The following is a 144,179-nucleotide window of genomic DNA, read 5'->3' as shown; positions in this document are numbered from 1 at the left end:
AGTGTGTATATGATTTGCGTAGGAGGTTGTTTTGTATGAAAATGTGTATGTTTGAGGGTGGGTGTGAGATTGATGTGAGATTTCAAGAAATTTCCTGATGTACATTAAACAAATGATAATATATGAGCATCATGGTATAAAAATGAAAAACAATAGAAGCAGACATGTATTCGATATATAAAACTAGTTGGTAAAATTGTATATATATTATGTAACGTTATTATTATTGTCTGTATGATGTACATGAAGGGAAAACAATAAATAATAAAAAAAAGTTCACGAGGCAAAGAAACTCGATCGAGAGTTCGAAACTGATCTGAACATACCAACGACTCTTAGTAGAGAAGACATTCTATTACGTCTAGGGAATGATCGGTCTTCAATGACTTTGAGACTTGCTGTTCCTCATCTGCCCGCGGGAAGCGCCTCACACTAGCCATGATCAATGTAGACTTTCCTCCGGAAACATGGTCTCATGTCTATTCAGATGGATCAGCCACATGCGCCATCAAAGATGGAGGAGCAAGAGTTTTCATGGTATACCCATCTGACAAGAGAGAAACACTACATGCAGCCACAGAAAACACTGCAGCAATTACAAGGCGGAGACTGAAACACTCATGAAGGCCGTAACAATGATTGAAGACTTGGCAGAAGAAAGCTCATAAGTCACAGATGCACTGTCTGTCATGGAAGCTCCGATCAACAATAAAGCTCCGCGGCGGGCCAGGAGAATGCAGGGCCCGAATATCACCTGAAAAGTAGCACTCCAGTGGATTCCATCACATTGTGGACTTACAGGCAATGAAGAGGCAGACCAACTGGCTAAGCTAGGAGCTCAGTCAGAACAACCAACAACACATGTGAGCTACAAGGAGAAAGTCACCATCATCAAGACATTAATGAGACTAAGGGTAGAGGAAGATGTTTTTCATCTCCTTGATCGGACGAACAAGTGATGCGTGTCAGGCTTCGCTCAAGGCACAACATGCTCAATGCTCACATGTACATGAAATACAGAATGGAACCATCATCACCCCGTCCATGTGGTGAGGAAGATCAGACTACGGAGCATGTACTTCAAACATGTAAACGGCATGACCAGGAGCGAGCTGCGACTTGGCTGATAGATACCTCGGTCCACCAGAAACTGTATGGAGGTATTGAGGATCTGCGGCAAACCACAAGTTTCATCGAGGCTACTGGTCTCACAGTGTAGGGCGAAAGAAGAAGAAGATGTTCGATTTAAACTACAGCTACTTGATAATGTTTTCTTAGCTATTACACATACGTGTATATGAAAGAAAACTATGCCATTTTTGGTGTACCAATCATAACATCACGCAATTTAACACGATTCATAATATTACTTTACGATATCTAAATGATCTTTTATTCATCGTAAATATGATTTTTGCTAAGTATGAATACTAAGTACTAATAAGAGGGCATTTAGCTTTTTTTTGCCAGACATTTTAACATATTATTTAATCCTCTGACTTAAAGATTAAATATCTTTGCTACCTTCTACATATTTATTAACATTACTTTCCTTCGTTCCCCTATTTCTTTCAAACTCGAACCGAATTATATGAAAGCTGTTATCAGAGAGAAGTAACTTCAAAAGTACTTCGAAATAAATTTGCATCCAGTATCAGCTGATATGTTTTAACTAATGCATTCCTTACATGACAGCAGACACATGTGTCTTTTTGAATTGGATTTTCCTTTAATTGATCAGACAAGTTTGTGAAACTTTAGCTTTTTAACATTGTCTGATCACTGAGACTCCTTACTGATTAATTAATGATTTAGTAATTAGAGGAAAAGAGCACGAATCGTATATTCGATACCAGTGTATGTCCTAAGTTTCTTACCAAATTCGAGATGCTAGACAACGTTGCGAAAATTCTAAGGATCCTTGGTAAATAATTTGAGTTCACTTAAAACGTCTTTGGTTGTTAAAGATCCATTTCTACGGTGATACTTAATAAAGCTTGGCTCCAGCTTTCATTATATCGATTGTGCGCACCGATAGACAGTTTAAACTAACCAGTGATGTGTTTGCAACTTAAAATTTCCATGCTTTGCCACATAGTATTTCTTTATTAGTTTGTTTTTCTGTTTTCGTCTTAGTGTTTTACTTTGTCCATGTAGTTAAAGGGATTCCAATGAAACTTGCGAAAACAGGTAATCACGTAGTACATATGCATGACAAAGATTTTTGGAGAAATATCATGGGCATTGGGGCATTATTTTCCCTTCAAGTTTGCATATATTGCAAACAGTTCATGGAGCAAACTACTTCCAAACTTTTTCAACGGAATTACTACGAAACGTAATTGTTCATGGTGGAATTGTTGTAGTTGGACAAATCTTCGGGCCCTTGGGCATCCATACGCCCTTTTGCCCAAAACCGCATTTTTTCAAAGATTGTGAATGTTTTAAAGGGAATACAGTGAAGTTTCATACTAGTGATCACCATGGAGACAAATTTGTCTTGACGAATATAGAACTCTCTGGGTCACACATAACCGTCAAGTTTGTGGAGCAAACTTCTTCAACGGTTTGAAAGAAGCAGATGATCTGCAGGTAGATTATTTGTACATGGCATATTATTTGCCGTATTAAACTGGTTTTCATGACCTACAATGACCTCATTTCACTCTGTGTCTGGTGCTGAAGTGCAATTACAAAGCGTTATCCTGAATGCCACTGTTTTAAGATTTAAAGGTACCGTATGTGTTGGTCTGTAAATTTAGCAAGTATATTGGTATGTCTTAATAAATATAATAAGTGTGTCTATTAAATACAGTAAAAAATCCCATTAAAGTACTCACTTTTGTAAACTCACAGAAAGAGATGTGAACAGTCTTATTACAAAGTACTTATTGCATGTTAATAGGTTTGATATTCAGGTGCAATCGATTTAAGCCCACCATGTAGAGAAGGGTATTTTGTGACAATCGTTTTCTTTTATATGTAACATAATTTTCTCGTTTTATATTCAGCTGTAGAATGAAACCACTTCTTGCAGTAGATCGAAAAGATATGGCTGAAACGAATGTGAACATCCCTTGTTTGGTCGATTCTTGTTTACATCATCTGTTTCAGTCACGTGACCATTGCTGCATTATATTTCGAGTAATATGCATTTTCATTTTTTCATTATGCGTCGACAATTCTTAAAAGATATTTTTGTTCTTTTAATTTTGGCAAACGGCAAGTAACAGAATGTTTATTAATTCAAAACAGTGATGTAGGTTTAAAATATGATGGCATAAGGATCTTTACTTTTGTTTGAAGAAGACTTAAACTTGTTATCAGCTTTTTATATTTTACACGTTATTTGCAAGTATACATGCACTTTTGTAACGTAGAGTTTCTCGGTAAGATCATCATTCTCCAGGAAAGAATTTACTGAAGACAATACTATATGTGATATGCCCTTTAACATGTTACAAATGGAAACATAACGTAATATATTTACCAAATTGTACAGTGGCAAACTTTTTACTTTACATATGTACATGACAGAATACGGAATGCAGTTGTTACTTCGCTCGAATTACTTTTAAGGAAACAATGCGTTAAACATAAATTATTCGATAACAAAACATGGAGTGAGTGTAAAAGAAGTCAACATGTTATTCAATGTTTGTTTTCTTAGACATGTTTGATAAAAAAGGACAATAAGTATTTCAAAAGATGCATTACAAAAGTCATTTAGAAATCAATCGAACATATACCTTTATGCTGTGCGCATTTTCTTTTCAAAAGAGACGGCATAATACAGAAATGATGTCTCGCTTGAAACGGACATGAGTTTCTGCCTGTTGAGGAACATTTCGAAACAGTACTAATCACGTGTACTCGAGAAATAGCGTTCCTAGATATCATTTCTATTTTCCCGAGAATGCTGTTTGTTTTGAAAATTATACAATTTATGTTTGCATAAATACAGAATATCTGAATACATAGGAGACCATCAAACAACATCAATATATCCTGTTTGACAATAATAAATGTATGGCCATTTAAAGTGAAAACTAACTTCCGCATTTCAAAGAAATCTTTTTCAATGATAATTTTTGAAGTGTTTGAAATGAGATTTCCCAGGAGTTTTCATTGCTTTCCTAGAAAGATATATGTCGATATATATATCTTTCTGCAAACATATCTCTTTCTAAGAACGCAATTAAATTCATAGGAAAACTCATCGAAACCACTTGATTTAATTCTATAAATAGAAATCAGTAGAATATATTCAAGAGTTTCCGATGGGTGTTCCTAGGAATACAACTCTCTTACCAAGAACAACCTTTACGTCCTGCTAGACTCACAGATTGAGAAAAAATAAAAATAAAAGACGTTTGTTGAATGGTTTTAGAAACTTTTGTTTCTATTTGATATATTTCAGAATCAAAACGGCGTAAAATTAGTTCAAAATAATTTTCTGCTGTTTTATTTCTAAAGCAATTTAATGTGTATTAGCATATTTAATAAAAAACCAAGATGAATATCCAGGAGGTAAATATATTCCAAAGGCGCAGCCTCTCCGAAGCGCAAACCCACTGCATACGGACGTGCACAAGACAAGCATACACACACGCACGCATGCACGAACGCATGCACGCACATACGTACACCGACATGGACGAAGCCAATGCACGATGACTAAACAAACAAACAAACAAACAAACAAAAGAACACAGAGGTAACTGCCTTGGAGCGGTCAGTGGAAAAAACACAACTGTAGAGCTTAGGCCAGTTTATGGTATGCACCTAACCTTAAGTTTACTCCAACTATGTTCTAAGGTTACAGGACAGTGTAAATAAAAGTTATTTCCGCCCGGTGAATCCCTAACAGAAGAAGGTATGGTATAGACTTGTTAATGTAAAAAGCAAACCATAAGAACCAAAATACACATTCCTTTTCAGAGGACCGAGCATCAACTGGAGTTTCTTAAATGCCCAGTGAAACAGGCCAGACGACAGATAATACATTTGAACGAAAGCAATATGGCAAAGTAGGCCAAAAATGTGAATCGGGCATTTAATGTTATGGAAAAGAATACTATCGCCTCAACATTAAAGCCTCATTCTCTGAACATAATATTATCAACTCAACGTTAGAGCCTCGTCCTTTGAACATAATATTATCGCCTCAACATTATAACCTCATCATCTGAACATATTATAACGTCTCAACATTATAGCCTCATCTTCTGGACATAATGTTATCGTCTCAACATTATAGTCTCATCCTCTGAAAATATTATTACCGCCTCAACATTATAGCCTCCTCTGAACACAAAATAACGCCTCAACATTACAGTCATCCTCTGGACATAATATTATAGCCTCAACATTACAGTCTCATCCTCTGAACATAATATAACCGCCTCAACATTACAGCCTCCTCCTTTGAACATAATATTACGCCTCAACATTATAGTCTCATCCTCTAAACATAATATTATCGCCTCAACATTAAAGTCTCCTCCTCTGAACATAATATTATGGCCTCAACATTATATCCTCCTCCTCTGAACATAATATAACCCCTCAGCATTATAGTCTCATCCTCTGAACATAATATTACCGCCTCAACATTATAGCCTCCTCGTCTGAATATAATATAACGCCTCAACATTATAGTCTCATCCTCTGAACATAATATTATCGCCTCAACATTATAGTTTCATCCTCTGAACATATTATTATCGCCTCAACATTATAGTTTCATCCTCTGAACATAATATTATCGCCTCGACATTAAAGCCTCCTCCTCTGAACATAATATAACGCCTCAACATTATAGTCTCATCCTCTGAACATAATATTACCGTCTCAACAATATAGCCTTCTCCTCTGAACATAATATAACGTCTCAACATTATAGTCTCATCCTCTGAACATAATATTATCGCATCAACATTGTAGCCTCCTCCTCTGAACATAATATAACGCCTCAACATTATATCCTCCTCCTCTGAACATAATAAAACGCCTCAACATTAAAGCCTCCTCCTCTGAATATAATAATATCGCCTCAACATTATAGCCTCCTCCTCTGAACATAATATAACGCCTCAACATTATAGTCTCATTCTCTGAACATAATATTATCGCATCAACATTATAGTTTCATCCTCTGAACATAATATATTCACCTCAACATTATAGCCTCCTCCTCTGAACATAATATAACGCCTCAACATTATAGTCTCATCCTTTGAACATAATATTACCGCCTCAACAATATAGCCTCCACCTCTGAACATAATATAACCCCTCAACATTATAGTCTAATCCTCTGAACATAATATTATCGCATCAGCATTATAGCCTCCTCCTCTGAACATAATATAACGCCTCAACATTATAGCCTCCTCCTCTGAACATAATATAACGCCTCAACATTATAGTCTCATCCTTTGAACATAATATTACCGCCTCAACAATATACCCTCCACCTCTGAACATAATATAAGGCCTCAACATTATAGTCTAATCCTCTGAATATAATATTATCGCCTCAACATTATAGCCTCCTCCTCTGCACATAATATTATCGCCTCAACATTATAGCCTCATCCTCTGAACATAATATTATCGCCTCAACATTATAGTCTCATCCTCTGAACATAATATTACCGCCTCAACATTATAGCCTCCTCCTCTGAACATAATATAACGCCTCAACATTATAGCCTCATCCTTTGGACATAATATTATCGCATCAACATTATAGTCTCATCCTCTGAACGTAATATTATCGCCTCAACATTATATCCTCCTCCTCTGAACATAATAGTATCGCCTCAGCATTATAGCCTCCTCCTCTGAACATAATATAACGCCTCAACCTTATAGCTTCATCCTCTGGACATAATATAACGCCTCAACATTATAGCCTCATCCTCTGGACATAATATTGTTAGGCACGTCAATGAAAGTACTTTGGGTGTTTATATAACGGAATTAACGACACTTTCTAGTTGAAGATATATTTATTTTTATAAAAAAATTTGACTCAGCGGAATTGACGGACAGTTGGATGAACTACAGTACACACCCAAAGATTACTATCGGGTTATATGTATTACTGAAAATCCGTTATGGTTAAAATTTAAAATGTTGTTGAGAGTTCTTTGGGCGTTTATTAACGGAATTAACGTTACTTTTGTTGAAGTATATTTATTTCATAGCAAAACGACTCAACGGAATTGACGGACAGTACATATGAACTACGTACACATTCAAGGTTAACTATATAGGGTTTACGTATTTACTGAAAATCCGTTAGAAGTTAAAATAAATGTTTTGAGTGTAAACTACTTTGGTATTGTTTATGTGTCTTAGATTTCTTAGGGTTTTTTAGCGGATTTTGGGTCCAGTGTCTTAGTTTTTATCTTTGTTTGTTTTCCGTGTTTAACGGTTTGGGAAAGTAGTAATGAACAGTTCGGCCTGAATTTATAGTTTCCGCGTAGAAATCTTTGAAAGAAGGTGTGTTGCGCTAGCCAATGATTCTGCAGTTCCTCTCCCGTTACCCAATCGCTGGATGCCGTCAGATCAGTTACTCAGCAATTCATACGCCGTCAAGACAAAGATCCGTAAAATGCAATATAGTTCCGTAAAAACGTCTCTGCGGATCAAAATGTTTTTAAAAAGAAAATTGTATTGCAATATCCCCATTTCTTAAAAAGAAACGTAGTATTTTTCAAGGACTTTCGTTTGCATATTCTAAATAATAATCTGTTAGCGAGACAATAAATTAATTAATAATTTTATTCATGTTAAAGTTATTGATTGTAGAGGAACTGAATGATCTTTGACCGAAACGTATGAAATTGAAATTTGAGATAAAGGCATTGTGAATTACTTGCAATACGCCGTAATGTTGATAATTCTGTCAAATTAAAACTATAATGTTCAATACATGTCAAAGTCTTAGGGCTTTTGGGCGACTTCCTTCTTATTCGGTTTAAGTTCTCGTCATGGATTTTCAAGCAACATTTCATTGTCAGTATACGAGTTATATGACCCAGGGAAGTGCCTACACATTTAGTATCTTGAATAATAAAAATGGGTCCAATCGCTAAGGTGACTATGTCTTAGACTAGCTGACAAACGATGTAGAAAGTCCTTTGTTTAAACGTATAGTTGGTGAGAGTAAATATCTCGTATAAAAAAATGTTTCCTCCGGCTTCCTTGCCTAAATGATTCGTGTACCAATGCTTCGTAAATGATTTCATTTATGAGCTAGGTAATTTCAGGGATCAGGCAAAAATCACTCAATGTTTCAGCTTTCAACCTTAAACTAATGAAATCAGCTCAAACTCCTATAGGATGGAGACACTATACTTGACTGGTCTTTTTGTCGAAGTTCCCGTCAGACAATGTCTTTCAATCAATAACATACGAGTCCTATCGCATAGATGCTCAGCCTATGTCCTTTTAATTGAAGCTGCAACTCAATACGATTGCCTCGACTCCTGGTTGCTCAGCGCCTGTAAGCTATCTCATGTAGCATTCAACTACCATATAGGTATTACCCTGATGCCTTGGCTGTACTTCGCCAATAACGTTGAACCTCGTCTGTAAGCTGGAACTCTCCTACTATCTCAGTAGTTTACCAAACTTTGGGTCTCTGTCTCAGCTTTCCGATGCTCAGCCTATATTTGCTATCGTCTATAGCATTCAACTACCCTTAAGGGAAAATTCCTGTGCGCTGGCCCTATACATGTAGTTTGAAACCTTGTTGAAATTCTGCAGCTCTTCTTTAGTCTATGAACTTCTAACGTCTTCTTTTTAATAATTTATCCGCCCTGACAGTGTAGTTGCAATAACTTCCTTATCAAGGTACTGGGATAAATTATTAGTTGATCCTCGATGTGTCTACATCAATTGCTGGATACCGAATGATCTCACTGTCTGATTTGTGCTATTTATATAACTTGTTTCTGACTGGTCCAAATCTGTACATAGTATTTCACAACGGGTACTTGCTTTAACAAACAATTGGTTCCCTTTAACTTTTTATATAACATAATGTGTGATGTTTGGCTCCAGCAAACACTATAATTAAACCAACCCGTCCATAAATGACCCAGATCCTGTTATCAACAGTAATTCAACTATGATTATAACAATGATACCATGAAAAGGGAGTCAAGCACTATCTGTGCTTATGTGTTACGTTATCAATACATCAAATATACAAATTATTCTGACATTCATCGAATAAAAGCAAACATTTATGCCAGAAAAAATATGATTGTTGCATGTCAAAGGAAGGCCCGGACAAGCTCTGACATGACCTATGACATCAGAACGTGCCATTGATCTTTGAAATAGGAACTTTAGTCTTGTATGCGACGCTACGGCTACGGCTCAATAAGGTAATATATTAGTCAAATTAAAATCGAGTGTTCAATGCATGTTAAAGGTATTGCCTAGACAAACATTGACACGATATTTTAACCTACAATGTGAACTTGACCATTGAGATAGGAACATGGGCCATACTCCGTCTTATTAAAGGAAGAATTTCGGTCGACTAAAAACGTTGGCTCCATGCATGCCAAAGTTGCAGTCTAGATAAGATCTAATTAGGCATTTGACCCAAGTGTTTACTTGTCTATTAAGATAGGCAATTAGGTCTTGCGCGCCACAATATCTCATATAAGAACACATTCATGCCAAATATAAACAATGATATTCTAGTATGCATGACAAAGCTGCGCGTCGGGAATTATTACTTTGCTTAGGTTGGGTTGAGAATATCCCGTATCAGCCTCTCTGACCTGTGTTTCTTATATTACTATTTAAAAGAATGAAAGGAATAGTAACACGTTGATTTGTTTGTCATTTCTTGTATTTAAGCAAATGAGAATATCAGCTTAAGTTACTTTGTAAAGAGAACACATAGTGAAGACATGGTTTCATCTGTTGTCTTCTTGTATGTCCATTTAATCTTCGCACGTTCTTATTGATGAAATAATCTATGCCATATACTAGGACTATGGTACATGTATTCGTACTCGTTTTGGACCAATTTTTGATTCAAGTGAACAAAATGTAAAGACTTTTATTTCCATGAATTTGGATATGTAGTTTAAGACATCGAGAAGTAAAGTGCATGCTTATAGTCTTTCTGCAGAGTTAATTGGCAAATAAAATGAAATTAGGAATAAGTATTAGTTGTATTTCCTTGTAGAGGATTTCAATAATGCATTGCAACTGGCATAAGCGTATCAGTATTCAACAATTTCTTTATGCTTCTCGGATCCGTTTTGAATAAAATATACATTAAATACACATATAATACATAACTTTTAATCAGTCCTTAAGCTCACTTGTCTGAATTACTTTGGCTCGATGTTCTTCCTATCGGTTTTTTAAGGTATATTTTATTTTTAAAAAGCCACTCAATTTTATTTCACACAGTAAGAATGTTTTCTACAAGAACAGTGATTACGCATGGCATTTCTTCGGCTGAAGTGTTTAGTCAGGAATCATATTTCTTATTAATGAAATGTTGTATCATCGTGCTATTTCCATACATATAAGAATGTGGTAATTATAAAGCATTTAGTATATTTGCTGACTGTCTGAAAACCGAAATAATATAAGTTATTGTATACTAATATGGTTTCAGGTCGTCATTAAGATGATACGCATACAAGTAGAATATATGATATGAAAATAGTGGTCTTTGTTAACAAATGGGTCAGGTTTTATGAATAACTGAATCTCAAAAATCTGACTGTTTACTTTGTGATACGTTGTCACCTGTGCACGTATAGCTCATGTGTAATTGTAATGCAAGCTTCACAGCGTACAAAAATTAAATGTTATTATCTGTTTAAGTTGGTTACGACCTCATGAACAAGCACTTTTTATTTCAAAATTCCCAGTCATTTCATTTTACGCTAAATATCTATTTATAAATATCATAACATCCTGTTCCTACATGGGTTTGGCAAAATAATAACGTAGATATTGCACTGCTATATGCATGATAGGTTACTGAAAGTAAATAAGTGATCACAACGTGGGGATTAGTCTCTATCATCAACATCACTGCAAAAACAGTTCTTGTGCTTCAAGACAATTGTAACAATACCAGTACCAATAGTTCTACCAATTATGGGGTATCTGTGGGGTGACTTTGAATCACTTACCCCTCATCGATGTGGGTTCGAGACTCACTCAGGTCTTTGAATTCCTCATGTGAAAAAGTCATCCAGCAGGCTTACGGAAGGTCTGTGGTTCTATCCAGGTGTCTGCCCGTGATGAAATAATGCACGAAAGGGGAAATGAGGTCTTTCTTCACCATCAAAGCTGGAAAGTCGTCATATAACCTATAATTATATCGGTGTAACATTAACCCAACAAACCACGAATCAAAGTAATATCACTTATTATGTTGAGGATTGTAAAATCAATTATAAAGATGTCTACTTAAAAAAAAACACAAATAGAAATTACACTTTTTATCTTATATAAAAGAAAAAAAACGTGTGTATAAATGTGTATAATTTTACCTTTATAACGATATTAGCAGTTTTTTTACAGTAATAACAATTGTGAGTGTAAAAGTCATGTATTATATAAATAATTTAATTAAGACATTTTTATGAACATTTTGCTTCAATCACTTAATGACATTTTGTATATATACTTCTGTTTTCTTTCCTCCTTATCTTTACAAGTTATTTGTCTGCTATTGGTTTATACAGGCGAAGTGCTTCATCACATATCTTTCATGATGCTCGAATGCAGTAAAAGAGTATAATGTTATTGTTATGTATTATAATGGCATAGGAATAAAAATAGGTATCAAAAGAAAAGGAAACTAAACTATATTCAGATAGGATTGGGCATCTGAGAAACTTTGAATCCATTGAATCAATCCCTTCAGGACGTGTATAAGGAGTTGAATACAATAAATGAGCCGTGCCATGAGAAAACCAACATAGCGGCTTTGCGACCAGCATGGATGATTTGAAAGCGAACAGCATGGATTCTGACCAGACTTCGCGGATGCGCAGACTGGTCTGGATCCATGCTGGTCGGAAAGCCATTATGTTGGTTTTCTCATGGCGCGGCTCATATGTCTTCACTATGACCTATTTTTGTAAAATTGATAAAGAAATTCTTGATGAAATAGCTACAGAAACAAGTTCATGATTTATGGTCATCTTCACATCAAGGTCCTTTATCTGTGAAACTTTCAAGCATTCCCTTTCAATAGTGCTTGAACACACAAGATTTTCTCCATATCCTGTATTGCAAAACTATCAAAGGGCCGTAACTGTGGTAAAAAGTCACAGCAAAAGATCCTCTCCTTTTGGCCTTCCGCATATCAAGCTTGCTTATCTGCGAACGTTTGAAGCAAATCAGGCTGATAATGTGGAAGGTGTTGGACACAAAAGATTTTCTATATTCCATACAGCAAAACTATCAAAGGGCTATAATTGAGGTAAAAAAGTCACAGCAAAAGTTTCTCCCTTTAAGTCCATTTGAACATCAAGATCTGTCTTAATCTGTGTTCATCTGAACATTTGAAGCAGGCTAACAGTATAAGAGGAGTTGCACACAAACTACTTTTATAGAAACTATCAATTGGCCATAACTGCGGTAAAAATAGTCACAGCAAAAGTTTATTTCTTTATGCACATCAAGCTTGTTCATGAAAGTTTGAAGCAAATTAGGCTTAAAGTGTTGGACACACACGATTTCGGGACGTACAGACGGACGGAAGGACGGACGAATGGACGCATGGACAACAGCAACACTATATGTCCCCATATAAATGTTGGGACATAAAAAGCGTTTGAAAAGACTGCAACATGTAAATAGATAATTGATCTAGAGCCGTTCCATATTTCATCAACAGTTGACAACCTTTGTTAATATAGACGTAAAGAACATCAACAAGTAATTTCTTTTAGAAGTAAGAATATGACCCTTGTTAAGAGGTATGATCATTCTTATACATTATGCTGGATGAACAGCCCCCCCCCCCGCCCCCCCCCCCACCCCAAACAAAAAAAATCAACTGAGCAAAATGTTTTGTCATACAAGAACTATTCACTGTAGGCTCATTTGGATATCAAAACCTTTGAACAGAATGAATTTACTTTGCAAATTGTATTTCAAATATTGTGGAAAGTTATTTTTTACATATTCATTAAATGGTTTACAAGATATCCTATAGATTGCGCAATACCATTAAACTGTATGATATCATGCACGGAGTTCACTCGCTTAAAATTAATGTTACACAATATCATTAGAAGATGATAAGAATATTGTAGAATAGCTTGCAACTATTATCTCCTTTTAGAATTAAGTGCAAGTTTTTGTAAATAGGTTTTCTATCTTTCCTCTTTGAACCATTGATGTCAGTTGTAAACAGTAATGAAAAGTGACATTATCATTAACATCAATTACCAAGTTTTCACAGCAATCATGCCAACCATCTCATAACAATAATTCTACTTCAATGTGATAAATAAAACCTGTGAAAAGATCCTTTGGAAGCATAAAACGCAACCAAGCAAAATAATAACAGACTCAGTTTGATTGAGTCTGTTCATGAGAGGTAATGGAATTTGCAACACCTCTAACGCCCCGTGGCTTCGGCATAAGCGGAACTCAATTACATTAAGAATGAATGCACTTCATGATCACAAAGGAACAGAAAATATAACAACACTGAATCCAAGTACGGGGAGACTTTACAGCCACCACACGGCACTTAAAGACTGCTGTTGTGATAGTTAATAATGATCTATGAAATTATATTTTTTTAATACTTGGATCACTGATAATGATTATTAAAAATGTAAAAGCTAGATGTGCTCCTTTGCACCATGCAAGTTACGTTAAAATGCAAATGTATCCAGTTTTAGTAATATTTAGTATAAATGTGACGTGCATTTAAAAACGGCCAGTTACGTTGATATTGGAAAGTAACGGTTTGTTAACGGGGAATCGGCTAGCCAATATCACACTTGATCGCAAATTGATTTATCAGAAAAGACTTTTAAATTTCAAATGGTATGAAAAATAAATCGTTTACCTCACAACACTTTATAATACAGACCCGCACTCACAGTGTGAACAACCAACAAGTTGCAAATAGAGCTATCGTCTTGGAATGGTCAATTTCTCAATTATCAATGAATAAATTGTAGGATAAAGGTGTTTGTGGCTGGCCAGCTCACACTAACCATGCGTTGACCTCACCTGTCCAATGTAAATAAAGTAATTACCAACTGAGTTAAGCTTTAACACCATTGTCCAAACACAAGACTGTATAAAATATATATGAGCCGTGCCATGAGAAAACCAACAGAGTGGCTTTGCGACCAGCATGGATCCAGACCAGCCTGTGCATCCGCGCAGTCTGGTAAGGATCCATGCTGTTCGCTAACAGTTTCTCTAATTGCAATAGGCTATAAAAGCGAACAGCATGGATCCTGACCAGACTGCGCGGATGCGCAGGCTGGTCTGGATCCATGCTTGTCGCAAAACCACTAAGTTGGTTTTCTCATGGCACGGCTCATATGCTTTTAAGTTAAGTCTGAGTTAGGAGTTTTAATTCCTTGCGAACACAGGTATAAAATGAATATCAGGAAAAGCTTTCATAAAATTCACATTAATTTTTGTAAAATATTTTTTTGGTTATTTAAAGGGCTTAGAAATCAATACCTAGCCTTCATTTAATATGTTTCTGTCTTTGAAATTTGTAGATTCAATCACTCTCATATACTGTTGATTTAACAAAAATGAGATATTCAACAATTATTAAAAATATCACACATAAATTGCATCATCCGTCCTCGTGATGTTTAAACGTTATGTTAAAAGTATTCTCTGGATCTTAATCTTGTTTAATTAAAAGCCAATGTGGACAAGATTTTTGCTTTCATTTTCGAACATATCATGCATTTCAATATTGTAAGACTCTGGCATCTTCATTAACCCTTACCCTGCTATATTTCTATAATGGACTGGTCCATCTTTCAATTTGGACAGTACCACTTATTACTCAACGGGATTTTCACTGAAAATTTACTGACTGAATAGCGAACAGTGCAGACCATGATCAGACTGCACGGATGTGCAGGCTGATCTTGGTCTGCCGCCAGCAGGCTAAGGGTTAAGGCTAACCATATTTAGATACGATGTGAATCTGATTCCTGTCAAAAACCTATTCAGTCGGTATTATAGCCAGACAAGACAACTTTATTGGAACTTGCGTGAGAAAATACAGTCTGTTGCATCACACATGATCTCTTAAGACAATGATGATTTTAAATGTGAATGCGTATGCGATTTGTATCAGGTTAGACTTTAGATAAAACGAGACTTGATTGATCAATATGCATCACCTGACATGTAAGTCACATTGCACTTTCAATATTACAGCACATACAAATCTGGATACATGTGTATGATGAATTTTAGTAGGTTCTATATGACGTTGTACTTGTTATAAAGGACCATCATGGCTCACTTTGAGGTACGCAAAAGATCGCTATTAGCAGTTGACATTTAACAACGAGATTTCCTAAGCTCAGATTCGTTCTGATTATTTAAAGTAACCGTGTCTTGATGTTTTGTGTTTCTTGATCTTGTGTAATCGGCTTGAGTGGATATTGACCAGCATGGCAAGATACACAATAGCCGAATGCATCCTTGCAGGTCAAGCTTCCTTTTGATGAAATTTCAGTTACTGATTTGTATTTAAATTATCTTTAAATGCGGAAAAGTAAAATAGGTTTCAGCTAAAATTTAACGTTCTTTTTGAAATTTGATTCCCAGTATCGAAAGACGCCATTTTGTAAACGTTTTTTTTTTTTTTTTATGAATGATGTCAGATCGCGCGTGCAATCTTGTGGATACGGGCACCCTTGATATTATAACACCAATGTTGTTTATAGGAAAATAAACGCTTTTTTTCTTTGTATACAAAGCAATAGGGGAATGTATATATCATGATTTAAAAACAGGCATATTTATAAAAATGTTACTCGAGAAACTTCACAGGGATGTACATATATATTTCCTAATAGTATATGAGGTTTATGTATTGGCAACATTATTTCTCGATTATACTTGATTTGTACTGCTTCGAGGAAAATCAGTTTCAAGCGAGACAAAATTTCTGCCTTCCCGATGATGATTTCTCTTGATAAACCATACACTTATGTTTACACTAATTCAAAAAGAAGACAATATCACTGTTCGACTAATAGAAGTATGCATACATGCAAATAAGAACACGCTCTGCATGTTGCAGAAATCTGTTTAAATGACTCTTTGTAACTGAGTAATAAGTGTTTTAATGAGTTTTTCTACTAATCATCACTGCTTTCTTGAACGTCGTTTTATGTTAGCAAACAGGATGCAGTAGGAAAACTATTAATAGAATCCACGAAAGACTCGTGGTGACATTTCAACTTCATTATTTCACGATTTCTGCTTCCTGATTTCACGATTTCCACTTCATGAATTCACGAATTCACGATTTCTGCTTCCTGATTTCACGATTTCCACTTCATGAATTCACGATTTCACGATTTCCACTTCATGAATTCACGATTTCACGAATTCACGATTTCACGAAAAAACTTCACGATTTCTTGATTTCACGATTTCATGATTTCTTGATTTCACGATTTCCACTTCATGAATTCACGATTTCACGATTTCTGCTTCCTGAATTCACGATATCCACTTCTTGAATTCACGATTTCACGATTTCCACTTCATGAATTCACGATTTCACGAAAAAACTTCACGATTTCTTGATTTCACGATTTCCACTTCATGAATTCACGATTTCACGATTTCTGCTTCCTGAATTCATGATTTCCACTTCACGAATTCACGATTTCAAGATTTCCACTTCACGAATTCACGATTTCCACTTCACGAATTCACGATTTCACAATTTCAACTTCATGAATTCACGATTTCACCATTGTGAAATCGTGAATTCGTGGAGTGGAAATCGTGAAATCGTGAATTCATGAAGTGGAAATTGTGAAATCGAGAATTCGTGAAGTGGAAATCGTAAATTCATGAAGTGGAAATCGTGAAATCGTGAATTCATGAAGTGGAAATCGTGAATCCAGGAAGCAGAAATCATGAAATCGTGAATTCATGAAGTGGAAATCGTGAAATCAAGAAATCGTGGAATCAAGAAATCGTGAAGTTTTTTCGTGAATTCGTGAATTCGTGAAATCGTGAATTCATGAAGTGGAAATCGTGAAATCGTGAATTCATGAAGTGGAAATCGTGAATTCAGGAAGCAGAAATCGTGAAATCGTGAATTCATGAAGTGGAAATCGTGAAATCAGGAAGCAGAAATCGTGAAATAATGAAGTTGAAATGTCACCATGGGTCTTTCGTAAGAATCAAATCAAGTTCATCTGATGACTTTTCCTAGAATTCCTAGATTGGAATATATTAGTATCGTTCTAGGTAAGTAAGCAGGATTCGTAGGAAAAGTAATCGGAAACGCTAAATTTGGTTCTATAAATAGAATTAACTAATTAATTCTACGAACAATAATGTTATCATTGATCTCAATGAGTATATATAAGGGTCGGCCACCCGGACAAACGTTTATTTGTACGGAACAGATTTGGTGGAAACTTCAAGGTAAGAAATATTTCCTTACAATTTCACCTTATTAGTCTTATACATTCCGACTGAATATTTTTTCTCGGCACAAGATTAGTTTCTAAGGGCAAGGATATCAGGTCTTTCATTGAATAGCTTCTGTAGTTAACAATATTTAATGTTACGAAAAAATTGATAAACCTAATTAGATCTTTGTTTCCTCTTTTATTTTTCTTAGATTTTATGATGTAAGTGAGTATTTGTAGTGACATATTCACGCAATTAAAGAACCATGAAATTCGTGATTTGAAAGAGAGAGATACGTTTAACGGACAGATTTTGCAGAAAATAGGCCTACAATTATTCAGTTATGATAATCAATGGCAAAGGGAGCAGACGTGACCATTTTTCATGCAACGGCAATACAGAACAGAAGTAGTTGACATGAATGTAATGATAGAACAAAAAATAAATCTTATAAGTTATATTTCATTTAGACATTTTAAATATGACAGAGGGACCTGCCGATTTTGTAAAGAAATAACGTTGAATTTGAAATTATACGGTTCTACATCTAGGACACACGCTTATTACTTTTTGAATTACGATTATATTTTATCGAATGCTGTCATAATTAGTTCTTAACATTTTAATATGTTCGGGTAGGCGTTGTGTACACATGCTTAGATATATTCTTTTAGGTATAACACATGTTAAGATTGGAAAATAGGATCAACATTGTTTCATGATTTATGAATATTAAACCTTAGCTTCTAAATAAATAAATAAATAAATAATAAAGCCTGGCACATAACTGTTAGATACTTCATCCCTGATTTGCATTTGCCCTACACTATATATGTTCTAGTATATACCAATCTGTTATCTCTGAAAAGTAGCTGATATAAAACCTTTTTTGTTGTAGTGCTTGACAAAATGGATCACAAGGAAGCGGCTTCTAAACTGATGTTCAGCATAGATTTGCTACCACAAGTTTCAAGGCACATCGATTTTCTGGAAAAGGTTGCTGAAAGTCCAGACCTTAAAGACAAACATGTGCTGAGACGTGCTACATACAGATACGAAAAGTACTGGCTGCCGCTTGCCGCTGAACACAGGGACGAATGTCTAGCTGCTCCACTTGATATTGAGTGGATATGGCATTGTCATATGCTTTCGCCAAGGAACTATAAAAGGGACTGCATTGCTCTTGTCGGAACAGTCATCAACCATACATTTTACAATAAGCAAGAGAGAGATTCGAGTTTGCAAGCTGCCAAGAACCACTGGTTACAGAAGTACGGAGAGAAGGATGAACCTTTCACGATGGAATTCAGCACACTTGATAAAGAGGCTCTTGAGAATTTTACATCTGCTCTGTCTTACGATCTTGTTGAAGCCGCAGCAAGACAATCATCATTCTATGATAAGATAACATCACTGGAATGCACGAATGAAGACGATCTACTAAGAATCAACGAAAAATATAAACAGTATCTTTACTTGTGCAAACTTCTACCTAAACTCCCGCTTACTCCAAGTATCGGCATGGATCTGCTGTGGCACATCCACCAAGCAAATCCACTGGCGTACAAGTACGATATGGAAACAATCCTTCGAAGATTGTTACAGCATGACGACACAAGCACAGATCATAGTGAAGGCTCGAAGTTACATAAAGCGACCCAGCTCACGAAGACAAGCTGGGAGAATGTCTACAACGAACCGTTCGGGGATTGCATTAACATTAACTGCGGGGGCACCTGTGTGCGCTGTACTTGATCTTGTTATAATAGCTGTACCTTCACTTGCGTACCTAATATTGAAAACAACTGCTCCGCAACTTCCACTTTAATTTCTATGTGAGGACTCACTTGCTCCACTGACAATCAAAATACTTCTGTATGTATTTTTTGTTGGTCCGTGTATAATCGTAGAATGATAGTCTGCTCTTATAATTGCAACATGACTTGATTTAACCCTTATACCCTGCTAAATATCTATAATGAACTTGTCTATTTTTCAATTTGGACAGTACCATTAGTTGTTAAAAGGGGCGCATACCAAAAGGGTACTGACTGAATAGGAACAGTGCAGATCATGACCAGATGTGCAGGCTGATCATGATCTGCCCTGGTCGCAAAGAAAGAATTAATCGTGTCCAGAATGAAAGGTTAATTTCTGTTTGATTAATAGTTTTAAAATATAAATAATGTATAATGCATATTAGGAAAATGTCTCTGAAATTAAATACTCTACGCACAGATAAAAAAAAATATGATGTATGCAATAACATATGTTGTAACAGATTTATCACATGATATTTATCTTATTTTATGCTCAGTATCACACTTATTTTAGAATATATACACATATCACTGTCATTGTTGATAAATTGTAAAAGTAGTCCTGTCTCATGTGTAGCAGGATTCAAAGTGACCTCACCGACAAATGTTATAGGCATATTAAAAAAACCCGCAGTATCATTGGAAAATGAGTGTTGTCGGAATTGTAATAGAATGATTTAGCGGTACATTGTCGGAACATCCCTGAATTGTCTGGATTTAAACACCATATTATCAGGTGTGTAGCCGTTATTGGACAGATCACTTCAAATCCAAGCATAGTTCAGCCGATCAGCTTATTTTTCTTCCGTCTGGCTGTAGTGAAATCACAACTGTAATAATTCAGTGTTATTAAAGGTTCATAACACCTTTATTTGAAATGTGGCTGCCACATTTTTCTGCCATGAATACCAAAACTATTAATTTGTTGTTAAATCTTATTTTCAATAATTGAGCCACGCCATGTGAAAGCAAACATAGTGACTTTGCGACCAGCATGGATCCAGACCAACCTCCGCATCCGCGCAGTCTGGTCAGGATCCATGCTGTTCGCTAATGGTTTCTCTCATTACAATAGGCTTTGAAAGCGAACAGCATGGATCCTGACCAGACTGCGCGGATACGCAGGCTGGTCTGGATCCATGCTGGTCGCAAACCCACTATGCTGGTTTTCTCATGGCACGGCTCAATTGTTTTCTCTAATATTTGTCGAAAGTTTGAAAATAGATGAATATACTAGAAAGTTTATTTGAATTTTATTGTGTTTTTTGGTTACCTCCCTTTATGAATCTAACGGGGAAACGTTTATATACAGTATCAAAAGTAGCATTTTTTTGACGATGTAACTGTGCATTGCATCTATTTGGACAGCTATTTCATTTGTTTTTAACATAAAACGTAAAGCCTTATGGGACTTTAAATACTTTATAGAAAGTATTATATTCACCTTTCATCATTTCAATAGTCCGTTGTTTTAGTCGGTCCCCATACTTATCCATATACAAACAAGTATGTCCGATAACTTATCAATATTTATCAGATTGCAGAATTGAATCCTAACAAATCGGTGGATATTGAACAGTTTAATGAACTTTCAGTTGAACCTAAAGCTGTACATGCACTTGTTTATGTGTCTTAAAAAGATCATTTCTTTGACTATCACAAAAAAACTTATAGCGCCTTTGATCTAAAAAACGACACCGAATCTCTATTTTACAAACGTAATAATGTTGCTAGTGCGTTTACAAACAATTTCGGAATATTACAAGGTTTATACATAACTTGACGCAGAATGTATAAATTCTTTCTTACTGTTCAGCATATTTCGGTTTTCAGTTTACTGAACCACGTAAAAAATAACTTGTTCTGATTTAGAACTGTATGTGACCCTACATATATATTGTAACGAGTCCTTTTAAAGCTGCAATGTTATTCCTTCTATATCCTCAGATTTTAGGCTGTTGAATCAAGAAAAAAATCTACACATGCTCACTTGTTTATCCTCAGATTTTAAAAAACTACACATATTTACTCGTCACAGAAACTGGGGAAAAGACATAAAGAATGAACAACCTGTTCCCAGGCATAAATACATATACAAGACTATCCTGTGGGAGAAGCAGACTTGCATTATACTGAGAAGAATTAATGAACGTGCAATACATTTCTCGCCGCTCCAGCTCCGGTTTAAGCGGAATTCCGTTATTATAAATAAACACAAAAGCATTCACCATTCATGATCTGTTGTAAATCTGTATCCGTAAATATCTACTTCTCTAAGAATATACTAGTATATAAAACTTTTGTTAAAACCGGTCAGCCCGCCCGCTTAGCTCAATAAGGAGATCGTTCGTCAACGGATCGCGGCGTCATGAATTCGATCCCCAGGCGGGGCACATGTTCACCGTGACGATTTGATAAAAGACATTGTGTCTGAAATCATTTGTCCTCCACCTTTGATTCATGTGGTGGAGTTGGCAGTTACTTGCGGAGAACAGGTTTGTACCGCCCTGTAAACATGAAGTAATTGGGCCACCGACGGAAAACCGTCAAAGGATAATCGTTGTTGGGCCACTGTTGGCCCAACAATGATTAATAAGTATTGTAAATACAGCTGTTAGGCCAACGTTGAACAAACTTTAAATTTCAGTCACAAATATCTCTGCATTGGCCCACTATTGATTTTCAGGGAAAGACTTATACAGAGAAAACATCGTTGGCCCAACGTTGGCCCATCAGAAGTAATAATATATATAATAATTATATATTTTACAGGTCACAGTTTTATCACAAGCCCATACGGGTATACACGTTGTGTAGGTGTAACATGCAATATTTAATTAATAATTAAACACTTTTCTGCACCAATTCGTGATCAGTTAAATTTGAGCTAATTAAACTTAAAACTTATCTGCAGCCGTAATGATATTTTGAACTATTTCAAATATACTACCTTGAAAAAAATATTGAAAAAAAATCCTACTAACTCTATAACAAATATCTAATTTATACAATCATAAAATGTTTACAATAAATCTGTTGAATATTCCAGAACATGAACTCTCGTTAACCCGAGTTATGTAAGAAATCCCAGAAAATGTGGTTAATTTTACTCTCTAGGCCAGATTTCTAGCTTCATAGACAGGTGAAGTAAAGGAAACTATTATACATGTGATAGATCTAGATTTAACATTAACCCGGTCTACCAGCTATAAAGTGTAAGTAAAAGTTTTTTAATATTTTTTGATAAAGTTGTGGAATCTTATAGAGAATTTCTTTTTATATCCTGTATTTATGTAATATCCATGTGACTTGAACATACGTTAAATACTTTTATTTAAAGCTGGCGGATGGCACTTGTGTTGAGTATTAAATTCTGTAAATAAAATAACTCATATTCTCGTTAATTCTAACATATTTTTCTCGGTTAAATACAGACAAAAATAAATTTCAAACATTGTTTCTGCGCATTTCTTTAGTTATTGTTATCAATTTGACGTGGATGGTTCAATTAACATTGTGATTTTTGTTTTTTACAGGGTGCTGTTCAAGAGAGTAATAATGGAGTGCCTAACACTGTGATGCACAAGAAAATAAAATATAAAAAATAGAAAGCTGCAACTTCAGTGAGAAAAGAAAACAATCAAACAGAACTTGGATATATAATGAGTTAATAGGATTTAATCAGTGACTGAAAAAAGAAAAATATTTAGACTTATAAAAGGCTGGAATCAATATTTGACATGTTGTAGTGATGAAATATTCTGTTATACTTATACAGGAAAATTGCAAACAAACTTCAAATAAATGTTAGACTTCTTTTTATTAAATGTTAACAAAATCACAACTATTTGAAAATAAAATATGTACTAAAAATGCTAGCTTTAGTATTTTTTAAATTTCGTTATCGTTGGGATAGCGTTGGCATCCATCTTTGGTCAACAAAGAAATAGAGTTGGCCCAACCATGATAGACGAAAAAATGCTGTTGGCCCAATGGAGGGCCAACGATAAGTGTAGGATACCAGTTGTTGGCCCAATGGAGGGCCAACGATAGGTGTAGGATACCAGTCGTTGGGCCAACGATGTACCAACCGTTGGGCCAACGTTGCGCCAATTAGCAAAATGGCGTTGGGCCAACGATGAAAATCTTCGTTGGGCCAACGAAGAGTCTGCCGTTGGGCCAACGTTGGCCAACGCATGTCTGCTATCTGGGCGGTACCGAACCCAGGAACACTGGTTAGGTTAACTGCTCGCCGTTACATGACTGAAATACTGTTGAAAACCGGCATCAAATCCAAAGCAAACAAACAAACAAGAACCAGTCAATCATGTCTACAACGTCTAAACCTGTAACATCTATTCTCTTTATTTCCTATTCCTTTGAAAAATTTATTCCAAGTCCGCTAAAAATTTCTAAGATAACGTTTCACTAGCAAAATTTGTTTTCTATATCAATTATATGTTACTGATTTTTTCAACTGAATTTTTTTAATTGGATGGAAACTGTAGGAGGAGTTGATTATACCAATATTTGACTTGGTTGTAATATTTCAAAGTCAAAAAGAGCCATAACCCTAGAAAAAGGCGGAATTGAATGTTCCGAATATTTATGCATGTTAGCTTTACGTTGATGATGTATACACATACCAAGTTCCATTTCAGTTTGACAGAAACTGCTATAGCAGTTGGGAATGTAATATTTCAAAGTAAAGAAACGGCCATTACTCGGACAAGAAATATCCGAAAATATGCACATGTGTACTTCATGTTGATGACGTGTACACAGTTTCATTTTAATTGAATGGAAACTGTAGGAGAAGTTGAGTACAGAAGGAAGTTGGACGGACGGTCCAAACTCAATATGCCTCTTGGGTTTCTGACACCAAAGTAAGATGCAAGCAGTCTTCAATCCAAAGAGAGGATGGGGGTGGGGGTAGGGGTGGAGGCACAAAATAGTTTAGCAGATTCACAAGTTTTAAAAGTTCACCCGCTTGAAACTTCCAATCATCAGGCGGCGGATCTGTTGGCCGGTGTCTCCTGGGCTTTGAACAGGGGTTATAATAATAATAATAATAATAAAAATAATAATAATAACATCTTTATTTATAGAAGGTAGCACATGAAGGTATAGAGCAGTACACAGTACTAATGATACATCTTAATTTTAAATGTGGCCTTCTAAAAACAACAACATCCAAATACAACTTACACTATCACATAACCTAATTAATACCACATTCATCCTTATTGATATCACATTCATTCTTAGACAAATACCCCTAAAAATAGATATTGCCTTTAAGTATCCATTTATAGAATTTTCATTTAGGCAATCAATTAGTTATAATAATTTTTGAAAATACACACCAAAGCCTGAATTCTACAGGATTTTAACGCTGAAAATATAACAGGTGTATATACATGAACCACCCTCTACAAAAAAATAGTGCGCCACCCCTCACTGCTTCTATGACTAGGTATACCTTACAGCTCATAGATCATAATATTGAAATCATTAACCTTTAGCATGCTAGGTAAATTGTCGTCTGCTGGAAATGTCGTCTGCTAAAATTGTTAAGTTCATTCAATATGCTCCAAAATTGGAAGAAATATTGTCAGAGTAGCAAACAGCTTGGAACCTGATCAGACGCCGATTTAATCGGAGTCTGGTCTGGTTCCAAGCTGTTTGCAAAGGCTGTTAAATTCGCCTGCAGCAGGCTAAGGGTTAATATCGCATAATGCAGCTAAAATTACACCCTAAAGCTTTAATACATTCAAATTCAATAATGCACTCTTCATTGGTAGTGTTCACTATCAAAACTTTAAAGGAAACATTGTTCTTCCTTAATGATAACAATTATATGATGTTACAATATGATTATACAACGTTAAAAAACCTTTTATACAATGTATGTTATATGTAACGTTAAAATATTTGATTAAAACTGTTTAAAAGCAAAGAAACATGGCTTATAGAGTAATGGAAATAGTTTGTTTTTTTTCTCAAAAAATCTTACCTGGAACTAGATTTACGTTTTCAACCATTTGAGAGCCACAATGTTCAGAATGTTTTGTCAGAATTTGAATTTCTATCCATGCATACAAATGTTATAAAACTGGACAAGAAAAAACGACCTTGAAAAATATTTTTCTTCTACGAGTGTCTTGACCTACAAAACTTTGGGCCTTGACCTTGCACATGACATATTGTGACGAAGAATATTGGTGCTAAGTTCTTTGAATACTATTTCTGCATGCAGAAGTTATAAACCGTACAAGAACTTGTTGTTTTTTTAAATTAAATCTTTGACCTCTAATTATGACCTTGTCCTTTGAATTCCGGTTCAAAATTTTAAACACATAGTCACTTACACAAACGGGTGATACTTTATTCTCCTGCATTTTAATGGGAAGACATCAAAAGCAAATAATTCCTTTTAAATAAGATAATATATTTTGTACACTGTAATTGCATGTTTCAAGTTGTTTGTCTCAAATTATCTACATAAAGTTTGAAACCTCTACCAGCCAATCATGATCAATAGCAACACTGCCTCTTAATTAACCCTTAGCCTGCTGGCGGCAAGTGGTTCTGCTTTTGCGACCAGTGCATACCAAGATCAGACTGCACGGATTATCTGCACTGTTCGCCATTCAGTCAGTATGTTTTTTGGTAAGCATCCCTTTAAACAGTTAATGGTATTGTCCAAATTGAAAGATGGACAAGTTCATTACAGAAATTTAGCAGGGTAAGGGTTAACCTATTTTCCTAGAATAATGTCTAAAACTCTAGATAGAACCGTAAATACTCGAGCATGTATGCAATTTTTGTAAAGGTTTTTGAAACTTATCACTAAATGGCAATTATATCCGTGTAAAGGAGCTTTGTGAGAGAAAGAAAGGTACTATAGTCGAAAGGCACATATCTCAACAATTGACCCTGAAAATATGTCGTGAATATCTACTCTTCATGGTAATCAACTGCATAATCTGTCATTGAAATCCATGTTAAAACTGTCACATAAGATTGCACCTCTAACTTTTATGTACCAAAAATATAATATACAGTTTTGTCTAAGTTCAAGAGTGCATAAAGCAGGTATCGACTTTTCCTGCTTTGATGGTAGAGGAAGACCCCCAGGTGCTCCTCTGGGCATTATTTCAGGAATGGACAGGCACCCGGGGTAGAACAATTGACCTTTCGTAACCCAACTGGTGGGTTCCTCACATGATTAGAATTCTACATTACAAGCGAAGTTTCGAGCCTACATCGATCATAGAGGTGCAAGTAATTGGAGTCGGCGACCAAACCAATCGCCCACAGTGGCCCCCTGATCCGACCCCTAACAAATTATGTTACATATATCTTCATAATTACGTATGAAGTTCCATTTCAATCCCTTTAAAACTGGAATAAGTTCCAGCCACAAGTCCCATGTATCAATAATATGATGTAATTATACATGTATATTTGTCCAAGTCCAAGGGCGCATAACTATGCAGTGCTTTAACTGATCTCTGAACGTTACACTTCGTAACGATTGTCTTGACATTAAAATGTTTACTTCCTTACCTTAAAACAAAATACTGATAAACCACGGTAACCTACTTCTTACTTTTTCTACCATTTACTTACCTATAGTATTTTTTCTATAACAAACTACGTTTAAGAAAGGCTAAAATTATATACACACATTGTCCAAGGACGTGTAACTCTGTAGTGGTTGGACTGATCTTTGCATATTATTCACTAAAGTGATAATGTTTATGAAGTTTATTGGAATCCTTTTCAAACTGAGGAAGTAGTTTAAGCCGCAAACGTACTGCAACAGACAAACAGGCCATATTATGAACACTGCTATATCAACATTATTATTTTATGTTACTGATATCTCAATATATGAAATAGGTCAGATACATGCATCAATTTTCCAATGCACTTGCACTGTAAGAAATGACTGTGTAAGAATCCATTAAAACATATGCAGACTGCCAAGGTGTCGTCTAGAAACCAAAACACAAGTGGGGATACATCATATAATTGCCATACATCCTATTTTATTTGAAGACTATTACCCTCATAGCTCTGCCATACATCCTATTTTATTTGAAGACTATTACCCTCATAGCTCTGCCATACATCCTATTTTATTTGAAGACTATTACCCTCATAGCTCTGCCATACATCCTATTTTATTTAAAGACCACTACCCTCGAAGCTTTGCTATACATCCCATTTTATTTTAAGACTATTACCCTCAAAGATACATCCTGTCTTATTTAAAGACTATTGCCCTCAAAGATCTGCCATACATCCTATTTTATTGAAAGACTCAAGAACCTCAAAGCAGATTGTCAGCTAGTGGTGTAATTCTAATTAATTCCTTATAGTTAAAAGAAGCTTTAATAAAGATCAGAATTTCGCTTATTTAGCAGCACTACAAAGGAGCTGCTATCATTTCAAACAGCTGGATATGTAACAAGAGGACCATGATGGTCCTGAATCGCTCACCTCTTCCCACATGACCCAGTTTTGAGTATTACGTCGTTTTTTCTATTATTTGACCTACTGACCTAGTTTTTGACCATTCGTGACCCAGTTTCAAACTTGACCTAGATATCATCAAGATGAACATTCAGACCAACTTTCATACAGATCCCATGAAAAATATGGCCTTTAGAGAGGTCACAAGGTTTTTCTATTATTTGACCTACTGACCTAGTTTTTGACGGCAAGTGACCCAGTTTCGAACTTGACCTACATACCATCAAGATGAACATTCAGACCAACTTTCATAAGAACCCATGAAAAATATGGCCTTTAGAGAGGTCACAAGGTTTTTCTATTATTTGACCTACTGACCTAGTTTTTGACGGCACGTGACCCAGTTTCGAACCTGACCTAGATATCATCAAGGTGAACGTTCTAACCAATTTTCATGAAGATCTTTTGAAATATATGGCCTCTAGAGAGGTCACAAGGTTTTTCTATTTTTAGACCTACTGACCTAGTTTTTGATGGCACGTGACCCAGTCTCGAACTTGACCTAGATATCATCAAGGTGAACATTCTGACCAATTTTCATGAAGATCTTGTGAAATATATGGCCTCTAGAGAGGTCACAAGGTTTTTCTATTTTTAGACCTACTGACCTAGTTTTTGAAGCCATGTGACCCAGTTTCGAACTTGACCTAGATATTATCAAGATGAACATTCTGACCAACTTTCATAAAGATCCCATGAAAAATGTGACCTCTAGAGTGGTCACAAGCAAAAGTTTACGGACTGACGCACGCACGCATGCACGGACGGACGGACGACGGACGCTGCGTGATCACAAAAGCTCACCTTGTCACTTTGTGACAGGTGAGCTAATAAAAACAAACAACACGAGGAATTCAAAATTGTATATTTCATGTCTTAAAATGGATACAGTGCATATATAGAATTATTGTTGTATTTGAATATTTATAAACAAGAACTGACTGTGAAATACATATGCCCACATGATGGCCTGTGGGAGGAAACTGGGTAAGAAATTTTGTAGCCCGTGACAGGAGTATAAATAATCTCAAAACCTACTGAGATCATCTACTGTCCACAAGCAATAATCTAATGAAAATGGATGGTCATAAGCCGAAAAGAAGCTCCAGATATTGACTAGACAATGTTTCCAGTTTTCAGCTCATCCTGACTTTGACCTTTGACCTACTGAGCCGTAAAACAATAAGGGTCAACTATTGACCACAGGCAATCAACTGGTGAAGCTTGAAAACAGTAAGACAATGGGAGTTTTAGTTATTGAACAGAAACTGTTTTCAGCATCGATATCAGTGTGACCTTGACCTTTGACCTACTGACCCTTAAAGCAGTCATTTACTTGTCTCTTGCAATCATTCTATGAAATCTGACACCTGTAATCTAGAGCGCTCTCTAGTTATTGATTGGACACCAAATGGTCTACAGACTTAACAACTAACAAAAGTCAGACCAACCAACAGTTAGATTAAAACAACACACATCCTCTTTGTGCACAGAGCAAAACATTAAATTATGAAAGATATTATAAATGCAAACAAATTCGGTAAATATTTCATCAAAGGGCATGCTATAAAAGTATAACAACTACCAGACAATGTTTCTAACAATATGAACAACCTATAAAGAGAAAGAATAAACAAGTGCTACTTATAAGGACAGCAAGACATGATAAACAACAAAAACTGTGCTATAAATGCAAGCAAAAAGTCTTATGATTTTAAAATAAGAAACCAGCTGAGACAAAAATACAAGTACCGGCAAGTCATAAATACCCTGGCTTTGTTAAAAAGGAAAAACAGAGTTATGCAACTCTAGATTCAGATAAACACAGTGAACATGTGCCTGAAGTTTCTATCCATTCCTAAAAATGGGTACTAGGATACAAGTTTACATTCAGGAAAAGTTACCGTGAAAACCGCATACAACAAAGTTTAGAATTGGTCTTGACTCAAGACAAATATTTAGATCAATTTTAACTAAAACAGGTACAAAATGTAGCCTCTTGTATGTTAGGACATAATTCTATGATATACTGTAAAAGCACATATTTTCGCAGGGTCAAAATTTTGGGAATTTGAAATTTTGAGTATATTCAATATAGGTTTAATATTCGAAAAATTGCTAAAATGGTAACCTACTTTAATTTGAATTATACCAATGGTAAATATTTATGTGGGGATTATTTTCCCTGAGATGTAGGACCTTGTGAATGTAGGAAAAAAATTAAACCCTTGCGAAAATTTCTGCTTTTACAGTAACCTGGTCACCTAGTTTTTGACTCCAGATGATCCAGTTTCAGACTTGACCATACTATCTGTCCAAGTTTCATTTAGATCAGGTAGAAATTCTGGCTTCCTCAAGTGTTTACAAATGTGTTCAATGACCTGATCAAGTGGCTAGCTTTTAACAAAAAAAATAAAACAGTTTCAAACTTCACCTAAGTTTCATCAAGACAAACATTCTGACCATGTTTCAGGACAAGAGCTGTTTGTAAAACACTTATGTCCTCCCATGATGGCTTGGTCAAAGATTCAATTTCTAATTGTGTATACATGAATATAAATGTCATGAATTTTAATCATTCTGTACAATGTCATGTGTACCTTCAATGCCATGAGCTACTGAATTTTAATTGTGTACACATGCATATAAAATGTCAGGAATTTCAATTTCTAACTGTGTACAATGTTACACGCACATTCAATGTAATGCCCAATTAATTTCTAATTGTGTGCACATGTACATCCAATGTCATGAACTATAAATTTTTAATTGTTCACACATGTGTACATTCCATGTCATGTGCTATAAATTTCTCATTGTTCACACATGTACATCAAATGTCATGAACTGTAGATTTCTAACTGTTCACACATGTATGTACATTTGATATAATGCACATTTAATATCTAATTGCATGCCAAAGGGAAAAAAAAACCTTAATTTCAGCATGCACCAGTAACTCAAAATAAAAGTACACCAGGTATTATTATCAAAGAACCTTTACGTTATAATTTAACAGCAAATTACAGAATCACATGGTCAGAATTAAATGTGCATCTGCTGACAACAAATCCTCTAATGGCAGTTTGTATAAAGACTCTCTTCAATAATAAAAATAAACAATTCAGGACAGTTAAAAATCAATAAAACTGTCCTTGGTTTTCATAAGGAGTATCAAAAATACAATAATACTTTTAAACAAAATAGATTGGATAAATATAAAATTCAGTCATGTATAAAGAAAACAATACAAATTACATGCAATCCCTTTTTTACTACAGTATATCAGTAAATCAATAGTCCAACTGTTTTTGTTTGGTTTGACATTGCACCAACACAATTATAGGTCTCTGGCGACTTTTCAGACTTGGTGGTGCAGAAAGACCCCAGATATCCCTCTGTACATGAACCATTGACCTTCTGCAAGCCAGCTGGATGGCTTCCTAACATAAAGAATTTAACACCCTGGGTGAGGCTCGAACCCACATCAGTGAGGGGCAAGTGACATTATCCACTCAGACACGGAGGCTTTCTCTAGTGCAACTGTACTTCTTTAAAAATATCACACACACAAAAAAAATATTGAAATATCAAAAATCTTAGATTAACCTGAACAACACATGCAGTAGCACACTCCCCTCAAAATATAAATATAAGACTTTTAGTGTGTGAGGCAATCCCTAGTTGAAGACTCCCTAAACTTCTCCCTACCAAAACTGTTCCTCTGAAAGTGACATTTTTATTATACATGATCCCTATCAGTTATAATAACTTTATCACACGTACTGCAGCTATGGGCGTAATTCTGAAATATGTCATTAGAAATGAAAGAAATAATTCTTAATTTCCCCAAATAAAGTTCATTTTCCCTGTCTGCATATAATTTAACATCTGCATCTCTGAAATATTGGGTTTGAGCGCAACAAAGTTGAAGAATCACCTAATGCTAAGTAACTGTAGCTTGATAAAAACATGAACCAAATCAAATGTCAACAACACCAGCTATACCCCTCCTTTCAAAACTTACATTGCCTCCTCAATAAATTTGTGTCATGGTCTATAAAAATATAAAACACATATCAATTTTAGCAAAAACGACTTGCGATTAAAGTTCTCATGTAAAAAGGGATTGTCTCGTCAATTCAATTTTCTTCTGCATGTGTATACATATGTACATATATCAGCTTTTCAGCATAAGAAAATATAAATTATAACTGTATGAACTACCGTATATCATGATGTCAAAAGTGTAAACAAAAATATCATGAAAACTTTACTAAGATTTTCTTACCAAAATAAATTTACTGTCCTAAACATAAGTAATAACATGACAAATATTTTGTGTCTTAAGAGACAAACTTGCTACAAAGACACCCTTGAAATATTTGCAAAGGTACAATTTTCAGATTTAAACATTAGAACAGCAGTTCAAATAAGGAAATTGCAATTGAATACTCCCATTAAAGACCAAGGTATGATGAAACATATTTCTTAAAAAATGTTCACCAAAAACAAAAAAAAGAACACAATACACGTCTATCAATATTTACATTACATCAATTTAAAGTTTCAAATTTCCCTACTGCAGATCAAAGAGCAATAAAAATAAATAGATCCGCAACTTAACAGGCATATAGAGCAATTCTTGCCAACATCACGTGGGAACTGAATGAGATCTCGTTTTACCGGTGTAACAGACAGCAGAAGGAAACAAGAGCTGTCACTAAAGGTGACAAATGCCCCCGCAGCGCCTTGATCTTTGACCTGGTGACCCAAATGTCAGTAGGGGTCATGTACTCAATAAGTACTATCAGTATGTGAAGTTTGAAGGTCCTGGGTGCAGTGGTTCGCGAGTAAAGTGCCTTCATGCAAAAAGTTAACGTTGTGACGAATGAACTAACAAATGGATGGACAGTCGAAAACAAATATGCCTCCCTTCTGGGGCATAATTTTTTTTATATCATATTTAAATAGTCTGCATCATTTATTGGCATCTTTAATAATTCCAGACAGTCAAGAAGCAGGTCTTTACAGGATACTACTAGGTAATATAAATCATTATTTTAAACTTTGCAGCTGCACAATTAATGAATATTAGAGGAAATAAACTATGCACTATGCAAATATTATTCTATTTATTATATGCATAATTTATTCATCTCTTTCCTTTAATTTACATTAGTGTTTCTAAATCTGCAGTTAACGTCCTGTATAAAATGCTATTGTAACTTCTTGAATTGTGGGTATAATCTTGTTAGAGCAAGGCAATCACTGACGATGATGACTGATGACCTTTGCTTTCGAAATAAATATTTACATTAGGTGGAGGCCCATACATCATGTACAGTTTTGCAGTACTTCTCTATTTCATTTTGCACCTCTGCCAGGAGTACTTAAATATTCAAATCAATTTTCAATCCAGCATTGCCAAAACTGACTTGTTTTTTCTTGGTTTGACAGCTTTTTATTTGACAGTATTTAGTTTTACGGTGGTCAATTAAAGCTAAGGAGTGTTTTTGAATTCTGTACCAGTAATAACTTAGTATTCTCTTCAAGTAGCAGACAACTTCCCCTCATGAGATAGAGGTAGAGCCAGAATGACCTTAGACATACTATATCTGGTTATCAGATAAAATATATCCCTTGTCCAGGATTAAACCTATAACCTCTCGGTTGACAGTCTTCTAGCTATGAGCTGAACAGGCCGGTCAACAGTGCTAGTTCCAAGTAGTTGGTCCTCATCAATTCTGGTTCCTATATCCCTCCACTTTACAAAATCTGGTTCCCAGCTTATTTACAGTTCAGCATTTTCATTATTGACGGTGTTGGTCCCAAGCAGTTGGTCTTCAGCTTTGCCCATTTCCTCATCTGAACAAATAGAAGTAAAAAGAATTATAGAGAGTTTTAATTTAAATTACTATTCTGACACGACAAGAAAATAACCTACATACATGTAGAGCAAAATCTATCTCGGGTTATTCTGCAATAAACCACTCGCGTGCAATGACGTCATCCGATCCAGGCGCATAGCACGGTCGTAAAAAGTAGTTACCATTTTTTCTAAAACTTTTGATACTAGTTTGTCGGGTTAGAATCGAAATAATAAGTTCCCAAGTGTGATTTCTTGTAGAATAACCAGAGTTTTTCGTTCTTATGCGAAACAATATACCACTCAGGCCTATGGCCTTGGTGATAATATTCTTACGCATAAGAACTCAAAACTCAGGTTATTCTACGATAAACCACGTTTGGGAACTTATTATTTCTTAATTAATAAGAAGTTTGTAACAAGAGCTGTCTAAAGGATAGTGTGCTTGGTTATTCGAAAATGTATACCAATTGTGAAAAAAAAAGACAAAGAGTGAATGCTACAGAAAAACAGAGCAATTCTTGTTTAAATTTTGTGTGCACTTTAGAAAGTGTAATCCAGGTATGTGGGTGTACTAAGAAACAGAGCAACAGGAAAGAGAAGAACAAGAGCTGTCCGTAAGAAAGCCAATGCTAGACTATTCGAACATTTGTCCCAGAAGCAGGAATATTACCCTAAATGTTAAAATATTAGTTGCAATCCGGTATCTGCATGTAGTTTTGGAGACAGTAACTTGTATTTATTCTGTAAAATAAATAACACTATTTCAGTTTGAAGTTTGTTGGGTTTACCATTGCACCAACACAATTATAGGTCATATGGCGACTTTCCAATTTTGATGGTGGAGGAGGACCCCAGGTGCCCCTTCGTGCATTACTTCATCATGAGCAGGCACTTGGGTAGAACCACCGACCTTCCGTAAGCCAGCTGGATGGCTTCCTCACATGAAGAATTCAACATCCCAAGTGAAGCTAAAACCCACATCGGTGAGGGGCAAGTAAATCAAAGTCATCAACCTTAACTCCCTGAGGCCGATAGTGTAACATACCTGCTGCGGCGAGATAAAAATTACCACCTGGCGTCGAAGACATTATCTGATCTTATCATAATCACACTCGCATGCGGTCAATTGAAATAATGCAGGGAAACATTATTAACTTTTGTGTAAGTTAAAATAAACTAACAAAATCTTCGAAGTTTAAACAAATATTTGTATATCATATTTCGCCCGTGGCTTATATCCAAATTGAACAATAATTTCACTTCGAAATATTCACAATTTAAGCACACCTAATGCGTTTGATAAATATTTGAACATTTCTGCTTTTCTTACCTTTTTCACACGTAAACACATTATATTCCAATTGATAGATATGTTATTTAAACAGAATATTTAAATCAGTATTACTTAAAATTTACACCTGTTTTTGTGTGAATATCGATGGTTTATTTTGATGTATAATCTATTTCTAAATATGTACATAAATATTGTGTGAAACGCGCTTAGACAGTTAAATTGCAACATTTACATCCATGGTTGAATAATCATTAAATTTACAAACATGCATTTATTTACATACATTTTTGTTGTGTTTTATGAAACATGTTTTGGTGTGTTATTTGTATCCAATTGTATCGTATGCGATATAAATGTAAGAATATTTCAGCCTTCTAAATCTTAGTATTTCCCGACCATTCATTTCTCTGATACTGGAATTTCATCATCGGTCTCATCACCCGACGGAGCTGATATGTCAGAATCAGCATGATAATGAATATTTACTTCATTTTAAGAAAGATCTCTGGCCAACGACATTATTTTACTCTTTTGAAAAAATGTATGAACAGTATGAAAGAAAAAAATCACAGCGGAGTTCGTCTTTTTATTTCCTTTACATGACCTCATAATTATAAACATTTATTTTAACAAGGGAACTGATTAGTAGCACACTTAGTAATTATAACATCTGAGAAATAATAACCAGAATGCAATATAATTTTGCTTTTTTCAGATTTATCAAAAATTAACATTAGTATGTGACGCAGTTAGCATGATGTCGGTACCGTGACTATAGTCGTCAATCGCCGTCCTAGGGAGTCCTGATAACGCGCTTATAGTCGCATATCGACGCTACAGGGGTAGAAAATATAGCGCCTATAGTCGCATTTCGGCCTCAGGGAGTTAACCACTCGGCCACTTTAGCTCCAATCAATATTTCAGTCCAGTCAAATTTAGTCAACATCAAACATCAGTGCTGTCCTACTTCCTGGTCTTTTGGGATCATGGAGTACACTCAGTTTCACTAAAATACAATTCCACTCAAGCCAGAGCTAGGAGGTAATAAAACTCACAGAGTCTGCTTTTATTTTGCTTGGTTGCACTCTATGCTTCTAAAGTATCTTTAACCCTTACCCTGCTAAATTTCTATAATGAACTTGTCCATCTGTCAATTTGGACAGTACCATTAATTGTTAAAAGGGGTACTGACCTAAAAGATACTGACTGAATAGCGAACCGTGCAGATCTTGATCTGCACTGGATCTACACTGGTTGCAAAGGCAGAATCACTCATGTCCAGCATGATAAGGGTTAACCTTTAGCCTGCTGACATTGAGTGATTCTGTCTTTATGACCAGTGCAGACCAAGATCAGCCAGCACATCCTTGCTGGTCTGCACTATTTGCTATTCAGTCAGTAACTTTTCACTGAACACCACTTCGAATAATAAATGGTATTGCTCAAATTGAAAAACGTCCCAGTCCATTCTAAAAATTTAGCAAGGCAAAGGTTAAAGGCCATAATTTCAATAAGTCCAATTCTGTACCGTTGACTTTAAAGTAAAGGTTGTAATTTCATTTAAGTAATGTTAACAATATCCACACTGTGACTTTCAGGTAAAGTCTGTACGTCTGGTCATTTTATATCTATTTTGAATTCTTGTCATTTGAGCCGTGCCATGAGAAAACCAACATAGTGGGTATGCGACCAGCATGGATCCAGACCAGCCTGCGCATCTGCGCAGTCTGGTCAGGCTCCATGCTGTTCGCTTTTACTACCCGTTAAGAACATCTTTCCCGTTTGACTCTTTGCCTGCATTTCTCTTTGAACAAGTTCAAACATAAAACGGATAGTTTGATATCGCCGCATATTACGACATACACCTGTCCTTAACCAGTTATCCAAAGCTGTCATTTTAATTCACTTACAATGACAAGCGTGTAAGCCAATCAAAACTAAGTAGGGCGTTTCCTTACGTCTAGTACATAACCCAGCGTATTTTATTTTTTTTTGTATAAAATATGGCTACGTCAATTAAGACTAAAGGTGGGAGGCCTCTGAGCTCCGATTTTAGAAACCTGATTATCAAAAAGATGATTAACTTTGGTGCTGATGAAAACTTAAACATAAAACCTCGCGGTGCATATACATCCGTAGCCAGACAGCTAGAAATAGACAGGGGCACTGTGAGAAATATATGGAATAAGTACTGTGCAACAAAAAATTGTTCTCCATCTCCGTATATTCGACATGCAAGTGGGAAATTGACGGATGAACACAAACAGTATATCATTCTTCTTGTGCAGCAGACACCATCATTGTCCCTTGGGAATATCAAAGATAAATTGAGCGCTATGTGTAATGTTGACATTTCAAAACCGGCTATTTGCGGCTTTTTGAAGAAGGAAATGACCCGGAAAATACTTACAAAGCCTGCAGCTGAAAGGTTCAACGATGAAAATATGATGTACACTAGAGCTTTTCTTGCCGTAATGTACAGAACAGATCCAAAGAAAATGAAATTTTTTGACGAAAGCGGTTTTCACAAACCTGATGTGTGTAACCGTCGCTATGGTAGATCAACGAAAGGGGAAAGGGCAATAGAAATTCAAACCAGGACTCGAACAAAAAATGTGACGCTAAATCTACTAATAGGAATTGATGGAGTGTGTCATGCAAATATTCTTGATGGTGCTAGCAATGCAGATACATTTATGGAATTTGTTTTCAATGCATTAAATTCTACAACAAATTACGGAGATCTAGCTTTACGACCAGGAGATTTCTTGATTTTAGATAACTGTCCAATTCATCGCTTCCGAGCCGAAGATGTATTATCACGAATGTTGGACAGATTTGGGATAGAGTACATTTTGTTACCAACTTACTCTCCACATCTGAATCCAGTGGAACTGTGTTTTAATCACATTAAAACTTTAATGAAAACTGAGGATATTCGCTCTGTTTGGAATATGCGATCATGTGTTGTTTTAACAGTATCACTGCTGATGACTGCATGGGATATTACAGTCATGTAGGTTATTCACGCATGTAATGAATTGAATCATGAAATATAGTGTTAAATATTTTAGAAGTACTGTTGCTATATCTTCGTTTCTTTTGACAACAGAGCCGTTGAGAAACTGAACTGAAGAATTTCACGTATGAACTATTCGAAAATATTTGGAAACTGAGATATAAATAATTTTACAGTAATTGTTATTTTGTTGTGAACAATTATAGACATAAAATTTACCATTTATACAAGTTCATAAATAAATCATCCGGATGTTCATTAATATGATTATTTTAAAACCAATACTTTCAATCTGTTTTAGCTTGTAAAGAACTTGATTTTAAAGTTGAATTAAAATATATTTGCTTTGTATTTCCCAAACCTAGTGCTTATTATGCATCTTTGAGGAATGCAGTTGATTGCTGATAGTAAATATGAAAAAAATATTAACAAGCTAGTTCTTTTCTTGCTCCCAGAGCTATGGAAATTGTTAAATTAGAATGTTTGGCATCCAGTTGATTGTTTCTTGTCAAAGTCCCCCACCCTACTCGAACGAAGTCGCTAGACATTATTCTTTTTCCGTTTGTCCGTCTACCTGTCTGGAAAATATTTCGTCCCTTTTGTTTGGTTTTGCCTTTGCCCTAAATTTAAAGTTAGCATTTCTGAAAGTAAAGTTTTCGCCCGAAACGTCATTTTTAAGCAAGTTATTATTTTCATTTACGAATATTGATGTTAGAATTAATTAAAAAGTACGGCATTTCATCAGCAGACTGTTGTTGTTTGTAATCACGGTACAGATTATTTGTTGCTGTAATCCGTTGTGGGAATTATTTTTTTTTATTTAAAAAATATGGGCGCTTTACACTTCCATTGTCTCGTATTGAAGATAATAAAATTTCCGAATGACCCCTCTTAGTCTGTAAAGATATATCTGCGCCCCTTTGATGTAATTATGCAAATAAATACTTGCATACATGGCTTCATCAATTATGCACTGATAATTTCCTAAAGACTCTATAAAATGTCCAGTTTTAAGTAGAAAACAGACGGGCTACTAATGATAAATGAGTACTTGAAACAGGTTATGTAAATTTAGACATAGTTTATGTATCCCTAAATACTGGATGTTAAAGATAATGTGTTGCTTAAGGCCATAAGCACATTTATGTTAAGGCTCATTCAGCTGACATGCTCCATGCGTTCTTGCTTTATTAACTTGACTGTACTGTGTAACTAAGTTCAATCTTTTAGATATAAAAAACACCCAACAAGACTGCCGCTGAATGACATAACCCGTTCATTTGCAAGATAATTTAAGAATCTTTTACTGGTTGAATGTGTGAATTTAAATAGCTGATTTTGGTTTACATACTACCTTCAAATGTTATAATACATAAAACAAGAGGGCGGGAGATGGTCCAATATCACTTGCTAGTTTCACAGCTCAGGAAGGTTTTACTGGGAACTTTTCTGCCAAATTACTTGGAAAACTGGCAGGCTAATTTATCATAGATTTCAAAGTTTTCAGTGGAGCCACGCTTCTTTTGACAAATCAAGATGTATTTTAACAATTTTAGTTGACGGTCATCTACGGAATGCTGGTAGGGACATGCCAGTTGCCACTTGTCCGTTGCTAGTTACTAACTGCGAATTGGGTCAAATTTATGTGTTCACCCTCTGTTTGCGTTTGTCTCGTCACTGTCGGGATGAGGCAAGCGTATAAAGAATGCAGGACTCTTATTCGATCCTCGGACACATTTTTCTTCAATACAAAGGTCTTGTGAATGCTACTTGCCAGTCGCTAGTCGTTACTTGCAAGTTGTTACTTGCTACTTGCCAACTTAATTGGTGGGAATCTGAATTTTGCAGCTTTCGACAGGCATCTGTCAGATATGAGCCGCGCCATGAGAAAACCAACATAGTGGGTTTGGGACCAGCATGGATCCAGACCAGTCTGCGCATCTGTGCAGTCTGGTCAGGATCCATGCTGTTCACTTTCAAAGCCTATTGGAAATGGAGAAACTCAGTCAACGAACAGCATGGATCGTGACCATGGATCATGGATCCGCGCAGTCTAGTCCAGATCCATGCTGGTCCCAAATGCACTATGTTGGTTTTCTCATGGCATGGCTCATTTATGCTTTGTATCCTTTTGATTATATACAATGCGGAATATAGTTTGGGGGTGGTGGAATTAACATGACAAGACAGTAAATATTTTACGTCTATTTCACGGCAATTAGCAGCTGACAACTAGCTTTAAGCAGGTGACATGTTAGACTTACAAAGTCTGTTGAGATCAAGTTATCAGTAATAAAGTTTATTCTTTCTTCGTACTGACACTAATATTTTTCAAGAAAAACATTTTCTCTCTAGGCTCATCTAAACAGTCAGAGGTTAGAGATATTGTAAATTTCTTTTAGAAAGTGCTATGAAAGAGGATTGATTTTATGGCCAAGTGCTTTACATTTAATGACTCTAACGACTGATGCCAGTCTAGTGGCATGTGACCCTACCCACACTCCAGTCACCAAAGGAAGTTCATGTTTAGGAAATGACTTTTAAAGATTTTTATTCTATTGTTCTCTGGTGGCTATGAATTGTGACAAATAAAAATGTTTGTGAGGAGTACTGAAGGCACATTCTGTGATCATGAGAAGGGCTTACAGAGATGATCTACATTTGGCATAAATTAATGTACTTGTAAGATTTTGAACAACCCGTCTGTAATGTTTTTCCATTACAGCATCTTTTTGTTGTCTCTTTGCAAATGCGTGGCTTCCAAGAAATCTACCCTTACCTATTATCTTTTGGAATTTTTTTTTATTTTAAGCTCTGGTGGCCATGGTATTTTGTATATATTTTTTGGTAAATCGAAGTATTTTGAGTAATATGTTGCACAAGGAACAAACTATTTTAAAATCACACATATGATTTTTAAGTTTTCCTTATAAATTATATACATAAAGAGAAATTATTCACCATCAGCTTGTGGCCAAATTTATTTTGTGAATCAGTATTATTTGAACAAATTAGTAAATGGTAGCCAAAGGATGATTCATGTGAAATGACTATAAAAATCGGGCCGGCAGATTCTGGCGGGAAGATCTTTAAAGGTTTCCCTTCCCCGCCAGTTGTCAAAAGGACCAACAGCACAAAGTTTTAACCTTTGGTCTCTAAGTATGGCCTTGACCTTTGAGTTAGGGGATGGGGGTTGCACCAACAGTCATATTGAGGCAAACATTTATGCCAAATAAAAAGATTGCTTTATGCATGGCGAAGTTACAGCCCAAACAAGCTCTAAAATGACCTATGACCCCGAAGTCTGACCATGACCTTTGGGATAGGGATGCTGCGAACAATAGTTCGTCTCATATAGGTGAACATTAACACCAAAGAAAAAAGATTGCTTCATACTTATCAAAGTTATGGGCTGGAAAGCTCTATGACATTTGACCCCTAACTGTGAGCTTTGAGATAGGAACCTGGGGTTTGCATAAGACACTTTGTCTTATCGAGTTAAACATTTCTGCAAAATTTGAACAGGAATCCTCAATGCATGTCAAAGTTATGGGCCGGACAAGATCTGACATGACCTTTGACCTCCAACTGTGACTCTGACCTTTAAGATGGGAACCTGGTGTTTGCGCATGGCACTGCCTCACTGAAATTAACATTTATGCCAAATATAAAGAAGATTGCTCAATGTATGTCAACGTCATGGTCAGGACAAACAAATCCAGATAGACGTATGCACATACACCGAACAACCATTTGGACAACTACGTCTTCGCATCCACAAGTGGGCTAGACAAAAATGACCGCGCACCTTGTTCTTTATAATGATGGTATTTTTTTATTGGAATAGTTTGAAACATGTCAGTAGACTAGCTGTTATCCAAGGAATATTTCATATTAAATCATTTTAAAGCAAACCAATAGTTTAAGAAATATTGTCTGACGATTTTTTCAATATTTAGCTCCATGTTTTTTGTAAATGGCAAACTTGAATAATCCTCGTAAAGGGTCACCAAAGAAACACAATTGTGAAATGGTCTGTGCCATGAGAAAACCAACATAGTGGGTTTGCGACCAGCATGGATCTAGACCAGCCTGCACATCCGCGCAATCTGGTCAGGATCCATGATGTTCGCTTTCAAAGACTATAGCAATTAGAGAAATCGTTGGCAAACATCATGGATCCTGACCAGACTGCGCGGATGCGCAGGCTGGTCTAGAACCACTTTGTTGGTTTTCTCATGGAGCGGCTCAATGGTCTATGATTTTAAGACTATAAAGACACTATCTTCATATGTCTTTAATAAAGATTAAACAGAAAATGTGGTGTCTAAAGTGTTAGCAAGGTTTCTCTAGGATCTGACCAAATGACATAGATTTAACCTTAAATACCAATAACCCAGTTTCAAACTTGACCTAGTTTTGATAAAAAACAAAACCTTTGACGGTTCAGGGGCCCTGTAAACCTGACCTGAACACCGACATTAATAAGAGCTGTCCATAAGACAGCCAATACTCAACTATTTGAAATATTGTCCCAGAAGCAGGAAAATGTTACCCTAAATGTTAAAATATCCATACAGTTTCAATCCAGTATCTGCACATGTCAAGTTTCTATTTAATCATCTGCATTTGTTCTGCAGATGTGACTTGCACACAAAACTTTAACCAGAATTCAGAAGTCATAAAGGGGACATAACTTGCCAAATATAAATCTCAGAGTTGTTGGATTTAACCCAGTGAGGTTGGTTATTCATCTAGAAAAATAAAAAATAGATTTCAATTAATGGCCAAGTAATAGCTGTATGCTCTTGCACACAAAACTTTAGTTCAAAAGACGGCGTAATTTGGCCAAAATGCAGGTCAGAGTTATGGGACTGGATGCTATCAACTAGTTTTATAACTCCGAAGATACAAGTGAAGTTTCAATTCAACATCTACATTAGTTTTGGAGATAGTAACTTGCATGTAAAACTTTAATCTGCATTTTCTAAGTTAAAAAGGGGGCATAATTTTCCAAAAATACATGTCAGGAGTTATGGGACTTGATCTAGTGAGGTTGGTAATCGATCTAGAAAAAGAAAAAAATAAGCTTCAAGTCCTATGTCCAAAAGGGGGGGGGCATAATTTGGCCAAAATGCAGGTAGGAGTTATGGGACTTGATACTATAAACTAGTTTTATAACCCTAAAGACACATGTGAAGTTTTAATTCAATATCAGCATTAGTTTTGTAGATAGTAACTTGCATGAAAAACTTTAACCAGGATTTTCCAAGTCCAAAAGGGGGTATAATTTGCTCAAAATACATGTAAGAGTTATGAAACTTGACCCAGTGAGGTTTGTAATTGACCTAGAAAAAGAAAGAAAAGTTTCACAGCTATGATGCCTTAGGTTGAAAACTGTATGTACTTGTAAGCAAAGGTGTGACGCCGACGCCAACGCCAGGGTGAGTAGAATAGCTAGACGATTCTTCGAATAGTCGAGCTAGAAAATAAGGATCATTTCTTTGTCAACATGTGTCCCCTCAAACTTTGTAGAAAATTCAATACATAACTACAGATTGATCAATGTTGTTTATTTACAATATCAAAACAAACTGAACAAATAAGAAAGAACTTGTGCTTCTTATATTTTCAAAATCTAATGCCGGGTAATGTCTATATTTTATATATATTTCAAATATATTTAAGACACATATCTGCATGAACTCCTTGTTCTTAAAGCTAGTTAGATCTAGTAAAACAATGGTAAACTGACATGATACATGATAAAAGACAAAACTTTAGTGACCCTGAAAAGCACAGTGTAGTTTTATGCAACAATTAATAGTCTATATACTTTTAAGAAAGAACACAAAACAAACAAGAAACAGATTTGTTTTCAGTCACATGTACATTATCACAAATAAAATCAGCCCTCTTGTGGTGGTGGCGGCGTCTCCACTAGCGCTTGTGGTGATGCTTGGACTGTATCAAACGGTCTGAAGTTTGACCCAAATATTTGCGATGTACTCTGTCCAGGTGAACCATAATTCGGCACAAAACTTTGACCGTAATTCCAGACATATGGATAGGGATAAGGGTAAAGCATAGAAGAACCCTGTAAATTTTCTCCAACAGCAGAACATGTATTTGTATTCAACTGAATATTTAACTGTTTAGCTACACTATTTTTTGGTTTGTTACTCCGTTTGTTCACTTTCTCTTCGTATGACCGAACAACAGTTTGAAATATATCACCGTCTCGTTCAAGGTCGTCCTTTGAAGGGTTCTTGCTACCATAGTATTGTTTTAAAATATATGAATCTGCTAGTATAACTCCTTCTTTTGGCCTTCTATTGTTTGTTAGATACTTGGCAGGATTTGTACGGATTAATATGTCATGAATTTTAGCTTCAAAGGAACTAGTTGCTTCAGCAGATATTTTTTCCTTCATTTTTAGCTCACATTTTAGTGCTTTCAGTTCACCCTCAATCTTCTGTTTCTTTTTTGACAGTTCTTGCACTTCCTTTTTTTCAGCTGGGTGGGATCTATCAATCCACATACTGATGATGAAATGCATTCATCCATGTGACAACTGCAAATAATAAAATTGTATGCTGTGTAAATATTAAATTGGTGGAAGAAACATTCTAATTTATTACATTTGCAAATATTTGACATGTTTAACAATTGTACAAAATACAATGATTTCTAGGAAAAACTCATATTCAAGTAAGTAGTGAGCATTGTTCCGAGTGTATCATTCACATAGCTTATTTTAAGGTTGAATACTTATTACCAGCTTAGAAAGATTCAAGTATTTAATGGTTCGAGAGGTATATCCGTAAGTATGAAACTATGGGTTTTGTTTTTTGAACTGGGCACTATAGCATTATCATCTATTACTATTTAAAGGTACACTCCCATTATCATAAAACTTTTTGTTGCGTAATTTTTACAAAAGGAACAGACTGACGAATGGACTGACAGACAGACAGATGAGCCTTGCATCTGCTAAAAAAAAAAAAAAAAAACCCATCAAAAACGGCTGCATGATTTGCCCAATATTATCCACTTATTCACCAATTTTAAGGTTTTTATTAGGAGTCGAAATTAAGGTACTTCTGCAGGTTTGATAATTAAACTGGGAGTGTCAGATGGCGTAACATCATTTATCCGGAAAACGTAGAATAAAGCTTAGATTCCGCGTACGGAAATGAAAATCATTTTATGAATTAATCGCAACCTCTGGGTAAATTTATTGCAATGGCTCTGTTTCTGTATTTCTAAATACAAAATGTGGTATTAAAACATATGACACCTTAAATAATTCGAAATAATATCTTAAAATCAGCGTGAAATGTGCGGTTCACTTTAATCATGGTCAAATATCTTGAAAATAAGCACACGGACCTATACATTTTATTTCATCAACTCATAGGCCATGTCTTTATTTACAAGTGTGAGAAGTTTCATCAAAATCTACAATGTAGAAAAATTTCTCTTTGTGAAAATATTATGAAAATTATGATTTTCCCATAGACTCCCATTATGAAATATTGCATGAGGCCCATATTTTTCAAACCAGTCCAGCAAAAAATCTAGCACAGGACCCTATCTTTTTTATTTGCTGAATTTTCTAGGTATAAAATTCTACACTGTAGAAAAAATTTCGATCTAAAAGTGCAGAACTACCTTAAAAATCTCAAATTTCCGCTTGAAAACATTTCCACCAAACCAGTGAGTATGTAGAATCTATATAAACATTAACATTTCAAACACAATGTGCCTTTAAAATGATTTTCTTTTCTAATAAAAAACATGTTTTTTTTTTTCTAGTTTTATAAAAATTATATTTAAAATAGTACTTCGCTATTCTTTTCGAGTTTTCAAAGATTTTCATTAATACTTTAATATATTGGTACTGATGATAAACCGGGAAAGATGATAAAGTCGACCACCTTGGAAATATTCGATTGCAATCGGTCAATACTCGAACACACCATCTAATAGTTTCCACTTAAACACCAACTGGGGTAAACAAAAACAAAATTGGTAAATATTCTGTATAAATAAATGACTTAATTTATTTGTATAAAAAAGTATTTATCCAGAATTACTGGGGAAGAGGGTGTTTTTTTTTTTGTGCATGCTCACTGCTGAAACAGGAAGGCCTGACATTGGGTCACTTTTCATTACTTGATCAGGAATGACCGTTGCAGCATTTTGAGAAAGTTTCAATATAATAATACAAGAAAATTTTCTAAATGACAAAGTGGTCGAATTTATCATCAGTCAACATTCATTTAGTCCCAATTTTAAAATCCCCTTTCAGGGCCTCACTTCGTGTGAGTTTGCTTACTAAATATAAATTTGAATTATGTGAAGATTTTAGCAAATGTTAAGCTTTATTTTGATACCGACCATTGATTACAATTTGCAAAAATAAAAAAGTTACATGTAAAAAATCTCATTTTCTGTTCGGTTTTATCGTCAGTACCAGTATGCTTGACCAAACTAGCCAAACACCAGTAACTGTTGAGATTTGCTTCTCTTTATACTTTTGAAGGATTATTTTATTACATGGTATGTCTGATTTCAGTACGCATAATCTACAAGTATTAGAGAATCTAGTAACAACAACATAAAACATGACATGGCCCATACCATCTTCCAATCTAAAATAACCAGAAATTAACAGTCATCTTTTTGTGATAAATTGTATTTTTGTTATTTTTTTTTATGAAAGATACAAATGTATAAATTAACATGCTTTCTTTCTGTTGTACAGAGTACAATAATATATCTGTTTTGTGATAAAATGTAACTTAGAACTGCATGTTTTAGGTTTTTTTAAATAAAATAAAATAAACAAATTTTATTTAAATATCAACACTGACTATGCATGGTTATATTTCAATAAAACTATACTGACTTTAAAAGCATACATTTCGCGTCGGTATTTAAAAAAAAATGTTTGAACTTATTACGTCGGTATTTCATTACAGACTTCAAACCATGAAGTCGGTTTTTAAAATATGAAAAATAACTTGTTTTCCGAGGAATCTACGACCATTTATTGAAAAATGCAAACTACAACATTTATTGCAAACGAGATGTCAATTAATTTGCAAATAATTTTACCGGTTGTTAACATGGTTATTCATAGATACAGTTTATCGTTTACCTAAAAAAATCATTTGACGGGTATCAAAAATCTTTCAAAATAAATCCGAACAAACCAGATGTCTGATGATGATCATAAATAAATGAAACATAAGATCCATAAGATAGTTAAGTTACAATCTCTTTACAGAAATAACTTCATAAAATTCTGTCAAATATTCATTTATGTTAAATCTTATTGCGCATAAAAATGTTTATATAAGAGTCAAAAGAGAAGTTTAGGTGGGTCAATGAAATTCATTCACGAATGTGCAAATTTCCCGTGCGCTCACCCAAAAACGTCTTGCGCGCACGTATTTTATTTACCTTTTGTTAATTAATTATTATATATTATATACGAGTTAATTCCACCATAAATCCTACAAAAATACCATTTATTGAAAATATATGGTCGCAGTTTGTTTATGGAAATTTCCCGTGCCCTTGCCAAATTTCAATCTCGTATAAAATCGTTTTGCGCGAACGTATTTCATTTTCCTTTCTTAAATTTATTATTTATGTTATATACGGAATGAATTCTGCTAAAAACACTACAAAAGTACAACTTACTAAAGAAATACGGGTGCATTTCTGCTATGGATATTTCCCGTGCGCTCGCCGTATTTCAATCTCGTATAAAATCGTTTTTCGGAATTTATTTCATTTTCCTTTCGTATGTTAGTTATTTATGTTATATATTATGATTGAATATTGTTACAACACCCAACAAAAATACCTTTAATTTAAAAAATACAGGTGTTTTCCTTTTTAGTTGTATTCCGGATTAATGTGTGGCCGTCTCACATTATCAAGTACCAAATACCATTTTTTTATGGTGTGCGAGATGGACAAAGTTTTGTCCAACAAATTTACCATTTAATTAAGTGGTTTTAGCAACACTTTCTTCAAACGCTGCGATGACAAGAAAATTCTGACTTCGAAAGTAATTAAACATTTCACAAAATCAGACCTGGACATTAGCATAATGTATTTTCAAATACATTCCCTCAATATTTTGTATGAATATATAACATAGCTGTGTAATTATTGTGTGCTTGTTATGAAGCTTTCATCTAAATCGAATCGGACAACAAATTTTCAATAAAAATGTCTCATTAATGTCATATAATGCGTTCAGTACAAATAGATATTAATCTTCCAATACTTAAGCGGCTTCGGATTCGTAAGACAAAAAAATGAATGAAATAAATTAAAATTAAAATAAATAATTTTACGCTTGTAGCAGTCCAAATATTTTCAATACAGCATGGAAAATATAATTTGAAATGAAACACCTGTAAATAATTAAGATTTAAGACTTAACATGTCGGAAAATGGCATGAAATCGAACCCGCTTTACTTTTGACTTTTTCATTGTACATGTATTATTTATTTGGAGATGTTACAAATGTATTAACGGGACATGCTTCCAAATGGACATCAAAATGTTGTTGGTTTTTTTTTTGTGTTTTTTTTTTTTAAAAATGCAAATCGTTTATTTGTGTATGTGAAATAACGTACAAATAAATCATTTTATATCAAATTTCAATAGCGTGATTAACGCTTTTGCTAGCGACTAAGTGTTTTTCTATCAAATTTCGTGAAACTTACGGTGAAATCGGTATTGAAAAATCAACTAAAATTTCAGATTTTTTATAATAATCTGGCGGTGCAGCTTTTTCAACAACAGTCATATAAATATTAAAAACATACCGATTTTTCGTGTGTCCGAGTCGCAGATGGCATCTGGTACATAAACCTTTCGAATTATCCGTAAAAACAGCAGGAACGGGATTGTATTCCTGCCAAACTTTATCGTATTGTTTCGTAATTTCACTTAATTCGTTGTTCTTTGACATGACTTCGCGTTGTTTTAAGTCTATTTCCAATTCAATGGGACTTCTGTATTTACTAGTACAATCTAGTCTATATTCGTTGTCATCTGGAAAGTTCAGAGATCGCTTGGATGTAGAAGTACCATCCGTGTTAAAAGATCCTAGACTCGACAGTCCTTTGACCGCTGGAGAACTACCCTCCTGTACTTTCACACTGATTTTCGGAGTTCCACTTTTGAACGCGTGCGTTGCTAATTTCAAAAATCTGTGGTAATTTCGCTCCGTTAGGTCCACGTAGGTATTCTCATCATCAAGAAAACTTATTTTCAGTACGAAAAGTCTCTGTAAAAATGGTATCTCCGATTTCAGGAAATGTTCGAATTCAGTATATCCCATTCCAAACAAATCAGCATAGTTGCAATCTATCAGAGCACATCTTTGCATCCCGTGATATTCGTAATGCACTTTAATATCAACAGGATCACTTCCTACAAATTTTGAAGAAGCCATACTGCTGATTTTCTCGCATAAATGGTGCAACTGCGACGTTACAACTGACGCATTTTTTTATCAAGTGACCCCGCCCTTTACTGAAATATCAAAATTTTACTCCTTATCTGATTGGACCGGCAATGTTCACAGGTACAGCTCTCAGTGACATGTTGGCAGATATCGAGATCATAAAGGGAAAACGGTTGTTTGAAGTGTACCGAAAGTGAACGAGTGCAAATTTACAAACGGGAAACATCTTCTTAACGGGTAGTAAAGCCTATTGGAATTGGAGAAACTATTAGCGAACAGCATGGATCCTGACCAGACTGCGCGGATGCGCAGGCTGGTCTGGATCCATGCTGGTCGCATACCCACTATGTTGGTTTTCCCATGGCATGGCTCATTTATTTTTAAGCAGACTTGTTATAACTATTATTTTGCTTGGTTGCATTCTTTGCTTCCAAAGGATCTTTTAGTAGAATTTATTAACTTATCTATCACAACAGCAATCATGTCGTGTGTCGTGAGGCCACTGTAAAAAAGTCTCACCTTACTTGGATTCAGTGTTGTTATATTTTCTGGTCCTTTAAGGTTTATACAGTCCATTCAATATCTAGGTAACAGAATTCCGCTTAAGCCAGTGCTAGGGGGCATGATGAGTATTGCATATTTCATTACCTCTCATGAACTGACTCAATCAAACCGAGTCAGCGATTATTTTGCAAAGGATGTTCTAATAGAATTTATTAGCCACAGCTGATTTGCATGAAATTTTAAGGACTTTTTTCAAAAAGTTAACTTACCTTCATCAGTTACATGGTTCCCGGCTGTAGATTTAGGGACTGCCTCCGTAGGTTCCCTGAAGCAAAGGCACTGTACCGAGGCGTAGACAACCAGCACAAACAGGGCAAAGAAACCGTAAAACCTAAACGTCCACACCTCACCAAGACCTGACACAGGGTCAAAAAGTTTACCAGTTATCAGACTGCCAATACCTTTACCTGGAATATACAAAATATGAGGATGTTAACATCTGATGCTGGTTTTATGAAAATCCGACATGGAGTGGACAAAAATTTGAGCAATGTTATCTTTGACCTCTAAAAGTAACCTTGACTCTGGACCTTAGAGTGACCCGAGTTGTGCATTCTTCATGTCATCTGGATTAAGTCAAAAACTGATGCTAATTTATGAAATTCATCCTAGTGGTTTAGAAGATATTGAGTACACAGAAAATTAAGCTATATGACCTTTGACCTCAAAGTGAGATTTGACCTTAAATCTAGTGACCTGCTGTCTGCATGAGTTGAGTCTTGGTGAGATTAATTTAACAACAGTTACTGATGTTAGTTTTATGAAATTCTTCCAAGCAGTTTACGACGAATTGATGGAGCAAACACAAAGTTAAGATATTTGACCTTTGACCATCAAGGGTGATCTTGACCTAATGGACCTAAATGACCTGGTTTGTGTGCTCTGCACATTGTATTGATAAGGTTAATAATGACACAAGTTTTTAGAAAATCTTCCAAGTGGTTAAGAAGATACGGAGCTGACATAATGGACAGATCGACAAGACCGTCATGCATGACTACAATATTGTCCCCACTTTGTATCTGGGTGTATAATATGCACGAGTATTCACTGTTTTGATCTTAGAGGTTTACAACAGGCAATGCAAAACAATTTTTTGTTGGTGTGATCAGCATATCAGATGCAATGCTTTACTTTAATGAATTTGTATCATTTTGGGAATTTAATATTTGTAGTGTTTGTACAATTATGTAAGTAGCCATTTCTTCAAAATACAATTTTTTAAAGTATGATCCATATATATATACAATAATTATAGTGACAATTTTCAGAAAATCTGAATCCAAATTTATGCTTTAAATATGACTTAATTAGAGCTGTTAAAAGTTGCATTTTTCAAATTGGTTCAATGTATTTCTATTTCACATACAATATTTACTGCACCATCAAGATTATATTTTCTACATATTTCTACATGTTTTACAGACTAAACTTAATTACATTTGTATCAATAAAGTTTCTCTATAACTCTCTGAATTAATTTGTTTTTACATTCTTTTTTTACAATCTACAGTGAAATCATTTCAATTCGCTGGCATGAAATTTCGCGCAAACGTGAAAAGGGACTGTTTCGCGCGGGCTTTAATTCGCGCATTTTCAATTTTAGAAATGAAAAATTAAAATTAAAAATAATATTAGCGCAGTCTTAAATTGGCGCGTCGGTCCTAGCACGAAATACGCAAAAATTCGTCCTACGCGAATAAAAATGATTTCACAGTATTAATTTATAAATGAATGCATGTAGGAGTTTCTGTGTTTGGTCAATCTAGAAACATGTTTCAAATCTGTTACAAAGCTGTCTCTCCTCCCATAAGGAGAAAACAGCTGTTACTACAATATTGATGACTTAATAATATTAAGCCTGCTACACTTCTAAAATGGACCAGTCCATCATTCAATTTGGGCAATACCATTTATTATTCGAAGGGTGTTCACTGAAAATTTGTTGACTGAATAGTAAACGGTTCAGACCATGATCAGCCTTCACGGACGTGCGGGTTGATCTTGGTCTGCACTGGTTGCAAAGGCAGAATCACTTGCCACCAGCAGGCTAAAAGTTAATGTTTATATCTGAGATGATCTTTTGATTTTAGGATGTTAGGTAATGACATTGTTTTGAGTAGTTTTCACAGAAATATAGTTAAAGTAGGTGATACATGCACATCCTTTTGAGTAGTTTTACAGAAGTATGGTTAATTTTAGTAGGTGATATCATGACATTTCCTCAGGTTAAAGCCAAAACAACTAATTTGTTCAAATATGAATTTGTGGATTTCACATTTGATAATTAACCTTTATCCTGCTAAATTTCTAAAATGGACAGGTCCATCATTCAGTTTGTGCAGTACCACTTCTTATTGAAAGGGGTGTTCACCGAAAATTTACCGACTGAATAGTGAACAGTGCAAGCTGACCTTGGTCTACACTGGTCGCAGAAGCAAAACCCCTTTGAATGTAAACAGTATTTGTTTGCCGAGATCTTTTTTAGTGAATTGTTGCAACTACGATATCCATAAAAAGTAATCACTCATGAGTATTACTGGTTGTATAATGTTCACTGCAGGGATTTGGCATGACTCCCTACTTAATTATGCAAATTTATTTTAATCAAGTTCTAAAACCTGTTTAATTTACAGATAAGTTGATTTTATAATGGTTAGAAAATCACTACTTTCAGTATTCCAAATGAACTTAAATTCTATACAGTTAGCACCACAAAGGAAATTAATAAACAGCGAGTTTATTAATATCTTCTACAGGGTTAATCAAAATTGAAAATTATAAATAAAGGAGAAAGTGTTTGTAAAAAGTAAGATTTAACAAGAAACTGACCTATTTTTGGTTTATAACAAAAAAATGTGACTGCCACATTTTAAAACAAGAGCACAGACTGCGGCTCACCCATGCTCATCTGCAAGTGCTGGACAATAAGTAAGGAAAGGGTTATGGTTCTTGGCCTACTTATCCACCTTAATTGAGGACAAAAAATGTATGAAGTTTCACAGTTATAGTACGTATTCAAGACAAGAGCTCCGCCAAGTGGGGCGTTATATGCCTTAAGGGTTACATCAGAGGATGGGAGCAAAATTTAAAGAACTTGACTGTTGAAGCCCAAAGGACCGGAACAACAAAGGGAAGAACTTCAAAAAAAAAATCTAAGTCCATAAAGAAATATTCAAAGTCCACAAAGTCAACAATCCTTACCAGGTACAGGTATGTCAAAATACACCTAAAAATTGGAGGTACCATCCATGCTGTACCACAGAAAAGTGGTCTCGGTTTTTCCCTATGGCCAATAATAAAAAAGTTTCAAAATATGCTATTTATAGTAAAATAAAAGGGAAGTAATTAAATTTTTTTTATTGTAAGTGAACAAAAAAGGGATCTGCCAAATAAAAACAAGAGCACTGCAATGCAGAGCAATATACTCAAAGCGAAGTCATAGATGACCTATGACCCCTAAGTGTGACCTTGACCTTGAAGCGAGTCATCCGAAACTGGCGCTCTGCACGTCGTCTCAGTGTGGTGAACATTTATGTCAAGTTTCATTGAAATCCTTCAAGGGGGTCAAGAGTTACAGAGCGGACACGAAATTGCTAATGGACAGACGGACACTGGGGGTATAACATAATACATCCCTTTGGGCATATAAAAAGTGAACTTAAATTAAAAATGCAATCAAGAAATACCAATCTTCTAAGTTAAAAAGGCCCTGACAAAATGCAAGATTGAGTCATAGTTCTTGATCTTATGATAATAAACATGTGTTCAAAATTTCAAAGCTATAGCTCTTATAGAATTCAAGAAAAGTGGACCTAATTAAAAAGAAATTCAAATTTTCTAAGAAAATAAAGCGCCATAATTCAGACAAAGTGCATGTCAGACAAAATGGCTCTTGGCCTACATACTCACCTAATGATAAAGGAGTCTGCAAAGGTACAAAGCTAGTGTTCTTCTAGTATTTAATTTAAAATGACCTAAACAAAAATTTTAACCAAGAAAATCAAATTTTCGAAAAGGGCAATAATTCTGAAAAGATGCAGGTTACAGTTAAGGTTCTTACTCATCTACTGATGATAAACAATTGAGCCGTGCCATGAGAAAACCAACATAGTGGGTTTGCGACCAGCATGGATCCAGACCAGCCTGCGCATCCGCGCAGTCTGGTCAGGCTCCATGCTGTTCGCTTTTAAAGCCTATTGGAATTGGAGAAACTGTTAGCGAACAGCATGGATCCTGACCAGACTGCGCGGATGCGCAGGCTGGTCTGGATCCATGCTGGTCGCATACCCACTATGTTGGTTTTCCCATGGCACGGCTCAAGTGTGCAAATTTTCAAAGCTGTAGCTCTAAACTTATAGATCTTGGGGAAAAAGTTGACCTAAACGAAAAATTTAACCCAGAAAATCAAATTTCTAAGTACAAAAAGGGCCATGATTCTGATAAAATGCTTGTTAGAGTTATGGTTCTAGGCTTACATATTCAACTAATGATAATGAACAAGTCTGCAAAGTTTCAAAGCTGTTACTCTAATAGCTTTTGAGAAAAGATGGACCTACACAAAAAATTTAAACAACATCGATGCTGATGATCAAGTGATGACAATACCTCATAGATTTTTTTCAAAAATCAGACAAGCTAAAAAAGCATTGTGAGCCTTTAACAGCACTTAAAACAGTTGGAAATTTGCAAAAGATTATAAGATATATATTCTTTTCAATTCTTAAGTCATAAATTTACATTTATCATATATTTGCATTTCATAGAAAATTCCAAGTCTACATGTTCATGTTTCAGTATACACAGTAATACATAAATCACGAACAATTAAGACTCACTTCTAGATCTGATTTTAATTGAGTAAGATTTTTCTTTTCATTTTTCAATTGGAGAATTAAATGAACCTGCAGACTGTTACAGCTGCTATCGAAGCAGTATTTTCAAATTATTTTAAAGATTAGTATGTGTCTATGACATAGGGTGTGCCCCCACTGGTACATTTGTCACAAATAAGGGGCAATAATGTGTGCAAGGCCACATTACGATAAAGACTCACGCAAGGTTTGATGAATTTACATCAGTTACTTTTTGAGCTAGGCACGTCGTTACGTGAAAATGTGCATTTTTGACTATTTCAGGGGCCATATAAACTCTGGAAATAGGGATGGAGACAGATGAAATATAGGAGGTGCCCAAGTTCATATCATGATAAAGATTCATGCAAGGTTTCATCAATTTAAATGAAATACTTTTTGAGCTAGGTGCATCACAAACTTTTTTTGGATGGATGCACGGATGCACGCATGCACACATGGATGCATCCACAAGACCAAATCTATATGCCCCCTCCACTGAGTGGTGGGGGACAAAAACAATGAATACGGTCATGTATATGTATGGATCTACCTTTGGAGTGTGACTTTTTAACACATCATACGTACCAAATCCGAAATGCAGTCCACCCACAAGTCCTTGCACTGTGGCAGACATACCCTCTGGAGTAATTATACTGGCGTAAGATGAAGCTGCTGCGTACATCAGTGCGAATGTCAGTGAATGTAACAGTTCTATCGGCAACACATACCAAGCATTAGTCAGGAATGAGTAGCAGAAAAATCTCAGTGAATAAGCACCCAGTGCTAAATATAAACATGGCACATGCCCTAATTTTTTTATTATCTTCCCGGCGAAGAGCAGCATCACAATCTCTGGCGTACAGCTGAAGACTAGACATAGCCCAAGAATTATTTGCGTGCTGCCTAAATCTTGCAAGTACCAGAATAGGAATGCCTCAATTACCCCATTGAACACGCCAAATACTGTGATCACAAGTAAAAACACAATAATTTTGGGATACTTTATCAGGGATGTAATATGCTGGAACATCTGTCGGCAGTGAATGGATTCTGAACATTTTATGAAATATGTCACGAATGTAGATATCGTTGTTAAAGCTAAAAATATGTAGAATGACACTGTGTAGTTGACTGTTTTGTTTGATTTGCTAAGTGCGTCCATGATGTATGTCGACGTTATCGCAAACAGTGCAAACCCAATACTTCCCCATAGTCTTTGCTTGCCCCAACGGCCGCGTTTGTCACCAAGGATATCATATGCAATCGCATCAACTAGACTCAACACCGGAGAGAAAAATATATTGCAGAACAAAAATATCACAAAAAATATCCAAAACGTCTTACTAAGCTTGTTATTTGTTACTGTCAAACACTTTTTGTGGAGGTCTTCACTACATGTCACTTTACAGTCAAACACTGCTTCAGAATTACATGTAAACTGCCAGAAATTCCGTCCATTGTAAAATATATTTTTGAGATCATAGTTTCCACACGTCTGCCCATTATACACAACACCTGGCTTTCCAACTTCATTTCTTATTATTTCGAACAAATCGTTTACAGAAAATTCAAAATTCGCACCCTCTCCCGTATCATTCCATCTGTCTACACACGTCTCATCATTGCTAGGAGTTACGTCCTGCGTGAAGCAAGCATACAGATTCATAGTACCAATACCCAATCCGCAAGACATAGTACAATTTACTTGACTAGAATTATCAGTTAACTGTTTAGCGAATGCCCTCAAACTCTGATCACAATTTTGAAGAACAATAACACCTGACTCATTCTTGACTTTCTCACAATCGACGACATATGAGTCTATTGGATTACACTGAATTTGTGTTCTAATCATCATTTTGTTTTCAATATCGGTCGTTGACGTTTTCGTAGGCGTAACCAAAAGCAGGCAGTATAGCACACCAGTCAGAAATGTGCAGATCATCAGTACAAGTTTGTGTCGACGTAACTTATCCGCAACAGCACCAAATAAAGGACGGACAAAGAAGGCAATAAAAGGCATCACCCCATATATGATTCCCGTCTCGGTGGAAGACAGTCCAAGCTGTTTCATGTATACAGGTATAAATGGCAACAGATCACCAACAGCTGAAAAAATAAAATTATACAATCATTAGATATCAGTATTAAATCCATATCTCTAGTTCTTTCCATTTGTCTTAACACAGTCACATTAATAGTGATAACAAGAGGGCCATGAAGGCCCTATATCGCTCACCTGACCTACTGACCTAAAGATCATCAAGACAGTTTCATTAAGATATGGTCATAAATGTGGCCTCTAAAGTGTTAACTAACTTTTCCTTTGATTTGACCTGGTGACCTAGTTTTTGACCCCAGATGACTCAGATTCGGACTGGACCTAAAGATCATCAAGATTAACATTCTGACTAAGTTTCATGAAGATACAGTCATAAATGTAGCCTCTAGAGTGTTAACAAGCTTTTCCTTTGATTTGACCCAGTGACCTAGTTTTTGACCCAACCTGACCCAGATTTGATCATGACCTACAGATCATCAAGATTAACATTCTGACTAAGTTTCATTAAGATATGGTCATAAATGTGGCCTCTAGAGTGTTAACTAGCTTTTCCTTTGATTTGAACTAGTGACCTAGTTTTTGACCCGACATGACTTGATTCTAACTGGACTTTGAGATCATCATGTGTAACATTCTGACCAAGTTTCATGAAGATATAGGCATAAATGTGGCCTCTACAGTGTTAACAAGCTTTTCCTTTGATTTGACCTGGTGACCTAGTTTTTGACCCAAGATGACCCGATATCCAAATCATTCAAGATTTTATTGAGGGTAACATTCTGACCAAGTTTCATTAAGATTGGGCCAAAATAGTGATCTCTAGTGTTAACAAGCTTTTCCTTTGATTTGACCTGGTGACCTAGTTTTTGACCCAGATGACCCAATATCAAACTCGTCCAAGATTTTATTGAGTGTTACATTCTGACCAAGTTTCATTAAGATTGGGTCAAAATTGTGACCTCTAGAGTGTTAACAAGCTTTTCCTTTGATTTGACCCGGTGACCTAGTTTTTGACCCCAGATGAACCATTATTGAACTCATCCAAGATTTTATTAAGGGTAACATTCTGACCAAGTTTCATTAAGATTGGGCCAAAATTGTGACCTCTACAGTGTTAACAAGCTTTTCCTTTGATTTGACCTGGTGACCTAGTTTTTGACCCCAGATAACCCAATATCCAACTCATCCAAGATTTTTATGAGGGTAACATTCTGACCAAGTTTCATTAAGATTAGGCCAAAATTGTGACCTCTACAGTGTTAACAGTCAAATTGTTGACAACAGACGGACGACTGACGACGGATGACTGGCGACGGACGGCGGACACAGGGCGATCACAAAAGCTCACCTTGAGCACTTCGTGCTCAGGTGAGCTAAAAAGTCGTACTGACTTGTGGGCAGAGCCAAAAACACTGACCTACCTATGTGACATCATGACATTTTGACATTAAAACAATGCCAGGGCTTGTGCACAATTCATTGAGGTAAAATTATATTTTAAAATTCAAGATGTCGGATTTAATGATAAAGCAATTGTTGCCTTTTAGGACTGGTCAATATGAGGATATATTAACCTGGAAAAAGTCATACAAACCTGGGACTTTGTACCCTCTTGGTCAATATCACTTTTTTCAGGCTGATAAAACCTCATATCAACCTCACTAAAAGGCAATTATTGTTCAAAAAAAAAATCGCATTCCTTTTCTGTAACACTAATATCAGATTTTGAAACAAATCTCTATTTTCAGTCCTTACATCAGAAGTAGTTAACTTACATAATGTATTTTAGAAATATTTTGGATTCTGATCGTTTTAACTTTATTGGTTCAGATATTCTTTTAAATATATTAAAATATACCCGGAACTACAGTCCTACTTCCTTAACTCGAACCCGACGGGACCAGCAAAATTTGTTTGAGTGATCAGTATTTAATTTATTATACAGGGATTTTTCCGGGACCTGATGACGAGTTCGAGAGAAGGGTGGTGTACGAATTATCCGAGTTTGAGTTAACATAGTTTGACAGTAACTTGATGAATGGCAAATAATCAAATCAAGTACTGCACAAATATAAATTAATGCTTAAACAAGAGGGCCAAGATGGCCCTAGGTCGCTGACCTGAGAAACACACCATAATACACCATAACAGTGTAAACATAGACCTAGTGATTGCATGGAAAAAATATTCTGACCAAGTATCATTAAAATTGGAGCAAACACAAGTATTTTTTTTATTTGACCTAGTGACCTAGTTTTTGACCCCAGATGACCCATATTCGAACTTGGCCTAGATTTTATCAAGGCAATCATTCTGACTGAATTTCATGAAGATCAATTGAAAAATACAGCTTCTATCATATACACAAGATTTTCCTTTGATTTGACCTAGTGACCTAGTTTTTGACCCCAGATGACCCATATTCAAATCTGATCTAGATTTCATCAAGGCAATCATTCTGACCAAATTTCATAAAGATTAATTGAACAAGAGGACCATGATGGTCCTGAATCGCTCACCTCTTTCCACATGACCCAGTTTTAAGTATGACGTCGTTTTTTCTATTATTTGACATAGTGACCTAGTTTTTGAGCTCATGTGACCCAGTTTTGAACTTGACCTAGATATTATCAAGATAAAAATCCTTACCAATTTTCATGAAGATCCATTGAAAAATATGGTCAAAAGATTTTAATAATTTGAGACCTACTGACCTAGTTTTTGACCGCAGTTGACCCAGTTTCAAACTTGACCTAGATATCATCAAGATGAACATTCAGACCAACTTTCATACAGATCCCATGAAAAGTATGGCCTCTAGAGAGGTCACAAGGTTTTTTTTATTATTTGACCTACTGACCTAGTTTTTTACGGCACGTGACCCAGTTTCAAAATTGACCTAGATATCATCAAGGTGAACATTCTGACCAATTTTTATGGAGATCCATTCACAAGTATGGTCTCTAGAGAGGTCACAAGGTTTTTCTATTTTTAGACCTAATGACCTAGTTTTTGACCTCACATGACCCTGTTTTGAATCTGACCTAGATATCACCAAGATAAACATTCAGACCAATTTTCATACAGATCCCATGAAAAATATGGCCTTTAGAGAGGTCACAAGGTTTTTCTATAATTTGACCTACTGACCTAGTTTTTGATGGCACCTGACCCATTTTCAAATTTGACCTAGATATCATCAAGATGAACATTCAGACCAATTTTCATACAGATCCCATGAAAAATATGGCCTCTAGAGAGGTCACAAGGTTTTTCTATTATTTGACCTACTGACCTAGTTTTTGACCGCACGTGACCCACTTTCGAACTTGACCTAGATATCATCAAGGTGAACATTCTGACCAATTTTCATGAAGATCTCGTGAAATATATGGCCTCTAGAGAGGTCACAATGTTTTTCTATTTTTAGACCTACTGACCTAGTTTTTGACCGCACATGACCCAGTTTTGAACTTGACCTAGATATCATCAAGATGAACATTCAGACCAGCTTTCATACAGATACCATGAAAAATATGGCCTCTAGAGAGGTCACAAGGTTTTTCTATTATTTGACCTACTGACCTAGTTTTTGAAGGCACATGATCCAGTTTTGAACTTGACCTAGATATTATCAAGGTGAACAATCTGACCAATTTTCATGAAGATCTTGTGAAATATATGGCCTCTAGAGAGGTCACAAGGTTTTTCTATTTTTAGACCTACTGACCCTAGTTTTTGAAGGCACGTGACCCAGTTTCGAACTTGACCTAGATATCACCAAGGTGAACATTCTGACCAAGTTTCATGAAGATCTTGTGAAATATATGGCCTCTAGAGAGGTCACAAGGTTTTTCTACTTTTAGACCTACTGACCTAATTTTGGACGGCACGTGACCCAGTTTCGAACTTGACCTAGATATCATCAAGATGAACATTCTGACCAACTTTCATAAAGATCCCATGAAAAATGTGACCTCTAGAGTGGTCACAAGCAAATGTTTATGGACGCACGCACGGACGGACGGACGGACGACGGACACCGCGCGATCACAAAAGCTCACCTTGTCACTTTGTGACAGGTGAGCTAAAAATACAGCCTATATTGCATACACAAGGTTTTTCTATGATTTGACCTAGTGACCTAGTTTTTGACCACAGATGACCAATAACCAAACTCACCCTAGATTTTATCAAGGCAATCATTCTGACCAAATTTCATAAAGATCAATTGAAAAATACAGCCTCTATCGCATACACAAGGTTTTTCTTTGATTTGACCTAGTGACTAATTTTTGACCCAAGGTGACCCATATTCAAACTTGACCAAGATTTTATCAAGGCAATCATTCTGACTGAATTTCATGAAGATCAATTGAAAAATATAGCCTCTATCACATACACAAGGTTTCTCTTTGATTTGACCTAATGACCCACTTTTTGATCCCAGATGGCCCATATTCAAAGTTGACCTAGATTTCATCAAGGCAAATTCATGAAGATTAATTGAAAAATATTTGTCTTTCCTGAGTACAAACTTTATCTGACGGGAAATGTTGTATATGTAAATTACATAGAGAAACCCTTAAGTCCACTTTATTTTGGGAATGAAGGTTTGTAAGAAATGTCTTGAGATGCATAGAGCAGAAACTAAAGTTAACAAGAGCACCGCCTTGCGGGTGCTGACGCTCATCTGATTTTTTTTGTATAATAGAAATATTGTCCTACCCATGATTTTCTAAGTCTAAAAAGGGCCATCACTCTTGCAAAAAGCAGGATAGAGTTATGTTTCTTGATGTACAGTGTCCACTTATGATGGTGAAAAACTGTTGCAAGTTTTAAAGCAATAGCTTTGATAGTTTATGAGAAAAGTTGACTTAAACATAATATTCAACCAAGAAAATGATTTTTCTAAGTCCAAAAGGGGCAATAATTATTGCAAAAAACAGGATGGAGTTATGTTGCTTGCTGTACAGGGTCAGCTTATGATTGGTGAACAAGAGTTGCAAGTTTTAAAGCAATAGCTTTGATAGTTTAAGAGAAAAAGTTGACCTAAACATAAAACTTAACCAAGAAATCTGATATTTTCTAAGTCCAAAAGGGGCCATAAATCTTGCAAAAAGCAGGATGGAGTTATGTTTCTTGCTGTACAGGGTCAGCTTATGATGGTGAACAAGTGTTGCAAGTTTTAAAGGAATAGCTTTGATAGTTTAGGATAAAAGCTGACCTAAACATAAAACTTAACCAAGAAAACTGATTTTCTAAGTCCAAAAGGGGCAATAATTCTTGCAAAAAGCAAGATGGAGTTATGTTTCTTAATGTACAGGGTCTGCTTATGATGGTGAACAAGTATTCCAAGTTTCAAAGCAAAAGCTTTGATAGTTTAGGAGAAAAGTTGACCTAAACATAAAACTTAACCAAGAAATCTGATATTTTCTAAGTACAAAAGGGGCCATAAATCTTGCAAAAAGCAAGATGGAGTTATGTTTCTTGCTATACAGGGTCAGCTTATGATGGTGAACAAGTATTCCAAGTTTCAAAGCAATAGCTTTGATAGTTTAGGAGAAAAGCTGACCTAAACATAAAACTTAACCAGGCAACGCCAACGCAGATGCCGATGCCGACGCCGACAACCGCTCAAGTGATGACAATAACTCATCTTTTTTTTTCAAAAAATCAGATGAGCTTAAAACTACTATTTCTTATTTTAACTCTTATCATGCTGGACACGATCAATTCTGCCTTTGATACCAGTGTAAATCACTATCAGCCTGCACACCCGTGCAGTCTGATCATGATTTGCACTGTTCACCATTCAGTCAGTATCTTTTAGGTAAGCACCCTTTTTAACAGTTAATGGTACTGCATGTCCAAATAGAAAGATGGACAAGTTCATTATAGAAATTTAGCAGGGCAAAGGTGTACTTTTTGACCTTTTTGAATACTCTTGATACGCATGGTAATCTTTGTAACAAACTGGGCTATTTGAAAATTTGAAAATGCCGCAATAGCTATGTAAAAACTAGAACTGTCACAGGAGTGACTCATACCCCCACTATACGGTCTTGTCACAGAAGAATGGCAACCATAAGAAATGTTAAAAATACTTAGTCTTTGGAGTACTTCACCCTGGGCTTCCACATATAAGTAATACTAGTATAATACTAGTATAGTAATACTAGTAAATATAAAAAATCTCTAATATTAGAGATACACTAAAAGTGAATACAAAAAAATGTCTTACCGACCCATGTTACCACAGAAAAATGTATTTACTTTTTACATAGGACTTATAATAAAAAAGTTAGAAAAATACCTAAAATATTGAAATCTAAAAATAGGATTTCTAAAAATAGACTAATTCCTGGAATTTAAGAGGAAGAAACACAGTACAAAAGTTAAAAAAAAGGTTACTTCCCTTTGGCTCTAAGCCAATCAGAATGAGATATAGTGAAAATACATCAAAATAAACCTTAAATTCTAGGTAAAACTAAAAGGGGACACAATTCAAGAAAAATTGGTGTCAGAGTTATGCACCTTGTGTCACATGATGTGAGTGATGAGGTGGAACATCTATTTTAAGTCTGAATCAAATCCATTCAGTAGTAACTGAGATATAGTGAAAATACATCAAAATTAACCTTAAATTCGAAGTAAAAAGGGGCATAATTCATGAAAAATTGGTGTCAAGAGTTATGCACCTTGTGTTACATGATGTGGGTGATGAGGTGGAACATCTATTTTAAGTTTGAATCAAATCCATTTTGTAATAACTGAGATATAGTGAAAATACATCAAAATCAACCTTAAATTTAAAGTAAAAGGGGACATAATTCATAAAAATTTTTATGTCAGAGTTAAGCACCTTATGTCACATGATCTGGGTGATGAGGTGGAACAACTATTTTAAGTTTGAATCAAATCCATTTAGTAATAACTGAGATATAGTGAAAATACAACAAAATTAACCTTAAATTCTAAGTAAAAGGGGACATAATTCACGAAAACTTGGTGTCAGAGTTATGCACCTTGTGTCACATGATGTGGGCACATGATGTGGGTGATGAGGTGGAACATCTATTTTAAGTTTGAATCAAATCCATTCAGTAGTAACTGAGATATAGTGAAAATACATCAAAATCAACCTTAAATTCTAAGTAAAAAGGAGCATAATTCATAAAAAATTGGTGTCAGAGTTATGCACCTTGTGTCACATGATGTGGGTGATGAGGTGGAACATCTATTTTAAGCTTGAATCAAATCCATTTAGTAATAACTGAGATATAGTGAAAATACAACAAAATTAACCTTAAATTCTAACAAGAGATCACAGAGTGATCTTGGCGCCCACCAATGTGCCATTTTGGAGTGTTCCAAATTTCAAGACTTACTGACTAGCTCAAGGTCAAATTTCATTTCCGTACACAACACTGTGCATGTGGTCCAAATTCGAAAGCTGTAGCTTGAGAAATGTGCAAGTAGGTCACTAGATCAATCTTAAGGTCAAAGTTTAATTTGGTACACAAAACTATGCAAGTGGTCCAAATTTGAAGGCTTAGCTTGAGAAATGTGTAAGTAGGTCACTAGGTCAAAATCAAGGGTCAAATTTCACTTCAGAACACAAATCTATGCATGCGGTCCAAATCTGAAGCCTGTACCTTCAAAAATGTGAAAGTAGGTCACTAGGTCAATGTCAAGGTCAAAGTTTGTTTCGGTACACAATCCTATGCATGTGGTCTAAATTTGAAGCCTGTAGCTACAGAAATGTGAAAGTAGGTCACTAGGTCAATCTTAAGGTCAAAGTTCATTTCGGTATACAAAACTATGCATGTGGTCCGAATTTGAAGGCTGTAGCTTCAGAAATGTGAAAGTAGGTCACTAGGTCAAAATCAAGGTCAAATTTTATTTCAGAATACAGAACTATGCATGTGGTCCAAATTTGAAGCTTGTACCTTCAAAAATGTGAAAGTAGGCCACTAGGTCAATGTAAAGGTCAAAGTTTGTTTCGGTACATAAAACCATGTATGTGGTCCAAATTTGAAGGCTGTAGCTTGAGAAATGAGAAAGTAGGTCACTGGGTCAAAATCAAGGTCAAATTTCATTTCGGAACACAAAATTATGCATGTGGTCCAAATTTGAAGACTGTATTTCAAAAATGTGAAAGTAGGTCACTAGGTCAAAATCAATGTCAAATTTCATTTTGAAACACGGAACTATGCATATGGTCCAAATTTGATACCTGTACCTTCAAAAATGTGAAAGTAGGTCACTAGGTCAAAATCAAGGTCAAAGTTTTTTCAAGTGCACAAAACTATGCATGTGGTCCAAATTTGAAGCTCTAGCTACAGAAATGTGAAAGTAGGTCACTAGGTCAAAATCAAGGTCAACTCATGTCAAGGTTCATCTTGCCACTCAAAAATATACATGTCCAAATTTGAATGTTGTAGTTATTGACAAGAAGATTTTAAAAGCTTTTCCCTATATAAGTCTATATGAACCATGTGACCCCCGGGGCGGGGCCATATTTGACCCTAGGGGGGATAATTCGAACCAACTTGGTAGAGAACCACTAGATGATGCTACATTACAAGTATCAAAGCCCTAGGCTTTGTGGTTTGGACAAGAAGATTTTCAAAGTTTTTCCCTATATAAAGTCTATGTAAACCATATGACCCCCAGGGTGGGGCCATATTTGACCCTAAGGGTATAATTTGAACAATCTTAGTTGAAGACCACTAGATGATGTCACATACAAAATATCAAAGCCCTAGGCCCTGTAGTTTTGGACAAGAGGTTTTTCAAAGTTTTTCCCTATACAAGTCTATATAAACCATGTGACCCCCCAGGGCGGGGCCATATTTGACCCCAGAGAAATAATTTGAATCATCTTGGTAGAGGACCACTAGATAATGCTTCATACCAAATATCAAAGCCCTAGGCTCTGTGGTTTTGGACAAGAAGGTTTTCAAAGTTTTTCCTTATATAAATCTATGTAAATTATAGAAATAAACAAAGGGCCATAACTCACTCATAAATTGTTGAACCAGTCTGATTTTCAGGGGGACACAACTAGGGTACCAATACATCATTCTGACAAAGTTTGGTCAAAATCCCCCCAGTAGTTTCTGAGGAGATGCGATAACGAGAAATTGTTAACGGACGGACGGACGGATGGACGGACGGAATGACGGACGGACGGACCACGGACGCAGAGTGATTTTAATAGCCCACCATCTGATGATGGTGGGCTAATTAAAAGGGGACATAATTCATGAAAACTTGGTGTCAGAGTTATGCACCTTGTGTCACATGATGTGGGTGATGAGGTGGAACATGTATTTTAAGTTTGAATCATATCCATTTGGTAATAACTGAGATTTCGGGACGGGACGGGACGCGACGCGACAAAACTGACTCCTATATACCCCCCTCAAACATGTTTGGTGGGGGTATAATAATGATACATGAAAGTCAATGACATAAATTTCAAAAAATTGTTTTAACATTATAAATGATAAAACTGAGGACAAATTTAAACGGCTGTTTGGTCTTTCTTAAACAATTCTGATATGAAGGATGTAGGATTTTTTGCAAATGAAGGGACACAACTCAGAACTTTCCTGATGGTTTAAATACAGCTGCAGTTATGTTTTGTTTTTTCAACCATTTCAGAAAGGTCAATGATATAACAGCATTATATGAGCCTTGCCATGAGAAAACCAACATAGTGTGTTTGCGACCAGCATGGATCCAGACCAGCCTGCCCATCCGCGCAGTCTGGTCAGGATCCATGCTGTTCGCTTTCAAAGTCTATTGCCATTAGAGAAACTGTTAGCGAACAGCATGGATCCTTACCAGACTGGGTGGTGTTATGGAACCTGCATAGTGCTTATCTGCTCATGACAGTGGACAAGTGTTGAAGTTTCAATCCATTCCCATTAGTGGGTACTGAAATACCAGCTTACATATAAGAATTAAACCCAAAACTCCTAAGTTTAAAAAGGGGCATAATTTTGTAAAATGCAAAGTTGAGTTATTGAACCTTTGCACTGCATGTCATATCATGACAGTGAACAAGCGTGTGAAGTTTCAATCCTTTCCCATTAGTGGATACTGTCTCAGATACCAGCTTACATACAAAAACTTAACCAAATATTTCTAATAATTGTTGAAAAAGGGGCATAATTTTGTAAAAAAGCAAAATAAAGTTATGGGACCTGCTTTGTGCATGTCAGATCATGACAGTGAACAAGTGTGTGAAGTTTCAATCCAACCAATTAGTGAGTACTGAGATACCAGCTTACATACAAAAGGGGCATAATTTTGTAAAAAAGCAAAATAGAGTTATGGAACCTGTGCAATGTAAGTCAGTTTATCACAGTGAATAAGTGTGTGAAGTTTCAATCCATTCCCACAATTGGTTGCAGAGATACCAGCTTACATACAAAAATTTATTAATAACCAAATCGGGATGCGGACACTGATGCAGACGCCGACGCATACGCTGACGCATGGGCGAGTCCAATAGCTCTACTATTCTATGAATAGTCGAGCTAAAAACCCGAACAAAATGCACAAATTCAAATGCTGAATAGTATTCCTATTATGTTTTATGACCCTTGGTCAAATACGTTTTATGATTCGTGCAACACAAACTTGATTGCACTTATGCGCATATTTTTTACTAAGTTAAGGGCTATAACTCTCATCTGGCTCAGAGTGAAATCTCAAACAAAACTACAGGTGCACAACTTCACATGCTAAACAATATTCCTATTATATTTTACAATCCTATGTCAAATGTTTTTGAGATACATGCAACATAAACTTTAAGACCCTTTTCATGCATACTTTTGATGGACAAGGTCAACTCGAAGTGCCCCCACCACCCATGCCTCTTCCCAAAAAATTTTGGAGGGCACAGTGAATATTGTTTGATTATTAAACAAGAGTGCCAGAATGTCACAATATACGCCCGTCACAGCAAATTTCTTTATAGAAATTATACTATCACCTGTATTTGCAAATGAAATTTTAATTTTGTGGTAGTAATTATTGTAATTCTTTTGTTCTTCTAAATCAACATAAAAACTCCTACCAGGTAGAGATACCTTAAAATACACCTAAAATTTGAAAGTAGCATCTATGTTGTACCACAGAAAAGTGGTATTGGTTTTTCCCTAGGTCAATTATAAACAAGAGGGCCATGATGGCCCTATATCGCTCACCTGTTATCATTGCATTTTAGGACAAGAAGGCCCTCAGTAAAAATATTTAAGTCCAAAGGACAGGAACAACAAAGGGAAGAAATTTAACCAACAAGCAAAAACAAGGTACAGATATGTCAAAATGCACCTAAAAATTGGAGGTACCATCCATGTTGTACCACAGAAAAGTGGTCTCGGTTTTTCCCTAAGGCCAATAATAAACAAGAGGGCCAAGATGGCCCTAGGTCGCTCACCTAAGAAACACACCATAACAGTGTAAAACATGTTTGACCTAGTGATTTCATGGAAACAAATATTCTGACCAATTTTCATTAAGATTGGACCAAAAAATTGGTCTCTTGCGATAAAACAAGCATTTTCTTAGATATGGCCTAGTTTTTGACCCTAGATGACCCATGTTCAAACTCGACCTAGATTTTATCAAGGCAATCATTCTGACCAAAATTCATGAAGATCAATTGAAAAATACAGCCTCTATCACATACACAATTTTTGTCTTTGATTTGACCAAGTGACCTAGTTTTTGACCTCAGATGACCCATATTCAAATTCGACCTAGATTTCATTAAGGCAATCATCCTGACCAAATTTCATAAAAATCAATTGAAAAAAACAGTCTCTATCGCATAAACAAGATTTTTCTTTAATTTGACCTAGTGACCTAGTTTTTGACCTCAGATAACCCATATTCAAACTCGACCTAGATTTCATCAAGGCAATCACTCTGACCAAATTTCATGAAGATCAATTGAAAACTACATCCTCTATTGCATACACAATGTTTTTCTTCAATTTGACCTAGTGACCAAGTTTTTGACCCCAGATGACCTATTTTCGAACTCGGCCTAGATTTTATCAAGGTAATTATTCTGGCTAAATTTCATGAAGATCAGTTGAAAAATACAGCCTCTATCGCATACACAAGGTTTTTCCTTAATTTGACCTAGTGACCTAGTTTTTGACCTGAGATGACCCATTTTCGAACTTGGCCTAGATTTTAACAAGGTAATCATTCTGACCAAAATTCATGAAGATCAATTGAAAAATACCGCCTCTATCGCATACACAAGGTTTTTCCTTGATTTGACCTAGTGACCTAGTTTTTGACCCGAGATGACCCATTTTCGAACTCGGCCTAGATTTCATCAAGGCAATCATTCTGACCATTATTCATGAAGATCAATTGAAAAATACAGCTTCTATCGCATACACAAGGTTTTTCTTTGATTTGACCTAGTGACCTAGTTTTTAACCCGAGATGACCCATTTTCGAACTCGGCCTAGATTTCATCAAGATTATCATTCTGACCAATATTCATGAAGAATAATTGAAAAATACAGCCTCTATCGCATACACAAGGTTTTTCTTTGATTTGACCTAGTGACCTAGTTTTTGACCCGAGATGACCCATTTTCGAACTCGGCCTAGATTTCATCAAGGCAATCATTCTGACCAATATTCATGAAGTTCAATTGAAAAATACAGCCTCTATCGCATACACAAGGTTTTTCTTTGATTTGACCTAGTGACCTAGTTTTTGAACCGAGATGACCCATTTTCGAACTCGGCCTAGATTTCATCAAGGTTATCATTCTGACCAATATTCATGAAGATTAATTGAAAAATACAGCCTCTATCGCATACACAAGGTTTTTCTTTGATTTGACCTAGTGACCTAGTTTTTGACCCGAGATGACCCATTTTCGAACTCGGCCTAGATTTCATCAAGGTTATCATTCTGACCAATATTCATGAAGATTAATTGAAAAATACAGCCTCTATCGCATACACAAGCTAAATGTTGACAGACGACAGACGACGGACGACAGACGCCGGACATCGAGCGATCAGAAAAACTCACCTGAGCATTGCTCAGGTGAGCTAAAAAGTTACAATATAAATTATTTATAGTAACAAACTAAGGGAAGTTAATCTTTAAAAAAAAAAAAAAAAAATCCCCCCCCAAAAATTGTAAGTCCACACAAAAATCCTTACCAGGTAGAGATAGGTCAAAATACACCTCAGAATTGGATGTAACATGCATGTTGTACTACAGAAAAGTGGTCTCGATTTTTCCCTACGACTAGTAATAAAAAAGTTACAATACAAGCTATTTATAGTAACAGCAAAGGGAAGTAATTCTAAAGGAGGGACCTGTGCATGACACTTCTTCTCATGATGGTGTACAATTGTGCCAAGTTACATCAAAATCCCTCCATGCATGAAGAAGAAATGCTTCGGACAAAGTCATTCTTGTATCTGACCTTTGGCCTCTAAGTGTGACCTTGACCTTAGACCTAGGGACCTGCTTCTTGTGCAAGACATTCCATCTCGTGGTGGTGAACATTTGTGCCAAGTTATATTAAAATCCCTCCATGCATGAAGAAGAAATGCTCTGGACAAAGTTTTCATTCTTGTATCCTTTGACCTCTAAGTGTGACCTTGACCTTAGACCTAGGGACCTGGTTCTTGCGCATGACACTGCATCTCATAATGGTGAACAACAGTTACTGTGCCAAGTTTAATCAAAATCTCTCCATGCATGAAGAAGATATGCTCTGGACAAAGTAATTCTTTAATTTGACCTTTGATTTCTAAGTGCAACTTGACCTTAGACCTAGGGACCTGGTTCTTGCGCATGACACTCCGTCTCATGATGGTGAACAACTGTGCCAAGTTTCATCAAAATCCCTCCATGCATGAAGAAGATATGCTCCGGACAAAGTCATTCTTGAATTTGACCTTTGACCTCAGTGTGATCTTGACCTTAGACCTAGGGACCTGGTTCTTGCGCATGACACTCCGTCTCATGATGGTGAACAACTGTGCCAAGTTTCATCAAAATCCCTCCATGCATGAAGAAGATATGCTCCGGACAAAGTCTGTGGACGCTGCCCGCCCGCTCACCCGCCCGCCAGGGGAGTTCCCATAATATGTCCAGTTTTTCAAACGAGAGTATAATAGCAATACAGAAATCCTATTTTTGAAATTTGTATGGAAAAATAAATAAAGCTAGTAAAGTATTTAATATAACTGACAAAATAAAAATGTTTTCAATTTCATATTATGCTGTATGAATATTCAGCATTTTTAAGTCTACAAACTGGCTTTTATTGTTGTGTATTTAAACTCTTGTCTGTAAGATTTAGAAGGATTTTGAAAGTACCTGCAAGGAATGTAAAGTATATCACTTTCACCGCAAGAAGCTCACGGTTAACACTATACCATGGAGTTTTCATAGGTTCTGCCATTTTCACCACTGAGTTTCAGCTCACATTCTGCAAATATATCATAGAATCTACATTAATCATATGGAATCCTTTGACTGTTTTGGGTTCCACATCATTTTTCAAGAGTATTTCAATGATGCAACAGTAGGCATTTAACCTAAGCAGTTTTCCTGGATTCTGTACCAGTAATAACCTTTTCTCCACATGTAACTGACGGCTTCTCCACATGAATGAGAGGTGCAGGATGAATGACTTGACACAATGCCAGTTTTCATATTGTCAGATAATTATGTCTTGCCCAGGAATCAAAGTCATGATCTTGTGATTCATAGATATGTGTTCCCCTTTTTTGAGTCAATACATTAAACCTTTAGCCTGCTGGCAGCAAGTGATTCTGCCTTTGCAACCAGTGCAGACTAAGATCAGCCTGCACATCCGTGCAGGCTGATCATGGTCTGCACTGTTCCCTGTTCAGTCAGTAAATTTTCAATAAACACCCCTTCAAATAATAAATGGTACGGCCCAAATAGGAAGATGGATCAGTCAATTTTAGAAATCATTCCTGTGAAGTCTGGTGTAATTCTGCCCAGTGGTTTTCAAGAAGAAGACTTTTTTAGAAAATGTTGATGGACGCACGACACATGACAGACATTCAGCGGTCACAAAAGCTCACCATGAGCCTTTGGCTCAGGTGAGCTATAAAGTTGTTCATAGGGAAAGTACCGTCATTAACTATATCCATATATCTCAAGTACAACACGCTAAACCATTATCCCACAAATTTGTTTTTCCAGATTATGCGAGTTCATATAAATCTGCATGTAAGCTAGCTAAACAAAAGAGCAATATTTAAGTAAATGAATTTTCCAACTTACTAGTTAGTATTTCAGTGAATGTAATGCATGTACAATGTAAATGTCATGTATACATAATTTGCATTTTTCTCTGTACAAACAATAACCACAAATATCTGGCGACAAAACAAAGTGCAGACACAACCTTGAATAAATAATGTGTGCATTTAAGTTTAACAAAATAAGTGCTTTCTTGTAATTCAATCCTGCAAAAATTCAAAATTTAAAAATAAAACATAATTATGTCTGCTTCACAAATATTTCTCATGCTTATGCCAGTTTTGAATACCTAATTATTTAATACATTTTGCAACTCAAATCTGTATCCGTATCTATCAAATAAACAGGAGACCAAAATAGGCCTAAATCGCTCACCTGAAGAGGATCTTGACCATGTGAATATTTTTGTGACCTTGTTTCTGACCAAGTTTAGTGAACATCCTTTAAGAAGTTCATTAAAATCTTAAATGAAATTTATTTTAAAGGTTTTTTTCTTGCTGTGACAGTCCAAACATAGGTTACCATTTGAATAAACATCAAGATAAGAAGTAGGGGTGTAACGATACATCGAACTATCGATGCATTGCGATACTAAGTGTCCCGATAGCATGCATCGATAGAAAAGTCACGATCCAATAACAATCGCCGATAGTTCCTTCAACAATCGATAGTTTCGATAGTTTTGAAATTTTAGTAAATACAGAAATAATTTATAATTTATAAACCAAGAGCCAGCTTTCATTTGCGCCTCGGAAAATGTTTACGTCTCCATTACAATAATTACCCTCACGGAATTTAACTACCATAAAGGACTGAGAAGTCTGGAGATAATTAATAAATTTAGTTTCTTAGAAACTTTGATTAAATATATTTAAATAACCTGTTAATCTTAGATGAGAAAATGTACTATGAACATGGAGAAAGAAGGATACTTGTATTATACAGCACACTGTTCGGTAGGGCCCTTCATTTAGTGCTGGTACACCTTAAACCGATCCGTTAATTTTCGTCTTTTTCGATGCTTTGGGTTATTAAACATGTTGACACTCGCAACAAAATGGCCGATTCGTTTGAGTATACCTTGCATAGGTTTATTGTTTTACTTATTGTTTCAAAGCTAAGGAAGTCAAGAAATATTTAATGTTAGAATTATTTCTGTCCATTTCATTTATACAAACATCTCAATGTGTGTTAACAGCAATTATAAACAGTGCCGTCTCTTACACTGTGTAACAATGCCAGTTGGTAGCTTTACTGTATAAAATAGGATGGCCGATAACTATTGCAATAGTATCGCAATAGTAACCTGCAACAGAATAGTATCGCAATAGTTTTTAAGCAATATCAATAGTATTGCGATAGCCAAAATTGGCCTCAATAGTCACCCCTAATAAGAAGTTAATGCTTTTTCTATTCCTAGCTCTGGTGTCCCCTAAAAGGGATCAAGCACAACCATTTGAACAAATTTTGGAGAGGACCTTACAATGACACTACAGACCAAATTTGATGCAGATCCATCAATTAGTTCATGAAAGGCTTTCCTATTTTTAGCTCTAGTGACCTCTAAATGGGGCCAATCATCACAAGAAACCTCATGACAATGCTACACACAAAGTTTGATGAAAATCCATCATGTGGTTCATGACAAGAAGTCAGTTAAAGGTATTTGTATTTAGCTATATAGTGGTCACTAAAAGGGGCCAAGTGTCTCCATTTGATCAATTTGGTAGAGGACTTTATAATGATGCTACAGACCAAGTTAGACAAAGATCCATCAAGAAATTCATGAGAAGAAGTCTTTTGAAGGTTTTTATTTTTTCTGTTTTTAGCTGTAGCAGCCCCAACAAAGGGCTATTTAGTGCCCCTATTGAACAGAGTTTGTAGAGGACTTTATAATGATACTATAAATCAAGTTCAATGAAGATCTATCAAGCAGTTCATGAAAAGAAGTGATTTTACAGGTATTTTCATTTTATTGTATTTCATGATGGTCATCAAACGTCTGGAAAACATATTATTAAAACACTTAAATACAGTTTGTCACAACATAATTTAACACCATTCTGTCTAATCTATTTGATCCACTTCGATTCCTTGTGATTTATTTGGTGTTCCTCAGTTTAAGTTTTGAAAGAAAATGTAAACAATCGGAAGAATGCTAGTATAATTAGTGAACTATAAAGATTCAAGTTTTAGGTGAATACTAAGTTAATTTTATCTGATATTTCATTTGCAACACTATTAAAGATGAAAATAACACTTAATATCTGTAAAAAGGGAGGTCTGTGTTCTAGATTACCCCTAACAGGCTTTCCAGAATCAGATTCTAGAGGTATGGATCCATACTCCTAGACATTTCCTTTTTTTGTGGGGAGGGAGTGTATCTAGCCTTCCAGTAACAGGACGCCTAGTTTGCATTCTAGCTGTGTGGTAACTACATGCCTAGCCCAGGTTTTTTTTTTAGAAGATGGGGAAGACACTGGGCACCGGTCAACGGGGAAAAAATCACTCGAAAGAGGCCAATTTGGGGAAAATTCCATATGTTATATACATCAAGTCTGTCGTCGATCTTTCTAGAATTTTGGAATCCCCGGATAAAGATTGGTTTACGTCATTGTATGTGGCTAATATACGTCAACGTGTAATGCTGGGATCTAGTCAATTGGTTCCCGTCATCATATATATTGAGTGTTGAAAGCTGGGACACACTGTCAGTGATGTAATAAAACAGCTATATTTAGTGTAATCACCATCTTGACTAGTTGCCTACATCATTGCTGTATGTCAAACTATTAAGGATGCAATGATTTTTAAGATAAGTGGATCTAATATTACTAAAACATAAAAATTGGAGATTTTTTTTGCCACTAGACTAGGGAAAATTGATTTTTTGGGGAAAAATTTTCCGATGGGAAGACGCTGACTATCGGCATCTCTTTCTTAGTAAAAAAAAAATCCTGTAGCCCATCCACTGGGTTTTTTAAGGTGTCTGGTAATCAATATATTTATAAATTATGTATATTTCTATTCAACAGTTGTAATATAATACTCTTTTTTTTGTTCTTGGGTTTAACATTGCACCGACACAATTACAGTGTATGTGGCAACTTTCTAGCTTTGATGGCGGAGGAAGACCCCAGGTGCCCCTCCATGCATGAGTGAGGCTTGAATCCACATCGGTGAGGGGCAAGTGATTGCAAGTCAGAGTCCTTAACCACTCGGCTATGGAGGCCCCCCATATACAATACTCTGAACATTAACTTGCTCAAATACATTTAATCAATATTTGTTTTAACAAGAGCACCGCCTTGCGGGTGCTGACGCTCATCTGATTTTTTTTGTGTAATAGAAATATTGTCCTACCCATGATTTTCTAAGTCTAAAAAGGGCCATCATTCTTGCAAAAAGCAGGATAGAGTTATGTTTCTTGATGTACAGTGTCCACTTATGATGGTGAAAAACTGTTGCAAGTTTTAAAGCAATAGCTTTGATAGTTTATGAGAAAAGTTGACTTAAACATAATACTCAACCAAGAAAATGATTTTCTAAGTCCAAAAGGGGCAATTATTATTGCAAAAAGCAGGATGGAGTTATGTTGCTTGCTGTACAGGGTCAGCTTATGATGGTGAACAAGTGTTGCAAGTTTCAAAGCAATAGCTTTGATAGTTTAAGAGAAAAAGTTGACCTAAACATAAAACTTAACCAAGAAATCTGATATTTTTTAAGTCCAAAAGGGGCCATAAATCTTGCAAAAAGCAGGACGGAGTTATGTTTCTTGCTATACAAGGTCAACTTATGATGGTGAACAAGTGTTGCAAGTTTTAAAGCAATAGCTTTGATAGTTTAGGATAAAAGCTGACCTAAACATAAAACTTAACCAAGAAAACTGATTTTCTAAGTCCAAAAGGGGCAATAAATCTTGCAAAAAGCAAGATGGAGTTATGTTTCTTGATGTACAGGGTCTGCTTATGATGGTGAACAAGTATTCCAAGTTTCAAAGCAATAGCTTTGATAGTTTAGGAGAAAAGTTGACCTAAACATAAAACTTAACCAAGAAATCTGATATTTTCTAAGTACAAAAGGGGCCATAAATCTTGCAAAAAGCAAGATGGAGTTATGTTTCTTGCTATACAGGGTCAGCTTATGATGGTGAACAAGTATTCCAAGTTTCAAAGCAATAGCTTTGATAGTTTAGGAGAAAAGCTGACCTAAACATAAAAACTTAACCAGGCAACGCCGACGCAGACGCCGACGCCGACAACCGCTCAAGTGATGACAATAACTCATCATTTTTTTTCAAAAAATCAGATGAGCTAAAAATGCTGCTGCTCATTAAGTTACTTTGCTTAAAAGCCTTCCAAATTGTTGTTGTTGTTGTGCTGAGACAAAAAGAAATTTCAAAGAGAGTGTAAAATAAAGTGTTGCAATAGAAAATTGGAACAAAGAAAGTAATGATAAATGACAAAAAAAAACTTTCAATATGCTATATGGCACATCCTAAATATGATCACAAGATAAGAATTTGTTTTTGAAATATCATAAATAACTAAAAAAAATTTGAAAAATTATTAGATTTATAATAAGTATTATCCCTGTTTCTCGTATTCTCAGGGTTGTCTCATATTCTCGTTTTTTGCCTTAAAGTTAAACTTTGTTATTTTCTAGACAGGAACGGTACAAAACTGACACACTGAAAATTTCAAGTGATTTGAACACAAACTGATGAAACTATCGCCATTTTACTGAATTTTCAAAAAAATCCTCATTTTTTTCAGGCTGTGTTAGCAAGTTTGCCATAAATTATTTATTATGCAATTAATTTTCATATTTCTTGATGTATTTACTACAGATTATACCTTTTTATTACACAATGGTAATTTTAATGTTTTAAATTCTACAACTTATTTGTGATGAAGAGTCAAATCTAAATCCATGGGAATACGAGAAACTCTTGGTCCATTTCTGTGGTTGAGGGTGGTATCAAATACTGTAACAAAATAATTAAATGGGATAATTCCTGTAACATTTCATGGCTCCATCTGAAAGACAAGTGAATTGTCTACAAAATAACACCCAAATGCTGTTTATGAAATGGTTAATCTGTTACTGGGAATAAATACAATCCCTTAGGCCCCTGAGAATATGAGAAAACAGGATATTTATATTATTCAAAATCTTGCATGTATTGTGTCCCAATATTTAATTATAACTACCGGTAATTACTTGTAAAAAAAAAATGCAATGTTAGTGTTTTAAAACACTCACTTTACAAACAAGTAAGAAAATTTGATCTATTTCTATATTCAATTGTTTTGCCATTAACAAATTTGTCACAGTAATTGATTAATATTTTAGGTTTGAACTCATCCTTAATCCTGCTACATTACGCAAACAAAATAAGATAAATAAAATCAAAAAGCTATTTATAAACAAACTGATTACTGGACACCTAGAAAAACCTTTCGGGGATAGGCTAAGTATCCTGTCACTGGATGGCTAGATTGTTGGCTAGGCCTCCAGCAGTTATACTGGGTATACCAATTACCGTGACTGTGTCTTATGTTCCACTACTGTCATTCAAAGAACAGAGGTGGGGAATTTTAGCATTTTCTTGCATATACCTATTACCGTGAACTTCATCAACTTTCAATCTAAAGAAGTTGTTAAATTGATCTAAGACAAAGGAAGCATATAATATTTTACAATGGGCCAAACTAAATATGAAACAGATATGGCAGAAATAAGTAAAAGTCATTGAAAATTTGCGGAGAAAAATTGCAAAGATTAACCATTATGACCAGTCACTTAGCTAAATTCCTTAATTTCTGGGATCAGTGAGAAATAAAAAGAAAGACACCCCAATTTTCAAAAATAGTTTCGCTAAAAATCTAAGCACATTGAGCATGAATAATGAGAGAAAAATTGTAAAGCAATTTTAATGTTTAGTGTCAAAACAGGACAATCACAGTAATATGTATATCCCGGTAATTGGTATACCCAGTAGGCCTACACCAGACACTGTCTGTTTTTTGGAGTGGTGTGTGTGTGTGGTGGGGAGGACAGGAGGCAATACAAAGTAAAACAAGACTTAAAGTTAGAAGCAGGCAGTGTGGTGATAATGTTGGTGTAGATACGATACTGGTACTGATGATAAAGTCGACCACCTTGGAAATATTCGATTGCAATCGGTTATTTATAAAATTGATCACACCATCTAATAGTTTCCACTTACAACACCAACTGGTGTAAATAAAAACAAAATTGGTAAATATTCTGTACAAATAAATGACTTGCAGTTATCTGTATAAAAAATATTTATCCAAATTTACTGGGGAAGAGGGTGTTTTTGCGCATGCTCACTGTTGTCACATGAAGGCCTGACGTTGGGTCACTTTTCAATACTTGATCAGGAATGACTGTAGCAGCTTTTTGGGGAATTTTCAATATAATACTACGAAGAAAACTTTGTAAATGACAAAGTGGTCGAATTTATCATCAGTCAACCTTCGTACAGTCCCCATTTAAATGATTTTACAAACCCCTTTCAGGGCCTCACTTCATGTGAGTTTGCTAACTAAATATAAATTTGAATTATGTAAAGTTTTCAGCAAATGTTAAGCTATATTTTGATACCGACCATTGATTACAAATTGCAGAAATAAAAAAGTTACAGGTAAAAAACCTCATTTTCTGTTAGGGTTTATCATCAGTACCAGTACATGCTACCGATTTGTCCAAGCTATCCGAGTACTATGCCACTTTCATTGGATAATGTTTATCTCATTGAACAAAAGTAAATGCAGAATATGCCGATGAGAAAGCAGGGGCATTTTTAAACATACTGAAAATGTGTTTGCTTACAAATGGGATGGACTTCGGTAAAAAATGGGTAGCTAAAAGTTGAGCGGGGTTGAGGTGTTGTTTCCGCATGGAGTTTCTAATGGCCGTGTCACTTCGGTATATACCGTATTCAATGCACAAAGTCTACGGTGTGCGTGGCGAAAAACTGAAAATGGATTAAGAGCTTCCTCGACAACCGGCTTCAATCCATAACCCTAAAACGGTACCGTAGGAGGTCTGAGCTCAGAGCCCAAACCTGTCTCTTCTGGAGGTCCGCTGTCCCTGCTCTTCCCTGAATACAGTGTACATTATAAAATGACCTCCCACAAAATATCCAGTCTATTTTTGTGCGTCTATTTGCAGACGATACTGCAATATATATATACTCTATGTCAATTACCTCTGCGAGACAATCAAATACCCTCCAAAACGACCTTAAGACACTAGAAACGTGGGAATTTGACGGGGATATGGAATTCAGTCCACCCAAGTGTCAAGTTATCCGTATCAAAAGAAGGAAACATTCTATTCGCTCACAATACTACCTGCATAATACACTAATAGAATCTGTCACCTCAGCAAAATACCTTGGCGTGGATATCTCAAATGATCTCTCGTGTTACGCTCACATCAAGAAGTCAACCAAAAAGGCAAGTAAAACTCGGGTATGACTGAATAGCGAAATCTAGTAGATTTCGCGAAATCTAATCAAATTAGCGAAATCTAGACATAAAATGTAAACTAATGAATTTTTTAAAAAATCCTTTTAAGCTTTTGTTAAAAGTGTAAATCTACGTTTGCATGCCAATTTTCAAGAAAAAATATTTATATTTAGGGTGGTTTCGAAGCGAAAAACGTATACGGGTCTAGATTTCGCCCGATTCTACATGCGCGGAAATCTCAAGTGTCAGGCAAAATCAAGATATAAAATCTAAAGTGATGAATTTTCTTTCTAAATCTTTTTAGGTTTTTATTAAGAATATATTTATAAGTTTGCATGTCAATTTTCAAGAAAAAATATTTATATATAAGGTGGTTTTGAAATGAAAAACGTATACGGGTGATGATTTCGCCAGAGTTTATATGGACAGAAATTTCAAGTGGCAGGCAAAATCTAGACATAAAATTTAAACTCTGTATATAGGGTTCCTTTGCAGGATTAGAAAGGTAAACTCAAAACCCCTTAAGTCCACTGGCATATCAGACACTCGTCAGACCACAGCTGAAATATAGCTTCGAAGTCAGTTCTCTATACATACCAAAGGTTAAGATAGATAGTATTTAATGGAAGATAAATACATTCCCCCCTTCGATTGTGTATCATTAAAAAACTCAGGCAAACCTTTTGATTGGATCAATGTAGTCAGCTTGAGTTTTGATTGATTTTGTATGAGTAATATTTCATATCTGCATGCAAGAGATTCTGTATTCACAGTATTCTGTGACTGATCTAATACACAGTTAAGCAAATTTCAGATATGTAGGTATCGAACTTTATTATGAGCTATATATTCTTAATTAAAAGCCATTTTGGTAAACGATTGTAATTTTATTTACTTTTATAAAATGGTCACGAGATCGGAATATTTTTTTCCTATCATATTTCGCAACTAAATCAAAATTTCTAATTTAAGAAAGGATCACTGATGCTTACTCTTAAGACATTTTCCAAAAAAAATGTTACATTTTAAATGTAACGCGTGTGTTCTCCGTGACGATTTGATAAAAGACATTGTGTCTGAAATCATTCGTCCTCCACCTATGATTGACTTTGGGAAGTTGGCAGTTACTTGCAGAGAACAGGCTTGTACTGGTACAGAATCCAGGAACAATGGTTATATATATGTTAACTGTCCGGCGTTACATAACTGAAAAACTGTTGAAAAACGGCGTTAAACCAAAAACAAACAAATTTATCTTTAGTTATTGCGTGGACAAGTGCAAATGGAAAAACATGTTTAACGCAAAGTTACTCAGTGGTGACTTCAAGATTTCAAGATTTATTCATATACACTCAGTACATTTTACATGTAACACATGAGGTACAAACAAATATACATACATTGCGAGGCACATACAAACATAAGATACAATAAATAAAACGAAGTTTTGTAATTCTTTAAACTGGCAGTCACTATTCTAGGTTCGTATAAGTGTAGTAGACAGGAGAAGGAACTTTCTTTTAAAAGAAAAAGGGAGAATTAGTCCCAGCTGTTACTGTTTACGATGAACAATTAAACAATATCGAAATGATTCGTAAATAATAATAACTCCAAAAATAGTATATAAAATTGTTACATTGGGTGGCTGTACTACTGGCTGGATGAATGGATGGATGGGTGGGTAGATGAATGGATGGATGTGTGGACGAATGTATGGATAGATGGATGGTAAACGTAATGCAAGCATTCGCAACTGTGTGCCTTTGTTAATCTTACCGAAACGAAACTATAAGACCAACAATAATTGATACTTGCGTATACTGCGTAAAAGAACGTATCCAGCTGTGTTAACCTTGCACGAAACGAAAACACAAGGTCAACTGTGGATGAATATATACTTTGGATACATATATTACAGAAGTACACGCTGATCATTTAATTAGAACTGCATGCAACAAAGATACAGTATTGGATGTCAACATAATAAATACTTAAGCTAAAGAACAAAAATATACACGCATACAAAATAACACATTTGATACGTATTACTGAAATCTGACTACAATTTCTTTCACAAGCATACATAACTTTTTATATGTAACAAAATTTCCAGGATTAGTATTCATTAATTTTTCAAACTTAATGATATTGGTGTTTTTATAAAAATATTTGTTAATGTGTCTTTTTCTACTGTTATTAAACATTGGGCATTCTAGCAAATAATGAAGTTCGTCTCCGATATTTCCATTACATAACGTGCATTTTCTTAGTTCCAACGGTATTCTTTGCCAATTTCCGATTTCTACTGGTAATCGGTGATTTCTTGTTCTAAACTTGATCATAAAACTCAAATATTTGTGAGGTGATTTAGTAAGATACTGTTCAAATCCAAATTTATTTTTGAAAAGTCTGTATAATTTTACAGCTTGGAGAATTATACAAGCCGGAGTACCATTCATTTACGAATATATCTGAAAGTTTCTGTCTTACAGCCTCTGCTAACCAATTAACATTTGGGAAATCATGAGATAGCCAAATATTGTACATTCCACATTCTATAAGTATTGTTTAGATACAGTGCAACCACTGGAAGTTAATATTTAGGTTCGTATCAATATGATTATATTTACTCAACATAATAGCGTACATTTCACTTGATAATTTACCTTGGTCTGAGACAATTAATTTAGCCCAAAAAGAAAGCATTTTTACTTTGATATCAACTGCGATAGGTTTAACACCGGTCTCGCCATAAACAATAACATTTGGTGTACTTTTTTTTAGGTTAAGGATATGCTTTAGGAATTTCAGTTGCACTCTTTCAATAACGTCTATATTACCAGAACCCCAAATTTCAGATCCGTACAATAAAATAGGTTTAACCATTTTGGCGAAAAGATCAATCTGTATATCAATTGGCAAACAAAGATTTTTTGATCTCTTTATTAGAGCATACATAGCTTTCGTAGCTTGTTTGGCAATATCTTGTTTAGTTTTATAGAAAGATCCCGATCTGGAAAACAGGATACCAAGATACTTATATTCAGATACCATTTCAATAGAAGTGTTCTTGCACTTAAAATCATATTTGCGTTGTCTTCCTTTAGAAAATACAAGAATTTTTGTTTTGGTTGTGTTTAACTCTAGCTTCCATGCATCGCAATACTCACTATATATATTCAGTATTAATTGAACCAAATGGATATGTTCCAGTTCTTCTCTTCGATTCACTGAGATTGATCACGTCAAGCCATGCAATGTCGGCGTAAATTCCAAATGGTGAATTATTGTTGCAAACTGTTAGTAGTGGTCGTATAAAGAAGTAAAGCTATGCGTTAATTTAGAATAATGAGACTCAACCTAGATCAAATGGATTAATCTGGTGAGATTAAAGTGCTGTCAATAAACAGTCGTGCTGAGTATCAGTAATATATGACCCTTTCACTACGGGATATAAGCTTGTCTTGTAACATTAATTTTAAATTTATACACTAATTTTGTACAAAACTGTTGGCAAAAGGAAAGAAAAAAATAAGTGGGAGAATTTCAATCTTACAAAATAAAATAAAAATGTCTGACCGATGAGTTAATGTAGAAACATGTGTTCGCCTGGTTCGAAAATAATGTTATTTACCAAGCATTTAATTAAGTGTCCTACAGTTTTGCTTTTTTAATCAAAAATGAAATTCTTATCTGACATTGATATACAACAGCTTGGTGTGGATACTGCGCATCAGACAGATAAATAAGTTATAAAGATAAGAACACATTGTAAGACGAAGGGCGAGATATATATAGATAAGTATTTGGTTTTCCGTTGGGGACAAGCTGCGCATTTCTCTCGGATCAATGTTTCAGGTAAGGTTAACAGGAAGTTAACGCCCAAATTGTTTATTAGGCTGTTTTGAGGAAGCATGTAGTGAAAATATACAGAATTTGGTTCGGCCGCTAGTCCGTCCGTCACAAAATTGCGTTTACGTTGTATTTACTTATCCCTTAGGATTTTCATATTATTTGGCAAAACGTTTTCTACAATGAGCAATGAGAAAACGCTGATATCCCTTTTACTTCTTTAAATACTTTTGAAAAATGCTCCTTTCCTTTCACAAATGAAACTTTAAGCCGCGTTGTTTTAATACCGGTCATGAGACAGCATTAACCCTTACCCTACTAAATTTCTATAATGAGCTTGTTGTCCATCTTTCAATTTGGACATCACCATTAACTGATAAAAGGGGTGTTTACCAAAAAGATACTGACTGAATGGCGAACAGTGCAGACCGTGATCATACTGCACGGATGTGCAGGCTGATCTTGGCTTGGTCTGCACTGGTCGCAAAGGCAGAATCATTTGCCACTAGTAGGCAAAGGGTTAAAGGTCAGATAGCATGTATTTCTTGTCCGCTCCGTATTTTAAAACCCCATGAGCAATTGTTTATTACCGAGCATTAGTATTTCCTTTCAATTAATATGTCTATTACAGGAAACTTGTGTTTTACATAGTTATATGGAATGCAGAACATTACTTTTGACCTTGTCAGTTCAAGGTCACGGTCGTACGTTTAAATAGAATTAAAGATCATATTGCGGGTCTGTTTTATATCTATTTACTCCCTCAGATTAAATTAATGGATGTGAACTGTATCTCTCTACTGCAGTTTCTATATGTGATTAGCCTACACTGTGACTTGTGGCACAGGCTTGATCGCTGTGCTCAGTGCCTCCATAGAGCCTGCTCTTACCTATTTGATATATGAAAAAAATGAGACAATGTGTAGAATAAATCATACAGCATGCCTTTTTTTGTACCCCAACACTGAGTAGAGGGGGCATATAGATTTGGTCTTGTCCGTGCGTGCCTGCGTGCGTCCGTGTGTGCGTGCGTGCGTCCATCCGTCCGAAAAAAGGTTGTGACGCGCCTAGCTAAAAAAGTGTTTGATATAAATTAATGAAACCTTGCATGAGTTTTTATTATGATATGAACTTGCGCACCTTCTATTTTTCGTCTGGCTCTGCCCCCTAATTCTAGAGTTATGACCCCTGAAATAGTAAAAAATGTACATTTTCACCTTGTGACACGCCTAGCTCAATAAGTAATGAAACCTTTCAAGAGTCTTATTATATGAACTTGCGCACCTCCTATTTTTCGTCTGACTCCGCCCCCTATTTCCAGAGTCATGGCCCCAAAAATAGCCAGAAGTGCCCATCTTCACCTTGTGACGCGCCTAGCTCAAAAAGTATACAATTTTCATATAAATTGAAGAAACCTTGTAATAGTCTTTATCATGATATGAACTTGCGCACCTCCTATTTTTCGTATGGCTCCGCCCTCTATTTCTAGAGTTATGGCCCCTGAAATAGTAAAAAAGCATATTTTCACCTAATGACGTGCCTAGCTCAAAACATATTTGATATAAATTCATGAAACCTTGATTCGTTTCTTTATCATGATGTAACCTTGCACACCTGGCATTCTTCTTTAGATTTTAGCTCTAATTACAGAGTTACGGTCCTTGAAATAGCCAAAATAGTGGATTTTTTGTTTGTGAATGTGATTCTCATAGCCCAAAAATTATATGGCCTAGAATAATGAATTCTTTATATAAAATTTTTGTTGGGCTTCACCCCCCTTAAAACTGCAATCATTTGAATTATAGCTCCTTATTTGTGACAAATGTACCAGTGGGGGCACACCCTGTGTCCTACAGACACATTCTAGTTGAGGTAAATATTTTATAATGAAAACAAAGACTTAATGTGCAATAATTTTAGCCTGCTCTGTACAGTTGTAAAGCCTTTAGTTATTTTATTTTAACTTAACCAAATATCCCAACCATTTGAAGCAGTAGCTAAGTTTCAAAGCCTTTTCAAGAAATGTAGCAATAAATTCCTGATATCTTAAGATTTTCTCCTTTTTTGTTGCCGTGCGATTAGGAGTTACGATCTAATGATAATAAATAAGTTTGCAAAGTTATTGTTCTTATAGTACAAAGGGACCATATTTCTGAAAAAAAAAGGAAAGTAAGGGCTATGGTTCTTGATCTTCTTACTTCACTAATATATTGAATATGGAACAAGTGTGCAAAGTTTAAAAGCAATGTGGTCCTAAACAAAAACCTTAGCCAACGCAGACGACCAATTGGAGACAATGAGATTATCATTGTTATATCAAAGCTTGAAGGGATACAATAAAAAAAATTGCAAATTAATGTATATTCAATCTGATAATCTCTATAAAAATATAAAACATTAGTATAAAGTTTCTACGCTCAATAAACCAATGTATTACTTTTGCCTTTTACTTTATTTCATTTTCATGTGGACAACGTAAAAGCAGCCGAATGTAATAACCGACTTAAGAAATAGACAACATTTTAATGTCTGGTAACCCATTTTTTTTTGGTATTATTTGAAAGAGTTGTGTCTGATGAGCAAGAATTAGTAAATAATTTATGTTATTTATTTATTTTGTTGGGTTTTTACGTCGCACCGACACAATTATAGGTCATTTGGCGACTTTCCAACTTTGATGGTAGAGGAAGACCCCAGTTACCCCTCCGTGCATTATTTCTTATTTCATCACGAGCGGGCACCAGGGTAGAACCACCGACCTTCCATAAGCCAGCTGGATGGCTTCCTCACATGAAGATTTGAAGTCAGCGACCTTAACCACTCGGACACGGAGGCCCCTGAATTAGTAAATATAGTAAGATGACCATTAATGATATTCACGAATCACTACTGGCATGTTTTTTGACTGCGAAATGATAAATCTTACTCTGTAATAACTGGATTTCTGTTGAAGTATTTTCAAAACTTTCAAGTAAAAAGAAAAGAATCTATATCTTTTTATATATAGTTCATATTTTCTTTTCAGCAGACAATACTTTTTTTTATTGATAGAAAATTATATAAGCTTACCAGGTATCAATATTTGATTTAAGGACCGGATACCTTAAGTGAATTTTTGTTAACAGTATTTTACTTGGCATTCAGAAAAGTGTTTCCCCGGATACTGTTTATTATACAACAATATTACTGATGAAAAATTGAGACGTTATGGTATAAAATTGCAATTAATGAAAAACGTTGACATTTTATCGCCAAATCTACAAATTAGTTCACCTTGTCACATAAGCCGGATAATGTCCGAGTACAAAACACGTGTTCTATAATTGTAATTAAAGTTGTGAAAACAGGAAAGCGGAAGGTGTTTTCACACCTATTCTTTAAATTATTGCTACGGCAAAATAAGCTCAAAGCTATATCGGAAACTTTAATTATTAGATCATAATTACGAGAATGGCCAATCTTCTCTACTAAGCGAAGTATATAAGGGAAAATATTTCATTTCACAGTCATAACCTCTTCGTCAAGTCATATATACAGTGTACATGCACGTCTTTGAATATCACTTTATATTTTATCTACTTCGAGAATCATGTCTTTGAGGTGAGTCGAATACGATGCTTATTTTTCATGATTAATATACCAAACACGTATAAAGCACGAATTTGCTATACGAGTCTATATATTTAATAATATATTTCTTTAAACTACCACGAGGAAAGTTTTTGGTATCATTAAAATACATTTTAAAAACCCATTCATAATTAAATCATTCATTATTCATCTGTTTCTTCTTTTTTTAACATGTATCAATGTATCCTTTTCTTTATTTCAGACTTCGTTTGTTTGAAGACGCTGTAGATTCCCCGGTGCAGACAACTTCCGGTGAAGTCTGGGACGAGATCGAGGCCGTAATCACTCCCTATGGAAAGTACAAGTCACCAGGCTCTGGAGCCGATTTTTCGGTAAGTTTCCAACATGCAGACTTATTTCATTTTAATGATATTTGCAAAAGTTATCCGGACAAATGGATTTTTTTTTTCAAAAATAGAATCATAATAAAATAAATATGCAGCGGGCACAATAACGTTATTATATACTTGCTTATATATATATATATATAGATCTAGTTTTTCTATATAATATCATCATTAAGGCATTAACATTTTTTGTAAGTTCATTATGTGTATATTTCTCCTTGCAGATAAAGATTCCATCGCGGAAGTCACTGAAACGCCAAACATCAGACGCCAGAAGAAGCTTGTTTTCTGGAAAACGACTAGCAGACGACAATCTTGAAGTAGACTCTCCCGCCACGAAGAAACATAGGAGCTGTTCTGTACTGGCGGTAAGTATCGTATTCAAAATTTTTGAATATTTATTTGCAACCAAGAACCTGGTATTTCATATTGCCACTACATATAAAATATCATAAATTAATTTTAAAATGGTGATTTTAGTTTTATATATTTGGGTATGTTCATCATAATTTTTGGCGTCTGTTTTCTGTGTAAATGCACATAGATCTATATATTTCATTTAATAAAATTCTTATTCTTAATTTTAGGACTCCAATGATATCATCGAAGCTGTTGAACGTTTAGAATCACATGAACTCGTAGCTGACGCAACTCGTTGCTACACATTACCCACAATTCCCGGCAAACATAGCGACCTCAAGTCCATCTCTCCAGAAACAGTGGCGGACATCATGGAAGGGCGATATTCAGAACAGCTTGGGAAAGTAACCATAGTCGACTGTCGGTACCCGTATGAGTTTGAGGGAGGTCACATCCGGGGAGCTGTAAACCTGTACACAAAGGACGCTGTCAACACACTGCTCCAGGAGACGTCGACGTCAGAGCAACCACATGTGCTGATCTTCCACTGCGAATTCTCCTCAGAGAGAGGGCCAAAAATGTAAGTATTCAAACGAGACTGATAAACTTGTGGCATTGAGAAGTTTGTCTCACTGTGATATTGTTGCTTAAAGTTTATGATACATTAAACAAACACAGGTGTATAAACGTAGCGTCTTTTTTATTACAATAATCCTGAGATAACCATAACTTTTGAAATAGCCGCCGTATAAAATGTTATTGCCTATTATATTCCAGGTATCGTTTCTTGAGAAGCCAGGACCGTGAGGTGAACAAACACAGATATCCACATCTCAACTTCCCAGAGATTTACTTGCTCGACGGGGGCTACAAGGTGTTCTTTACTGCACACAAGGTTGGTACGCTCGTCACTACATTTTGGAAACGCATACATTCCAGTTTACATTTCAAAGCTTTTTTTCTCAGTACGATTTTGTTATTTATGGAGGTCAAATTTAAGAAAATGAAAATCATATATAAAATTTTCTAAATGAAAAGAAGAATATCGTTATCATTCCAGTAACATCTTTTGAAGCGGATTCTCTTGAATTGACAAAATTGAACTATGTTCGCATTCCATACTGACTATCTTATTTTTATGATTTCAGGATATGTGTGATCCAATCAGCTACAAGCCAATGTTACACGAGGACCATGCTGCAGACCTACGCCACTTCCGTGTCAAGTCGAAATCATGGACCGCTGGTGAGAAACAGAAGACTAGCAGACGACAAAGAAGCAGGCTTGCTTGCTTAAATATTGACTTCTAAACATAGAGGTAATGTTGAAAATTGAAAGTGTTGAAAAGTGCTAAATGTAAGACATGTGCTAGTTGTGCTATATGTTGTTTTGTTAACTGTGTTTGTTGATTATTTCTTGTTTTGTGCTGTGAAGAAATAAAATATGATAAATTACTTATTTTACTTCTTTTATTAAAATATTTGCCCTAGTTTAAACCCCAGAAGATCCAAATTCAAATATGTAGGTATGTACAGTAGGTGTAGCTATCGTACCTTGAATGGTACTATGACGAGACAATGTGTCGCGCGCCAAACCGCGAAATTAGCTAAAGGTTATGGTGATACTTGGAATTAATAGGAACAAAGCTTGTTCCGAATCCATCATCCTATTCGATTAAAGAACTTTAAAATAACTTTGTATAAAAAAAATGATCACCATAATGAGACAAAGTGCCGCGCGCAAAACCACGGATTTAGGACACATTTGGAAGTAATAAGTAAAACAATAGGGACAATACAGGTTGCTTGTACGATATTTAATTTCCTCATCTCGATTGAAATATTTGGAAATCGTTGGAATATGTCACAAGTTTGTGGAATTTACATTTCGCATCTGTATTACCAGGAAAGCAAAGCATTATAACTTAGACAGTTCACACAAACACTCAATTTTGGAAACAAATTATTGTCTTGTGTTGCAATAACATATAATCGGACCGAGTGCAAAAAGAGTGAGAAATCAAGCTATACAGTGACATTGAAGGTCATTTATAGAGAATGTCGTGTTTTTTAGCATCTTTTTAGCCCCTTCAAACATTATGCTGTTAGATAACACAGCCAAACAACTACAAATGTATTTGTCTCTACGAGATGATAAAGAAATAAAGTGCCTCTTTCAGTTATACAGGATCAAGTTCATTCTCTGGGGGCAAAGATCAAATATACAATTTATACAAGTTCTTACGGATTATTCTTGTCTTATATTTGAGTCATACACAAACGCTTGTGGGAAGCATTATATTTCAGTATAAACGATCAGTTAGTTTTAATTTACATTTTGTCCAGAAAGTTAAAGTGTATATTAACACTTAACATGCTGGACACGATCGATTCTGCCTTTGCGACAAGTGTGGATTATCCGTGCAGTCTGATCAAGATCTGCACTGTTCGCCATTCAGTCAGTATCGTTTTGGTAAACACATTTAATTGCACTGTACAAAACTGAAAGATGGCCAAGTTCACTATATAAATAGCATGGTAAGGGTTAGTATCAAATATTTACTTCGTCAGGACAATGAATCAATTATATTCAAGAATGTAATTTCTTTTTTACATTGAAAACGAGAAACAGATAAAGCGGAAAACTGAAAAACTGAACGGAAAAATTATTTGAGTCACACAGTGAGAAAACCAACATAGTTGCGACCAGCATGGATCCATGCGCGCAGTCTGATCAGGATCTATGCTGTTCACTAATGGTTTCTTTAATTGCAATAGGCTTTGAAAGCGAACAGCATGGATTCTGACCAGACTGCGCGGATGCGCAGGCTGGTCTAGATCCATGCTTGTCGCAAATGCACTATGTTGGTTTTCTCATGGTGCGGCTCATGTAATGTTGCAGAATAATTCAAATAACCGCCACCAGAAATATGAAAGTAAGTTATAATACACACATGTACATCGTTTAGTTCTTGTATCTTGCTATTTTTACAATGATCATGATGTGAGCCGCACCATGAGAAAACCAACATAATGGTTTCTTTAATTACAATAGGCTTTGAAAGCGAACAGCATGGATCCTGACCAGACTGCGCGGATGCGCAGGCTAGTCTGGATCCATGCTGGTCGCAAAGCCACTTTGTTGGTTTTCTCATGGCACGGCTCATGTTATAATACCATTGATTGATTTTACATAGATCTACATGACACTGACGTAAGTGAAGAAAATTCATATAATTATCAATTAACTACTTTATCACAGAAAATATGTTGTTGTCTTATTTGAAGTACTGACGGTTTTAAAACAAAATGTCAAAACTGAGTTGTACCGAATGTTGTGTTTTTAGATGAAGTATTGAATTCCTCGTAACATATTTGTATGACGTGGCTGTTAGAAATTAATCATATTTGACTGACACTCATTGTGAGTCATATGAACATAATACTGATGACAAATGTGCGTTTAGCATCTTTCTTCTTAAATTGAATATGAAATATCCCGGTATTTTATTCTAAACGTTATCGTCTGGCAACTCTTTTTTCGCAGTTAAACGCACTTCAAAATAGTTAATGTGTTGGTTAAAGGCTGGTTCATCAGACTATGTTCCAAACTTACAGAACAGCTGGTTATATACACTATTTGAGCTGTGCCATGGGAAAACCAACATAGTGGGTTTGCGACCAGCATGGACCCAGACCAGCCTGCGCATCCGCGCAGTCTGGCCAGGATCCATGCTGTTCGCTTTCAAAGCCTATTGGAATTGGAGAAACTGTTAGCGAACAGTATGGATCCTGACCAGACTGCGCGAATGCAATTGCGCACTCGTTGTTCGTTCATTCCAATTTCGTGTCCGGTCTGTAACTTTGTCTTTTATAAGACTTGGCGAAATGATCAGTATTACACGACAATTTGTCGCGTACATGAAGCATGAACCTACCCCTCTCACTTTGTAAATTAACTCCCTTTATTGAAAGTCTTAATTTCGTTTTCGGTCTGTAACTTTGTCATTCATGGATGGATGTCAAAAATGTTTTTGGCATCAATGATCAGCATGATAATGTGTAGTGTGTAAGAACCGTACGTCTCCCCTCTTTCCTCTTTTGAGTTATCTCTTTTTATCGAATTTTCCTTTCTCTGGCATTACTCTAAAGCTAGTGTAGGCAATTTGTGCAAATTGCAAATAATGAAAGAGGACATTTAGAAGAGGTGCAATGCACATGGACCGTAACTCTAACATACTATATTTTAGTTGTTACTTTTTGAGTTATTTCCATTTATTGAATCTCCATTTGGATTTCATGTCTGTTGTGCACATTTGTCATTCATGGATGGGTTTTAAAATTTGAAATTTGGCACCAAAGATCAACATAATGTGTCGTGTGCAAGAACCATAACTCTACCCTCCTTACGATTTTAGTTTTCTCCCTTTATTCTTAAATTGCCCAGAAACTGATGAAGGTATTCTTTTCAAATCCCTAGGCCTATGCACCAAACTGACAAAAATGTCTCACAACACTGACTGCCCTTTTAAACAAAATTGTCCCCCTTTCTAACTGAGCTAAATATTTAATATTGAAAATAATTGCATTGAAATCTCTGAAGGGAATTTTATGTGACATGTGTTGGTTCATTTTTCATATTTTGTTAGTATTTTCTTTTCAGTTTCATAGATTGAAGGGAATCACAGAGAACTGAAATTCCTCTAATGGAAGATAAATTCTGCAGTGATTAGTTAATATAACATTATATATTATACATGTCAATAGGAAGAATTGAAAAAGCTCATTCGCCAAATTTCTGCGCCGAATAATGGTGAATTTATCTATTTTCGTACTTATTATTGTTCAATTATTAACTCTTTACGCAATAATTTTGACTCCACTGAAAAATAATTGACATAAATTTACACAGCGAAAGATGATCCTAGAGCAGAAGAGCCATGCTGTTATACTGATACTTACAAAAATGACTTCTTCACTTTCACCGTTTTAACTCTCATTTCTAGATGATCAAAAAATGATCTTTTGATTTATTTTGTTGGGGTGGGTGTTGAGGTGAGTGGGGTTGGGGGAGAGGCTGCCGGCAGCGCCAGTTCTTGTTTCGGCCCTTAATTGTTGACTAATTTATTGAATTGAATTGCTTTTGCAACTGTTCGAAGACATTGCACCAATGTATAAATACTAGTAAATTAATATTCCATGGCAAAAATTTGGAACGTATTTGATTTAGGGTGTCTCCTTTGTAATAAACGATCATTGAGTTTGCCGTTTGCTGCTAATACAAGAGATCATAAATACAAATTATAGTCAATACTGTACATAACTGTTTGCGGTTGATGCTTTTTGACTTTACATACCGAAAATTGAATATTAGGAATCGAATGCAAAATATACGTTCAAAACATGAGATAAAAATAAGGTCTGATAAAATTGCAGCCCACCCGCTTAGCTCATTAGTGAGAGCATAGTTCTACAGATCGCAGGGTCGTGGGTTCGATCCCCGGGTGAGGCGTATGTTCTCTGTGACGATTTGATAGAAGACATTGTGTCAGAAATCATTTTGACCTTCACCTCTGATACATGTAGAGAAGGTTGCAGTTAGCTTGCAGAGAACAGGTTGGTACTAGTATAGAATACAGAAACACTGTTATGTTAACTGTCCGCCGTTCAATAACTGAAATGCTGTTGAGAAAAAAAAAACAGTGCCAAAACAAACAAACTGATAACATTCCATCAAAACATGCATCAAATGTATACTAATATACACCAATGTACCAATTTGAATGAACAGCATGTATTCAAAGACGTGGGCGGACGTATGTTTTCAAAAAAAAAAAAAAAAAAAAATATTGGCGGAAAACAGACAGTGTTGTTTTGTTGTAACAATATGGCGCCGGTTTTGTCTTTCCAATCAACTCCAGTTTTCTATTAGTTTCCTGTCAAACAAAGTGAAAAAAAGGAAAATGATGGCGTGAGCGGTAAGACAGTGAAAGGTTACAATTTTACAAAATATAGCAACATCTGCTGTGATTTGAAGCATTTACATTAAAGAACAAGCCGATTTCTTATTACATAGCCGTCAAGTTCGTCAACTTCGACAATTTAAGTCATTTTCAGCTCTGCTTCTCGAGGAAATATATCATTAAAATACACCATTGAACATGGATAGAACGACGTGGCTGACAATAGTAAGTTAAATATTTGCCTTTTCTTTTAGATTCTTTTTGTTGTTGTTGTTGTTGTTTCATTTTTTTTTTAATGTTAGAAGACTTCATGGTAAATCTGCTCATTGCATTTGATAATATTTTTGATGTAAACGTTTTGCAAAAATATTTTAAATTTTGCAAGGCTCCATTGGTCTGCAAAAATGTCTATAGTTTACCATTTTATTAGTTTAGTTACTAATGATTTTAAGAAGTTAACTCTTTGATACTCTTTCCATTCACTGTATATGATTCGACTTTGTGAGAAGAATGTTTGAAGAATGTTTTCATTGAAAATTCTTCAAAATAAAAAAAAAGTAACGGTTTAAACTCGACATTGATCAGACCAGTAAAGCTTCTAAAATGTTAACTTGTAATATATAAACTCTCCACAGAACTCGCAAAATAACTGTTTCGACTTTCAAGATATCTCAGGCAAAGATTGGGGAAAAATCGAGAAATTCTCGAAAACAGGCGCAAGTGGCATTTAGGAAAACATTTGAGCCGCGCCATGAGAAAACCAACATAGTGCATTTGCGACCAGTATGGATCCAGACCAGACTGCGCGGATGGTCAGGATCCATGCTGTTCGCTAACAGCTTCTCTTATTGCAATAGGCTTTGAAAGCGAACAGCATGGATCCTGATCAGACTGCGCGGACGCGCAGGCTGGTCTGGATCCAGTCTGGTCGAAAATGCACTATGTTGGTTTTCTCATGGCGCGGCTCATTTCATTTCAATGTATTTAGGAAAACATTTGAGCGCGCCATGAGAAAACCAACATAGTGCATTTGCGACCAGTATGGATCCAGACCAGACTGCGCGGATGGTCAGGATCCATGCTGTTCGCTAACAGCTTCTCTTATTGCAATAGGCTTTGAAAGCGAACAGCATGGATCCTGATCAGACTGCGCGGACGCGCAGGCTGGTCTGGATCCATGCTGGTCGAAAATGCACTATGTTGGTTTTCTCATGGCGCGGCTCATTTCATTTCAATGTATTTAGGAAAACATTTGAGCCGCGCCTTGAGAAAACCAACATAGTGCATTTGCGACCAGTATGGATCCAGACCAGACTGCGCGGATGCTCAGGATCCATGTTGTTCGCTAACAGCTTCTCTTATTGCAATAGGCTTTGAAAGCGAACAGCATGGATCCTGATCAGACTGCGCGGACGCTCAGGCTGGTCTGGATCCATGCTGGTTGAAAATGCACTATGTTGGTTTTCTCATGGCGCGGCTCATTTCAATTTAAAATAAGACCCCATCCGAAAGTTACGGCGCGTCTCGCCTATACCGTCTTCTGCTTAATATCATTTGCCTGGCAATTTATTTTATGGCACATTCTGTGCAAAATTATATCATCAAAATGATAAAATTTAGTATTATCTTAGAATAATTGGAAAACATTATTTAATATTTGGCTTAGATTGAAATAAATATCGTTAATTTTGTGCTCTAAGAGCAGTTTGATTCTCAGAATTTACGTTCACGTTCATTTCCGTTGCTAGGATTCTTTAAGTTCTTTTTTCTAGTTTTTGTTTTTATTGTGTTGTCATAAGTTAACGAAGTGTTTGGTTGCTATTACTTTCAGAGGTTTTAAAACATAATTAAACAAATATCTTAAATAAACAAATTGGTCTATACTTGACTAAACATGCAAACTACTACTGTAAAAATATTCTCATCAAAGTATGGGCATTCTAAATGTCACTGTCAATTTGTAGCAATAAACCCAAAGTCGCAATTATCAATTACTTGATGCAAATCATGCCGATATAGAAACATAAAAGAAAACATTTCTTCTGCCGCTGTGGAGGTCTTTTAAATCAGATAATGTATACTAAGTTGAAAGCTTCATGCTGTAAGTTCTATTTTTTCTTGTATTTCAAGACTAACAGATCAGTTGCGTGAAAAACATTATTTTTTGACTTTCAGATTATACTGGCATCAGCAGTTGTTTGCCAACTTTCTGAAGCTGTGCCTGGATGCCCAAAGACCACCCCCTGTACTGAAAACCATCATGTAAGTCTGTAACTATATTAATGTTTATTTAACCCATATCATGCTACATATGTGCGAACAGTGTAGATCATGATCAGCTTGAATCCCAGTGCGATAGTTTTTTATGCCCCCAATTTTTTTTTTGTGGGGGATGGGGGTATAGATTTGCCCTTGTCCGTCCGTCCGTCTGAGAATGTTGTGTCGCGCCTAGCTCCAAAAGTATTTGACGTAGAGTCACAAAACTTTACAGGAATGTTGGTCAGCATGTGTAGTTGTGCACCTGGGGTTTCGCGTCCGGATTCATTCAGTCATGTAGGAGTTATGGCCCCTGACTTTGTAAAAATTGGTCATTTTAGTGTTGTGTCGCGCCTAGCTCCAAAAGTTTTTGACGTAGAGTCACAAAACTTTACAGGAATGTTGGTCAGCATGTCTAGTTGTGCACCTGGGGTTTTGCGTCCGGATTCATTCGGTCGTGTAGGAGTTATGGCCCCTGACTTAGTAAAAATTTGGTCATTTATTTTAATGTTGTGTCGCGCCTAGTTCCAAAAGTATTTGACCTAGAGTCACCAAAGTTTACAGGAATGTTGGTCAGCATGTGCAGTTGTGCACATGGGGTTTCGCGTCCGGATTTATTCAGTCATGTAGGAGTAATGGCCCCTGACTTAGTTAAAAATTGGTCATTTTAATGTTGTGTCGCGCGTAGCTCCAAAAGTATTTGATATAGAGTCACCAAAGTTTACAGGAATGTTGGTCAGCATGTGCAGTTGTGCTCCTGGGATTTCGCGTCCGGATCCATTCAGTATTGTAGGAGTTATGGCCCCTGACCTAGGAAAAATTGTCATTTTAATGTTTTGTCGCGCGTAGCTCCGAAATGATCTGTGTCCTTTGTCATGTAGTGGGGGCATCTGTGTCCCATGGACACATTTCAAGCTTTTTTTTTTACCGAAGTCTCTAGCCCGGAAATACATGCAGTAGACATCCGTAAGTTATGGTGGCTGATTTCTGCCATTTCGTGTGTTCGTGTCGGCGAGGCGAAATGTCGAAGTAACGAAAACACGAAAGGTCGAAATAATGCATTTTTGTTCATGTCGGCGGGTCGAAATGTCGAAGACACGAATTCACGAAAGGTCGAAAACTGCTTATTTGTCGTGCGTTCGCCTTTCGAAAGTAACGAAACACTGAAGGCGAAATAACGAAATTTCAGAACACACGAACGTATTAATTAATTAGTTACTTTTCGTGTCGGCGGGTATCAAAACTTCGTGTTGTCGCCCTTCTTTTGTCGTGTCTTCGTGTATTCGCCTCGAAAGTCGAACACACGACAAATAAGCAGTTTTCGACCTTTCGACCTTTCGTTACTTTGACCCGCCGACACGAACACACGACAAATGTGCAGTTTCGTCCTTTCGTGTATTCGCCTTCCGGTAGGCATGCGCATAACAATCACACATATGCTGCTGAAATGAATTTGCTATCTAAATAATGTGTTTTACCATTCATAAAATAATATTTGTCCAAAACGAAAGATAATGATTTATATTCCATAAAAGATGTCATTGTGTAGATATTTTATCACTAGTATTAAATTTGTACATACATAAAGCTTCTGTCAGTCTTGTGGGGCATATCATTACGCTGACATGAACTTTAAATGCTATCTTGATAATGTGTTTTACCATTTATACAAAAGATCAGCTCAGTTGTCGTGTTCCAAGGCGAATACACGAAGTAACGAAACATTGAAGGCGAAATAACGAAGTTTTAATACCCGCCGACACGAAAAGTGATTAATACAGAAGTTCGTGTGTTCGCCTCTGAAATTTCGTTATTTCGCCTTCAATGTTTCGTTACTTCGTGTATTCGCCTCGAAAGCCGAAAGGCGAACACACAACAAATAAGCATTATTTTCGTGTTTTCGTTACTTCGACATTTCGCCTCGCCGACACGAACACACGAAATGGCAGAAATCAGCCACCATAGTAAGTTGTGCGAATTTGTCTTCGACCGATGTAAAATAAATACGTTTAAAACTCCACCTATCATTGTTGTCTCTACTTAATCGTCGTGGCTTCGGCCTTATGTCATTTCATCATTGTAATTTCGACTTTCGTGATTTCAACCATTCAACTTCAATCATTGTAGTTTGGAGTTTCATGATCATGGTTTCGACATCCATCATTGTGATTGATTTTGACTTTCATCATCGTGGTTTCGACTTTCATCGTCGTAGTGTTTAACTTTAAAGTTGTGCAATGCGAGCGGATGACTTTATCTCATCATATTTTGAAAGATGACACACCCCCACAGAAATGGCAAAATGTTCATTTACAAACTTAGTGAGCAATTGGGAAATATCATGTAGCAAGTGAGCAATGTCAAATACCAAATGCAGGAAAGGGGGTTTAATACAAGCTTTTAGCTCACTCCTCAATCCTATCACATTAATATATGTTTGCATGAAATGCATATTTGTAAAAATAATATTGTTTAAACCAAATACCAAATAGTAAAACGCTAAATACCAATTACTTAATGCTAAATGCTAAAGGCCAATTATTCAATGCTAAATGCTACATACCAAATGCTTTATGTAATTTACTGAATGCTGAATGCTAAATTTCAAATAGCTAATGATTATTACTAAATTCTTTTACTTATGGATTTCTATCATTTTACCTAATGAATGTGACTTTTAATTATATAAGTGTTACGATCGCTTACACATAGCTTGAAAATTTAAAACCCATTTCTGACCATTGCGTCAGGGAATCGACTGTTTTGCTCAGTGGTTAGAGCATTGGCCTTCCACCCGTGCGACCCGGGTTCGAATCCCGCCTCAGGCACTTGTGAGTTTTCCTCATAAAATTCTATCCTCTTCAATTACGCTCTTAACTCGTTAGATATAATAGTCTTCCAATCTGACTTAAAACAATAACATGTTCTAGCGGCCATAAGAACATTGGACCCAAACTGTTTACACTTTAAATGTTTAGAAAGAAGATTTTCAGAGAGAAAAAGTCATGTAACAAAGGCAAATGACAAATATAAATGATGGATTCATTTTTAACATAAACACTCAGCATTTGACATTTATCATTTCTCATTTCTCAACAGTTAGCATTTGTTTATCTATGGAAGACCGGTGCGCCATGCTAATTGCCAAATTCCAAGTGCCAAATATTAAATACTAAATGCCAGTTAGTTAATGCTTTATGCCCATTATTTAATGCTAAATGTCAATAACTTAATACTAAATGCTACAAACCAAATGCTTAACACCACATGCTTACTGTCAAAAAGCTAATGCTAATTGCTAAATGACAAATGCTTTTTTTAAAATTTTATGAATTCCATCTCTTTACATAATGAATTTTATTTTAATTATTTAAGACAAGCAATATCATACCAGTCAGACTTAAGCCAAATAACATGTTCAACCGGCCGTAAGAATAATGGACCGAAACTGTTTACTCTCGAAATGTCTTAGTAAAAAAGGATTTTATTCTTTTTTGTTCAATTCAGTAGTTTATTAGGCATAAACATATATACATATTCATCACCATTACATATGAGCCGTGCCATGAGAAAACCAACATAGTGGGTATGCGACCAGCAAGGATCCAGACCAGCCTGCGCATCCGCGCAGTCTGGTCAGGATCCATGCTGTTCGCTAACGGTTTCTCTAATTGTAATAGGCTTTGAAAGCGAACAGCATGGATCCTGACCAGACTGCGCGGATGCGCAGGCTGGTCTGGATCCTTGCTGGTCGCATACCCACTATGTTGGTTTTCTCATGGCACGGCTCATATATACATTGTGTATGGCGGTATAGTTAAACAAATAGTATGAAAAAAAGTATGAAAGGTATGAGTAATCAACTATATACACCCATATACTGATATATGCAGCTCTTTTTAAAAAGCACGTAACACTAAGCATTTGGAATTGAATTTTTCGCATTTCTCAATAGCATGTATCGTTTGACAATTACCGTTTGGATGTCAATATTAGACATTTTAGCATTTGGCAATTAGCATAGCGCACCGGCCTTCCATATTTATCATTTGACAATGACCTTTTGTATGTTATTATAATTTTACATTCAGCATTTGGCAAAAAAGCATTTTCCTTAACTATTTGTCATTTAACATTTGGCAACTAGCACGGCGCACCGTCTTTCCATATTGGGCAGTCGGCAACTCTCAGATAGCAATTGGAAATTAGCTTTAAGCAGTTGTCATGTCTGAACTTGAATCAGCAAATAGTTATTAGCAATTGTATGTTTGAAAAATTTGTTTTACCATCAGTGTAAGATAGATATATAAAACTCTCTCAGTTAACACTGAGTGAGCGGTCACTGTATTAAACATCCACTCATCTTAAACATCCAGCCAGCTGAGCTGACTTAAGCCAAAATGCCTTTTTGTTATAATTTCAACTTGTCCTTGACTGTCTCCTTAACACAATTTTGAATGTATATCATTTTCATAAAAGAAATTTAATGACTTGAATTGTTATTTGTCATTGATGCAAAAGAATGCAGTTTATTTTCATAGAAAAACAATTGCAAGAAAAATCTGCGAACTAGGACTTCATTTTTTTTTATCGGTATTAGCATCATGGAAATCATTTACAATAAGTGGGTATACAAACACAATGTAATTATTTGAACTTTATTCCAGTGCAACGAAGGTTGGGCTTGTTTGGGACCTGAATTCAACAAGATATGTAGAAAATGTAAGTTATTATTATTGATGTTAGCACATATATAATAGATTAGAAATTAGATGGCAAACATGTCGAAAAAAATGTACAGTCAAAGATATACTAGTATGCTCGTCTTTAATCAAAATATTTTATCATTAGATATGTGCGGTGCCATGAGAAAACCAACATAGTGACTTTGCGACCAGCATGGATTCAGACCTGCCTGCGCGTCCGCGCAGTCTGGTCAGGATCAATGCTGTTCCCTAACGGTTTCTCTAATTGCTGTAGACTTTGAAAGCGAACAGCATGGATCCTGACCAGAGTGCGCGGATGCGCAAGCTGGTCGCAAAGCCACTATGTTGGTTTTCTCATGCGCGGCTCATATGTGTTCAAATATATTCATCTCGGCTAGCTATTTAGGTATTGGACCCGTTATGACAATCGGAAATTTCCGTACTATTACGTATCTTCCGTTAGCGATTTCGGTATTCCTCGGCCAATACCATTCAATTTGTATAACAACCGTAGAATTCCGAAATCGCCTAAGAACAATTCGTAAGCCAATGGAAATTGCCGATTTTCATTGCAGATCCAGAAAATATAACATAGTTTTAAGGTGGTATCACATTTATACTGTCTTGTTTTTCATTTTATTAGCTTGTGTATTATTTCAAACGTAACATACTGCTTATACACTGACGAGATAAAGAAACGCCTCATTCAAACTCGGTATACAATTTTTCGTTAACCGTGATTCAAAATTAGAAAAGAACAATTCCATTCGCAAATTTGATGCTTTACAAGAATTTGTGGTCAATAAGAAATCATTTCATTGTCGCATTATGCTTAAATCTTGAATTTTAATAGCCCGGTCGGAGAAAATGCATTAGAAAAATCAGTAGCGCTTGTGGCCACCTCTGCTAGCAACCACAGCAGCAAGGCGACGCCTCATAGAGCCGCACCAGTTGCGTAACAGACACCGTGGGATTCTGGCCCACTCCTGGTGCTGCGCTGCTACCAGTTCCCGGACGTTTGCTCGCTGGGGTTGACGTTGGCGTAACCGCCGTCCGAGATAATCCCACGCGTGTTCAATCGGATTGCAGTCCGGTGAACACGCCGGCCAAGGTAAAACATTAATGTTTCTAGCCTGTAGAAAGTCCCTGGTGACGCTTGCAACGTGACACGGATACGTCCGTCGGCGTTCCACAAGTTGAAACGCGACTCGTCACTGAACACTACGTTCTGCCAACGCTGGCCGCGATGGTTGCGGGCCCAAATAAGACGTTGGTGACGGTGGCGTAACGTTAGAATTAGACCGCGGTAGGGCCTACGACAGGTAATTCCGCATTCTCTGAGCCAATTTCTCACTGTATGTCGACTAATTGGACGTCCACGGTTACCTACAACTATACGTGACGTAGATTCCGCCGTCACAAATCTGTCACGTAAATGACGCCGGCGTATATAATTATCCTGTCGTATTGACGCTACACGCGGTCTACCTGAACGTGGTCTATCGATAGACGTTCCCATGTCTCTAACACGTCGAATAAGACGCACAATTGTCGAACGAGAGACGTAAAAACGTCTAGCAACTTGTTCCTGCGTTCGCCCACATTCAAGCATAGCCAAAACCTGAACCCTCTCTTCAGAATAAAGCCTCGGCATTACGAAAACTAATGTTTTTTTCAGAGAATAGCTGAAAATATGGTTGTGTGTCGTATTACACATGTACCTGTGCAAAAATCGTTCAATCAAACCACATGGTTTACATGCACGGACTGCACGAGGAAATCATGACCAGGTACATGAAGTGAACAATTGGCTGAATGAAATCGCGCGAGCTTTTGTTCACTGTGTTTGTCGGTCAGAGTACATGTAGATTTACTACATTTTACAACAATTAAAAGCGTTAGGAAAAAAAATAACGCCAAATTTCAATAAGGCGTTTCTTTATCTCGTCAGTATACATACATATGGTACTGTTACCGTGTTTAAATAATTCATTCTTTCACATTTGAAATTTAGGCAAAATATGTCTCCAAGTATTACGAAATGGGAACAATAATTACATCTTTAAGCACTGAGAACAGAAGAATTTACTTTTACTTGAAACAGGTTTACAAATTATCAATTTTAACATACAAAAGTATTTATCATGTTTTGTTGGCTTATTATAATAAATAAAACAGGTATTCAAAGTCGTATCCTTTGTAGAAAGAGCCGGGTAGAACATGTATGTCAAACAAATGTATGTTTAAACTGCTGAAAAACTAACAATGCTTAATTGTTTTGTCACGGTATAGGACTTGAATACTAAAACGGGAAGAAAATGTGTAGGCGTCCGAGTAGCTCAGTCGGTAGAGCATCGGAACGGTATCCGAGGCCCCGGATTTAAGTCTTGGTCCTGTTGCACATTTTTCTCACACTGTAACATTTGGCGCCCAACATGGGACCGTGACGGCATTACATTCGCCTGTAATTGTTATATATAAAAACCCGCTGAAATTCGAGGACGAATTCCAAAAATGGTGGGGAAATGAAACGGGTAGAAATGTGTAGGCGGCCGGTACCTCAGTCGGTAGAGTATAACGTACCTGCTGAAATTCGAGGACGAATTTCAAAATGGTGGGGAAATATGTCACGGTATAGGACATATAATAAAAAGGGGAGAAAATGTGAAGCCGGCCAAGTAACTCAGTTGGTAGAGTATCGGAACGGAATAGCATCGGAATATTCCGAGGCACCAGCTTCGAGTCTCGGTCTGGCTGGACAATTTTCTCACCCTGTGACAGCACTGTTATTTATCATACACAAATTTTCAACGTAGTTCACCGCGGACCCGTTCACGCGCTGGGCAAGTTTCTAGGCGCAGTAATAGTACGCCGTATCTATTCGTACTAATTCGCGTCCTGTATCTTTTTGTTCCCCGTTTCTCACCATTTTTCCCGTACTAAGACGTACTGCTCCGTACTTATCCATGTCCGCCCCACCACAGACCAATCCTATCCGCACCGTACCTCAACACACGGACATATCTGTCTGTGCGACTGTAGCTTAAAGCGGAGTATTCGCTATATTTTTGGTTCTGTTCTAGTCTGTCCCTTAAAATGCTGGGTACGATTGATTCTGCCTTTGCGAACAGTGCAGACCATGACCATTCGCGCAGTCTGATCATGACCTGCACTGTTCGCCATTATGTCAGTATAATTTTGGTATGCACCCCTTGTAACAGTTAATGGTACTGTCCAAATTGAAAGATGGACAAGTTATAGAAATTTAGCAGTGTAAGGGCTACTGTGGTCAACAAGATACATGCTATTAGTTATATGACTTCAGGTCCACCTTGTAATGATACCGACACTCAATGTGCTTGGCAGAATGGAAAAGTGGTATGCGATTGTTCTAATTCTAATGGCTATTCTGGGAAGTATTGCAATTGCCCACCTGTTCCACAGGAACCTGGTATTATAAATTATTACAGTATTTTGTGATTTTGCTGGCTTTCCTAAAATGATAATCATAATTTGCATTCCGTAGAGAAAATTAATGAAAGTTTTTGTAAAATAAAGCTAGTTTTGATGGTTTTGTTAGTTGTGTAAAATGTGTTAACAGTTGAATTTAAGATCAAACCAGAATGACTCGTGTTTTTGCAATTTCCATTCGGTTCAAATGGCGATATCTTCTTTGTTTGTAGTCCGATTTTGACGCTTTTTTCTTTAATGTTAATGTTTCACCTAGTTCTAACTAAGTAGATACGACATGTTGCCAAATGTTGCATATTTTCTTACTTTTACGACCGAAGAATGTCAAATTTGATACGTAATAGACAGTTATTGCATCTTAATTAGGGAAACAAGAATATTATGTTTATTCTTGCATCAGCTGTGTAATCAAATTGAAATGTACATGGCTAATTATTTGAGGACATTACATTGAATGTTTAGGAAAAAGAAACCCTTTTGTCATTTAAACTGTTAACATCGTTTTTCCATAAATACAGATGATATTCTACTTCTTTTTTACAGACTGTGTGGACGAATATTTGTTTAATGCTGGTAAGTATAGATTTTTTTTATCATTTTTTGTTTTGTCCACCTGGCCAATGGGCATGTCTTAAATTCATATGTCTCAGAACAGCTATTTTGTCAAGATTTGAGTTTTGTGAGACATTTTTTTTTATTCTATAAATATTTTTAATTCTAACACGACCAGCAAATATTATAACCTACATACATGTAGAGCAAAATCAATAACTCTGGTTATTCTACGATAAACCACGTTTGCGAACTTATTATTTCTTGAATACTTTTATCTGTGCGCTAACGGATCCTTTGAAGACTAGGGGTTATTTCAAGGTTAAAACGTTAAACGGTCATATTTTTAGCAATATTTACAATTCTAACACGACCAGCCAATAACCTACATACATGTAGAGCAAAATCTACCTCGGGTTATTCTGCAATAAACCACTTGCGTGCAATGATGTCACCCGATCCAGGGGCGTAGCACGGTCGTAAAAGTAGTTACCATTTTTTCTAACACTCTTGATACTAGTATGTCGTGTTAGAATCGAAATAATAAGTTCCCAAGTGTGATTTATCGTAGACTAGCCCGAGTTTTTCGTTCTTATGCCAAACAATATATCACTCAGGCCTACGACCTTCATGATATATTCTTACGCATAAGAACTCAAACTCGGGTTATTCTACGATAAACCACGTTTGGGAACTTATTATTTCTTAATTCTAACACGATCAGCAAATAACCTACATACATACAGAGCAAAATCTATCTTGGGTTATTCTGCAGTAAACCACTTGCGTGCAATGACCTCATCCGATCCAGGTGCATAGCACGGTCGTAAAAGTAGTTACCATTTTCTTTTTCTAACACTGTTTATACTAGTATGTCGTGTTAGAATCGAAATAATAAGTTCCCAAGTGTGATTTATCGTAGAATAACCTTATATTCTTACGCATAAGAACTCAAAGCTCGGGTTATTCTACGATAAACCACGTTTGGGAACTTATTATTTCTTAAATCTAATGATAATATTATAATAACGGCTTATGAATTTTATATGCTGAGAAAGAATACTATGTTTATAAATGAATTATGCATAAAGAAATTATTAAGTACGTAGATCTGAAAGAAATTGACTAATTGTACGAACAATTTCCTTTGGAAGCAATTATGCGTTTCTTGTAACAGTCATATTCTCTGTTCAAGCAACAAAAGAAACGGGATAAACTATTTTCCCTTAATATTCCATGTTTATTTAGTATGCTCCCATGACGTTGGCCTACAGCTGCCACGGCAGAGGCAATGTTATGCTTATAAAAGCAAATAGTGCATGTTGTAAGACATGTCGTTGTCGTCATTCATCCAAGAGGGGAAATTTCAAAATATGTTAAAGGCAATACATATATGTAGCAAGCGAGGCTTGGAACACTTTTTTCATATGCTTTTTTAATTTTGTTGCATAGTATTTCAATTTATTCATAAGGAGTATGTCATAAAGGTGCTTATACTTCTAATGTTATAATTTGTAGTGTACTGTTCCAATTTTCTGCATTTTTTTGGGTATATGTGACTCTCTACATCTGATTAAATTATTGGGCAGACATGTGTCTATTATACGTCATGCAGTAGTTATAAAGTAAAACGGGGGAATGTACATTTTTCCATGTCTAAAATAGGCCTGAAGTTACAAAGAGCACCAGAATCCAAGAATTCAGCGGAATGTAATATACTACAAAATTCACAGAAAACTTATACTTCGTATTTATTTTTCAACTTAAACGTCGCTAAAGCCCTTGCATACATATAGAAGACAGTTGCTACAAATAGCATATATGGGAACTTTCAGTGATAATGTTTGAGAGTCAGTAATCTATAATATCTCCTTTTGGCTCAAAATGATCATACAGACGAGAATGACTACGTAAAATAAGAGTTTTTTTGAAATAAAAGTAAATAAGAAGGATCTCATTATATCAACAAAATGCATGCGCATACATCAGTTCCATCTCTTGTCTATGAGAATAACTATAGCTTTTTAGTTTATACTAACTTATTTTTAGCTTGATTGTGATAAAAGTTTGAAGCTTATCTTAACCACTACTGAGTCCATTCTCTAGAAAATCTAGTACTGGTGTCATATGAGAAGGCTTGGTCGTGATCCAAGTGGAGTTTGAACCCTCGACCCCCGAGTTGTGCGGCCGACACCTTAACCGCTAGACAACCACTCCTCTTACCTTTAGCTTCTTGACGAGCGACTTATCCCAACAAAATGATCCGACACCAAAAGGCCCTGGCTTGATATGCGACCAGGATAAGCATAAATAGTATCACACCAGAAGACTTTGATTTGATGATTTGACCAGGAAAAATGTTCTGTTTGGTCAAAGCTTTCAGTTGCAACTAAGGTAGTAAAGTTTATTTTATAAAGCTCAAGAGAAGTTTGGATGCCTCTTTCTTTCATTTGCCTGGGAAACACTCCGTATGTTCTCTTTTTGTTTGAATTCATCTTGAAATTCTTCATTTCTCTGACATATGTTTTACTATGGTTGTCAGAGATGGGGGCATCAATCTCCCTACCCCAACCACTCAACTCCCAAAGATATTTTATCTCCAAAAGAATTGAAATTAAGCTTCATGCACATGGTCAGCATGAAGTGTTATTGTTCGACATAATTTTCTTCGTGGTGGACAAGGGTAGGTAGGCATGGAGTTGCTGTCTATGCAGGTCACTTGATTGATAACACATTGTTTTTGTTTTTCGTTTTTTGTTCGTACAAAATTTGTTCTTTATTAAAACGGATTGTAGTGGATAGTTACAGCAATTTCCGTTAAATAGGCTGACGTTTATAATACCATTGTATGCATGTATGCTTTCAACGCCTGGTAACGCGTTTCTGTACTATAGAACAAGCTAACTACTGTAAGACACGGTAAAAGACGGCATTAGTATTAGTATTAATACAAATTGCAAAAGGTCAGTTTATTCTTCAACACATGACTTAAGTGTTGTAATCGGAATATGCAATGATTTTTCATTTATTTTAGAGTGCGACGAATTTTCCAATGATCCAGATGATTTTGAGATGGTTGCTAATTCTAAACTAGAAAATGTAAACGTCCAATCCAGCTTTGGTGAAGTTATGACAGTAGATGCCTGCAAAACCCATTGCATTGACGGTGGTGCCTTTCTTTATCAGTATTCGTCTACAACACATGAATGCAAACTATTCTCTAATAGTGACACAGTCCCTTTAAAGAGTCTCATTGGTTACGTTAAACCAGAATTAAATACTGAATTAGGCTTAAGAAAATGCTTAGCCTGCTCTGTAGTATCTTAAAGAACGTATGGGATTGGAATACTAAGCTGAATGAAAAACGAAAGATGGTGAGACATGAAATGTAAAATGACGCAATTAAACAATCATGACGCAATTAAACAATCATGAAGCAATTAAACAATCATGAAACATTAGTCATTGTCTTTATTCCTATGTTTCCCTGCGTGGATATGTTTTATATTACACCGATGTCCAATCAAGTAACCTTATTTGTAACTGTATTTTCAATATTAATATGTATAAAGAAAGTTTAATGCGATTCAATTAACCCAATTAACAGGGTGTTTTGTTTCGTGAGTTCGGGCTTTTACTTTCGCATAATTCAGATAGAACAAATATAGTCAAGACAATTCAAGTGTCAAAATGGAAATCTGTGTAGACTCGTATTTTGTTGTTGAGTTTAAAAGTAATCAGTCTATCATGAAAAGTTGGAAAAGTTGCTTTTACTACCCTAGAGTTGTTTAGAATGATGTATAATAGCATTTCTTAACCCTTACCCTGCTAAATTTCTATAATGGACTTGTCCATTTTTCAATTTTGACAGTACCAATTAACTGTTAAAAGGGGTGCATAAATACTGACTGAATGGCGAACAGTGCAGATCATGATCAGACTGCACTGGCTGAACCAATCGTGTCCAGCAGGATAACGGTTAATGAGAAATCAAACAAGACCTTGTTTCGAGAGGTAGATCAATAACATATACAAAACAATTCTCAAGAAGAAGTAATTACAAAATTGCAGAGAAATTTTATACGCGTTTTTCTATACTTGATTTCTCGTTGTACACAACATAGCAAAGATCTCGAACCATTTAGTCCATAATAGGTGATCATATTTTGGCGCTGACTTTCGACTTATACAAAGAGAATATGTTGCGCCCGACTGACTATCTAAAGCATCTTTATATCATGCTTTGCGAAAGAATATCGAAAGTGAAGTCTGACTTACGTATAAAAGATACTTAATTCTTTACACTGGCACCAGACTGTCAGAATACGAGTTATATGACACACGGAAGTGTCTGCGCCTTTAGTATCTTGAACAATGAATTTGGTCCAATCGCAAAGGTGACTATGTCTTAGACTAGCTGACAAACGATGTAGAATATCCTTCGTTAAAACATAGAGCTGGTGAGACCTATTTATCTCATATATAAACATTTTCTCTGGCTACCTCACCCAAATGATTCTTGTACCAATGATTCGTAAATGATTTCAATTATGAGCTAAATAATTTCAGGGATCAGGTAAATCACTCATTGTTTCAAACTAACAACCTCCAACTAATAATAATCAGCTCAAACTCATATAGTGTGGAGATACTATACTTGACTAGTCCTTTTGTTGAAGTTCACGTCAGACGATGTTCAGACTATGTCCTCTTAATTGAAGCTGCGACTCAATATGATTGCCCTGACTCCTGGATGCTATATGCTATAACATATAGTATTAAACCTAGGTACCATACAGGTGTGACCCCGATACCTTGGCTGCATTTCGCCAATAACGCTGAACATCGTCTGTAAGCTGGAACTCTCCTATTGTATCAGCAGATTACCAAACCATATGTCTCTGTCTCAGCTTTCCGATGCTCAGCCTGTATTTGCTATCGTCCATCCCGTAAAGGTATAACTTCTAGTTACACTACTGCAACTCTTCTTTAGTCTCAAACGTCTTCTTTTATATAATTAATTTTTCCGCCCTGACACTGTAGCTTCAATAGCTCACTTAACAAGGTACTGGGATAAATTATAAGTTGAATCATCGTGTGTTTACACCAATTGCTTGATACAGAATGACTGTCCTATACCCTTGCAGAAGTGCACTTTGATTGGTGTTAATTACAGAACTCGTTTCTGATTGGTCCAAATTCGAACATAGTATATTTTACAACGAGTACTTTCTCTAATAAATAGTTGGTTCCCTTTTACTATTGTATATAACATAATGTGTGATGTTGGGATCCAGCTATCACCGTAATTAACCCAAATCAGCGATAAATGACCAAAATTTTATTATTACAACAAATCAACTATAATTATAGCAATGGTAGCATGAAAAAGGAGTCAAGCACTATCTGTGCTTATGTGTTACGTTATCAATATATGAAATATACAAATTATTCCGTGACACAGACCAGAAAGCAATACAAACGTGTACATGTTATACCGCACCCCTAGGTATACTATAAGAACCATGGCCATGAACGAGAAAATGTACATACCCATTTCAATCGCACATTTCTCACCTAAATCGAGCATTTCGGTAAATGTGTACTATGCATATTGAACAGTTGATAATTTATCTTCCTTCGCGAAGCAGTCACCTTGTCTCAATATTTCATATCACAGAGATACTATATGCATATTGAAAGCTTTCTTCAACGTCACAGGAAAAACGTGGATGAACTTCCCTAATGAACTTCCGGTCTAGACGACATGGTCGTGTGCACATGTTAAGCGAAATGTAAACAAACAATAACAGAGTGTGAAATATTCACATGTATACGACAAAACTCGAAATGATGAATGAAAGTCATCTTAGAAATGATTTTTAATTTGAAATCATACAATGATACACACTTTCACCCTTATTTAATGGACAATTCTCTCGACGTTTGGTATTAAACACTTAACAGATCTTTACACTTTGGTATTCAAAATGTTAATGAATAAATTTCGACGTTAATAAATAGTCAAGGCGACGGTCTGATCAATATAATACACATTAGTGTTCTGATTGGATACCACGCATTCTTAAATCAGATAAATGAGCCGCGCCATGAGAAAATAAACATAGTGGGTTTGCGACCAGCAAGGATCCAGACCAGCCTGCGCATCCGCGCAGTCTGGTCAGGATCCATGCTGTTCGCTAACAGTTTCTCTAATTCCAATAGGTTTGAAAGCGAACAGCATGGATCCTGACCAGACTGCGCGGATGCATAGGCTGGTCTGGATCCATGCTGGTCGCAAACCCACTATGTTGGTTTTCTCATGGCACGGCTCAAATATTTTTTTCTCCACCATGAAGCATAAAATGCGTTAATCGATGCTTCAGTCCACTGGTATAGGTATGAAACGTATGAAGCGAAATTTACTTTTTTAACCGATAATTATTCTTTGTTCTATTAGTAATATGTTAAAACAATTAAAATCTTAGTGTTCCCTCGTACATAGCCGATGATAAATACGGCAAAACTAGAGTGTACGCCATAAAATATCCAATTATACATTAATGAGCTATAGTTTATAAATAGAAATGACACTAGTTCACGGTCGAAAAACTAGGATTAACGATCGATAAACCATGTTTTTCGAACGTAAAACCATGTTTTTCGAATACTAGCCTATATTTTCATAGTTCACGCTCGTAAATGTAGGTTCACGATTGTAAACCCAAGTTCACGGTCGTAAACATAGGTTGACGTTCGTAAACTATGGTTTACGAGCGTGAACCGGGGTTAACGAGCGTAAACATAGGATAACGATCGTAAACATAGGATAACGACCGAAACTCATAGTTCAATCAAGAAACCTAGTTTATCAAACGTAAACCATGGTTTACGGTCGATATATTAGGATTATAGAATCAACAATGAATTTTGGGCGTGAACATGGGTTTATGGCCATGAACCTATGTTTACGGACGTGAACCTATGTTTACGACCGTGAACCATAGTTTACGGACGTGAACCTACATTCTCGAACGTGAACCTATGTTTACGAACGTGAACTTGGGTATACGAGCGTGAACTTAGGTTTATGTTCGATTAACCAGGTTTTTCGAAGTTTTTAACGCAAAACCAGGTTTCTCGAATACTATCCTATTTTTTCGAGCGGAAACATAGGATAACGTCGTAAACCATAGTTCACGTTCGTAAACGTAGGTTCACGTTGAAACTTCGTAAACCCAAGTTCACGGTCGTAAACATAGGATAACGACCGAAATTCATAGTTCAATCGAGAAACCTAGTTTATCGAACGTAAACCATAGTTTACGACTTATATACTAGACTTATCAAATCATCAGCTATCAATTTCGGCGGTAAACCTATGTTTACGGTCGTGAACCTATGTTTTCGAGCGTGAACCTAGGTTTAAGGCCGTGAACTAAACCATAGTTTACGGACATGAACCTATATTTACGTGCGTGAACGTAGGTTTGTGGGCGTGAACCTATGTTTACGAGCGTGAAACTAGATTTCTCGAACAAAACTATGATTTTCGGTCGTAAACCAAGGTTCACGCTCGTGTACCCAGGTTCATGCCCGTAAACCTAGGTTCACGCTTTACGGTTTACGACCGTTATCCTGGGTTTTCGCTCGTAAATATAGGTTAATATTTGATAATCAATTTTTTCGACCAAGAACGTAATTATTGGATAATTGGCTTGTCGTGAACCATAGTTTACGGACGTGAACCTATGTTTACGAGCGAGAACCTATGTTTACGACCGTGAACTTGGGTTTACGAGCGTGAACCATAGTTAACGAACGTGAACCCAGGTTTACGTTTGATAAACTAGGTTTTTCGATTGAACTTTGAATTTCGGTCGTTATCCTATGTTCACGAGCGTGAACCTATATTTACGGTCGTAATTATAAACCCATGTTCACGGTCATAAACCCAAGTTTACGGTCGTTAACATAGGTTCACGTTCGTAAATCATGGTTCACGCACGTGAACCCAGGTTTACGCTCGTAAATATAGGTTCACGCTCGTTAACTTAGGATAACGACCAAAATTCATAGTTCAATCGAGAAACCTAGTTTATCGAACGTAAACCTGGGTTCGCGAGCGTTAACTGTGGTTTACGCCCTGTATCTGATGTTTTCGCTCGAAAATATAGGTTAGTATTTGAAAAACCTAGTTTTACGTTCGAAAAACCTAGTTTATCAATCATTTATCCTAGTTTTTCGACCGTGAACTGGGGTTCACGTAATTATTGGACAATTGGCTTGCCATACACGCTACCGTTAATTTTGACGGGTTTGCATTTAATTAACTAGTGAAATAAACATTACCAATCATTTTCTCTCCAAATGTGTCAAAGTTAAATACGATATCAGACGGTTAAGGTCCCAATAGCATAAATAGTATTCCCTATATATTCTATATAAAACTGACATTTTATAATGAGCTACCAAACATAGCTAGACCCATTTTAGAGAACAAATCCTTACTTCATTTTAAAGAGTTATGATAAAACTGACATAAAATGAAGAGAAAAGTAGGGGCCATGTATCTTCTAAGAGAGATTTCTCTTGTCGCATTAGATTACTGTAAAATTACATCAAAATCACACTGCCGTGACCTGGAAGTACTACTCATACTAAAATTGAGCTTCACTTCACAAAATGCAACCTATTCTCCCCAATTTTTCTACCAAACTGTCAAAAATACACCCACAAGAAAATTTAAACAGAAACCAGCTTTAATTTAGACCTCTCTGGCCATGCCATGCCATGTGGAAAATTAGTGTTCAACTACCTGGCAGCCATTACACTGGTCTTCTGTAATAGTCTCAATTCCATTTGTATAGTACCAGTAACATATTTGGATGAAAAATATTAAGTTTCAGCTTGATCAAATCAGTTTTCTAGGTTTTATGGCATTTTCAGTCGTGTCTCTGCGACAATTTTCCTCCAAAATTGATGTCGAGATATAATTTTTAACCAATTCTTCTAGCCTGAGCTTGATTTTACCCTAGTTTATATAGTTTTACTATAATTTGCAAGCAAATTACACATTAACACTATGCAGTAGACCAAATGTCCCCTCTGAAAGCTATAAATGGACAAAATTTAATGTGTAAATGTGCATTTGTAAAAAAAAATACACCCCAAACAGTGAAAATGTGATTTTTGGGCTTTTTATCAACTTTTGTAGCAAAATTATAATGAAATACTCATTTTCTACTACAATCTGACCAAACTAGCCTATTTATATCAATATCTGAACAAATCTCAATTTTAGCCCACATTTTCTTATAGGTCACAATAGCATATTATTAAACACTATTCCCTTTATATTCTATATAAAACTGACATTTTTAATGAGCTACCAAACATAGCTAGACCCATTTTAGAGAACAAATCCTTATTTCATTTTAAAGAGTTATGATTAAACTGACATAAAATGAAGAGAAAAGTAGGGGTCATATATCTTCTAAGAGAGATTTCTCTTGTCACATTAGATTACTGTAAAATCACATCAAAATCACACTGCTGTGACCTGGAAGTACTACACATATTAAAATTGAGTTTCACTTCACAAAATGTGCAACCTCCTCTCCCAATTTTTCTACCAAAATGTCAAAAATACACCCACAAGGAAATTTAAACAGAAATCAGCTTTAATTCAGACCTCTCTGTCCATGCCAAGTGAAAAATTAGTGTTCAAACACCTGGCAGCCATTACGCGATAGACCAGATGGTTCTCACGCTGGTTCCTTTATATTAGTTGGGCGTTAATTACTGGTCTTTTACCAGTATGATCACATTTTAAAACCCGATGACTAATTTTTAACAACAAACGGATACCTCTTCGACTATGAATGTCAATTAATTGTAATTAACCTCCATAACGCATTACATTGTCAATTTGTCTCTATGGTTAATTTTCCATGCACGTGACCATAAAACTGACGCGTGCGCCTTAAAATATGACATTTCCCATATATACAATAATGAATCATAAATAGAAATAACGTTTTGTACCGGCCACTTGTTAAGTTAACTGTCTGCAAGCTGTTGAAAAAAACGGGACTGTATACACGCGTATTGTATGAAATACTTGACAATTTACTACGTTGTACAAATATGATCTCGTTTCTCGCCAGATTAAATAAAATATTCAATGACACTTGTGTCTCAAAGGATTATTTTAATCTAAAATTACTTAAGTGAAAGATGGGCCACTTTTATCGCTCTCCAGGACTGAAATCATTTTCTTTTCCAACACGCGAAAAGATATGTCAAAGTACTCGAATATAATGACTTTCCCAACACGCGAAAAAATATGTCAAAGTACTCGAATATAATGACAAATTAATTACATTATCGAAAGGTATCAAAATCACCGCATTCAATCATGCTGTATTATAACCTTAAGACTTGATATATCAAATGGGCAATGTCCATTAAAAGTTTCCACTTTAATACCAAACCAATCTGATTAAAGTACTTGATCTTCTAAACGAAGATCTGAGAACGACCCATTCACATTCGTCTTCTGTATATTTTGGATTTCCAATATTGTTATTTTTATTTTCGCAAATCTATTTTTATTTGAACCAATCAGATAACTTGTTCGAATGTCAAAGAGTAAGAAAAATTTGCACTCAATCCAGGGCTCGAACCCGGGACCTCTCGCTTACAGAGCAAGTGTCCTACCGACTGAGGTCCTACCGACTGAGCTAACCGGCTATATGACATCTTTCGACATAAAAAATGTGGATATCAAAAACCAAGGCTTTTTAAAGCTTGCAGAATGTTGTAAGTTAGCTTTTAATTGACTAGCGGAAGGATCGTCAGAACGAGGCTATCAATAGCTCGTTGTCAGATGCTATGCGTAGCGTAATAGGATATGTACTTTAGTCAGATTGATACCAAACGTTCACCAAATCATGTTGAAATTATAATAACTCTTTATTTGATCACATATAATTACAAATCGTGTTCTCTCCGGGTAATTAATTCTTGAGAAAATCTGTCACAGTACTTGATTTTATGCCCAAAAGTGAAGACATGCTAGCATAAGAGAATATGACAATGTTCAACATATGAGCGATATTTTGCAGGTTTTTATATTGATCCTCTCTAGCTTAACGCTAAGAAAGATTCTTTATTAGTACATAAATCAGTTTATAACATATGTCACCCTTCTATTTCGCTCCTCGCTAGCTCAAGAATGTTATAGTTGTACGACTTGGCTACATGGTTGTATGAGGGGTCGATCGGATGACAAAATAATTTATGTTGTTCATTTATGGGTTTAATAATAATGTTCAATATGATTTCATTACTATCACAGATGTACTCTGAAAATATAAAACAACAAATAGTAAATATAAACAAGAAATAACAAACATCATTTGACAGATGACAGCTGTCAAAAAGGTAAACAAACGAGCATTACAATAGGTGTGGTGGCACGTAACTGACCGGTCTCAACACAGTAATTTATAACTCGTAATAATTCATTAAATACATAAAATATCAATAAAGAATTTCAGGTACAACAAGCAATATGATTACAAAGTACAAAAATGTTAATTACCTGAATAAATGTGGAAAATATCCAAAGATATTTGGTTCTGTTTAGTACAGTATCAAAATATAAACGTTTTCAAAACATTGACCTTTTTGAGTGACCAGATCGTGATTTGTTAAAATAAGTCACATGCATCAATATTAGTAAGAATCTTTATTAAAGGGGCGATTATTTATTTCCCTTAGACTATGTATACATATTGGGAGGATTTGGCAAAAGTACGGAACACCAGACAGGACATTAACGAGGAAAATGAAATAAAACAACCAAAACATTAAAGGATGTACAGGTATCACTATTTTACCCTACGACACATATATAACGATGACATATTGCCAAGTACTTCCAAATTATAAAAGATAGTTCATTATTTGTTTTATAATATAATATTTCCTTACAATCCCTTACTTTTATCAAATTTATGCCAGAAAGCAATTCCATTTTTAACACTGACTTTTTTGTGAGAATAATTACGCTTTAAATGAGATTATTTTGTGAATTAATTATCTCGGTCCAATATGCATATTTCACTTTCTAGGAGAGTTTTCACACGGCCGTTCACAAGTATGCCATTAAAAGATAAAAGTAGCGAGACACCGTGACATGCCAGTCTCATTCTTACGGTGCCCCTAAAGTGACATGTTACACACTTTTTTTCCAATTAGGTAATGTGAGACTTTTTTTATTTCGTTTAAACGAAATGATTTCGTTTTAACGAAATGATTTCGTTTAAACGAAATAACTTATTTCGTTTAAACGAAATAGTTATTTCGTTTAAACGAAATGATTTTGTTTAAACGAAATGATTTCGTTTAAACGAAATAACTTATTTCGTTTAAACGAAATGATTATTTCGTTTAAACGAAATAAGTTATTTCGTTTAAACGAAATCATTTCGAAATAAGTTATTTCGTTTAAACGAAATGATTTCGTTTAAACGAAATGATCACAATGGTGAATTCCTTCGAGAATGAGGACGAATTGATAAATTATGACGTCACGTGGTCAATTGAAGATTTCCCGGGGTGTAAGGTTTCGTAAGTTGAAACGCCATCTCATTTAAAGTCTCCGATATTTGTAATGATGGCGAATAACTGCCAAGGAGGAGGGAGGAAGGAGGGTTGTGGAGGAGGGAGGGAGGAGGGAGGAAGGAGGGTTATTGAGGAGGGAGGTTGGATGCCCTCGTTAGGCTATTACTGAGGTGATCTTACAGACGAAATACAAGGAAATCATATCAAGATCTTTGTGGGTAGCGGACCAAAAAGTTATGCGTATCAATTACAAAATCCTGATGAGGTTGGGAAACAAACTCACTGTAAAATAAAAGATATCACTCTGAATTTTAAAAATCAAATGTCCATCAATTTTGAAACCGTTAAGGACATGATTATTGGCCCATCAAACCAAGTCGTAACGGTGACAGATTCTTAAAACATATGCCGAGACCGTGATCAAGCTAGACTTTTAACGATGACGCAAACGAAAAAACATAAGATTGTGTTTGATAAGAGAGTGAGAGGTGGACGTATATCTTACCCGTATGAATATTGAGTATGTATATATTGTATGTTATTTATAGAAAAAATAAAAGATGAACAGAGCGGTATTGTTTCTTATCTTTTCATTATTCCCAATATCTAAAGTGGAGGTTAACCATACGTCATTGAATCCCATCCCGAAAATTGACTGCACCCAATCCAAGATGGCGGCTTTATATAGACAAAGAAGGGAAAAAGTAGTATAGAGTGCCGTCAACCACTACTCATAGTTTTAAGTCCTCGTGCAATATAACTCGGATATTACACAAAAGAGAAAAACTTGCATTATCTTTAACTAAAAGTGATCGGAATATGCATGTTGAAGTTGACAGTTATGTATATGATGTACCTATATATCATGAACGCAGTCGCTGACGTCAGAATTCTCTAATAACGGTTTTCGACGTCATCGATGTCATTTTGGCATCTTTTGAATTTTTCGTTTGCACCGAAAGGGTTAAAGAAAATCTGTATAACCCGAGGTGAAGCAAAATATTTCTTTCTTCATCTCTTCCAACCTTAGGAATTAGCATAATATTGCAGTAAATATGCAAATATTTCTTTGTTGATCAAAAAGAGCTATATCTCCTTTATTCTGATCATGGCAACAATCAAGATGACACCATTTATGTACTAATACACATTTCATTGAGTTAAGGCTAAATTCCTAGTAGATTGAAGTAATCTGGACAAGGATTTCTGGGCTAACGGCCAGACTGACATCCTAACAGTTTGAGTTTCCGTGGCTTTAATACAAGAGTCTCATAAACGAAGAAATAAAATCTTTATAAGTCATAAATATAAAGAACTGTCTATCTCTAGCGTTCTCCCAAATAGTGTACACCAAATTACCTAGAAACATTTGCACGGATTATTCTGTTTCGAGCTCTAGAGTGTATAGTTTCTTTTTAATTTAGTATACCCGTCCCCACCTCCCTCATTCCGCTTCCTTCGAAGATGAGGGGTTATATTGTTTTGTTCATGTCGATCGTTTTCGATCAATAATTGGAGAGCAGTTTGGCCTATAGTGATGAAACTTCATACTTCAACTTCATTGCCTTGGGAACAGTAGATGATCCCTATTTTGGGGTCACATTAACATCTGCGCTGAAAATAGTATTCGAACAAGAAATGGAGAAGGCTTGGGCATACAGCCGTTAAACGTAATAACAATGCTGTAGGAATTCGGCAGACAATCATGTATCTGAAGGTCACAAAATATTTGAGGATAAATTACAGTTATAGCTTAACAACACTTGGAACTACTTCATCAAACGTCACAGCTTGGGGTTAATTGATGATACAACTGAATTATAAGGCCAAAAGTCAAGGGCACGGCATATTTGAATCTGAAAGTTACTCATTACGTACCCACAACAAGCATAAAGGAAGCATACTCCTTTAACATAGGTCTTGACTGGAACATCTTCTATAAAATAGCCGTATTCATGGTTCACAATAGCTTTCAAAGAATGTTTCTTACCTTCAGTGGGTCTGTGAATTACTCATCAGTTCCGATATTTCGTCCGAATATTGAGGTTTTTCTCATTGATACTGCTAACATTCAACACGAAAATATGCAAGGAATGATCAAAATCACCGCGTCGACATATATATATATATATATCCTGTTTTCTCATATTCTCAGGGGCCTAAGGGGTTGTTTTTATTCCCAGTAACAGATTAACCATTTCTTGAACAGCATTTAGGTGTTTTTTTTTTTTGTAGAAAATTCACTTGTCTGTCAGATGGAGTCATAAAATGTTACAAAAATTATCCCATTTAATTATTTTGTTACAGTATTTGATACCACCCTCACCCGCAAAAATGGACCAAGAGTTTCTCGTATTCCCGTGGATTTAGATTTGACTTTCCATCGTAAATAAGCTGTAGAATTTAAAACATTAAAATTACCATTGTGTAATAAAAAGGTATAATTTGTAGTAAATACATCAAGAAATATGAAAATTAATTGCATAATGACTAATTTATGGCAAATTTGCTAACACTACCAGAAAAAAATAAGGATTTTTTTGAAAATTCAGTAAAATGCTGATAATTTCGTCAATTTGCATTCAAATCACTTGAAATTTTCAGTGTGTCAGTTTTGTACCATTACTGTGTAGGAAATAACAAACATTAAAGTAGTTGACAACTTTAAGGCAAAAAAAAAAAAAAAAAAAACGAGAATATGAGAAACCCTGAAAATACGAGAAACAGGGATATGTATATTTTTTTTAATTGTTATGAAAATTTGTAATTACCTCTCTTTTATATAAAAGTATTTAAAAAGTGGTCTGTTTCTTTTGGTTTCAATATAGGTTCTAGTTTTACATTTGCATTTGATAAATATTGGAATATTTCAACGACCTGAAACAAAACTCAGGTTGGCATCGGAATTCATGTACATGTATTTTCAATTTATCTTGGTTGCGCAACCGAGATAGGCAAAGGGAGGTAATAATGATTTAAATTTATAAACTTATTTGTTTAATTAACTTTGGCAAAATATGTACTTGTCAATGCAAATCATAGACAACTTTAATACGATAGTGCTTAATATTATATATGGATATGATTCTTTAGGCAACATATGTTTAATTAATTTATACTTATGCTAAACAATACTTCAAGTGAAAATCCGACGTGTATTAAGATCTCGGTGACCATGATTACATATAAATAATCAGCCGGTTAAGTGTTGTACAAATCTTCTAGTTGACCAAAATCTGATTAACCACCTTCAAGGTTTGTGCAGCATCCGAAGAAAAGAAAATCAGCTTATACTTTTCGTGTTTTTTTTTTTTTTTTTTTTTTTTTTGTCATTCGTCGCAAAGTTGAACGGTATGGTTTTACTATAATGTGTTTGATCACGTTTGTGACTACGTTATCATTTTGTCTTTGCAAAGGTCAGATTAAAACAGTATGATACCTTTTAATGAACTGATGTTATGAATATTTTATTATTGAGAACTTAAGTAAAGGAGAAAAGCCGAAAACTGTCCATTATGTGAAAGATTGGACAAATGGAGCCCGAGATTGTCCATTCTTTCACATAATGGATAGTTTGAGGCTTTTCTCTGACTTAAAACATGGTCCTCACAAAAAAGTAAAGACTGTCGTGATATTATATAATTTCTCTAATATTGTTCTCTTTAAGGCAATGACAATTCATTGACTTGTTTCTCTGTACTAAACTAAAAACAAGTCAAACAGAGTTAAAACTAAATTGCATATAAAACAGTATTGCAATAAAAAGTTTTTAAACATTTATAATATTTTAAGTGCTGGCCCCGTGTTCACAAAACATTTTCAGTCTCAGCTGAGTTTGATAACGAAACTTCATTTGTCATTTATATCTTAACAGCATGTTTAAAATTAGATTTGAAGTTAATAACTATTTTCAAGTGACTATTTAGTACTGATGGTCAGTCTCATTTGGAATTTAACCATGAAGTTTTAGTAAAACTGATATTAAAATTTCCAACTCAAACTCAGCTGAGATCGAAAAATGTTTTGTGAACACGGGGCCTGATTCTTAGAAAAGTTTAAAATATATCTCGTTTCGTTATAATTCAATGTTTCGAAATACGTTTACAAAACTAAAATTTAACTTGGCCTTATGATATGTGCATCAATAATTGTCCATGCTTTGTTCGTGCTGAGTTTGCAGTTTTATATAGGTCAATTAATTTAATATAAAAACGGATCCGGGTGAAAACATACTACAATGTATGTATATATTTTTCAAATATTACTCAGCATTTTTAATTAAACAATGAAACAGACATGCCTAGAAAATGCAATTTTACCATAAAAATCATTTTCTGTAAGTATTAAGTTATGAAAATAAAATTTAATTCAATTTTATTTAATCTGCTTTTGAAATTCTGTTTTTAATAAGTTGGAGTGGAAAACCTTACTGCTTGATTTAAAAATATACAAAACAATGTTTATGCATTTTTCTTCTTTCTTATTCAAATATCAAATAAAAAAGATGTATCATTCTAATGCTCTTCATGGGTAAAAGAAGGAAGTTCTTGAAGTTTGAAGACATCTTTAATCATAATAAATCATAAGCAAATGTATTTCAAAAGGAAATCTCACGAAGTTTGTAAATTAGGTTTTACAAAAGCATTACAAACGTTTTACATTCCACTTTTATGGCTGGTATGAAAAACTCTCAACATCAAACATAACAAAAATTGCAGTTTTAAATGCATCTGGTGTTTACAAAATAGAAATGGAATTTTGACAGCAATCTTCAAACTACAAAAGTCGAAGAGATTCATTCGGAAAAAAATACCTTCTTATCACTTATATAAGAGCTATTATCACATAACATCGAGATCTTTACTCGTTATGACGACTTTATATCTCGTTTTACGAGAAAATATTTCGTTATGACAACACATAATATCTTTATTACAAAAAATCGTTCTTATCCCGTAATTACGAGATATTCTATCATTATTACAAGAAAATTACCTTTATCACGTCTCACGTAACTACGTACGGAAGCTTAGAAGGGCCTTCAGTTGTGAGAAAATGTTTTCACAAGTACAGAAAACTAAGACGAGATGCCTAAAACTTTACGGTTTTCTCGCATTAAAATGCTTGCACTGTAGTATATTTTTCCATCAACACGATTTAAATTTAGTTGCAAAGAAAAAATCTTTTGTCATTTCGTATATTTTTATATCGACAATTAGCTCTGAATAAACATGTTGGAATAATTTTTATGAGATGGCTAGATATGTTTTGGTGATGACGTCTTAAATATTTCACGATGCCGAAATAAAACTTTTTGCATTTCGCGTATTTTTGTCGACATTATTTTTGGAAGTGGCATCTCAAATACTTCTTTGAAAGTAACTGCGAAGACGTTTTACGGTTACATGACCACGTGTATAAGACTGTTTTGTCAGAATGTATGTTTTAGCTGCCTTTGAACAAAGTGTATCTCATCAATTAGTTTCAGAGAATAGATAAGGTTCTTACAATCATCCATTTGTCTGCATCTACGTCGGCTTCCTTATTTGTATAAGTTTTATCTATCTTACTCGATCCGGCCCTTCCGCAAACACACCTTGGTTAAAGTTTTAATGTACTTTCTTTTTTATCTCTGTAATTACTTGATGGAATACTTCAACCATAAAATAGTTATTTCTCATCATCACCCACATCATATGGCACAAAGGTCATATCTCTCGCACCAATAGTTCATGAATTACCCACCTTTTTACTCAGAATTTTAGTTTAAAGTTTTTTGTGCACTTTCTATCTAAATTATAATAAAAACGATCTGATTCAAACTTAAAACAATTGTTCCACATCATCACCCATTTCATACTCACCCACATCATATGACACAAGGTCAATAACTCTGGCACAAATTGTTCGTGAAACATGCCCGCTTTTTACTAAGGATTTTAGGTTGATTTTGATGCATTTCCATCGTATCTTTGTTATTATAGAAAGAGTTTGATTAAAAACACTAACAACAATTGTTCCACATCATTATCCACATCATTTAACACAACGGCCATAACACTTGCGCCAATGATTTATGAATGATCTACCTTTATACTTAAAATTTCAGGTTTGATGCACTGTCATTCTATCTCTGTTAGTACCAAACGTATTTGATTCAAACTTAAAATAGTTGATTCACATCATCACCAACATCATATGACATAAGGGCCATAACCATTACACCAATATTTAGTAAATTATGCCCCCTTTTTGTTTAGAACTTTAGTTTTATTTTAAAGCTTTTTCATCGTAACTCTTTTGTCACTAAATGGATTTGATTCAAACTTAAAATGGTTGTTCCACATCATCACCTACATCATATGTCATAAGGTGAATAGCATTTACACCGGTATATTATGAGTTATGCCCCCTTTTTACTTAGAATTTCAGGTTAAAGTTGTGATGCACTTTTGCTCTATCTCAGTGATTCAAACTTAAAGTAGTTATTTCACATTATTAGTCACATGATATGAAACATGGGGCATTACTCTTGCAGAAATATTCCAAGAATTATGTCCCTTTTATACTTATCTAATGTTTTGGTACTCTATCTCTATATCTATTATTACTAAATACATTTGACACAAGCTTAAGCTTCATCCTGATTAGAGTCATTAAACACTCCAGTGACAGCTCCAGCTTCCTCAAATGTGCTCCAAGTCACTATCCAGCATCGAAATTAGCAAGAGCGCTGTCTCCTGTGACGGCTCTTGTTTTATAATATGTTAATTATAATAATCAGGTCAAAGATTTTTCAGGATTGGTTTAATGAAAATCGAGAATTCGGGCTTTACAGTGTAGATTTCCATGCTTCCTTTGCCTATAATTTAGTAACAGTGACCTTGACCCAAGGTACCAATATCCACTCAAATATACGTTGCTCTTTTTTTAAGGCAACACAGCTAGCAGATTTGGTCTGCTTATCTAATTTTTGTGAGAAAATAAGTTTTCTATATTTAGTAACGGTGACATTGTCATTGACCCCAGTGATCAGAACGCGTACCTCAGCCAAGAAAGTTTGATATGTACAAAACTTGGTTGCAACATCCCATTTGCAAAGAAATGTCATATATAGTAAACATTATACAAGTACTATGGGCACTATTCTGGTGCAGTGCCGCATTTACCAGTGGCAGTCAAAATTATTACCACGTTTTATTGAAATACCCCTTACAATGTCTTAGATATGGTTCCAGGTGGATAGAAAGACAATAAAACTCTACATAAGTAATATATGTATATAAGTACAAGGGGCATTAACTCGTTTCATTTGACTGAAACTTGCATGATCGCATTTCCTTACCTCAGTTTACATTGCTACCAAGTTTCATAAAAATAGTCTAAACCATATTTTAGGTATGGCTTTGGACGGACGGAAATTGGAATAAAAACACTAAGTTTGTACTATATATATAGATGTACGAAGGGGGATAAACATTGTCTTTCATAGACAATCTGACTGAAACTTGCAAGGTGGCATTTCCTTCTAGCAATTAACATTTCTACCATATTTTATTTTAAATACTCCAAACAGTGACATGTCTCTGATAAGGCTCCAACCGGACTGAAACACGGACGACGGACGGACGGACAACGCAATTTATCCATACCTCTGTGGGAAGGATAAAAAGCAAATGTAACGTTAAGGTATAGAGACACTCAATATGGAACGTGTGACTTATTTAGAAAGATGAATAGGAAACCATGTCGATAAGAAATGTACGAAATGTTAAAAGTGTTTTTCATTGCAATAAGCTGAAGTCGAGATGTTAGAAATAAATTACTTCAATGCGAGTATTTTTGGCGAGAAAGGCAAATATCTTATCAATATCGCGCAAAGATTTTTCCGCGATGTAATTAAGTACAACTTCTCGACAATAATAATACGAAAAATAAAATCTTTCTGTCTTTGTACGAAGATTCAAATCAAGTTGTTTGAAAAGTTCGAACCAATGCGGAAATTTCAACGCGAAAAAACCTTAAAGTTTTAGGGATCTCGCCTTAATTTTCGGCACTTGTGAAAACATTTTCTCACAACTGAAGGTCTTTCTAAGCTTCCGTAACTACGAGAGCTTTACTAGTTATGACAACTTCATATCTCTTTTTTACGAGAAAATTTTCGTTATTACAATAAATAGTATCGTTATCACAAGAATATCGTATCGTTATAATAATCCCATTACGGTCAAATTTTCTGGTAAAACCGAAACGTGTAGTAAAACTTAAGGACTTTGACTTTTTTGTCTTTGTAGTAGAAAGGTAAAATCGCACATTTCTGGGTAGGAATGCAATAAATGTCTGTTATGACAAAATATTTAACCAACTGCATAAGAAAGATAGGTCTGCAGCGTTTGAAAACTAAAAGGTAAATTATACTTTTGTACATTGCGTTGCCTATTTTCAGCTAAAATGTCATACCAGGTGTATTTTTGCGATACTTTTCTATGTAAAGGAGAAAAGCCAAAAACTGTCCATTATGTGAAAGAATGGACAAATCGAGGCGCAACGCGCCGAGATTGTCTATTCTTTCACATAATGGATAGTTTGAGGCTTTTCTCTGACTTAAAACACGGTCCCCTCGAAAAAATCAAGATTGTCGTGATATTATATAATGTCCCTAATATTGTCCTCTTTGAGGCAAAGACAAATCATTGATTTGTGTCTCTGTGCTAAGTAAAAATACCAAGTCAAATAAAGTTTAAATAAGATTGCATGAAATATTTATTGCAATGAAAAGATTTTTTTTAACACTAATGATATGCAGTGCTGATTTTTAGGACAGTTTCGAACATATCTCGTTTTGTCATATTTACATATGATTTGAAGTATCTTTACAAAAAGTAAAATTTAGCTTGGCCGTATGATGTATGTATTAATAGTTTTCCACGCTTTGTTCGTGCTGAGTTTGCAGTTTTATATAGATGACAGGTCCAGGTGAAGACATTCTAAAATGTATGTATATGTATTTTATATCATTATTACAAAACAACCGTTCTTATCTCGCAATTACGTTGTTTTCTATCAATTTTATTAGAAGACAATAACACGTATTATATGAGACGTTTACTAGTTATGGAAGTTAAAAACAAAATAATGTATTGTTAAATCAAAATCATTGCGGCCAAATTTCCCGGTATACCGAAACACCGAAACATGCAGTAAAACGATAAGAAATTCGACGTTTTTAGTGTGTTTTTTGTTTGTTTGTCTTTGTAGTAGAAATGTGAAATTGCACATTTCTGAATGTCAGTTATGACAAAAAAATTTAACCAGGTGTTTTAGCTGGACTATTCAAAGAATAAGTAGAGCTATTGGTTTCCAGTTTAATTCTGCCCATGGTTTTCTCGTTTAGAACCCAACCATTATTTTATCCGTTTTTCAAGGAATTGCACTTTGTGCATCCTTGAAGGTTCCATGTGCACCGCCATATGAACACATGGTACAGAATCCAGGAACACTGGTTAGGTTAACTGCCCGCCGTTACATGACTAAAATACTGTTGAGAAACGGCGTTAAACCCAAAACAAACTAACAAACATTGGCTTAAAAATCATACGTTCCCCATCAGGGTTTTTTTTTTATTGTAGCTACAAATTCTGGAAAAAACACGTTGCAGTTTTAATATATTTCGAAACTTTCGAATTTCAAAGACTGATGTATTCACACCTCTCAACGTACAAGGTTGTTACAATACCTGTCCATTATTAACCTGTACCTGTCCATTCTTAAAGTATCCATTGTTTTAAGAATGGACTCTTACAGGTTAATAATGGACAGGTATAGTAAAATAATCGTGTGTATAGAGCGGTATCGGTACAATAACCTATATAATGGACAAAACTAACAAAGGATTACGTCACAACCGTGTTTTAATGCGATTTAGTGGTATACAAAGGGGACTTGACTACTTTCTAACGGTTGAAGTTAACTTTCTGTAATTACTTTTGGCCTATTCTTTAATTTTCATCTTATTGATAATTGGGGGCCGATTTGGGTCAAAGTCATACGTTCACCTTCAGATTTTTTTTTACTGCAGCTACAATTTCTGTTAAACGTTGCAGTTTATATTTCGATACTTTTGAAGTTCATAGGTTGGTGTACTCACACCTCTCAACGCACATAGTCAAGTTTGTTATTATACATACCCGTTACCTGCTATAGCTGTCCATTCTTAAAGTATCCATTATTTTAAGAATGGACAGTTACAGGCTATTAATGGACAGGTATAGTAAAATAATCATGTGTATAGAGCAATATTGGTACAATAACCTATATAATAGGCAAAACTAACAAAGGATTACGTCACAACCGTGTTTTAAGTTCATTTAAGCCCAACATTAAAGTAGTACCTCGTTTAGATATGTTAGTATTATTTTTTTTTTGTTTTTAGCGCAGTTTATGAGTATCGGTGGTCTTCAAAATGAAGTGAACTACAGTATAATGTCGCTGTTACAGAATTTGTTTTCAAATGTTGAGCATTCTGTGACAATGCGTCAACGATACCAAAAAAAAAAAAAAAAAAAAAAAAAAAAAATTAAAAAAAAATTACAAAAATCGAAACAGGCAAATCCTTTACATTTAGGAGTCGTTTATTTACCTTACGAACTTACAGTTTGATTCAGAATTATACATAGAAATAGTATGAAATATGTGACAAATTCGCGAATCTCTCATTTGGCAACATAGCAGTTATACAAAAAAAATAGCGTTTTGATGAAACTTAAAATATGTAAACATTCAAACTGATGAATACCAATAAATCATGTACATGTAAGAAATTAAAACCGCCCATACCTCAGATGTTCACATATATAATTAGACCCAGGCTATAAGAGTGAGACATGTTATCAAAAATTTGTAATTTTCTTGTGTTTTCGATTGTGCTGAATTAGGCGTATCGTAAGTCTAAACTTCGCTGAAGCAATTAAAGTATGATTCAAATTCAGACGTATTTTCAAATAAAAATACAAAACAATATACTCTCAGATACTAATTTGATACTAATCATAATTGTGCAAACATTTATGGCTCAAACCGAAGTAGCTCGATTACGCCGGTTTATAAGAGCCGTGGCTTATGACTCTGTGGACGGACCGTCAGGGAAGGCAATTACAGTCACAGACTGGGACTAGGGAGGAGAATGGATTCCTGACCCAAAGAGTCTATAGTTTACTGTTGAGAAAAATCTTGAATGGCATCGGGTTGAATGTAGATTCAACCAGGTGTTTAGTATTTTATACATTTGCTAAATTAATATTCTACAAATTCAATATTTGTAACATCTGTTTGATATTGTATACTTCTGCCGATTGAAGTCACAAGATTTGTACAAATAACGTTTTTCTTCATACAACTACGAATTTTCTGTCTGAAATAAAACAGGTAAATTAAATTCAACTTTTATCAGACATGGAAGAAATATTCTGTCAGATATGATGTCATGATGACGTCTCGGTGTTCCAATCTTCAAAACGTTCACCGTTTCAAGCAAGTTAACTTATTTTTAAGTTATACATTTTTTGTATATAAATGTTGGCAAACACATCACTAGATATAGGTAAATGTAAATAAAAAAATGTCATTAAAAAGTACATTGATCTGCAACGAAGCTTTCGGCTCTCGTGGATTTTGCCAGGCCAGATTATTCAGGGCGCAAGTGCCTCATGGGGCCCAGAACTGGCAAAGTCCACACGAGCCAAATAAAACATCCTAGATCAAGCTACTGTTATCATAACCTATTTTATTATACCTCAAATAAATGCCTAATGCAACTTTTTTTTTTTTTTGGTTTTCGGCGCATATGATATGATCCGTAATTTAATATCACATGCACAACAGCGCTATAGTTTTTGTTTTTATATCTCCCGTTGTTGGGTACTTTTGCATTGATCTGCAACGATCAATTTTTACGAGGCGCTGGTATATAATTTAGGATTACTTTTTTTCTAGTGTTCATGCATGTGTGAACCCTGCCGATTTTCTTTTTTAAATGATTTGCTCCCCGTGCCAAAAATCAATCAATTAATTAACTCATTATGTTTATTTTCCAGTAAATGTATTGCCTTATTGGGTAAAATTGGGTAACTGGGACACTTAAAGAAAGACTGTTGTGTAATATTGTAGAAAGACAAATATAAGCTTGATTCATTGTCCCAGTTATCCCATTTTACCCATAGCTATATGTTTTCGGTATATCAAAATAAAAAAATTTCATCATCTTTCAATGATGTAGCAAGTCACATTTAGAGTAGAACCACATACATGTACAGTCAATATGTAAGCTAAATGATTTCCTCGCATGAGAGAATTCCATCCGTGGCTAGTCTCAAACATGGCGATATGGAACAAATGCTTGCATGGTTAGTAGAGTTGAAACCTATCGTGTGTTTATATCAATTAATAGTCAGTAATGACTCAGCAGCATTCAATAACTGACATCGTATAAACTTATATCAGAAAAGCATGCGCAAGAGTTTTTTTGTAACGTGATGTAGACATTTTGTCGATGCACTGATTTACTGGAAACATCTGTTGGAATGCATTAAAACGTTGAAGCTAGTATCAAATTTGGATTCAAGAATATATTGCGTTTGTATTTGAATTTGAAAAATAGCTTTTGAATTTATTGCATGTTTTAATGACACGCAAATTTCAGTCTTTCAGTCATGCGATTCAGTTTACTAAGTGTGTTGTAAATGTTAATCAGAGTCGTCATTTTGCAAATGAAAAACTTGTGATTTTGGCACATACATTTTTGTATTTTAAACACATATTATTTGGCGTTTCTAACTAGTATACTGTTGAAATGAAATGTAATTTCTTTAAGTGCTAATACCTGTAAATCATCTACCTGTATCGCCTTTTTAGTTAGTTATTTTTTTTTTTTAGAAAATGACAAAATGTCGAAGAATGAAGATATCGATATATGAGCCGTGCCATGAGAAAACCAACATAGTGGGTATGCGACCAGCATGGATCCAGACCAGCCTGCGCATCCGCGCAGTCTGGTCAGGCTCCATGCTGTTCGCTTTTAAAGCCTATTGGAATTGGAGAAACTGTTAGCGAACAGCATGGATCCTGACCAGACTGCGCGGATGCGCAGGCTGGTCTGGATCCATGCTGGTCGCAAACCCACTATGTTGGTTTCCTCATTGCACGGCTCATATAACATGACAACACGAGCTATTTAAGAAATGAACTTATTATTTCGGAGTTCATACGAGATGAACGACAGAATATGATCGGCAAATCTTTGAAGTGGGCTAGCAATTCATGGTTAATTTGTCCCGTAATGTTTGCCTACACTTATGTCGGCTGCATTTTGATTACATGGAAGAATATGTATTATTTTTGCAACAGAAACCTGATTTTTTTGAGTCCATTACACGAGTCAAGTAGGTAAATCTTGTTTTTGACATGGGTTATCGACTGTCAATTCTTACGTCAGAAAGATCTGACAACATACGAGACAGTATACGTCCCTAAAACAATTGATAAAACAAACACAAAATATAACATTATTTAATCTGAAGCAACAATAAACTATAAATGACAGTTATTCAAGATTTTACAAAACAGAATACATAAAAAAGCAAAAAAAAAAAAAAAAAAAAAAAAAAAAAAAAAAAAACAAACGTTTTAATGTTGAAAAATATGTAATGTGATGACATTTTTTGGTATATGTGTCTCTGTCTGGCATTCATTGTAAAGATAAAAGTTTATACAGTACATTTCAATGCAGATACAATAAATGCGCTGAAAAGTACAGTTCTGGTTATATATTCAGCTGGTGCAATCAGTTTAACATACGAACCCTTAAAATAAGTTCTCCACATAGTTTAACAGTTTGAATCAACACCAAACCGTGTACTAGTACTTTAACTCGCCTATATCATGTTTTACATGTGCCCTGTATGATCTAATATATTACTTTAAGCTTTCTCTGTCTTCCACATTAACTCCGCAGCCGAGTGGCTACGAAACAGTGCCTTAATGGAAGTCATTCGTTTAATTTTATTCTACTTTTATTTGTTGAATATCGTATGCAAGAAAAAGAGCACATGACTACTTGAAGGTACGGATGGGAATGACTGGCCCTGTGGTAACTGTTTATGCTGTAACTCGGCAAAGTCTCGTTAGCGTCTAAGCCCGATATTTCCATCAGCATCAGTGAAAAAATCTTATAATGTCAATTACACTCAATGGCTGCATCCTGGGCACTCATGCCTTAGTAAAAATGGTGAAGACCTCAGTCTAAATCTGCTCCTTTACTTGAACTGGAACCCACACCTTCTATACAAGGTGCCCGATGCTCTACGCCTAGACCATTGAGATCGGGTTTAGACGTTACACATTTTCTCAAAATTGTTGTTTTTAATTTAGCGTCGTTTTTCAACTGTTTATCAGTGTTGTAACAGCAGGTAGTTAACGTGGTCTCCGCCTGTAACAACCAACTTCTCTACATGAATCAGAGTTGGTACACGAATAATTTCAGACACATTCGTCCTGGGGATTATATACCTGGTCCGGGCATAGGACTCCCGGCCTATTTTCTGTAGATCAACGATCTTTCGACTGAGCTAAGCAGTAAGGCTTTTTCCAAATGACTAATATATTCTAAAGTCACATACGTCCGGGTTATATAATTCTTGCAGGCTTAGGCACCAAATGTAAGTGCATAAAAACGTACAGCCATTCAAACAGTGTATCTGACACATGTCCTCAGAATATACTTCATTGTTGTCCTGTGTTACTTACATCCGTCAGTTTTTTTTCCAATTTGCATGACTGATAAACATTTTTCGGCGACGCCGTCTAAATTCGTTTTCGTTACCTATGCCACGTGACTTCAGTTTGCAAATCAAACTACTTGATAACGCATTATAGACAATTCATCAAAATGGAAGATTTATGCAACACTCTGCCTGATTGGCCGAGAGTGTCAATTTCTTTCACTCTGTTGATTGTGCTACGCTGAGTGAAATGTAGACAAAGCGTTCATCCTAAACGACGCTGTTCACAGTTTTAAAGCTAACTTTGGCTCAGTATATTTAGCAAGAATATTGATATAATTATCTCAAAATGATAAGTAAGTTTAATAAATATGATAAAAACCTGTTCAAATACCAACATATATCAAATTAAAGAAAGAGCTGAATACGGTCTGCGTATCACATGAATAAGGGTGTGATAAGAGTCTTTTATGTAGAGAAGTGCTTTTTAAAAGATTTTCCTTGTTACAATTGTCGTCTGTATATGAAAATGTTTCTTGCTTTTGTGACTTATTCAGATTGCATATTAAAATGAGTATTTGTTTGCTTTGATATATTTGTTATAAATTATTTAACTGATTTATTATATATAAATATATTTCTTTAGTATGGTATGCAAATATTGAACTCAGTTGAAATCTGTTTTATTATATATATGCTATATAATGACTGAATCTCATTACTCTGAAATGAAGGTACGCTGTATACAGTTTATCTATGTGATATGACTACGGTCAAACTTTGCTCATGAAACAGAATTATTGAAATAATTACAATTGTATGTTTTGCTTGACCTTCACTTTTTTTATAGGTGTGACGTCATTGTCCAAAGATTCATGAATAGCGAATATGCTATTTGTTAATGCGGGATCAGTTGGCCTATTTTAGAAATAAACAAAAATAATAAATAAAAAAATCCTTTGATTTTTTTTCTCATGTATTCTAATCAAACTTGATTTGTAGCATCTTTATTAGGCCCGCAGCCAACTTTGTTCAGCTGGGACATTTAACCCCTTTTAGGGGCTGCTAGAGCTAAAACTAGAAATGCCTTTATACAGCGTCTCATGAACAGCTTGGTGGATCTTTGTCATACTTGGTCTGGAGCATCATTATAAGGTCCTCTTCCAAATTTATTTATATAGGAACTTGGGCCCTATTAGGGACCACTATAGCTAAAAGTAGATATGCCTTTCTTCGCATTAACCACTAAAATGTAATGGATTTTTATCAAACTCGATGTGTAACAATATCGTAAGGTCTCCTGCTATTTTGTTTCAAATGGGGATAGGGACCAATTTAGCTAAAAATATATACACGTTTAATGACCTCTTCTCATGAACCGCTTCATGAATCTTCATCAAACTACTGCTGTAATTATTCGTCTAAGGATAAACGAAACAAAATTGCAACCCTACGAAACCATTGCGAAAAATTAAAAGAGAACCATTTAAATTGTTAAAGTGCGGTGTTTAGTTTTGCAATTTGAAAAATGTTAGATGAAAGATGAATGTTAGATGAAAAATTCATAAACTTCTTTCCTTATTACAATTCGCCGACTATCATTTTTAAAGATATTTCTTGTTTATCATTAAAGACGCTCGCTACAGTTTCGTATTTTTTTTCTCAATAATAGATTTTGATGAAATGTTTTGTATTAAAAGATCATGTTAAGATGTATTGAAAAATGAAATAAAAATACTAGGTCACCAGCTTTGTTTCAATTTAATTTGCCCCTAGATATGGTGCTATTTTAAACATTTTTCAAAATTTCTGTAATCCTAAAATATCTTTCAGTAGTACAATAATCATCATAAATTTGATTATCTAAGCATTTTTATAACGGAAAACAATATATCTATTTGAAACATGCTCAGAGAAATCAAAAGAACATGATTTTTTAAAGAAAGGAATACTTGTTCAGCAGACCCAAGGGCTATTTTTGCATATTTTTGTCAGTTTTAAGTTGGTACTTCTGCTATTTTATCGAGTTTCACATAATAGAATTTAATCAAACTCTGCACATACCTTTGGTTATGTCTACCTAATCTAAAACAAAAAGACAATTGATAGGTCACCATATTAGATTTCGCTTAAATCAAATTACAACGAGGTGGGGTGTGGCGGGCATTTATACAACGCAGGTTCGTACAAAATACTAGAAACAGCTGTGACTCAATGCAGAGTTTGAACGCTGGTAATAAATAACAGACTCTCCAGTATATGTCGGATTGAAGCAATTTGAACTAAAAGTACTTTAAATGTATATATTTTGTAACCATGGTGATACTTACCCTAACCTTTAGTCAGTATATTAAACATATTGTACATTAAATGCATGCGAACATCCAATAATTTGCCGTTCGCGACATTAGATAATCACTTCCGGGCATGCGCAGAAGACCGCACCGAGTCTGCAGTGAGCTACATCGAAACCAAATTGGCCCGGTGTTGGGGTAAATATCGACCCTTCTGGAAAAACTGTAGCGAGTGCCTTTAAGTAGAATGTTTACCTGTAAGTGAAACTGACAGTAACTCACAATTCTACGCCTTTTTCCTAGTTCGAGATCAAAGCTTTTCCAAGAGTAACATTGACATGCATGGGACAGTTATCTCTTTATTAGGCAGAACTATTTACATCAATTATCTCTAAGGACAAGGTAACACTTGGGGCTAAAGATCATTACAGATCTAATCCGGACCTGGTGGAAGATCTTTATTTAACCATCCTTCTTTATTTAGCAGAGGTCAAAGGCACACATTGGGATCATCATGGCAGGTCTTGGCTTCGGTGTAACTATGTTATGTATGAAGAAATACTTTTCTATTTGGCAGAAAGGATTACCTGCATGACACAATGTGTCGCTTGCAAAGGTCTTTGATGCAAAAGCTCATTTTAAATTGTGCACGAGCCGTAACCATCTATTTTCATATCTTGATCGGTATATGTATAAGCTATCTGAGGGGTGCTGTCTTGTTTTTTTTGTGGGTCGTAGAGCAACTTTTCTAGATTTAGGTGTTGGATGAAATCCGTGGGGTGGGTGGGGGGGGGGGGGCTCAAGTTGTTCCTCTTGATTGAAAATAAAACGTAAAATATGGTCAAACAGTTTTCATTCACACGTTTCCCAGAAAGGCCAGTTTAAGACTGGCAAATCAGTTGTTTCCACCAGTATCTCAAATAAAGATTCCCTTCGCCTGAAAGTTAATTATACCTTTAGCAAATATTTCACAAGCAGTATTATAAAACTATCACAAATAAGTGTAGATTTGACATACTTTTCTGTCAGGGTTTCATTCGCTGTATTTTTGGTGAGTGGGACATTAAAGATCCTTCTTTCTTTATTTACCATAATGTGCAATTAATAATTGCGGTGCAAACAGTACCCAGTAGCAGAGGTACCTTGCGGCTGGACAAACACCCGCCGTGATTTGACGTTATTTCTCCTATTTGAAATTCTTTGCATATATAGTCACAAAAACACCCACAAAGAATGAGAAATACAGATAGAATGCAGCAATTAAGGGAGATCGAGAAATACCCAGTGAGAGTGAGTACCTACACTGTGGGAAATCACATGATCAAAATAATCTCTAAACCAAAGTTATATTTTGAAGAACACGAATAAATTTCCTACCATGATAAGATATGAAAATTAAACATAGCCTAACATATGACTAATATTACTTTTTGTACAACGACGCATTTTTTTCCTATTCTAGTCGATACAGTCCTCCCTCCTGAGGGGTTCTGTCTCTGTTACCCCAGAACTAAAAAACCCCACTGAGTACCAATGATTCTGATTTTCTGACGGTGGTAAACCATTGCAACACGAGAAATATTTCTTTTCAAACACTGGAAGCAGGTCATCACGTTTGGATTTAAAAAAAAATATCAGTCTCAAATTCGTTTTAGGAAATGGTAGTAAATACTATTCTGCATAATTTCTATTCCAGCACTTCTGAAAAGTTTAATCTAGCATAAATTACATGTCCTAATCAATCCTCATCTTAGAAATCTTGCAGTTGTCTGATTGTCTATCTATAGTAAGTGTGGCTGCACATAGTGTGACTGCACGGCCGCTAATTATCTATCTTCACTATATACATGACACTCTCTAAACCGGAAATAACTCGGGTTTATCACTTTACTCGTTTGTTTTGGTTCACCTTGCAACAACATTCAGCTAACCGTAACAATTGCAAATTTAAGATTTAAAGCTAAAATTTCTTCTGTTGGATATCGAACGAAAGCAAACCACCGGCCATCACTTTATTTACTATGTGCGAAACGTTGCCTTTCGACAAGTTGTTTAGACGCTTATTGACACACCTTGACGGATAACACGTCTTTTTCCAAAATATCCGAAGCATAAACGCGCAATGCACGTAGCGGAAGGACACATTCATTTTATATTTCTGCGGTATAGTCGCAGAGGGATCGATCAATAGTATATGAATTTAACCTTTATCCTGCTAAATGTTTAAAATGGACTGGTCCATCATTCAATTTGGGCAATACCATTTATTATTTAAAGGGGTGTTCACTGAAAATTTACCGACTGAATAGCGAACAGTGCAGACCATGATCAGACTGTACGGTTGTGCAGGCTGATCTTGGTTTGCACGGATCGCAAAGGCAGAATCACTTGCTGCCAGCTTTCTGCAGAGAACGAACTCGGTGCCCCATTGTGACTAATTATGACGAACGAAGCAAATCATTTCTGTATTAAAATCCCGAGATAATTTGATCACTGTGGGGAATCACATGATCAAAATAATCTCTAAACCAAAGTTATATTTTGAAGAACATGAATAAATTTCCTACCATGATAAGATATGAAATTTAAACATAGCCTAACATATGACTTATGAAAATTGTTAAATTATATATTATGTAGTTAACAACAATGATAGATATCCTGTAATTACAAGCACTAAGGAAAGTAAGAATTCTCAGTTTCTTGAAGTGTTCCAGATAATCAGAAGGTGACTGTGATTGAAATCTATATAGTTTTAGAATACATCTGTGATGCAATATGATAGGCTATATTTCAGATTTACAGCAAAAGTTGCTTCAATATTATCCCATATTATTCATAAATTTATTTTGGTTTAGAGATTATTTTGATAATGTGATTCCCAACAGTGTTGATGAGAAGTCAAGCTGTGTAAGATTTCTAGATATTTTTTTAACTGCATTTTCTCAAAGATAATGTTAATTTATTATATATAACGTAGCGATGTTACACAAATCAACTTTGAAAATGCAGTTTATTGAGGAAAATAATGGCTTTGCTAGATTTGGCATAAGTTTAATATCTCTTCATACATATACAGTGGAACATAGAAATAAAGAGAGAACACTTATATGTCATGTTTGAGTAGTTGTTTGTGTAGTTTCATATATATACATGTGTGTATGTGTGTGTTTTTGTTCTTCACAATCCACATTTTACTCAGATGTTTTTTTTTTTCAAATCTTTGATGTCTCATTTCAGTCGACAAAGTTAGCAATGGACGCATTTTCTAATACTTACTTCATAGCTTTGCATGCCATTAAATTTGTGAAATAGCTGATTCAAAGAATATGCGGAAATATCAGTTTCGTTGAAACGAAACAAGGCACAGTAATGCGTTTCTGTATTCCATTGATAAATTTGACATTGGTGGTTAAGGCAATGCTGTTTGCAATCCAATTTTTCTTCGTGTGCAGTGTTTTCCATAAGGAATACAGCTGTAAGCTGGGTGTTATTGAATATTAAAAAATCTTCTGTTTCATTGGAGAACTGTGTGCATTCTAAAAGAAATGGAAACTTTAGTTGCATAAACTGATAATACTTTGATGATGTATTGTGGAACAATCAAATTGAGATCAGTATGCTAAAATATGAAAGAATTTTATGTAAATTCACAACATATATAACTACGTTTATGATACAAAGAAACCGATGATAAAGAACTCTTACAACCATTATATCATTTTCGAGACTTTAATGTGAAAACAGTTCAAGCATTAAAAAATGGGTGTATGTGTCAGATCCTGCAGTCCATAACAGCTGTTTAGACATATTCTAGATATATCTACATTATCATTAGACCGTTCACTTTAAGTCACTGATAAATATCGAATGCCAAGTTTGAAGAATGAAATAAAATCTTTTCGATAATTTGTTTTAAGATGTAAATTAATCGAGTGGGAACAGGGGAATATAAGTCCTGAATCCTTTTATCAAAGCAATTAAAAGAAAAGATGTTCATTAAAACCAGCACGTTTCTGGCTCTCATACTACCAGGGTCCTGCAAAAAGTTCTGTCACTAATGGGCTTCCATAGTTTTATCCCAGGTATTTCTTTAAAATGCTTCATCGCACTTGAATGGTGTGTCCAATAGCTAATGATATCCGTTAATTTCGTGAAAATTGCTTTTCAAATGACCGAGTTTTAAATCGAAATGCATGCAGTCATATAATCTGACCAAATTACTTGTCACATTGTAAAATGGACAAAAGGGCTGAAATTCGTAGCTATATTAAATGCCGCATTAGCATGATTAGGCTTGATATAGATTCAAAGCAGATATTTGATGAATTGTGTGGTATATATGGATCTCAGGCCATTTCAATGCGCACAGGTTTTAGGTGGATTAAAACTTTTAAAGCTGGAAAATTATTTGTCGAAGATGATACCCGTTTTTGGTAGACCTAAAACCTCTATTACCAAGGCAAACATCGCTGCTGTAAAAGCTGTGGTCGAACAGGATGCGCGATTGTCTGTGAAAGATATAGCCAGTTGTACTGGCATATCAGAAGGCAGTGTGCAAACAATTCTGAAAAAGCGTTTGGACATGAGAAAGGTTTGCGCTAGGTTGGTACATCATTTACTTACTGAGGAGCAAAAGAAACAACGTCTTAAATGTGACCGGGAACTTTTGAAAACATACAAAGGCTGTGATAGTCGGGTTATTTCTATCTTGCAAACAAGTGACGAAACCTGGGTGCACACGTTTGAGCCACAGAGAAGGGCTGATAATAAACAATGGAAGTGAAAAGATCAAAACGCTCCAGTATTGCAAAGAGAACCATAAGTTCCTAAGCAGTAAGTTGGTGTACGCAATTTCCTTCAATTCTAGTGGGCCAGTCGTTCAAGTGCCTTGTCCATCGTGTCATACAGTCACTGGACGATTCTACAAGAACTCTGTACTGAAGAAAGTGAAAAAGTTCTACAATAAGAAACGTCCAAGGATGGTCAGGAGTCCATCTTATACACGACAATGCCTCCCCTCACAAGTGTGAGGATATTGAGTCTTCTGAAAAGGTGGAAGTTGTAAACCATCCGCCTTATTCACTTGACCTTAGTCCCTGCGACTTTGTTTTAATTCCAAGGTTTAAGAAAATGCTTTCTTCTGGAAAGAAACATAAGTCCAGAAGTTCTCTTGGCAGCATCATTTATCAGTGTCTCGAACAGAAACCAAAAGAATACTATTTGTCTGCTTTTCGCGATTGGTTAAAAAGGTTACAACAATTTGTTTCGGTAAAGGGGGAATACTTTGTTGGTTGAAGGTTAATAATAAAAACAATTTTGATAAAACGTAGCACTTAAGAAATCCGAACCCAATGACAGAACTTTTTGTTGGACCCTCGTAATATATCATTTGACAAACCTTAAAGACAAAAGACTTGTTTCTTGATAAACTCAAAAACGGACGTATTATCTGATGGTGTGGCCGTCTGTCCGTCTTTCCGTCTCTCCGTCTTATTTTGTATCCGGAGCATAACTCAATAACAAGTGTATATTACATACGCCAGGTCTGTAGGTCAAAGATCAATGTCATTAATGGAGCTCAAAGGTCAAAACTGTATTTCGTGCCCGGAGAAGACCTTAGGTTAAAACTGAAGTTCACAGCTAGGTAAAATTTGCGGTCATATTTTGTGTCAAGAGCATAACTTCTATTGACTTCGAACTGGGTATATAGGTGACTGGCGAAATTATAATGTGCACAGCACATGAGCTTTGTCTGTAGGTCAAAGGCCAGGATCACAAATTGATTCAAATATGTCTTTTGTATTTTGGTTTTGCGCACAACTTCGAAACTGTTCAAGGTATTGACGAACTTGGATTATAAGTGGGTGGTGATGAGTTGATTTGAGGAGCGCAATAATCAACATTATTCTCCGATCCCGCACCCAACCCCATATATTAAAGCCCCATTCACAAAACGTAACTTTTGTTTTGAAGAAGTGTAACATTATCCAAATTACTCCACCGCCACTTGATCCCCACATGATATTCTTGTCGCATACTATTCAAACGCATGAATCAGGTCGTTAGGTAAAAGTTCATGGTTACAGCAAATCAAATCGGTCCATCATATTTTATGTCCAGAGCATAACTGAATAACAACTAATTGTAAGGTCAGCCAAGTCAAATCTGTCGGTCATATATTGTGTCAAGAGCATAACTCAATACCCTTTCAAGGTATTGACTTCAAACTTGGCATATAGGTGATGAGACAATTTGCAGAGCACATTACCTTTTTTGGTAGATCGAAGTTCAAGGTCCCAAATGGAGTTCACATCACTCCCCCCAAACACACATACCTTGGCCTGACCCCTTCCCCAATAAATCAATTTTAGCCTTATTTGCCACATAGTATTCCATAACCAAAAACCCACATAGTCCATATCGCAAGCCAAGTTACATCCTCCTTTCGACACACACACACACACTTCCTAATCAGATCGAGAACTTTGGGTGTATATTGCCTAGCTTTGTGGAGCTCTTGTTTGGATTTAGTCATAGCAGTTTTGCCCAGAATAGAACTCTAAAACTATTTAAGGGGTTTTGTTAAACACTCAAACAATGGCCGTATATATTAAGAAACAGTGCATAATCGGGGACAGCAAATATTTGCGTAAGACTGCCTTTCTACTAAACATGATGTTTGATGAATGTAAAAAAAGAATCATCTCTGTTGCGTCTCATGACCATGGTATGGGAGAGATACGTTACAAACAGTTGTCTGCCAATAATTGCGCTCTTTGCAACATTTCGGGCGGCTATGAACATCTTTCGCATATTATTCGTATATAAGTAACTGCTATGGAAGTAAAGATCGCATATTTATTACAACATAGGCAATAAATCAACTGTCTAGCGTCATGGTATACATCTAAAAGACTCAGTTGCCCTGTAACTAATATATAGAACAGACTCATTTGGATGCAGGGAAGCATATGCTAAGTTTACTTACTATAATTAAATGTTTTCATATTGCATCACCTAAAACGCCCAAAAACATGGACTTAAGCGGAACTCTTTCATAAACGTAAATGAAACAAACTTAATAAAGCTTAGTTGTATATATATATATATATATATATATATATATATATATATATATATATATATATATATATATATATATATATATATATACACATGCACACATCGCACATATACAGGCATTCAAACAAATATTATTTCGACAGTTTTATGGCCCCCTTCTTACTTGAATGACTCCGTGATTCCAAAGAAATAATAACAACAGTGATTTCAAGCATGGAATTTCGAAAAGAAATAGTAATTAATATTTGTCAAGATTCATTTTCAGTATGCATGCACCAACGTGCTATATACTGAATACTTACCCGTAGTGTGAACTAAATACGGGTCCGCACAACCTACAGAAAGGTAATAAACAAAATGTACGTTAATGGTATGTACATAAAACAATCTCTAAAACTGGAATAAACAGTGGATTTCTTGTGAAACACAAAATTGAATTCAGCTTAAGATCAAGAGCAAGCTTTGATATATCGTTTCGTTTTCCGCATAACTGAAGACTAGATCATTGATTAGGCTATGAATTGATGATTAAGACATTTGATCTATCATGGGTACCCAACGATTTTCAAACAAAATAAATTAAAAAAAAACTAAATTATATTTGGATTGTATGTTTTATTGTGTAGCTTCATATCGCATGTGTTATTTTGTAACGTTATTCTTCTAGCTCAATATAATCTCAATTTTCTTCAAATGTTTGGTATCTCACTTCTATCGTCAAGTTAGCAGTGGTTACATTTTCGAATTCCTAGTCTGATGTTAGGCTGTATTTCCACTTTGCTTAACATTTCCTTTAAAGTCTTTGTTGGTGTCACCATGGAACATGTATGTGAGGTTTCCTCCCATTTATAAAACTGACAAGGATTGGAAATGCAAATCTCTCTGCACGCACTTTCGTTTTCGTATTCTTGAAAAGAGTTTTGTTGGAATTCTACATGTGTCATATCCACGTTTTCGATAGTTAGAAAATCCTCAGCGCTATTGGAGAATTCTGTGCAGTCTGGAAAAATTTTTCAAGTTTCAAGAGGTGGTAATGAGTATATATTTACTGAATATCTTTTTTATATTCAAACAAATTATTGAACATTTTTAGGTTATGTGAAATGTCTTTGAAATTTATTCACATGAATGTTGTCCGAAGAAGATATATGTTACTGGTGACTTCACTGCCTATCAGGATTTTTCAGGACAAAAACTTCTTTCTACGAGGTATAATATGAGCCGCGCCGTGGGAAAACCAACATAGTGGATTTGTGACCAGCATGGATCCAGACCAGCCTGCGCGGATCCATGCTGGTCGCAAAGCCACTATTTTTGTTTTCTCATTTTTAAAAATAAGAGGGTCGGGACGGCACTAAAGTTCTCACCATAGTTTCAAAGCAATTTAATGACCGACATATTTAGAGCAATCTTGCTAAAGTGTCACCCTAGAAACCTTTATATAAAATCTCAAGAAAATCGGAAAAAACAGTTTCGGTTAAGCATTGTATTAAATATCCACTCTTTACCTATTTTTAACATCCTTTTCGCTAATCGGAATAATTTCAACTGCCTCAGTAAATGGTCAATCAAAATACATTCCAAAGAATCATTTCGAAATTAGATATGCAGATTCTGATGAAAATGCTTTGAAATTCGCATTCACATCAACAAACAAACAACACATTAACAAGGCATACAATGAGAATAAAACATCAAATGAAAGAACGCAGTTGGGACAACATTGAACCGGTCAGTGACAAATATCAGTTTAGAACATAGAACAATCTGTGAACGATGAAACAGAGTCACATAAGGATCACAGGTTTCAAGTTATTTCCAAAATTGGTCAGCATTTTCTGCAAGAAATGTTTTAAATGGTCAACAAAATATCAAGAAGGAAAAAGGACTATAATGTTTCAACGAATCAGAATAATATGTCTTTGCAGAACCATTTGATGTGGAGCACCCAATATTTTCATTTACTTCCAACCAGTGGTTTTAGGGGAGATATCGTTGGAATAAATTGTTGACGCCGACGGACGGACAGTTTGTGATTACAATAGCTCACCTTGAGAAAGTTATGTTCTAGTAAGCTATCAAAACAGGAACAAATAAATAAACAGTCTTGAAAAATGATGAAGTTTAAAAATATGGATGAGCTTAGTTATTATGTAAATGTATGTAAATCTTTAATACAAAGAGCGCAACTAAGTAAAATTATTTCAAACTCGGTTTGATTAAGTTTGTT

The 144,179-nt window shown here is 35.5% G+C and overlaps 6 protein-coding genes across 8 annotated transcripts in view; 3 read left to right on the top strand and 3 right to left on the bottom strand.

The window, feature by feature from the left end:
- Window positions 1-17,976: 17,976 nt before the first annotated feature.
- On the top strand, window positions 17,977-20,462 carry LOC123559047 (uncharacterized). Its single transcript, XM_045350866.2, has 2 exons — window positions 17,977-18,102; window positions 18,578-20,462. The coding sequence occupies exon 2, from the start codon at window positions 18,589-18,591 to the stop codon at window positions 19,432-19,434; it is 846 nt and encodes a 281-aa protein (XP_045206801.2). The 5' UTR covers window positions 17,977-18,102; window positions 18,578-18,588; the 3' UTR covers window positions 19,435-20,462.
- Window positions 20,463-28,891: 8,429 nt separating this feature from the next.
- On the bottom strand, window positions 28,892-79,496 carry LOC123557305 (major facilitator superfamily domain-containing protein 6-like). Of its 2 annotated transcripts, none has more exons than XM_045348717.2 (5): window positions 79,386-79,496; window positions 71,607-71,718; window positions 55,735-57,258; window positions 50,503-50,700; window positions 28,892-33,911 (listed from the first exon to the last, which is right to left on the bottom strand). In XM_045348717.2, exons 2-5 carry the CDS (start codon window positions 71,689-71,691, stop codon window positions 33,838-33,840), a joined length of 1,881 nt encoding a protein of 626 aa, XP_045204652.2. In that variant the 5' UTR covers window positions 71,692-71,718; window positions 79,386-79,496; the 3' UTR covers window positions 28,892-33,837. The 2 variants fall into 2 exon arrangements, with proteins under 2 accessions (XP_045204652.2, XP_045204653.2); XM_045348718.2 differs by lacking the exon at window positions 79,386-79,496 and adding an exon at window positions 72,394-72,534.
- Window positions 43,833-49,934, bottom strand: LOC123562811 (uncharacterized). Its single transcript, XM_053543667.1, has 2 exons — window positions 49,086-49,934; window positions 43,833-44,802 (listed from the first exon to the last, which is right to left on the bottom strand). Exons 1-2 carry the CDS (start codon window positions 49,715-49,717, stop codon window positions 44,685-44,687), a joined length of 750 nt encoding a protein of 249 aa, XP_053399642.1. The 5' UTR covers window positions 49,718-49,934; the 3' UTR covers window positions 43,833-44,684.
- An 8,088-nt stretch (window positions 79,497-87,584) lies between the features above and the next one.
- On the top strand, window positions 87,585-89,663 carry LOC123558430 (M-phase inducer phosphatase-like). The gene is made up of 5 exons (XM_045350308.2): window positions 87,585-87,840; window positions 88,080-88,223; window positions 88,443-88,795; window positions 88,993-89,110; window positions 89,364-89,663. Exons 1-5 carry the CDS (start codon window positions 87,688-87,690, stop codon window positions 89,523-89,525), a joined length of 930 nt encoding a protein of 309 aa, XP_045206243.2. The 5' UTR covers window positions 87,585-87,687; the 3' UTR covers window positions 89,526-89,663.
- Window positions 89,664-94,200: 4,537 nt separating this feature from the next.
- On the top strand, window positions 94,201-108,623 carry LOC123557303 (uncharacterized). Its single transcript, XM_045348716.2, has 6 exons — window positions 94,201-94,402; window positions 96,353-96,439; window positions 101,101-101,155; window positions 104,465-104,590; window positions 105,154-105,183; window positions 108,197-108,623. The coding sequence occupies exons 1-6, from the start codon at window positions 94,376-94,378 to the stop codon at window positions 108,487-108,489; spliced, it is 618 nt and encodes a 205-aa protein (XP_045204651.2). The 5' UTR covers window positions 94,201-94,375; the 3' UTR covers window positions 108,490-108,623.
- Window positions 108,624-137,896: 29,273 nt separating this feature from the next.
- Window positions 137,897-144,179, bottom strand: part of LOC123557302 (stabilin-2-like) — a 23,676-nt gene continuing 17,393 nt past the window's right edge. Inside the window, exons 5-6 of one of the 2 annotated variants that reach the window (XM_045348714.2) lie at window positions 142,252-142,284; window positions 137,897-138,402 (exon numbers count right to left, since the gene is read on the bottom strand). In XM_045348714.2, the coding sequence (XP_045204649.2) occupies window positions 138,113-138,402; window positions 142,252-142,284 (323 nt within the window). In that variant the 3' untranslated portion in view covers window positions 137,897-138,112. Of the gene's footprint in view, window positions 138,403-142,251; window positions 142,285-142,544; window positions 142,950-144,179 lie in introns of those variants that run through there. The other variant, XM_045348715.2, reaches the window with a different exon arrangement.

This window comes from Mercenaria mercenaria, chromosome 5 (genome assembly GCF_021730395.1).
Source record: "Mercenaria mercenaria strain notata chromosome 5, MADL_Memer_1, whole genome shotgun sequence".
NCBI lineage: Eukaryota > Metazoa > Mollusca > Bivalvia > Venerida > Veneridae > Mercenaria > Mercenaria mercenaria.
Note: the sequence above shows the minus strand (reverse complement) of the source record. Positions and strands in the feature narration are given on the sequence as shown.

Bases quoted from the DNA above. Each gene is read 5' to 3' on its own strand.
- LOC123559047 (XM_045350866.2), top strand. From the start codon at position 18,589: ATGGATCACAAGGAAGCGGCTTCTAAACTGATGTTCAGCATAGATTTG.
- LOC123562811 (XM_053543667.1), bottom strand. From the start codon at position 49,717: ATGGCTTCTTCAAAATTTGTAGGAAGTGATCCTGTTGATATTAAAGTG. The intron at 44,803-49,085 runs GTATGTTTTTAA...TATTATTTGCAG, and splicing joins CTCGGACACACGAAAAATCG to TTGTCACATGGATGAATGCA.
- LOC123557305 (XM_045348717.2), bottom strand. From the start codon at position 71,691: ATGGCAGAACCTATGAAAACTCCATGGTATAGTGTTAACCGTGAGCTT. The intron at 57,259-71,606 runs GTACTTTCAAAA...TTATTTTTTCAG, and splicing joins ATACTTTACATTCCTTGCAG to CTGTTGGTGATCTGTTGCCA. The intron at 33,912-50,502 runs GTAAGTTAACTT...CTATTTGTTCAG, and splicing joins GAACCATGTAACTGATGAAG to ATGAGGAAATGGGCAAAGCT.
- LOC123558430 (XM_045350308.2), top strand. From the start codon at position 87,688: ATGTATCCTTTTCTTTATTTCAGACTTCGTTTGTTTGAAGACGCTGTA. The intron at 87,841-88,079 runs GTAAGTTTCCAA...TTCTCCTTGCAG, and splicing joins GCTCTGGAGCCGATTTTTCG to ATAAAGATTCCATCGCGGAA. The intron at 88,796-88,992 runs GTAAGTATTCAA...ATTATATTCCAG, and splicing joins TCAGAGAGAGGGCCAAAAAT to GTATCGTTTCTTGAGAAGCC.
- LOC123557303 (XM_045348716.2), top strand. From the start codon at position 94,376: ATGGATAGAACGACGTGGCTGACAATA. The intron at 94,403-96,352 runs GTAAGTTAAATA...TTTGACTTTCAG, and splicing joins GAACGACGTGGCTGACAATA to ATTATACTGGCATCAGCAGT. The intron at 96,440-101,100 runs GTAAGTCTGTAA...ACTTTATTCCAG, and splicing joins CCTGTACTGAAAACCATCAT to TGCAACGAAGGTTGGGCTTG.